Source organism: Falco biarmicus, chromosome 7 (assembly GCF_023638135.1).
Source record: "Falco biarmicus isolate bFalBia1 chromosome 7, bFalBia1.pri, whole genome shotgun sequence".
NCBI lineage: Eukaryota > Metazoa > Chordata > Aves > Falconiformes > Falconidae > Falco > Falco biarmicus.
In genome coordinates, this window is record NC_079294.1 from 27,356,159 (window position 1) to 27,469,588 (window position 113,430).

At 42.4% G+C, this 113,430-nt stretch overlaps 2 protein-coding genes and 1 long non-coding RNA gene across 5 annotated transcripts; 2 read left to right on the forward strand and 1 right to left on the reverse strand.

Annotated features, from left to right (window-relative positions):
• The first annotated feature begins 11,131 nt into the window (after positions 1-11,131).
• On the forward strand, positions 11,132-27,747 carry API5 (apoptosis inhibitor 5). The gene is made up of 14 exons (XM_056347795.1): positions 11,132-11,326; positions 15,085-15,246; positions 16,207-16,300; positions 17,316-17,381; positions 17,747-17,898; positions 19,237-19,443; positions 19,975-20,079; positions 20,759-20,848; positions 21,432-21,613; positions 21,826-21,919; positions 22,439-22,495; positions 23,385-23,461; positions 23,821-23,957; positions 25,567-27,747. The coding sequence occupies exons 1-14, from the start codon at positions 11,258-11,260 to the stop codon at positions 25,644-25,646; spliced, it is 1,572 nt and encodes a 523-aa protein (XP_056203770.1). The 5' UTR covers positions 11,132-11,257; the 3' UTR covers positions 25,647-27,747.
• A 1,316-nt stretch (positions 27,748-29,063) lies between these two features.
• Positions 29,064-88,430, forward strand: TTC17 (tetratricopeptide repeat domain 17). Of its 3 annotated transcripts, XM_056347792.1 has the most exons (25): positions 29,064-29,237; positions 43,121-43,210; positions 44,751-44,920; positions 45,953-46,064; positions 47,193-47,324; positions 47,860-47,969; positions 48,259-48,403; positions 48,773-48,912; positions 49,129-49,289; positions 49,607-49,719; positions 51,230-51,370; positions 51,806-51,921; positions 53,022-53,196; positions 53,780-53,857; positions 56,050-56,274; positions 58,208-58,394; positions 75,674-75,862; positions 76,542-76,792; positions 77,438-77,603; positions 79,962-80,082; positions 80,430-80,589; positions 81,008-81,091; positions 82,542-82,661; positions 84,898-85,041; positions 87,341-88,430. In XM_056347792.1, exons 1-25 carry the CDS (start codon positions 29,079-29,081, stop codon positions 87,470-87,472), a joined length of 3,621 nt encoding a protein of 1,206 aa, XP_056203767.1. In that variant the 5' UTR covers positions 29,064-29,078; the 3' UTR covers positions 87,473-88,430. The 3 variants fall into 3 exon arrangements, with proteins under 3 accessions (XP_056203767.1, XP_056203768.1, XP_056203769.1); XM_056347793.1 differs by lacking the exon at positions 56,050-56,274; XM_056347794.1 differs by lacking the exons at positions 29,064-29,237; positions 44,751-44,920.
• LOC130153244 (uncharacterized) lies at positions 61,810-75,667 on the reverse strand. Its single transcript, XR_008823284.1, has 2 exons — positions 73,261-75,667; positions 61,810-71,981 (listed from the first exon to the last, which is right to left on the reverse strand). It is a non-coding gene; the product is annotated as an uncharacterized LOC130153244 (long non-coding RNA).
• Positions 88,431-113,430: the final 25,000 nt, after the last annotated feature.

The following is a 113,430-nucleotide window of genomic DNA, read 5'->3' on the forward strand; positions in this document are numbered from 1 at the left end:
GATCTTCTCATTACTTGTGCAGTCTAGACTGAGAAATGGCTGTTTTGGTCAGCCCTAGGTAAAAGCTGAGAAGGTGTTTCAGTGGCTCCCTGTTGTCACAAATTCAGAGTGGAAAGAAGAATGAGTTGGTAAAAGAAAAAGTTTAGCTAGTCCACAACTTTGCTAACCCTCAGATATCTTCACTAATCACTTGCTCACACCTTTTGAAAAAAGCCAAGTGGGAACTGAGGCCAAGTTACTGTGCCTCTCCCAAACTCTCATGAGATAACACAATATCTGTAACATTGTTCTAAAGTGAATATTGCACTTTTACTGTGTATTATACTCAGTTTTCCATAGTATGTGTAAGATCGCATTGTAATTGCAGATTTCCATTATGAAAGGATATAATTATACTAGAGAACCTGTTGCCTGGGATTCTCTAAAGGATGCAGAGACAAAGGACAAGTACATTAAGGAGCTGAGGCTCATTTGGAATATGTTACAGGTGAGAGGTTGGGGGAGAGAGGAAAATAGACAGTTTATAGAGTTGAGGTACCATTCTGTCAGAGATGTTAAAGATAACAAGAGGGTGTACATATTGAGCTCCTCTGGCTTCTGAGCTTTGGAAAAGAAAGAAACAAAGAAGGAATATGAAAAGTAAATGAAGAGTTAAAGCATTGGCAGAAAATTATAAGTAAACAACTTCAAACAGCTTTTACAAGGCAGATATGTCAAGGAAAATTATGGAACTGAAAATCTAGGGGAACAAAAGAAGTAAAAGAAGCAAAGTTTAGTGCTAAATTTATCTGTAGTGTTCCTGTAATGGCCTGACTTTTCAGGAAATTCCTCTTATACTTGCTTTGCTCAAAATACAATGTTGATAATTCTGTGTATGCATATGACAATAATTTCTTGATATTTATACTCAGTAGACTTACCTTTCTGCAGCATTCCTGTCTACTTCTGAAAGATAAATTTTAGTGTATTTTCTCATAGGAATAAACAGGACAGATAGGTAACATGTCCCTTACATGTTTCCATGGCCCACACAAAATTAACCCAAACCGGTCATGCAAAGAGACTGTAGGTTTTTAAGGGAGGTCAATAAATACAGAGGTGAAGAGCACACAGGCAAGTATATCTAAAGCAAAATTGACTGGTTTTTGTTGAACTGACTGCAGAAAGAATACCTCAATACAAATGCACATGGCAAACTTCGGAAAGGCTTTGCCAGCAGGTAAGCCTATTAAATATTCACATTTCTTTAAGGAATCCTTAAATCTACCTTTATGTCTATCTTTTTTTTAAAGTTTTAAAAAGTTAAAAATACTTTCTTAAAAACTTTTCATTGTGAGGTTCTTCCGTTCTCACTTCCACTATTAAAAACTAAAGCCTCCCTTTGTCTTCACTGAAGTGTATTCATCACACATCCCACAAAAGTTCTTTCACTCCCTGATACATATTATATGTATATTCCCTGCCTTTCTGCATCACTTGCTTAGGTCTATATTTTAATTAGTTCCCTCCTTTTGAAAAAGCAGGGACACTCAACCACGTAGTTTTCATAACAGTGCCACAAAATCTTCACACTTTCACCACTGTGGGTGTAACCAGTAAATCAGTGTCTTATAACTTCCATGTCTTGACAGAAAAACCCTGGAAAAACCAGATGCCAGCTGGCCTTCGCTTTGATAGAGGGATTTTGAGATTCCTTATGCCACTAACTGCTGTGCTGATTCTCCTGATCATTACAATTACCATCAATGTCTCACTCTGTGATGCTGGAACAGAAAATGAAGGTGAGGAAATCAGTGCTATGGACCTGAGGCAGCACTGCCCATCTCCAGGGCAGGCTGTGGGCAGGTGAGCAGTCACTGAACAGCTGGCCAGGTGATAAGCTGAGAGGCACTGGTCCAATGAGTTCCTATGATCCCAGGCATACAGACAGGTGTGAAACAGCATCTCAAGCATCGTGTCTTAAAATGCAAGAGAGAGCACAGATAACCTACACAGCAGGTACAAATGGACACGGGGATGAGCCGCTCCATACATTGAGCACGTATCATAGCACAGCCATGCTAAAAGGTGGCAAAGCTGGTATTTCCTGAGATTAAAGGCAGGGAAGGTATAATTTCTAACAAGAGCAACAAGTAACAAAACAATATAAGGTGAGAAGGGAAAGAGAAAACAAGATAAGACAAGGAGGTCTTCTGAAGGATGTCCAAGCCAAAGTAATGCAAGTAAGCAAATGGAAGCAGAGAGAAAAGGACCAGGTACATTCTCTCTTTTCATAAAACTAGGAAAACTGCTCAGTTCTGCCATGTGTTGGAGAGTAGAGAGAACAAAAGAATAAGGGGCAAAAGGAACAGTATCTAGTTATATGTACTTCATGCCTCTCCTTCTAGTAGTTACAGTTGCAGCACCAACTTGCCCCTTGTCCTCTATTAGGAGAAAGGAACACTGCACTCAGGTAGTGAAAGGTCCCCAGTGCCTTTCCTGCAGACTAGCACTGTCTATCCATGGAAAAAACACCTCCCACATCAGTTATACCAAAGACACGCTGTGCTGTTCTGGAGGGAACAAGATGTCACTTTGATCTCCAGCCATTCAGTCATCAGCTTCCCTGTTCAGTACTCTCATAAATGCACTGGTTGATGCTAAGAAGGATGGACTGAGGAGAGAAATGACTCGTTTCCTTCCCAGCTTTCAGCCTGTGCAGCAATGCTCAGCTACGCACATGACACAAATGCAGTCTGCTGATGGTTGTCTCAAGCCTACCTCCTACTGTGCGTAGTTCATTTCTGTCTGAAGTACAAGAGCAGAGCATATTGCAACTGTGGAAATGTCACCAAATTACAGCAAGGTGAGCATTTGCAAGGGAAAAAAGGCACACTAACCAGCAAGCATTTTCAAAGCATGTTAACAAATCCAGCTTATCTCACATGCCAGCTCTCCCCCGCCCCATTCCCATTCCCTCTGAATAGACACTAATTGAAAATTATGTTTTCAATGTGAAGCCTTTTTCTAATTTGGTCTTGTTTAGAAGCATTAAGGGATCCTATGGTTTGTTGTATTTCAAAGTGATTTGCATGAACTCCCCAGGGAAGCCAACAAAGGGCACTGTCAACATTTTGCTGGCAGACAGCAAGGGTTTCTACTCAGCACAGAATATTCATGTGCTCCAAGGAGCACAGATTCTTGGTGTAGAGGAGACAGATGCAGAACTCCAGCACAAAACATCTAGGGAAATGCTGTAATATTTGTTGCTTTGCAGGGTTTTTTGCAGCCCTTTAGCAACCTAACTTCCCTGGTAGGCATGGGAGAATGCTACTGAGTATTAAATAAATAATATCAATAAAAAATATTTTAAATGGAAAATGTAGAATTGCCAATGCAGTATAGTTAGACATGCTCACAAACATACTTTATGGACTTTAAGTCACATATATGCATCACATTACACACTCCAAAATCTTTTCATGGAATTCTATATACTTCCACGCATTTATGACAAGTGGCTATACAAAGTATAAAACATTTTGTATTTACCCAACAAAATATGTAACCGTGCCATGCACTCAAGCATGCATTACACACATGCCCATATATTTGGCATATGCATGAAGCCAGACATTCTGCACATGCACATATGTGTGCATTATGTTATACGTGAGTGTCTTTGCAGATCATACAAGCCACAGAAACAGCCTGCACCTTACAACATGCACTTGCAGGATCTGCACGCAGTCAGCTATGCCAATAAAGTTCAGATGGCTTATGCTGGTGTGCATTAACAAATCCATGTGGTTTACTGCATCTTCCAATCTGTGTGTATGCAATACATGCCTGTACATTCATTTACTTAATACAGTATGGTATTGAGGAGAAAAACATTAAGGAGTACAGTGAGGAATTCAGAAGACAATTTACTAAACAGATAGCCCAGTTCCTGTATTTAAGAGTTTTCAGCTTAGTGTAAGACTTGGTCTACATGCAAAAGTTTAACTGGCACAGCTAGGTTAAGAATATAACAAACTACCCCATTAATTGACATTCCCATGTCAACAACAGTCTTAGAGCTATGCCAGAAAAAATCTCTTTGGCAGTCTAATTTCTCTAGTTCAAGAAATGGAAGAAGGGAAAATAATATTTTGCGTCTTTTTTAGGGTAATTGGAGATAGAAATTTCCATTAAACTTTTTCCAATGTAATAAAGACCTGAATCTACTTAGAATTATTTTTCTTAGAGTGGCTCAGAGTTTTAGAGGGATGCTATTTAAGTCATATCTAGTCAAGTTCCAAGCAGAAAGGGATTGGCTACTCAGGGATGCTACTTCAAACTATGCTTTGGGGCACAGTATGTGCTGCAGACTGTGTTTTCCGTAACCAAGTTTACACAGCCTGCTACAGCCCACAGTATTTCATCCAGGTGGCAGGGACCTTTTATTATTAAGTGCTACTTTGAACATGTATTCCAGGTATTCCGCCCTCACTGCTGGGATTTTTCTGAAGTACCTCTAGAGAACATTGCTAAAAACAAACCTCAGATCCTCACAATTCTCTCTCTTTTGTCACTGTCTAGCTCCTGCATAGCCACTGTCATTTTCACACTCTTATCAGCCAGCATAGACAAAAACAGTGCTCTATGCCATTGCAAATGCACTGCAAATACACAGAAGCTGTGGAGAAGTTTTCACAGCCTGCTGCCACGTGGCTTTAACACTGCCAATCTGGCACTGTGCTGCGGAGCACACATTTTGGAAGCAGTGGCAACAGCTGTCTCACCAGCAGCTGCCACAGGAGCACTGGAAGGCACAGGGCATCCAGCTACTCAGCGTGGGAGCTGGGTCAGCATCCATGGCTGAAACACTGGTTCTGAATTTATCAAGCAAGAGGCAAGTGATAGCGAAGGTCCTGGGACAAACTTCAGCATCTACGGAGTGTCCGAGTAAGACAGACCAAATTTCTGGATGTCTGTGCAGGGTTCAGCTCAGTCACTGCTGCCTACCCAAGCACAGCATTCCTGCAGGTGAGCATGCCATCCTTGCCTGCCACGGCTCAGTGTGGTGCAGACAGATCGGACTTCCATGCTGGAGGTGGGAGGTGGCATTAAAAAGGCAGATGTCGCCAGGTTAGCCAAAGTTCAGAGCTTGTTGAGGGCCTTGTACACATATCATTGGGAGTCTGAAAAACGAAGCTGAATTTCTCTCTTTTTCCTGCACAAGGTGTCAGAGGCTGTTAGTAGAAATGGATACCATTGCCTAGGGCTGCAATACCTGGATGAGCACAGTGGCAGGCTTACTGACATGAATGCAGATGGTCTAGAAACAGTCCTGACTCACAACGCCAGGGACTTTCAAACTCATATGCAACAAAAGTGCAGATTTGTTCCTATCACCATAACAGACATTAACGTTGTTGATATTCTCCCTGTAATACTGGAGAGACTGCTCATCCTTTATGTGTGATTAAATCTTTTACTTGATAATATGCACAATAGAAAAAAAGTTGTTTAATTATTTGTAGCTAGAGGATAACATTAGAAAGCATTCAAGTGTTAAAAGGGGAAATGTTGCTGCCTTGTAGCAAGTGGAAATGCCATGGAGTACTACCTGCTGTGGTTCAAATTGCTGAGTTTGCCCAGTGCCTGTGACAAGGTAGAAATACTCTGTGACTGCTGGGAGGCAGCAGTACACAACTCCTTCTCCAAAGTGACAGTTGCTTGGAACATGTACTCAAGGGCACCCTATGCTCCTGCTTTTTGTGATTTTATACTTATGTTTGATTAAACTTGCTGTGTTGCTTTCTTTGTGTAACATTCCATGAACATTGCTATGAATTTCAAGATTTTAATAACGTGTTGATAGCAAATACTTCATGGATGGCAGCACAGATATGTTATGCAGGTTTTTGAAATATTCCAAAAAACATTAGATGAATGTTTTGTATGGTCTGATTTGTGTGATTTCAGAGTTATATCTGGTATTCAAGTTGTGGAAATACTTGCTCGGAATGGCAGGGAATATTTTGTTAAGTATGCCATGAATATTCATACGAAATTGCATTTAAATGTTCATGTCTAACCACACTCCAATGTTTGGAAAGTATGTTTTATGGAATAACTTTCCTTTTGAAAGTTTCTTTAAAATATGACCACCCCTTTTCAATTACACTCATGTTTAATTCAAAACATTTTCAAAACCAGTAACTTCTTTAATGATTGTGTAGAAGTGAAAGGGTTTTTCGACAAGTATGAAAATCAAACCCAGCCATTCCTTCGGTGACATAAAGGCTAGAATGACAGGACATAAAATTCCATAGTGATTCCCTGTAGTTAGTGGCACTGATACATAATCACATGAATAGTAACAATTAAAGGAAAGACAAGCGTAGAAAGGGTTTCCCTCCCCAGGGCTCATAAGGAAGTACTTCACCGTTGCAAGCACACTGCCACTTCACCTCTAGCTCTTGCACCTGGATGACAAGACCTCTTCCTTGTCAGTATGACAGTCAGCCCTAGAGCTGCTTGTATATCAGTGTCCTTCCAGGGGGCTTTCTATAAACTGCTGTGATTTCTATATCCTTACTTTTCAACCTCCCCTTGCCCGTTTCAGTACAACTTTCTAAACATCTTCCTCCCAGTCTGCCTTCTCAAGAGCCTCTGAACCTCCTCCTTGCCAGGAATCAAGAAACTGGCCAAAAGTAAACAGTGGGTGCAGCTGGGCTGCTGCTGTCCTGCTGCAGTATGCTGATCCTGAACTGGCAGCATGGAAATGCAAGTGCTTGAGGTCAGAATTCAGAGATGAAACCTGCCCTGACTGAGTTCAGGGAAGCAGCAGCTTCATACCTAAGTGTCCCAGTTGGTAGAAGGGATCATGGCGTGGCAAGTTGGTGATGACCATGCTAGCAGAGAGACACAAAGCATCCGAACTTCAGCCTGTAGAAAATTAGCATCCAAACCATTTTACATCTTTTCAAAAGGAGGATGGAGTGCTCATTGTCTGTCCCATTAGTTTGCCATAACCAATGTTGTGTACATGCAGAACTTTTCAACATAAGTAGAATAAATTCAGTATAAACCAGTCACCTGTCCCCTTCCATAAACGTTCTTTGAGCTGAACAATTTGTAGAAGCTGCACCCACTTTTAAGTCTTCTTGTCAGATATTATATTTCACAGTCACATTTTTTCTACCCTTCAAGGTGTTTCCCCTCTATTACCACTGCGTGACTGTTCCACACAAACCAGAGAATCAAACCGACTCTGGCCGGGGCTGCCTTTTCCATCTGTACCAGCCCTGCCCGTGCGGAAAGGCACAGGGCACCCTGGGCTCCGGGGCACCATGCCCAGCACCTGCCGTTACCAGCCAAGGCACAGCGGCTTGGCCAGGGCTGCGGTAGCTGCTGAATGTACAACGGAGCGAGCAGTACGAACAGCTTCACAAATCATTTTAAAGGATACTCTAAAATTCCTACACACCGTAGCAAGGTAAACAGTAAGGCGGGTACAATCTGACAGCTATTACAGCAGCCTGAAAAAAAAAGGGAAAAAAGCCCGACTTGAATCGCATTGTCCAGCTGAATTTGGAGATGCCGGTCGGAACAGCCTGGGCGTTAACTTTTTTCAGAACACCGCTCTCAGCGCTGCATGGAAATCACGTAACCAAGGCTTGGTGCTGCCCCGGTGCGGCAGCCGCCGCCGGTGAGACACCGCCGCCTCCGCCACAGCGGGCAGGGCCGGCGCAGCGCCCGGGGGCCGGCGGCATCCGCGGGGGCACAGCGCCCCCTGCTGGCATGGAGCGGGGGGGCGGGCTGCCGGCCTGGGCTGCGGAACCTGCGCCTGTCGGTCCCTGCGCCCGGGGCTGCTGTTCCTCCGGGAAAAAGAAACGGGCAGCCTTGCCAGGGAGAAATCCTGCAAGAAAATCGGAGGACACTAGAAGGAACCTGGGGGAAATCTGTGCGTGGCTGAAGACAGCCGTTAGATGCTTATAACTGTGCGAGATACCTTTAACGTGTGCCAATAAAGGGCTTTAGAGCTCTGAACTGGTTTAGGCATTCACTGTATTCCCCCGTGACACCTGGATACCTTTTTCTGAAAACCAGTGAGGCATTTTTAAGAGGGATGGGGGATAACTGCTGTATCCCTTCATTTGTAAAACATGAGTTCTATTAGTGACGCAAGCCCAATTCTACAGAGTAAGAAACAGAAAATTAGAAGAATTCAGATTCAACTGTTCATTCAGCGTAAACCCGCACATGGACTCGATTTCAGACACTTTGTTATCCCCTGGGTATCTGGCCCACAGAAACCTTCCAGGTTTGGAACCTGAGGATTAACAGGTTAAACCACTGTTGCAGTGTGAATCTGTATTAAGTGTGTCTTCTCCTTCTGTCAGGGTCTGTTACTGCTCCTGTCTATGGCCTTGTCTGAAGTCTCTTCTACCAAAGACCAGGGCAGTTTTGGGACAAGATGGTCATTTATTTGCCTCAGAGGAGAAAAGCAAATTTCATTGATTTCACAAATAAATTATTTTTCCTCTGGAGAACCTACTGAAAATTGTGCCGAGATCCGCAATGATTCCAGCATACAAGGATTAGTGGACAGAGTGCAAGAGTGGAAGTCAGATGTATAATGACATCACTTCGTTATCAAACGAGTCTGTAACTTACCATAGGGTTATCTCCACATGCATTAGTGTTAGGAGATAAAGAAGAGAGGAAAATCCTGACTGATGGCTAGATTAATCATATTTCATGAAGCTAGCAGGCTTGTGCTGCAGAGTCTGAAAAAGCTATGTGTCATTCTCAAATGTGCATTTCAAGCTTTTGAGTTTCTAAAGATAGATTTCCAAAAATATCCCAACTTTAACAAACCAAGAGATCCCTGACTAACTTCGCAAAATAATTTCAAACAATATCTCCTGCGCTTGTAACACCAACAGCTTTTCATTCATGTCCCTTCCATATCAATGCTAAAGACTAATTTTGTTATAAAAAATATTCCGTATATTTTCATATATATTTCAAATGTAAGTGAAAGCTAGAGACTGGAAAATAGAAATTGTTGCAAGGAGAGGAAAAAAGGAAGGAAGAATGATGTAAAGCAACAAGGAAGTAGGTGAGGAAAAAACCAAAAGATGACGCATGGAAGATCAAAGGACAGAAACAGAATGAATCTCAGAGAAAACATTATCTTAATGTGGCTTTGAATATCACTTTTCATTTTGCATGTTCTCTGCTAGAAAGATGATGAGCACAGCTGAATGTATCACTGTCAGTGAAGGTAAAAGTATAATTCCAAGGCATATAATGTATGTTATGATACAACATATATACGTATGATTAAAATAATTACATATATATATATTAACTATACCAACATACCTAATGTTATTATAGTATTCTGAGGTTGCTTACCATCCCACCCCACCCATTGATATCCCTATAGTGCAGCCAAAGTCCAACAGCTGAGTTCACCTTCCTTTCCCATTGCTCTTCAGTATCTTTAGCACCCGTTTGGTGCCACCAGAGTGCCAGTCTTTCCCAGAACACACCCAACCCCTCTCAGACCCATTTTTGTTCATGCCTACTTCTCTTTTTTCCTCCACAGCTGTCATACATACAGTAATGTATACATGCTACCAAGCAAGAAGAGGAGTTAACGAGGCACCTCCACCTATGTCAACATTTCAGGGGGGTTAAAGAGAAATTAAATGGGGGGTTCATCTTTCCTCCTTTCTCGCCGAGTTATAAAAGCTTGCCATGGCAGTGCTGATAAAGATGACCATAAAGAGCTTTAAAATCAGCATTCAGATGTGATGCTGCCTTGATGATGCTAAAGGGCAAAAGATTGACATCTTTTAATATCCTCCAGGCTGGCTGAGGAAGCTGTCCCTTCCTAGGAAATGAAACACTGTGGTAAGCCTGTCATGCACATAGCTCTTTTGATGCGTTAAAAGCATTTTTTCTCTTTTGTGATGTTTTGTTCCCACTACTAAGATTAATCAGCATACCCGTTTAAGAAGATCACTTTGGGTAAATGCGATGGTCACCAGCACACCAAGGGTCAGGCCGTGGTTAGTTCTGTCCTGCACCTGACAGCAGCCACAAGCATCCGCACCCTCAGACCCTGCTGGAGCGTGCAAGAACCACATGAACCCACCTGCAGGCAGTCACCAGCACCAGGCCTTAACTCCAAGGGTGGGAGAAAGGTGACTGCAGTGATCACCACTGCAGAGGAACAGAGGGACAATGAAAGGGAGGTAAATGACTGATGCCACTGTGCATCCCTGCTGTGCACAGTCTGCCTGTATGGGGTCCCTAGAGAGACCGGGGCTTGGAATGCCTCCAAATGCCCCTTCATCCTGCTGGAAAGGGTATGAGAGAAAGGTCCAGCATTTTACTTAGCTTGGCCCCAGCTAACCAGTGAAATCAGCAGGATGCTAAAGCATCTTGAGGTGAGGGGAAGACACTGCTACTAACTTTTAACTTTCACCACAATTTATATGTAGGTCATTTGAGCCTACTGCATGCATGCCGCCTCCATTGACATCAGCTGTCGATACTTCCGTTTCTGTACGCTGGAATTGGGGAGTTCTTTCCTTTGCAGGAGAAGATGAAAGTCACCGCATGATGGGAACTAGTCTCTTTCTCGCACCAGGAGTTCGGTGTACAACAGACACTTCTTGTATGTCTTTCATGTTACCTGTGTATGAGAGACAAAAAAGGGCACAGAAACTAGTAGCTGGGGGTGACAGCAACTGGGGAAAGGAGGAGTGTCAAGAAAAGCTCAGAGGAGAAAAAAAAAAAAAGTTTGCAAAGGGTAAAAGAACACGGCGGGTGCCTGAGCAAACCCGCACCTGCCGCCCCACCGCCCCGGCAGCGGGAGCAGCCGCGGGGCGCGGGCTGGGGACCGGGGCCGGGCGGGCACAAGCCGCTGGCTCTGCAACGCGGTCACCGCCGGGCAGCGGTGGGGGCGCCCCGCGTGCCGCGCTCCCAAAGCCGGGGCTGCCCTGGCCACCGGCCGGGGGTCTGTGCCCCGCCCCACCGCTGTGCCCCGCCCCGCTCCCCCGGCTGCCCGCCCGCCTCCAGCGCGGCCCGCCGCCGCCGCCGCCAGCCGGCTGGGGGCGCTGCGGGGCGCAGGCGCACGCCCGCTCTGGGACTTCCGCCTCGTTGGTGCTGACGGCGGCGGCCCGAGCGGTAGCGGCGGCCTGAGCAGCAGCGGCGTCAGTAGCGGCCTCGGTTGCAGCGGCGGCTTCTGCCCCTTCCCCGCCGCGCCATGCCCACCGTGGAGGAGCTCTACCGCAACTACGGGATCCTGGCGGACGCCACCGAGACGGCGGGCCAGGTGCGGCATGGCTACGGCCTGCAAGGCCTCGCTAGGCCTCGGGCTCGAGTAGCGCAGCGCTGCCGCCGCAGCGGGGAGTTCCGGGCTGGGCGGGCGGCGGGCAGGCGAGACGGGGCTGCGCCGCGGGGGCCGGCCGCCGCGCCAAGCACCGGACTGTTTCCCGGGGCGGTTAGATGTGGGTTTTCTCACGACCGGGGCGTGGGGGATGGGGAGTCGGGTAGCGGTGAACTGTGTGCCTGCGGTTCTTCAGGGGTGGTGGCAGCTGTCGTCGCTTTTGCATCCTTCTCCTCCTCTTTTTAAATGCGGCGTCGCGGATATTAACTAGTTATTAGCGAGAGTCAGACTGCTTTTTTGTATGGGGGCGGGGAGTTTCGCCTGGCGAATTGAAGCCTTCAGGAGGACGCCGGTAGTCATCCAGATCTGATCCAGCGCACTTGCAGTTCCGGAGAGCTTCTGGCAAGCTCTCTTGCTAAAAGACACGCTGTACGAAGATGAAGTTTATTATGGTTTGATAACAGCCTTCAGACACCACCCCCTCTTCCCCCTTTTTTTTTTTCTTGTTTTTCCTTAAGGCAAGAATGGAATGTCGATCTTAGTGGCTAAAGGAGATTCTTGTCTGTAAAATCCTGGCAAGATCTTCTGTTTGTTTATGCTGTTACTGAATTATTCAAAACAAGATGATGACTTAATGTATTACCTATACTAAATAGTATGGTTTGTTAAAACTAGTTTTGAATCTTATTAGGCTCTCATTTTACTGAGTGGCTACTTGAAAAAGCAGCAGATACTTTTGGGTTTTTTGTCATAATATACATAAGTAGGAAAGTAGCTTTGCGTGTGTTAGTAGGTCCTGTAGCGATAGGACAAAAGGTAATGGTTTTAAACTAAAAGAGGGTAGATTTGGATTAGATACAAGGAAGAAATTCTTTACCATGAGGGTGGTGAGGCACTGGCACCCATTGCCCTGAGAAGCTGTGGATGCCCCATCCCTGGCGGTGTTCAAGGCCAGGCTGGATGGGGCTTTGAGCAACCTGGTCTAGTGGCAGGTGTCCCTGCCCATGGCAGGGAGGTTGGAACTAGATGATCTTTAAGGTCACTTCCGACCCAAACTGTTGTGTGATTCTATGATATACCTAGCAGTGGATTTTAAACTAGATACTACTATGCAAGGTCATTTGGAAAGTTCTTTAAAGAGAATGAATAATATGGTGGTTGGAGTTTTTTTATTTTGTTTTTTTTAAAAAAAAGTTTTCAAAAAAATGCTACTAAAATGTTGGGAACTATAGGGAAAGATGCAGAATAAAACAGATGCTATTGCTGTGCCTTTTTACAAATACATAGTCCATCATTTTGACTATTCTGGGTAGCTTTTCTGAGATAAGAATGGCTGTCTTTGGTAGAACAAACTCCAGTGTAGTTAAGAAATGCAGCCTGTGACCAGGTAGCAGATGTGTAAGAACCTCGGAGGGTAAGTATAAAATGATGATTCTTGATATGCTCTCCCACCTTTGCCTCTCTTCAGCTTGTGGACTTCCAGAGCCAGATAGTGTCTTTGTAATTAGTGTATCTTGCTAGACTGTTTTTCAGCAAATATTTCTGATACTTTTTTTAACTGATTATATTTTGACGTACAAACATTCTGTGGCAAAATATTCCATTACTTCATAAACCTTTGTGAAGGAGTTACCTCCTTTGAACTTGTCATTTCATAATCTTATTTGATGTCTCAAATTTTTGCATTCTGAGAAGTCACAAGTAATTGCTTTTATTCATCAGTTTTATCCTACTTATTACTTCATTACCTTGTAACAACTTAATGAACATGATCTCTCACTACAAAAAGTCATAGTCACCCTGTCTCAAAAAAAAAAACTTTGAACATGAGAAGAGCAAGGGGACAACCAGAAGTATGATGTTAAGAGGAGTGATTTAAAAAGCTCGCAGTATTGAGCTTGTAAAAGAGTGTTTCAGTTGAGAAAGTGGCTCAGGTATGATGAGTCTACATCATGAGTGGAATGAAGGTAAGAACTTGGAAGAAAACTATTGGGAAGCAGGCTTAAAATAAAGTGGAAGATGGAACTTTTCTCCATAACACATTGTGCAGCTTGTCACAGGACGTTACAGAGTATGACTTGGTTCAAGAACTAATCTAGATAAATTAATGGATGATTGGTCAATTGACAGTTACTAAAAATAAAGGTCTGGACCCTGTCTTAGGCTTGGGACATTCCTCTGTTAGAGATTGGGAGGAAGTGTGCAAAACTCAAGGATCACACTGCTGCCACAGTTGCCTACGTTTTTTTCTTGAGTATTTAGTGCTGCCAGGGACAGAGCAAAACAAACTCCTGCCTGAGCTGTGTTTTGTCTAAATGATAGGAGTGGTTAGCATGCAGTAATAGAAATTAATGGAACACAAGGTACTCTATTTCATTGTTGTATGAATGCTCTTTTAATATATAGTAAGTCCAAATAATTTGTTGCATAAAAAAGTTGTTCTTAATATGCAGTCTGAGAACCAATGACTCTAATAACGTGTATTCGTTGTTAGTTTGTGCTGGTTCATTCCTGCCTTTGCTGTTGAGTGGACTGTGTTGGCACAGCTGCAGAACAAGCCAGGTGGGGATGTGGATCCACTGAAAAGCAACCATTTTTTTCGTCTGTTATTTTTTTCTATATCAGTGTCCCAGTCTAGTTCAGAATCTGGCAACATGGAGAGCTGTCAACAAGGTGTAGGGAGTGTTTAAGGATCATTGGTACTAAATGTTAAAGCTTACTTTAGGGGGAATTAATGCAGTATACTGCTTTGTAAATTAGTATCTCTGTTTGCTGTGGGTGAACTTTTATGTGGAGTAGAGGTGATGATATATGTGGCTCTGGGAAATTTAATGTTAATAAAGCAAAGTGTCTGGTGCTGTTGATGTCATTGTTCACAGTAGGGTAAGTTGTCTAAAGCATTCTTTTCACAACCATGAGGAAAGTTAATGATAGAAGGTTCTGGTTTCTGCTAACATCCTAATAATGCTGACGTTTATTCCACAAACACATAGCTAACCACAACAAAAGCTTCCATTTATCCTCAAGTTTGAGTCCTGCGGGCACAAAGTCAGAAATGCCTGTGTGGTTCTAGTTGGAGCAGCTAGGGAATATCCTTCTCTGAAGTGTTTATTCCTATATTTCAACTGGTGACTTCTTTTTTTTTTTTTTTTTTTTTTTTTTTAAATCTAGTCTCTGATAACGGACCTTTTGAGAACTGTGTTTTACCTCAGATTAAGTTAACTGCTTGAACAGATGCCAGAGATGCTTTAGGCAACATACATTAAAAACATTTGTGACCCAGCCCAGTGGCACAGTTGTTGGGAGAGGTAACTTCTACTTGAGAGACAATAAATGAGCAGACAGAAACTCCTTGAAGAACTGCCCAGGCTCAGTGAAGGTGATCTTGTAATTCATTGAGTCTGCACTAATCTAATCACAAGTGATGTGCAAGAGCTGTTAGCCTTAGGCCTGGCAGTTTGAACGGTAAGCACTTGAACAGATAGAGGAACCAGGATAACAGTAAAAGCTGGTCAATAGAGGCAAATTTTACTAAATTGGCACAGTTATATTGGTCTGAGAGATAAGTGTATTTCTTTGTATGAAGCTTGTATAATAAAGTTCAGTTAAACAGCTGAAGTGAATGGGAGAGGAAAAAATCCTTGCCTTGTCTTGCTACTAACCCAAGATTTTTCTATTTATGTATTCTGTTTTTCCCCTTTAAGCATAAGGATGCATACCAGGCAATCTTGGATGCTGTGAAAGGAGGTACCAAGGAGAAGAGACTTGCAGCCCAGTTTATTCCTAAATTCTTCAAGCATTTTCCTGAGCTCGCCGACTCAGCTATCAATGCCCAGTTGGACCTCTGTGAAGATGAAGATGTTTCTGTAAGAATAAGAACTGTGTAGCAAGTTGACAAGTTGAATTCATATTTTGTCTTTTTTTTTTTGTTTGATTTTGTTTTTTAATAGGTTATGTCTTTTGGAAGGGGAGGGTTGGTCTTTGGAAAATGTAATGCTTAGTTGTATTCCTGCTATAGAAGGATCTGTTGTGTGATGATATGGGAGGATACATCACTTTTCATTTGTCTTTCTCACTCTCATCACTGATCAAAGGGATATCTCTGTAGAAGGAAACTTAGATACAGTTCATTTGGATATCTATTACATTTTTTCCTTTCAAAAAGCACTTCGGGGTAAATGATTCTAATAAATCCTGCTGGAAGGCAAGAGAATTTTGTTCACATCTGAGAACCATGGGGATGTGATTTTGAATTTATTATTCTTGAGAAGTCTTGAGATGCTTCATGCTGCTTCTGTGGTGTTGATAGAAGCTGTACCTTTGAAACATCTTTAGTTCTTCATTTCGGTTCTAAATTATTTGGGCAAATCATTCAAGTATTTTTGTCAGTGCTGGAAACAAAGCCTAGAGTTTGTCTCTGCCACATGCACAACCATAAAACTATCTTTCCTGTTAGCACATAAAACTCCATAATAACAGATTCCAGCCCTTTATTTTGTTGATCAAACAAATTATTTTATGAACAGAGGGGCTGTTGGAATTTGGGTTTTCTCCAGTCCTGCTTAGACCTAAGAAAAATCTATAATTTTCTTCGTAAATACGTCATAATAGCTTCACGGACTGTAATACAAAGTTTGGACTGCCGTTGAAGTCTGAAACTTGAATGTGGCTTTCGGAATATGATAAAAAAATAAGTTAAAAAATAAGTGGTCATTTTTTCAAATTTCTCTGATTTTTCTGCCAAACTTTGGTAGTTGAATTTCCTGAGTGGTTGTGGGGTTTTGTAATTACTTAAATTTTTTATTTCCGTGATACAATTTTGACAGATCCGGCGACAAGCAATCAAGGAATTGCCTCAGTTTGCCACTGGAGATAATCTTCCTCGGGTAGCAGACATACTGACCCAGCTTCTGCAGTCAGGTAGGAGACATTGGTAGCTTCCTGGCTGATCTTGTGACACACCTAAAAACGTATACAGTTTTGTTCTGTAAAACTTTTTCTGTTTGATTCATAATTTGTTACAAAGCAGTCTGTCCCAGTGCCATATATGTCCTGCTTCTGATCTTCCTCCCCAACCTCTTTATATTTGCTGTACAGTTATGCTGCTAATTCTGCTGAAAGGTTGCCAATTAGTCTAATCTAATCTGAAAATCTCTTTTAAATAAAACCATTTTTTTTAATTCATGTTGTCTGAAAGCATCTGTTGAAAAGGGGGGAGGGCAGATCCCACCAGTTATGGACTGCAGCAAATTGCCTTCTGAAAAAGGGTTACTGGATTTCTAATCCACATGCTCAGGAACTTTAAAAATCCTGAAGGCATTTGCTTCCATAAAGTGCATATTTGGTACAAAATATTTAATTCAGAATTTAATGATACATATGTATTTTTAATCTCAGTAAGTTAGAGTGCTGAATATTAGATGTTCAAATCTGTATTAAAAATGCACAATTGAGTCTCTGGGGGGTTTTTTGTTTTGGATTTGTTTTTTTTACGAGACTTACACATTTCTCCATTTAATCCAAAACAAAATTTCTTTCTTCCACCTAGAAACACTATAGATTACTGAAGAGTTTAAAAATAAATGTTTATTTTACCTTAATTTAGTAAAGGTCAGCTTGTTTATTCAGCTGCTTGCTAAAATGACTAAATATATTGATTAATAACTTCCCTTCAGGTTTTCAGTCTTATCAAGTTTATAATATTAATGTTTTGGCAGACAGGCTGAAGTGTCAAATAGCTTTTTTTGTTTTGCTTCCAGCTTTTATAATTCTAGTTTTCTGTTTCCTCAGTCTAGTAGTATTAAAAAACAAAGTTATGTTGTTTGTGATTAAATGCTGAGGATAGAACGCTTCTTGTGTCATATCAAAAATCTGTTTTTCTGCTCTTATGTTTGCATTTCAAGGACATGCATGTCAATTTTTTTTCTCTCCTCAGATGATTCTGCAGAATTCAATTTGGTGAACAATGCTTTGCTCAGTATATTTAAGATGGATGCCAAAGGTAAAGGACACATTTTTCTATAAATGTCTTTTATCAGTACTTCCCAGTCTCTAGTAGGTTGAGAACAGGACTCATTCTGTATTTTCTTAGTACAGTGCAAAAGTGTGACACACACTCATTGTTTCGTTTTACAAACAATACTGAACTTTTTTGATAACTGCGGATCTGAATTATACAAACCAATAAAAGAATGTGCATTCCTATGTCACGCTATGTGAAATTTGTGGGTTTTCTTGAAAGTTAGTATAGCAGTTATTTTAAATGTGTCATGGAATCTTACAGGAGGAAACTTCTTTCTTCTGTATAGAAGGTTCAGCTCTTAACTTCTAAAATAATTTGCGTTACCTGATTTATTCTCCATTCAGGGACTTTGGGAGGCTTATTCAGTCAAATTCTTCAAGGAGAGGATATTGTGAGAGAGCGAGCTATCAAGTTCCTCTCTACAAAACTGAAAACCCTGCCTGAGGAGGTGATGACAAAGGAGGTGGAAGAGTTCATATTGACTGAATCAAAGAAGGTGAATGTCTTGTTTCAGTACAAACCTAAGTATTATTAAACCATCCCTTATCACTGGCATTGCTTTGGAGGTCTGTTTAAACCACAAGTAGAGTTAAGCATTGTACAAATGCAGTTTTCTAGTTATCCTATTTGCTACAATCCGAACTTTGCAGTATTTTTTTGTGGGAATGTTAAAATAATGCTAGGCTTTTCTCATTTTGTAAGAGCGACTTTTATTAGAATCATAGAATCATTCACATTGGAAAGGGACTTTGGAAGATTGATCACCTCAGTGAATCATGCTCAGCTGAATTCAGTTCAGATTTCTGGGTGTTTCGTCCAGTTGGGTTTTGAAAATGTGTAAGAATGGAAATTTCCCATGTCTGGGCAACCAGCTTGGATGTTTAATTGTCCTCAAGATTATTTTGGTTTTTCTTTATCCAGTTGGAACTTCCCATTTCAGTTTTGTATCATTGTCTCATTCTCACCCTGTCCACCTCAGTAAAGAACCTGGTTCCTGCCCTTAGTGACTTGCTATTGAGTGTTTAGGTTGTCTCACCCCCTTATGACTTTTTTCCTTTAGCCTGAAAAAGCCCAGTTTCCTTAGGTTCTCCTCACAGGTTATGTGCTGTAGATACCAATGACCTTGTTGGCCGGGCTTTCAAAAGCTTATCAATAACTTCCTCATACAGGAGGTCCCCACACCAGGTGCAGTATTCCAGATTTCTTCTAATAAGGACATAGCAAAGGAGAAGCCTCAATCCCTTTGCTTCCCTCAGTCTTGTTAGTTCCCTCTGGGCTATGCTCTTGTCACAGCCCAGGACACTGTTCATCACCCAAGGAATGCTGCTGACATTTGCGTTTAGCCTCCTGTCCCCCAGAACCCCCAGGGTCTTTACATCAGAGCAGTTCCCCAGCAAGTCCCCAACATGTGCTGACGCAGGGAAGTTTGTTCATCTCAGGTGCAAGACTTTGCATTTGTCTTCGTTGAATTTCATGAGAATCCTGTACATTCCCCAAGCTGAGAAAGATACAAAAAGTATATACTCAATAATGAGTAGATACTAATATAATGTTTTTTCTGCCTGAAGCGTCTGATTCTGTTAGGTAAAAAATATGTTTTTAGAGTTCAAGAAAAATAATGTTTCCTATGTACAACTCGATGGCAGCGACTTTAATTGGGAGGTGCATATAATTATACCGCATGTTTTCATGTGTTAAACTTTTGTTCTTTAATAACTAGAAGCAAATTTAAATGCTGAATGTCTGCATACTTTACCTTCTCAAATCAAGCAGGTTTGACTTGGAGGTTTGCAAGTTACCACCATAAAAATATGTGTTCTGATGTTCTATTAAGGTGCTGGAAGATGTGACAGGCGAGGAATTTGTCCTTTTCATGAAAATACTGTCTGGATTAAAAAGCTTACAGACAGTAAGTGGGAGGCAGCAACTAGTGGAGCTGGTGGCTGAACAAGCTGACCTGGAACAAACGTTCAATCCATCTGATCCAGATTGTGTGGACAGACTTCTACAGTGTACTAGGCAGGCAGTGCCACTCTTCTCGGTATGTATTTCTTTGCATGAGGAATATAGTGGAAAGTTAATAGCTGCTGCTTCTCTTCAGCATTCTCAATGATTGTGTTAGAATGACAGCGGATCAGTACTTCTCCAAATTCAGCTTCTAATGTTGTAAAACATCCTTAAAGCCTCCAAATACAAAGAGCTATTGTGGTTTTCTCTGCTTTTCAACACTTTATTTCAAATTTAAGATGTTAGCGTGAATTATGACAAAATTCTCACATCAGGTCCACACATGTATGAGTTAGGTTATTTCAAGTCAAGTGCCAGGCAATTGTAGCACTTAAAAGGCGTATTCTTGGGTTATAGTCAGTCTTTTCAGCCCCTGTTGCAGACAGCCTCTGAGTTTAAGTTACCTGGAAAGGCCTTTGAGTTCTAGGAGTTAGAGGGAAGTTTAATAAAGCTTTTAAGGTATAGCTGTGTGGTAGGCATTTATAAGGGTGGCGGAGTGATGGGGGAGAAGAACATTTAACTCCAAACTCGGAGTAGTCTGGATAATGTGTGGTGTTTTTTGCAGAAAAATGTTCATTCCACAAAATTTGTTACATACTTTTGTGAGCATGTTCTGCCAAACCTCAGTTCTTTGACTACTCCAGTGGAAGGTCTTGATATCCAGTTAGAGGTAAGCCAAAACTAAAATGTCTTTCAAATCATAAAAAATAAGCATCTTTGAGGAATACAGCTATTTAAAAATTATTAACTCCTTTCTTAAGTGGTTTTCAGTTCTTGGCTTGGAGGAAAAGTAGCTACACTAGGAAAAAAAATTTGCTGTATTGAGGCATGACTGAGCACTGCCTTTTAAAGCATGTGTCACTTGTCCCAAGCTGTTGAGGCAAGGCTAAAATAAGTCGGTTGCTGTAATCATTTTTATATTACTGTCGATTTTTTTTAAGCACATAGCATTTACTGAAATGATTGTTGCCTGGCTTGTGCTAATTTAGCCTCCTAAGGGAGTGGCTTAATGTCTGTAATTTTGCTTATGTTAATCAGTGCTGCAGCTTCAGTCAGATCTCTGTGAATCTCACTTTGAAGGCAAGTTGTGCTGCAGATGTGGGAGACGAAGTTTTGTTTACTTGTTGACTAATGACGCTTGTTGGGATTAAACACACAAACCTGTGTTTCTGTTTGAGGACATGAAAAATAGACCAGGCATGTTCCTCCTTGTATTCTTTCCTGATGTTTGGGAGGGGTTTAATTGTAACAGCTGACCTCTACCATGCCAGCCCTAACAATGCGATAATCGCTTTTAAGTTTTGTACTTTTCGGTTAACACACAAAAAAATGGCTATCCTTATTTGTAGGTGTTGAAGCTTCTTGCTGAAATGAGTTCCTTTTGTGGCGATATGGAAAAACTTGAGTCAAATTTGAAGAAGCTGTTTGATAAATTACTGGTAAGACTAATTCAATGTTTACTCATGTAAAACACTTCTTAGAAAAAAATTTTCATCAAAACAAGTTATTTTTCTCTATTAATCTATCTATCCTTTTTTCTCAAATGGCTATTTCAAAGATAGCTCTGTCTACAATATAAGGTCAAACATTTTGCAGTTCAAAGTCTTTGTGGATACAGGAAGCGGTTACCTGCATAATTTTTTCAATCTAGTAAACTCATGTGGCTTTCTTCTAAGTTTTACAGTTGTGAGAGACTCATGTTGATCTCATTAAAGGCTTTATCTGCACTGACAATTTTAAGCAAATTCAGTGCTGTTTCGGAAGCATCGGTGCAGTACATTATCGCTTCCTGTGGTAGCAGTGCTACCGTATTATTTTGTCTGAGTCAGAGGTGTCAAGTCCCCTAAGTGTAGGCAGACCACCTGCAGCAGGACTTCATGCAGAGGTTCATCACATTAGTATAGGGATGCGGGATATTTCTTAAGCTGTCAGCATAAATAAATCCTCCAGTTCAAACACAGCAAAAGAACAGTCAGTCTGCATAAATGTATCTCATGCATGTTTTTTCTTTCTGTTCTTTAGGAGTATATGCCCCTTCCTCCAGAGGAAGCAGAGAATGGGGAGAATGCTGGCAATGAAGAGCCCAAGTTGCAGTTCAGTTATGTGGAATGTTTATTGTATAGCTTCCATCAGCTGGGTCGTAAACTTCCGGATTTCCTCACAGCAAAGCTGAATGCAGAGAAATTGAAAGACTTTAAAATCAGGTAATTATTTAAAGGCAAGTGCTAGAGTTCTGTTAGAAAGGGTGACTTACGGCTGTCTGGATGCTAAAGAAGCAGAAATCAGATTGATAGAAGACTGACTTGGAGCATTTTTCCTTAAGGGCAAGAAAATGAGATTACAGCTTTCCTTTGCTTATGCTTTCAGTTTACGGGAATATGTAAAGTTATGAACAGATTGCTTTTAAATTTTTTAGGCTACAGTATTTTGCTCGAGGATTGCAGGTATATATTCGACAGCTTCGTCTAGCACTTCAAGGAAAAACAGGAGAAGCCCTGAAAACAGAGGAGGTCAGTACTGTTCAGGAATTCTGATTTTTCTGATTGAGCCTAACAAAATAACCACTGGCACACATTAATGGCGTGCAGTCTGTTGTAAGCATGCAGACAGATTAAGGGCATCATACAGCTAACATCTGTTGCATCTTACTTGGCGCTGCATTTTGCAAGCGAAGATGATCTTTTAGTGTTAGCTGTTCCCTGAATCCATATGCATTTGGCTTAACTGTGCTTGCATTTTGTTTTGAAGGGGAAATTTTCATATATTGGCAGGGGAGGGGGGGGTAGGATGTGTGCAAATTTTAGTGGGAAATAGACTGGAACATTAAAGGCTACTAGTTAGTTGTAGAACTGCAAGAAGCTGAACAATAGTTGTAGTGAAAACTCAAGTGTACACACCTTTCACAATTACTGTTGCTATAGCAATTCACTAGGAAGAGCAGTCAGTTTAACGTTACAACTTCATCAAATGCAGCTGGCATAATTTAAAGCTGCTAGAATAGATGTTCAGTGGTGTTTCTCTTTTTACAGAACAAGATTAAAGTGGTTGCCTTGAAGATAACCAATAACATAAATGTTTTAATCAAGGTAAGTCCTCACATTGTGAAGGAGTGAATTCACACAGTAGAGTAACCTATGCAGAAAAAAGGAATAGATTTGAACTAAACCATATTGTGTCAGTTAGTGTTAGCCATCTCAAGGTTGCTGCTGCTTTACTGTTTTTGAAGAGACCTGGATCTGCTGTTTATGCAAGCTGCTTAGCCTTTGCTGTTTGTTGGGATAGGGTGTTGAGGCCCTTTTTCATAGTACTAGTTGCCTGTAGGAGCAGAAGACCTTGCTTTAGCGGTCTCTGGATTCTGGCCAAGCCTTTTTTCCTTGTCATTTCCCTTTCCTGCAGTGGCAGGGAGGGGTAAGGAGTAGTCTGAAGGAGTGCAAGATGTAAAGGAGGGAGGAGAGGCAAAGCAAGCCACTGTACAGTACCTTTTTCTCTAAAGAGTCTAGAGAGAGCAGCTGGAGAGAGAGACTTCCATGTAGAGCCCTTGAAACCATTCTGATTTCTTTTAAGCACCTTTTCCTCTCTTTCTTCACTTCCCATCTCTCGCTCACCATGATAGACCAAAAATTTTGCCCATAGTATTAAGAAGCCTATCTTTTACCACCGTAGGGGATATTGGGTGTCTCCCTGTAGGAGCCATTGTACTTCATTATGAGATACTTGATGTGCATAGGGAGAGAGAGAGAAAGCATATTATGTCACTATAAAACACTGTTCTGTTAATATAAATCTCATTTACATTTCCTAGTAAAGTGTATGGCCTAAGGCAGCCAGATGAGGCAGTTAGCTACTGCTGCCTTCTCCCTCTGTCATGGTTGGAAAGTAACTGTTATTTCAGAGTCTCAGCAGGTAGCTAAAATTTAAAGTACGTTTGATATGAATTTAACTGTAGAATAAACTGCCCGATTCTTGCCTCCGTAGGATCTTTTCCACATTCCTCCTTCTTATAAAAGTACAGTTACACTGTCCTGGAAACCAGTACAGAAGGCAGATGCAAGGTAAGAGTTTTCCATTTAAAAAAAAAAAAAAAAAAAAGTGCTGTTACTTTTTGCTGTTTACAAAATAAATGTCCCAAGCTGTGTATATATAATATACACAGCCCATAAGCTAAAAGTTTCACAGTCAGAAATAATGCTATCTGGGAAGGAATTAAGGTTGTGGAGTGATAATCTTAGTCTTTAGGGATACAATAGACCGTATCAACTGGAGACAAGCTTACTTCCTCTTCCGAAGTATTATTTGGGGTATATTCATTATGCTGCTGCTGGCTTCAGTGATTAATCTTTGAGGCTGGACTGCTATTCCTGTACTTGTCACCACAGGAGTGTAATGATCTGGTTCTGTTTTCTTCTGTCAGTCAAAAAAGAGCAAGTGAAGATACAACTTCAAGTTCACCTCCAAAGAAAGCTTCTGCAGGACCAAAAAGGGATGCCAGGCAAATATATAATCCTCCCAGTGGAAAATACAGCAGTAACCTGGGTAGTTTTTCTTACGGTAAGTTAGGCAGCTTGGCAGAACTTTGTATGGTGACAGTTGTGCCTTGGGGTGGGGGGAACAAACAAATTAAGCCATCTTGCTGTCCCATTCTTAGAAGGTCAAATTGTATTGTTGCCAGTTTTTGTGTGTAATGGTCTCTTTCTAGCTGTTCATCTATTACAGTGTTTGAGTGTTACCAGTTTATAAACTATGTCATTTGCAAATTAGCTTTAGTAGTGTTTTATACAGTTAGTAATAGAACTATTACGTTCTCTGTTATGACACACAACACTCGCACCCTAAATTTCTCATTGGACAGACCAGTTGTTGCAAGTGGCAGAGCTGGGCCACCTCCTGTCATAAGACTGGACCTGTGCTGAATTCCCATTACAGCCACTGCTGATGTTGCAGACCTGATCCAGAACGTCTGGGAATTGCCAGGTTCACTGTGCCTACACACAGTTACGTCCTTGTGCTCCCAGAGTGATTCTGTCTCTCTGCAAGTCATATTTCTGGGCAAAGCACGAGAGCAGTTGCAGACTGGATGAATAGGCCCAACAACGGCAGCAAGCTGTTCGTGTTGTTTTCCCTGTAGACCTCTGCCAAGTCAACAGCCTGCTATGACAAGTTATCACCCATGCCTGTAGGTTGAAAAATTCATATAAAGCACAAGATAAAAGATAAACAAAAGATAAAATATTCTGCAGATTTCTTACTGCAGACAAGGTGATGCAGCTGTGTCTTTTAAGATAAGCTTATAGCCTTGGATCTAAAAACTAGGAAGTTTTCAGTGAAAAATGTTTTACTGCTTGCTGTTGTTTCTTATTAGCAAGCTGCTTAGGCCTCTGATCAACTTTTTATTTCTGTATTCATTAAGCGCAAAGTTATCTTTGTAGATTAATATGACTTGTATTTTCAGACTGTACATGAAGAAAAAGCACAGAAGGGGAGTAAGAGTTTAGTACATTTTCAAACAAATCCAAACTTCAACAAAATACTTTGTGCAGTGTTTTGCTGTGATCAGATTTATGCTTAACAAAGGGAAAGGAAAAATTTTCTGAAGTATACAAATAGTTTGTGTAGTATCTGTCTATGTCTAAGAATTTTTTCATTGGATATAGTTAAGATACCAGCCCAGCAAAAAAAGCTTAAGTATGCTGGTGATAAATGTTAAGGGTAGAAAATGACAGATAGACTGAAAAAGTTACAGGTTTCCATCATTTTATAAAATCACTAGGAGCAAGTCAGGCAAACACCTCAGGATTGGTGTGGTGTTATTGGACAGAAGGACGAGCTAGGTAGTGTAAATAAAATGGACCAGTTTTCAATTCTGTGATAATGGTGTGGCCCAAATGGAATTCTGTGTAATTCCAAAGTAATGGTACAGTTATGTATCATAGTATTAGTATGCAGAAAGACTGCATTTAATTTAGAGAGGCTATTTCTTCTGACCTCCTTTTATAGTTAGTGGGGTCCATTGTCCATCAAAGTATAACTCTGAGATCTCATAGTATATGAACAGGATTAGCCTCAGAGACTTAGCCTTCAATACCTCAAGTTACTGCTATTTAATTTTAATTTATATACAGCATAAAATGTGTATGAAAAGTTTTTGCTTTTATTTCAGAGCAAAGAGGTGGTTTCCGGGGTGGACGAGGCAGAGGCTGGGGAGGACGTGGCAATCGTAGCCGAGGAAGAATCTACTGAGTAGACTGCTAAATCTTCCATGCCCCTGAAGGGCTAAAGTGCTACTCAGCAAGTTTGCTTGGAGTATTGTTTCCTTCAAGGACTGCCTTCCACTAAGACTGAATTAAATGTTCTTTATACCTTTGTATGTATGATCTACTTTTCTAACGGACTACAACTTGTCCATAGTGAAACTACAACTGTATTTTTGGATGCTTACAGTCGGCAGGTTTGGGTTCTTATTTTTGAAGTGTCTTCAGGATTCAAAATTGGAAAAGAGCATAGATATTTTATCAAAAGCTACATCTTGACAGTTTGTATATTAACCTAAAAATCAGCTACTGCATAACTGAAACTATATAATTGAGTTTATGTATTAAGTAATGGACAGGAAAGGCATGACAACAGACATACGTGCCAGATAAGCTTAGCAGCTGAAATAATCTTTTCCTCATCTGTAACCATATTTTGCAATATGTGGAGAAGAGTACTGTTGTTGAATTTGCTTTGATTTACTTCTTAAAATGGAATTCAATGAGATACATGCTGGGTTTTTTTTTTAAGTTTGCAACATGGATGGAAATTTTTTGCTTGTAGCATGAAGCTGTCCTTTTACTTAGATGTGGAGAATGTGATTTTTTTAGTTTGCACATCTTACTCTTCTCCGTGCATTGTAATGCAAAAGTGATGTTTTGCAAATGAATTTTTAATGTTTAATATGAATATGTGCATATAGTTATGCCGTGAAATTTCAGTACATGAACAGGAAAAATAAAACAATAAATGACTAGAATTATGCCAGGAATGGGTAAAGACTGATGCAGTGATTAAGCTTCATAGGCTGGAGCTGGACCGTAGCAGTAACTGGCTCTTTTCTGTGTTTTGCAGATTTCTGGATTAGTTGGCACTTGAGGGTTGGTTTTGTTTTGTTTTGTGGGTTTTTTTTCTTTGGTTTTAGGGTTTTTTTACTAATACAGTTGCATTTAAAAATATATAAATAAAATTGTATTTTGGGTAACATTAAAAATTCCAGCTATGTAGTTCAATTCAGGTGGAAAAGTTAACAATTCCGTGCTTTTTTTTTTCCATAGCAACTTGGGATTCTTATTTACTGGTGTACACCCAGAAAATACAATGTAAGAGCACAGTGCTTTTTTTTTTTTTTTTTTTTTTTTCCCCCCCCTCCTATTCTCACCACTCAAAATTTTTACTTCTCAGGTCATTCAACATTGTAAAGGAATTAGCAGATAGTAAAAAGAAGTTGGGACAGAGGAAAAGATTTTTAATAAGTGTTACAGGGCGTGTTGATGTAAAATAGCTTAGTCTTTAGAAAAATGAAGATTGTTTCTTATCCTTCATTTTTTTTTTTTTGGTCCAGCCATTTGATATCCACAGACACAGACTAATGCCTGAAAGTGATGTTTCCCCACCTAGTTCCATTTGTATTTGCTTGTGAATCTGACTCAGGTGTCTTCATTAACACTTTGATATTTATCACTATAATCAGAAGGCCAGAATGCCAGAATGCCAAAACTGTGTTAGTTAGAGACATTGTTGGTGCTAAATTAAAAGTATTTTTGCTTAACTCTGGAGCAGTAGGCATAAAACTTTGGACATTCCACAACATGTGAGCTGACTTTGTATTTCTGATTAAGTGCCAGCTGCTAAACTCAAGATTTGTCACTAAACCCAACAAACTTGGCAAGAGCTTTCAAGGACAAATTTGTGAGATATTAAAAATGTCACTCTGAAAATAGGTACTAGATGGCTAATAAGCTTCCACTGGGGGCATGGGGGGATTAGACATTTTGTACTTGTGACTATAATTTGTCTTTTGAGGGCATTTAAAAATGTAATCTCAAAGCTTAAACATAGCTTGTATTTAGAATAACTAGGTACTAGCTACTCATTTTCTCACTGAATTTTGAGTGACCTTTATGGGACTCCTATTTTTCAGAGGTGATGTGCAAAGTTCTTGTGGCCTCATAAGTAGCGAGTTATTTTTTTCCTGTTTCATATTTAATTTTCATGCAGTGACTTCTTGTGGAGACACCTGTTCACCATCTTGTTGAATTGTAAATGTTCCCTTAAGCTTTTGGAATAAATTCATTTTGTAATTTTGTTTGGCTTATTGCTTCACAGTTACTCTGCAACATTTTTTGTTGGCTTAGTAGAAGGGTACTGTGGTACCTTGTTGTTTTAGTGACAACTTAGATTGCTGTAGAGGTATTGAGCTGTTAGCCATTAAGGAATAGATGTTAGCAAGACTGCATTAGCTGTCTCAACTTTAAGTAATTCAACTTTTAAATGCAAAACTTTGCATAGGAAATTAAATACTCAGCAAAAGCTGCATGTCATAAATCTTATTTGGGAATTGTTGTGTGAAAATCAAGTCATTCGTTGTCTTAACCTCACTGTTGATGGTGCAATAAAATTATTAGTATCTGATGATAGAGTAAGAGTGGCTTGGAATAGCGGCCTGGAGTTTTTTTATGTGAAATCTGTAATACACCTGATGTGAAAACTCTGGCAGCAGTAAGGGACTACCCTGCTCGTGGGAATACGTCCTCTGTCCTGAGAGAAACTGGATCCCTTGCATTAGTTTAACCACTATGACACCATTTGTAAACCAACTTGGTTTTTTTTTTTACTTAATGAGCTTGAGTTCCAGACAAATTTTACTGTCCAACAGGCTGTGGGAAGCCTGCTGTCCCCCGAAGCAGAGCTTTTTGCAGCTTGCTTACAAACTCAGAAAGGTCAGACCACAGTTTGAGTGCGGCAGCTCTTGGATCTCGCTCAGGACTGGGGACAAACAGGCGGCGGCGGCGGCTGCTGCAGGGTCGGTATTTAGCATTAACTGAAACAGGAAAGGAAAAGTTTATAATTTTTTCTCTGTAACTGAAAAGCGTTTGAAGGAAGGCGGAGCGACGTGTTTTTCAGAGCTGCCTTCCACCGGCTCCGCCAGCCGCCCCGGCGAGCGCTGCGCAGACACGCGTCCTCTGAAACGAAAGCGTTCGGCGCGGCGGCGCACGCTGTTTGCTGGCATCTACAGCCAGCCCTGATCTCCCGACAGCGGCTCTGCCCTTACCGGGGGCAGCTCCAAGCGCATACAGGCTCCGTTAAGCTGCCGCCGGGTGAGCTGTGCGCGGAGCTACCGGTACGCGGTGCTGCCGCATGGAACCCGCCCGGCCTCCCCCGCCCCGCGGCTGCTACCGCCGCAGGGCAGGCCGGGCGCTCAGCAGGCCGGGCCGGCGGGCTACTGGCGCCGTCTGAAGCAGCGACCCGGAGCCGCCCCGGCCTGCCGGCCTGGAAACGCGGGCCGCCGCGGGGCCTGTCCCCGTTCCTGCCGAGAGGCGGGGCCCCCCCGCGGCGGGAGGTGCGCCCGCCCCCTCCCAAAATGGCGGCGGCGTGATTCCGCTTCCGGGTGGTGCGGGCAGGCCGGGATTGGGGAAGATGGCGGCGGCAGGAGCGGGCGGGCGGGGCGGGCTGGGGCGAGTGTGGGTTTTCTCCGGCTGGGCCCTGGGCCTGTGCTCGCTGCTGTCCGCGGGGACGCGGCCCGCCGCCGCCACCACCCATTGGGTGGTCACCGAGGATGGGAAGATCCAGCAGCAGGTGAGCGGCCCGGGAGCGCGGGGAGCTGCCCGCAGCCGCCCACCCCGGCGGTCGGGGCCCGCTGCGGCGGCAGGGAGAGCCCCTGCCCACGCCGCCGTTAACCCCCAGCCCTGACCTGGCCGGAGCAGGGGAGGGCGGACGTGGCCCGTTGGACCGGGGCGAAGCCGCGCCTGTCCGAGAGCTGCTGCAGCCGCTCCCGGCGGCCCCGGCACGGGTGTCTTCCCCCGGCGAGACGGTGTCGCTCGCGAAACGTGGCTGGAAGTCGCCGGGGCCCCGGGACGGGGTCGGCGGGTCGGGCTGTAACCGAACCGTGTGTCGGGCAGCGACGGCGGTGCTCGCCTGCGGCCGCTGAACGCCTGCGGCGCGACGGGCCGGGGCCCTGCTCTGGTGGCGAAGGCAGCGGGACCGCGGCCCGGCCCGCCACGCGCGCGGTGACCCTCGCGCGGCTGCTGCCGGCCCGGCCCCGGGCTCCTTCCCGGCGGCGGGCGCAGCCCCGGCTGCGGGTCAGTTCGCGATTCCCCGCATCCCCGCCCTGCTGCTCCTCGTTCCCTGGGAGGAGGAAAGCGAAGCGGCGGGCAGCCTGCCTGGCGCAGAGGCACGCCGTGCCCCGCTGGGCAGTGATGTTGTGGGTTTAGTCAAAGCGTCTTCGGTACCGGCGGTGCCTCCTTCTCGCTAAGGCGCTGAGGGAGGCGGTACGTGTTTCGCGTTCGAGCTTTTTCTTGGTTGCTTTGCTCCATCTGTCGGAAGGCGAGCAGCACCAGAAATCCGCTTGCATGCTGTACCTGCTGTGCTTTCAGGCAGAGCCGCCGGGTGGGTTTCCCTCTGCAGTGGAAGAGTTAAGCGGTGTAGCAAGCGGTGTGGCCTTCCCCCCCATGGAAAAGCTGGAGAGAAGAGTGTCTGTTAACATCTCCTTCCTTTCATGAGAGTTTTTGGTCAAGTCTCCTGTCAGAAAGCGTTAGGGTCCTCAGACAAGTGGAACTGGTGCTCTCTGCAGAGAGCCCCTGCTGTCCTTAGTGTTCTCAGGCATTTCAGCTGTGTGGATCCAGGTACTCTCTCACTCTAGTTAATCGTAAATTAATGAGTGACAACACTTCCAGTGCTGTCTCACCCCCTTTCCCACTTCATGTAGCAGGGAAGTGATAAGAGTATACAGTGATGGTCTGGAAGCATCTGTGCATGTGTGTATCAATTGTATATTATTAAACTTGGGTCAAGTATTGATTCTGATTATTCATGAAAAGCAGCTGTGACTTGAAAAAATCTAATTAGCTAAAATGACTTGAAAATTTGATTAGCTAAATTCAGCACTGATTGTAAGAAATAGCATTTTATTATGTCAGTTAACTGATGGTACAGGTAGAAGCTCCCACTGTACCACTGCTACGCAGTAAACTATTCTATTGCAGTTACCAATGCTTTTTAAGTAGGGGCGTTCCCATGCTCCATGTATAAAGTTCTTTATGTCTATAGCTGAGGTGATAAAGCAGTATCTGTGGAATAACATCACTTACCTGTATGGACAAAATTAATCCATCCGTTTCCAGCAAAGAAATGCAAATTATAAATATGGTATTGCTTGGAATACGAGGCTCTGGATTTTTCAATAGCTGCAATGTAGTGCTGTCAATTGTCCAGTGAATTTTCATAATGAGATGTATGTCAGTATCTAATTACTATCATCTCCTTGGCTCTTGTGAAAATGATACTTAAATTTGTCACTACTGCCATCCCTGTAGAGCACCTCTGAATTTCATTTTTTTCCACTTGTATATTGGAGAATGAAAAGAGTCGGCATTTTCTGGAGTGAACTTGAATGTTGTTTTAAATGACAAAATGTAATTGTGGTTCAACAGTTATTAGCAAAACCAACATATAATCTCTATTGTCCAGCAATAGGAAGGAATTGTCATTGTCTCACTCTACACTGCACTGGTGTGACCCTACCTCGAGTATCTGTGCAGTTCTGGATGCCTCAATGTAAGGATATCAGCTATTAGAGTGTATCTAGAGGATGATGACCAAGATGGTGAAAGGTCTTGAGGATAAGACTTAAGAGAAGCAGCCAAGGTCACTTGGTTTGTTCAGCTCGGAGAAGAGAAGGCTGAGGGGTGACCTCACCAATCTCCTCAAGGGAGGCAGCAGAGGGAAAGGTGACCCGGGACAGGATGCAAGGAAATGGAATGAAATTGCATCAGGGGATGTTAAGATTGGGCATTAGGAAAAGGCTCTTCTCTGAGAGGGTGGTCGGTCACTGGAACAGGGTCCCCAGGGAAGTGGTCACAGCACCAAGCCTGACGAGTTCAGGCAGTGTCTGGATGAAGCTCTTAATAATATGTTTTAGTTTTAGGTAGTCCTGCAAGGAGTTGGACTTGATGATCCTTAGGGGTCGCTTCCAACTGGAGGTATTCTGTGATGTATTGGCAATGGGATGGTTCATAATTGGTTTATCAGTTCATTGGTAGAACCACAATATTCCAAAATATTTGAGCTATCCTTCTCCTAATACCAGGACCTAAGTACTTATTAACAGAACGTAAGCCTAAAATTTCCCTGCAGAGTATCCCTTTGCTTTAATTTCTCAGAATATTCTTCATTATGTTGGTATTTATCATGAGAACTTGTATTTTCACCAGAACACTTAGCCATTCAGTCGTTCTTTCCAGCTGTTTTTACTTCATGCATTTTTAGGGGGGCTGTTGCCCATGTTTGTCTCAAACTCTTCAGCTGTGCAGCTGCTTGTGTTTATTTGCAGTGTCTGGCATTTCAGCTTCTCGGTGTACGTAGAGTGTTGTCAGTCACTGGCTCCTAGTTCTAATTAATCAACCCTTGTTTTGTAGAAAAATATTGTCACATCAAGTTTTCCCATAGCACTCTAGCCTCCTCCTTTGAACATCCAAGTATCGATCCATTGTGCTAGTTCTTGCTGCTTGTGCAGCAGCACAAGTTTGAATTTTGGAGCTACTTGCTTCCCAGAAGACAGCTCTGAAATAAAGACTCACGTTTGGAATAAATTTAAACTGCTACTGGTTTGAACACGATAACCTAAGTAGGGTCACAGAGTAACACAACCTGTCCTGCAGCTCAAAGCAGGGCCAACTAGATCCCGTTGCTGAGGGTCCTACTGGGCTGAATTTTGTGTCTAGGATGGGGGTTTGACAGCCTTGCTGGGCACCTGGTCCAGTGGACAACTGCCTTGGGTATGAAATTTTTTTAATATTTTCTAATTAGAATTTCCCATGTAGCAACAGAAGTACAGTGCCTCTAACTGTTGCACCTCAAGAAGAGCCTGGCTTTTGTCTTCTCTGTATCCTGCCTTCAGGAAACTGAAAACAGCAGCAATATCCCTCTGCAGCTGAGCCAGCCTGCTTCTCAGCCACTCTGTGTGTTAGGTGTTCCAGGCCTCTCACCACTTCAAATGGGCTTTGCTGGCCTTGAATCCAGGGAGGGGAAGCTGAAGCAGGTGTGTTTTCATGGGTCCCTGGTGGAGGAGGGTAATCACTCCGCTCGCCCTGCTGGCTCTAGCCTTGCTGCTGCAGCCCAGGATGCAGCTGGCTGCCTTAGCTGCAAGGGCACGCTGTTGGCTCATCACCAGCTTTTTCCCCACGAAAGCCCAAACATCCTTTTCTGCAAAGCTGTTTTCTGCTCAGCCCCAGCCTTTCCTGCTGCACAGGGCTGTTGCATCCCAGCCACTGGGTTTGTGCTTGCAGTTGTTGACTTAATGAGTTCCCTGTCAGCCTATTTATCCAGCTCTCCTAACTGCAGCCCTGCCTTCCACTGTGGTAATTCCCGCCCTGCCTTTGCAGAGGACACCAGTCTTGCTGAGGTTCTTTTTTTCCCTGTCATTAGTAAAAATATTAAACAGTGTTGGCTCTGATATTGATCCCTGAGGGATGCTGCTGGTGATCAGCCACTATTGGACTTTTGCACTGCTGATTGCAGCACTTCCAGCACAGCAGTTTCTAACTGGAAGTGGCTAATGCTGTCTGGTGGTTAGGAGTGGTGGTATTAATTAGTATTTATGTTATTTAATTTTAGATATGTTACCATTCTTGAGCAATCTGAAACACATTTTTAAATGTTTATGGAGGGACAGGCTTAATCTTCACTTGGACTACCTCAGTTTATCTGAATGAAGCCCATATAAATAAGATGTGGGCAAAACTTCAGTGATAGTAAGACCCAGACATTCCCCCTGCTAAATGAGACACTGGCTATGGATGTGCAGATGAACGCCAGTGACAAGTGACTTCCCTGTAGCTTTTAGTTTGCTACTGTGAGCCTTGTTTTCTTTGTTACCAGAGTACGCTATGGATGGTGAGCTAAAAGCAGAAGTTACAGATCCTGGCCTATATACAAAATATAATAGCTAGAATCTGTTTGAGGGAAGAAGGGTGAGAATATTTTATATTATTGCCCTAAACTCTGTTAGTTGTTTCTCCTTACAGTGCAGCAAAGGTGTAAGCCTTTAGTATGAGACTCCATTCAAGTGAGGTTGTTTTTCCTGCGGCCTAAGACCACTAGCAGTGCCCTGACTGAGACTTGAGCTGGAGTTCGTGGTGGTAGAACAACCTGGCCGGACTGGCAAAATTAACACAAACTGAGCAATTTTCTGTGTATCAGCAAGATCTCATCTGGTAAATGGGAGTGTTTGCTAAGTAGGCCTGACTGTTCCAGTTTCTAGTGAGAATTTCTGACTGATGAAACAAATTAATTCCCAGCAGTGCATGTTAACATTTCGTTGTCTCAGTAAGCCATCAAGAGAAGAGTCATCAAGCTGTATCTGTTGCTCTAGTAGCCTGTTTTCGGGTCAAATACATCATTCTCTGGATCAGTTTGTATTCTTCCTTTAGTCTGAGTCCACTTTCAAATGTGTTACTGCAAAGCCAGGGACTGAGTAGTTGTGTCTGTAGTGAGATTATATCTGCTCAGTGCACATGTTTATAAGCCTTTGAATTTCACAACTCATGGTATAAAGTTCAGGCTAATGTATAACTCATTTTAGACAGTGCTTGTCTACCAGTAGGGAAACTAACAACTCTACAGAAACATTAGTGTGCAAGAGAAGAGAGAAACTTAGTGTTAAGAGAGGACAGGCAGTTGACAGATTAAGTGCAGTGCAGGAAGCAGTTTCAGTAGTCATTTGTGGCTTTACTGATGGGGACCAAGTGCTGTTATCTTTCAGAGATCTGACATATCAGAGCTGAGGCAGGGTCTTTCTAAAGATTGCTTGATGGAGGCGGTAATAACTGAGAAAGCTGGTGGGGACTCAAATGACTGCCTCTATGTGGTCTACTAAAAATGCTGAAAAAGTTAGTTCTGAGTAGCTAAAGAAGCAAAGAAACCTCACAGGCCAGAGCAGAGCTGGGAAAGTAAGTGCTGCTAGGACTAGAGAGCCTCTGGCAAGGAATCTGAGGTGGCAAAAAGTTGTTTTGTTTTCTGTGTGTTGCCATGTGTTTTGAGGTTTGTTAGAGATGATGTAGAGAAGAGAATGAATGAGCAATGCTGGTTAGCCTGTTCAGGGCTAAGGAGGCTAGCCGCTCGATAAACCCGCCATCCAAATTTCCTGCAGTGCAGTACTGTGCTTCATTCTGGCTTAGTACAAGTATAGAGAGGAAATATTACCGAACAGCTGTTAATTTGGTTGTGGGTTTGAAAGCAAGTGTGCCTCAAGTTGCAGCAAGGCAAAATGATTCATGGATGGTTTTAGAGTTGGTTAATGCATTACTGATGTCTGCCAGCTAACTGTATGTGTGTGCTAACAGGTTGAGATAAGAACAGTGGTCCATACACCCAAGCCTAGAGGAAAAGCAGCCATCCAAAACCAAGGAAAGCTGAAAATCTAGTGCAGCCAAATAAAAAGCTGTTTGCTGCTTACAGAAGCATCTTTTGTGATACGTTAAGCAGTCACTCAGTTGTATCTTGAAAATGACAGGTAGATGGTTGCTTTGCTCTTTCTCTAAAGGTTAGTTTGCTTGGCCATATGTCCTCTTTCTTGACTGAATTTCTTATCCTTCCAAGTCTGTTGTGTGCTGAAAAATAATAATAAAAAAATTGTTCTTACTGAATGTCGTAGCATGCCTTCCCCAAAACAGTTACCAGTGCCTCTTTATGAGTGAGTGCAAAGAGACCCAGGCTGGAGATTGGTGTGGGTCTACTGCAGTTCATTAGATGTCATCCAGCCCCAGGGTGTGGCAAGCTGAAGCATGATGGTTTTGAAGGATAGTTCAGCTTATCCCAGGACAAGGGAAACTTGTGTTCTAAAAATTCTCTCTTGGTCACCAAAAAACTGTGAGATTTAGGCCTTTAGTGTGAAAAATAATTTAAAAAATAAAAACCCAAACAGCTTTAGATTTTCTGCCTTTTCATTTGAACCTAAACATTCTGGCCAGTGAATGGCTGAAGATGCTTAACGTCCTTGTTCCTGATGGGGTGCAGCTGACCTGGAACTGCACCTCACTCGCAGGGGAGCGCAGCCTCCTTCTTTATTGCCGTGAAGGTCACAGCTAGATCCAGATTGGACGAAAGTAGTCCTTGTGGTGGCCTGTATGTGGAGTGCAGTCAGAAATGCAGGTTTTGTTGTTCTTGTGAGGGTGGTGGTGAAGTACCTTTCACTGTTCTCAACTCAGCAGTGAAGGATTTGCACCTGAGGTGCAGGAGCTGAGGCAGATCCGAAGAGCTGCTGAAACACAGCTGTGGGTGCCTGTGCCTCCCAGCCTGCTGCAGTCTAGCAGGTAATCTTATGCCAGGATTTGACTGCTGACAGTGAAGTTTTAATACAAAAATGTCTGGATCTGGCCCGGCATAGTAATGTACACAGAAGTGGTTCTGTTTGTAACTCCAGAAGGCCCCAGCCGTGGCTCTGGCTGTATTTAGGCACAGTGTCTGGTTTGCTCCCCCACTCCTGGCGTTTCCATGTGGCCTTTGTCTTCCAGGCACAGAGTGGCTCCCAGGTCCCATTTCTCTTAACATCCTCACATCCTTCGATTTCCTGGCCTCTTGTCTGTTTTCATCACTTTTTAAATAAGGGTAGGACAAACTGAGAAGATGATATGAATCAACTGTTCAAAACTGGTTATTCAGTGGTGAAAGCTGTGCTTGGTGCCAGGCATGCCTTCCCCATATTGAGCGTTTCATAGCAAAAGGATAGCCTGGAAGTGGCCCAAGCACATGTTTGGGTGAAGGCCCCATCAGAGCCCAAAAGAGTGAAGTCCACAGGACTGTTAAATGTGCTGCAAGTGTGTAAAATGTCAGTTTTCCCTGTAGCACTGCTACTCTTAGTAATATCCAAACACGTAATAATGCTGTTTGTTAACAGGTTCTGCAGCAGTAAGATTTTAAATGCCTCAATACTTATTAGAAAAGCTTAATTCAATGTCATTTTTCTGTGTGAATTTTTCAATGACATCCTTTGGAACAAGTATCTTCTGACACACCCAGCTCATCATTTGGATAAGCCAAAGCATATATTTACCAGTTTTGTAGCTTGTCTGGTACTGAAACCTATATAGAATTTTTTGTGGCTTTTTCAGAAATGCCATGGTTAGCATCATGTTGAAGTGTAAAGTATTTCAAGACAGCAAGAATATACCAAAAAGGCAAATACTGATTTCTAGTTCCTTTGCTTCCGCTTGAGACTGCAAGGAGTTCCAGCCTATTTAAGTGGGAAAAGCCTTCATTTTCCAAGTACAGTGACAAAAGATCTAGTATCTATTAAACAAGCCTATAAAACAAATGAGGAGCCCATTTTGCTGTATGCTATCATTTGATGTAGTATCTTTTCCAGCTTTTTTCTGTCATAATTGGCTTTCTGCATGCAGTGGAACGCCTTTAGGATGGGTAGAGGCACTACTCGCTGTTCTGATTTTGGTGTTCCTGTGCCTCACTTAATAGGGGGATTTCCACAGTTCTTTAAAAAAAGCCTTACCTAAAAATAGTTGACTGGAGCATTTATTGACAATCATTTTCAATACTTACTTCCTGGTCCAATGTAACTGGATCATGGCAAAAAATATACCAGAAGATTTGGCAAAACTTAGAAGTCTAATTATTCAGAGACTTTGGTATACGCAGGTGGAACACAGAGGACTCTCTAAAACTTCAGGGTTTGATTCAACTCTGATGTCTTGGTTTGGTTTGGTTTTTTGTTGAATCAGGTTCTTGGTGTACTTTGTGACAGTGAATAAATTTGAGCTGTGCTTTATAAAGAGACTTTCACCTTTGGACAAAGTTAAACAGAGAGCACTTTATTCTAAAAGTGGCTTACTGGCAGGCTTTCTGCCAGTCAGAGGTTCAAGGAAAGCTTTTCAGCACCATTTTTTCGTGTTTACTGTGTTTGAATTGAAGTCAGATCCTTGCTTTTCAAGCACTTCATCTTGACTGTCACAGTTTCAGTGCTTTGGAGGAAGACTAAATGAATGTGGTGCTTTGCCATCAGCCTAATGCTTTGAGGTAAAATAAGTTGGAACAAGCATCTGTTCAGGTGCAAGAGTCTCCACTCAGCTTACTGTCAGCACGCGCTGTGCCTATCCCATTTCACCCCGCAGAGTCTTGTGGGAAGTGGCTTACATTTTGCAGAAGATGAGCTAAATCACAGCGTCTGTGTTTCGCTTGTCTGACTCCCCCAATCAGATGATGAGGCACAACAGGCTTTGCATGAAGGTCTGAAGGGTCTGTAGTATTAGCAGGCCAATGTCCTGTATCACATAAAAGCGAAGATACCATTTCTAATGCAGTTTAAATTTATGGTAACATCCTCAGCTTCTGTCTTAAATGTGACAGGAAGCATCAAATGTGAAGTGGTTTTTAACATGGGGCAGGGAGTGTATCCGCAGCTTTCTGCGTGCAGGGAAGAGGGTATAGCATGCTAAAGTAAGACCAGGTGCTGCCTGGCAGTAGATTCAATCCTAAGGTAAAAAAGAGGACCTGAGAACAAACACTAGGGTATTTAATTGCAGCTGTTTCAGGGCTGAAATAAAGCATGACAGCTTTTGCAATAACGCCTGCCCTCTAGTAAGGTTTTAACTGCTGAAGTCAGACCTATGCTAGTTCCAAGAGCAAAGTTTTGTTCTGTTTTCCTGTTTTCCTTATAGTTAATTGTTTAGAAACTGACATTAAATGCAAACACTGTACCACACACATCTTCAGCAGCGCTCAGGACAAATACAAACTTACTCATTCCAGGGGTCCCAGGACTGTTTTCAGCAAGTCTGGTGAAGCTCAGTAAGATGGGGGCCACGTATGCCCTTTATTTCACAGCAGGAGGCTTTCAGTACGCAGTTATTTGCAGATACTTGAGCTGTCATAAAAGAGGGGAGCTATGGCTATGAGCTAGTAAATACATACCTTTTGTACCGTAAGGTCACATGCAACTGTGGATATAGTGTGCTTTTTCCTCAAAGTGATCCAGTACTATTCATGTTGCTTACTGTTTTCTGTCTAAAGAACTAATTTCTCTAATGGATGCCATGAAGATGTAGTTCAACTCTGGAAAGGCAACAGACATAAATAAAAGAAAAATTAGTTGATATTTTATGCAGAACTTCTCTGGTGGAACCAGTCTCTTGTTTTGTTTTAGATACTTTCTTGAAACGGGAGGTATTTCCACAGCCAGATCAGTCTCTGGGTGACTATTAGAAGCGCCAAGTGTCTGTAAGAGCTGTAATGAGACTGAATCAAACCAGTGTCTTCTAAAATCTACTTAGAGTATTTTTCTTGCAGGAAGGGATGTAATCCAGAAAAGTCTCCAGGTATTCATCAAATACATTTTATTTAGGCTACTGTATTTCTGACTAAAGAATTATTTCACAGGTGAATGAAGCTCTTGAGGGCTTTTCCAAATCTTTGGGGGGTGTTTTGTGTTTTTGAATTTTTCTAAGTGGCAGCCCACAGGAAGGTTCTGGCATGTCTTACGTTTTTATTCAGGGTTTAATTTTCTGGGGTTTGGGTTGTGGCTGCAGTGGAAAGCAGGAAGGTGGTAGGTGGCACTCGAGCACCAGCAGCAAGGACAGGGTAAAGTGTGAGCACCGGAGTGGGGAGCTCTGCAGGGCTCAGAGTGTGCGTTCTCTATTTCGGCATGTGCTGCTGCCCACTTACCTTACCACTGGTGCTTACTGTTACCTCTGCTGTGTAGATTATGCATATCTCTCCTTGCTACCTACTCACCGTGCCAAATTCCTCATGAGATGACATTACTGCCCTCGATGGCAAATGAAGTATTGGTGGCTGGCACTGTAAAAGAAAGCATGTTTGATCTGGGGAGGGACGCTGTAAAAAGGTGGATGACGAACCAGAAGTCTGGACGGTATTGCTAGCTGGATCTGACAGGAACAGGCTGCAGTTTGAGAGCCACCTGGCTGTGGCTATGGAGTGGGGGGTGATGAAGGGCTCACCTGAGGCCAATTCAGACTAGCCTGCTGACCTGGCTGAAAACTAAATGTTTAGTCTTTAAAGTTATTTTTCAGCTGAACTCACTGGCCTGTTTCTCAGTGGAGCTGTAAATTAAAGGTAATAAGAAAAGAGAGGATTCCCCTGCTTGACAGCAGGGCTACTTTTTTGACCAATCTAATGAGATCAGGAAACTGCACTTTATAAAATTCTTAAGCTTGAGCACAGTCATCCTCCAAACTTGATGTCTGTTGAAGGCCAAGTTGGCATTATTTTCCTCCTTTGCAGGCATGAATTTATAAGCTCTCCTGTGATTTTCAATTAGGCATGTTTTACTTTTTGTCATATACCACATTTTTTTTGTAGATCTGAATGCTTTTTATTTCCTCAGTTATCATTTCATAATGCCTTCGTATTATAAATGTATAAACTGAAGAGTATAAGAACTGATATAGTATATTCAGCTCACTTTTATAAGCTGCCAAAAGTGCTCTGAATGCATCGAATGTGCTGGCTTATGCTTCAAACTTTGCATGAATGTCCAGTGTTGTTGCTTAATTTTTCCGTTCAAGTTCTTTTTCTGAAATTATTGCACCTAAAATGGGGCTTTATTTGTAGGAGCTAAAGATAGTCTTCTGATAGTTTCTGCAGTGGAAGTCTTGAACATTCAGTGTCAGAAATGATCAAGTTAAATAAATGTAAGGTTGGATTTACTACTAAAGTTTTGGTTTTAGAGCTTTTGGTTTATGCATTGCTAAGGTTATTTAATAATATAAACTTTCTACTAGATTGGAGGGGTTTGCTATTATTAGAAAGTGCTCATTTGCTGATGACAAATGGAGATCAGATCCAGAAGTGAAAATCTAAAAAATACCATGCATGCTGCTTGACTTGAGATTGATTTCCTGATGGGTTGACACAACTTTATGCATTAATTCAGCGACACTGCTGTTTGATTGTTTTTGTCACTTTGATTTCTGCTGCCAGGTAACAGTTGATAAGAATTTCGTACTTGTTGCGTTGCTTTTCTGTCAACCCATGCGTGCTGGATAGGTAACATACCACTTCAAATTCCCAAACACTAAATTCAGACCTAACTTCCATGAGAGTGTTTTATCAAAAGTTAAAACCAGCAGCTGTCCCTGAATATGTTTCTGAATGAATAATAAGCTGAGATTGTTCATCTTTCAGAATAAAGCTTTCTAAATGGAGATGCCAGCGTAACTTTCTGCAAAAAGTCTCTCCCCAGATGCAGCTTGTCACTGAAAGGGAAGCTGATAGTTGACTTTGTTCTCAGTGACAGTGTAGTGTGCACGCAGTCTTTACATGTCAGAGGAACGGTGCTGGTTTGGAATGGGTGGTTATGTGCCTTAAACACAGTAAAACTTCCCCTTATTTTCTTTGCCAATTCATCTCTCATTCGCTTGCAGTATTTTCTCAAGCAAATGAGGCCTCTAGCAAAAGTGCTATATTCAGTGCATAACTCTGGGTTTGTGTGCAACCAGTTCAAAGTGAGGTGGAGCCCACAGGAGAAAATATGAAATACGACTGTAGACTTCAGTACCTCAACTAACAGCATTGTTAGTTTCTTTTAACGTGGTATTTTTTGTGCTTCTCTGGATCGTTGCAGATACTTGGTCATCCTTTATTGACAACAGTTAAATTAATAATCTCTGAATCCATGCTGTAAAAATTAACTGGTGTCAATAGCACCCATCGTTTTCTATTCATCTGGTGATATAAGAGAATTGATTTGCTAAGGCAGAAAAAGTTATGTGTAAGTATTTGGACTGTCAGTAGCCACCCATGAAAATGGCTCCATACTAAAAGAAGCAGTTCAGCTTTTGAATTGGAAAGGAATATTAGCCAAATGTAGCCAAAACCACCTTTAGGGTTTTTTTGACGTGGGGGATAAAAGGGCCAAATGTTTTCATCTTGGAGGACAGGATCCTTAGGGAGGCTTGCAAGGAACATAGACTTCATAGTCAGTAGTCCAAAGAAAGTAGATCTGAGCTTCTTCACTGACTCACAGCCAAGAGAACATGGCTCAAGGCCTGATCTGTTGGCAGGGCACACGATGACCAGGAAACTTGCTGTTGTCCTGCTGGAGATGCAGTTCTCTGTAATAAGAAAGAGTCCCGGAAATGTGTCCAGGTTGTTTAGAAAATTGACAAAAAATGAAGACCTGGAGCTCAGGAGGTTCTCCTGTGCATGTATATATGGCAAACTTTTCCATTAAATTGTAATGTCACCGAGCTTGGATAGATATCGTGGACAGCCATTGTAGAGGTATCAGCGCTAATGAACAGGTAGTGCTTACATCTTTATGCAGTACCTATCTCCGTATCCTGAAAGCGTGAATGGAAACTGAGCAGATCCAGGAACATCTTGGTGTAGACAGTGTACTGTAACAGTCATTATGTTAAAAATGCAAGATCTTGCTGTCCTTGTCATCTTTCATCCTGTGATCACACATTCACTGTCCATTTCCTTGCTTCTGTTCTCATACTCAATGAATCCTCCCTGAGCTAATTTAATTTACTAATTCAAGTAAAGCAACTGATAGGGAATTAGGTCCCGTTCAACTGCAGAGCTTGGGTTAGCTCCCAAGAGAGCCTGGTGGGCTCCAGAGCTGATATGCAGGGCTAACTTGTATCACACTGGCAGACTCGAGGGAGCGGGGTGGAAGCCTGGAGGTGAGTCTTTTGACTGTGGTGAGCCTTTTGATCAGCTCAGCTGTTCATGCACCAAGACACTGCAGTGACTTTCCGCCACCCAGGCAGGCAGCAGAACTGATTTGGTGTGAGGACAAGGCTGGGGTATTCCAGCTGTGAAGTGCCATGGCTTACTGAGCCCAGTTAGGGACCAATAAAGGTCTGGCGTATAACCACTCTTGTCTGTGACTTACCTATGATGTTGCTCTTCGTTGAGCTGCCAACTCCTGTGCATAGCTATGGAAGCTGTAGCACGGTCTTCTGTAACAGTTTTTAGTCTTCATCTGCCTGCCCCTTCAGTTTGTTCATTTATGTCTTAATCCTGAAGGCAGTAGATCTTAATGCTAAGCTGGTATGTTAAATTAGTTGCGTGGAAGGAGCTGACTTGAAGCTGAAGTACTTTATGCCTATTGAGGGACGAAATGGAGGAATTTTAAATCTATCAAATTTTTTTTTTTGTGATTGCAATAGAAGGTATCTAGTATTTCAGCAGTGGGTGCTCCTAGTAATGTTTGTTGTGAGAAATTTATTTGCCTCTTACACTTAGAATTTGTATGCCTGAAAAAATTAAAATAGGTTTAAAATCAAAGCATGGTCTCCTTTGGATTCTCAAATAACAGTGTTGTTTGAAGTACAGATTTAAATTATGGACTTATTATGAATGCTGAGTCAACAGAAAACCTCTGAACAGACAAACTGTAGTTGAATGTACATACCTTCTTTCCGTTTAAAATTATTCTAATTAGGAGAATGCCTTCTGTGATGGACTGTTGAAATGTCTTGCAGGTGGATTCACCAATGAACTTGAGGAACCCACATGATTTGGTAATACTCATGAGACAAGAAACAACAGTTAACTACCTCAAAGAACTGGAGGTAAAGTATAATATTAAATACTAACTGATTTCTGAAAATGCAGAATTTTTTTCACTGGCTTTTTAGTGCTAGATTTAAATGGGGAATAGAAGTCATTATTGGTGTAATTCTGCTTCAGTGAAAGGATGAAGAATTCTTCAGATCTCAAGAATTTTGTGCCTCAAGTTTGCTCAACTGGTTATCATTGTCCTCAGTTGCATCATTCCCTGTTATCCATAAATCCTAACATTTTAAGTCAAGTCATTTAGATACTGGATTCTGTTGCGAACTACTATATTCCAGGAGAATACAGAGCAGGTCAGCTCTGTTTTAATTCATGCCCATTTATTGTTGAAAAAGGGTCTGACAACACCCTTCTAAAAAGGGCTTTAATGAACCTGAACTGATAACTTAAACTAAAGTTTAAATATAATATGGGCTGGGCAAGCTAACAGCTCACAGCCTTTCTTCTGGCCATGCACTGCTTTCTCTTATGCCAGCTTTGGTTTTGTCAAATTAGTGCAACTAGCTCACTGAGAAGTTAGATGAGCACCAGGGGTAGCTTTAGGTGAATGGGAGCACTGGAAGGGATTAAAACTAGCAGGACTGCCCCTTGTGTGACTGTATTCAGCCAGTCTTTCTCATCGAGGTATAGTTATTTTTGTGGTAGTGGACATTCTAGCTATGGGTGGAACAATAGTTTTAAGCCTTTCAGAAAAAGGACATGGGTTGTGGGCTTGGAAATTACTAATGTACAATTTGTGGCATACAAATGACTTCTAGCAGACATTATGTATTGTAAGATCTTGCACAAGTTGCTACTATATATCTCTCTAGTATTGCATAGTGTGTAATCAAATGTGTGGCTTTAAAAATGCAAATGTTCTTCTCTTTCCAACATACACAAATCCTTATGATATTTAATGGGTTTACAATTTGCAGATCTGGGTGAGAATTAGATACAGCTTACTCTGCTGGGACAGATCGTTAGTCCATTCACTGTTAATAGTCATTAACGCTGGTGAGCTTTATGGCACCAAAGGTAGCTCCTAAGGCACATGATGGGCTGATGTATAGAAATTAGTCTCAGTCCTTGCATTAACCTGCCACCTCAGTTGTACGTAGCACACTGGAGGGTTAAGAAGTTAATTTTGTTTGCAATCTCTAATGTTATTTCCATGAGGTCTTACAGTGGAGGAAAAGGCTTCAAATACAGAAAAGTTGACGTGCTGTTAACAATTGTTTCTTCTTTTTTTGAGTGGCCTACCATGAATTTGGAATGCTATTAGCCCTTTTTTTAGGTACAGCAGGAGAAATAAGGGCCTGTTCAAATCATATTATCTCTAATGAAAGTATTTATATTCCATCTAAATCAAAAGAAGTCCTACAGATGTTATAAAATGTAGGGAAATATTCCCAAAATGTGAAGAGCGTTTTAGAATTTCTTTAGATAGACTTTGTTTTAAGGAAGAAGTTGGACTGTTCAACTCCTAGCATCCGTAGGGTTTGCTTTCATCAGTATACATTCTTCTGTTTCCTTTTTTTTTTTTTATTCCTACAGAAACAGTTAGTTGCTCAAAAGATTCATATAGAGGAAAATGAGGACAGAGACACAGGGCTGGAACAAAGGCATAATAAAGAGGATCCGGACTGCATTAAAGCAAAGGTGCCCTTGGGGGACCTAGATCTATACGATGGCACATACATCACCTTAGAGAGCAAAGATATCCGGTAATGAGATGCTTTCTATTTTAAGATTTTTACTGAATGAGAAAATGAACAAAACCTCTAAATGCAAGTAAAAAGAAAAATACTATCACTGACTATTCTTTAGATGACAATTGTTTTATTTTGTGTTTAGCGTGGAATAAAATTGAAACAACCTCTGACATTAATCATAAAAGGGTACAACACAGAAATGCTGTCTCCCCCAAACGGCCCATGTTAGCCCTACTCTGAAACATCTCCATTCTGTTCCCAGGTTCCCAGTCAGTTCTGCTGCTGTAATTCTGTACTGATATGACCCGGCATGTGAATTAAACTGAAGTGCATTATGTAGAAGGGGGTTGAATTTGCTTGAGTGTGCTTTGAGTGTTCTGAGCTAGATGTATACTTCTTGTAGTGGAAACTGTCTTGACTTAAATTTGAATGAAATTCTGTTGATTACCAAGCTGTTGAACCTTCTGGTCGTATTTCATGCCCTGTGCTTAGCAAGTAAATGATGTGTGGACAGTCTGCTTGACATTGGTAGGGAGCTTGACAGCTTCATTGGTAACGTCTTCAGGGCTGACTGCTGTGTTTCTGTAGTTTCATGGGTTTTAACATAATCAGATGAGTACTCAAAGTGGGGAAAAAAAAAATTTTATCCTCAGATACCTTCATTTGGGCTTCTCACTAATACTTGGGGTTTGTTAGTTTCAGTTGGAGAGTCTTCTAATCTGCATGTGTTGCCATTTGCCTGGCGGGTAGATCATTAATCATAGTAGTGGTACACTAGGTTGATGCTGATACATATTGGAGGCTATCCAAATGTTGATGTTCTCTCTAAAGCATACAGAAATTTATTTACTTTATCCTGTAGTGATGACATCCTGATACAACTGAAATCTGGGAAGACATCAGAAATGGTCTGCTGTGCTCAAACATGGGATTTTTGTAATGGTCAATTCGGAATACAGTGTCTGTTGACTACAGTACTGTCTCTTATGAGCTTTAGTAGTATTTTAATCTGGAGTCTGCTGTGTTATGTTGTTATGTCCTCAGCCCTGAAGACTATATAGACACAAAGTCACCAGTGCCTCCAGACCTGCAGCAGCCAGACTGTACAAAAGTTCTAGATCTTCCATACAGTATTCATGCTTTTCAGCACTTACGGGTAAGTGAGCAAATGCAAGTATGTGTTTTTTCTCCATCAGGAAAAGGAATAGAAAACTCTTACTGGCAGTTCTCAGTCAAGATTGAAAGGTATTGTAATCTTTCAAGACTGTTTCAGACGTTTTTCTAAAAGCACAGTTGTGCCCCAGTTAAAGCACCTGCTTATAGGAGGACAGTTCCATCAGATACACAGATCCTGTTTCTCTTTTGTTACTGTTTGCCTTATTATACAGGGCATTTTTTAGGAAAATTGAGTATTTTGTTTTCATAACACGTTTCATTAGTAAAATGGTAACTTCCATTGGAAATGCTTCTAACTTGTGAATTGTTTCAGTTGAAAATGGGAGAGTGCTGAACAGAGTCGTTAAACTGTATAAAGATTCAGGGTCAGAAAATTGTTTGCAGACTTCTTAGTAGCTCCTAACATGCTTGATGGTCTCTTTGGTATCTGAATGCCAAGCCCTAACCCAGAGGATGAGATAATTGTTCTTTACTAGTAGAAAGGGTTTTTTTTTTTTTAGTTTTTTACTTTAGTAAAAGATAATTAGTAAATTAATTTGCTAATACAAAGCAAATTTTCTAATGCGGACACAGCTTTAGTGCTTATACCTTCATGTTTATTTTATTACAAGTCTTTAAAATAACACTTTATCTACAAATAAGGATTTTCTTACATACAAACAGGAACTGAAGGTTTTTGGCTCTGTTCCTGGGTCTGGATGTACTTTTGAAAGGAGTACATTTGTCATTCATGAAGGAAGAAAGAGGAGATGTAGGGATACTCTAATAGTGTGCATGTAGCCTGACAAACGTTAAGTGCTTCAGTGATCATGAGTGAAGTCAGTAGCTGCTGGATACACAGTGCTACCAGAAATTAGTATTTCTCCTATAGCATTCACAAGCAGAGGCTGCTTTTGGCTGCTTCTAGTTTGTCTATCTATAGTAATATATATTATTCATCTGTCAAAGGTGACATTACCCTGTCAAGTCCCTGAGATCCTGATATGAAAGGATGATAGGAATGTGAAATAACAAAACACTAAATTTTCCTGGGAGTCATGCTCTTGAGTCTATTTCTCTACTTCTAGTTAAAGTGTCAGCAAATACCTTTACTCAATTTTTATTTTAGGGTGTCCAAGAAAGAGTTAATCTTTCCGCACCCTTGCTACCTAAAGAAGATCCAATCTTCACATACTTGTCACGGAGGCTGGGAAGAAGTATAGAGGAAATAGGTCATCGTATTTATGACGGGCTAATGAAGGTACGAAACTCTAATCTTTCTGTATGCACAAAAGAGTGCTGGAAAGGTCTCACAAGATTAGGTATGCCTGACTTGCAATCAAATCCAGTACTAGTTTTGCACATACATCTTTGGTTTACATTTAAGTTACAAAAGGCAGACTAAAAACATTTTCTGCTAGGCAAGCAAAGGTAGGAAAAGGCATCAGCAAAGCCAGTAAATAGATACTTACTGTCATCTTTAATGACATTGGTATGGTCTGGCAAGCCATATTCACTGCTCTGTCAAGGTAATACGGGCTTTTAAACAAAAATGCAGGTACTGAAAGAACAAAGAAGAAACAATAGTACTGAAATCTGTTTAATACATTTATATGCTAGTTCATTCTTCCTGAACATTCATCACTATTGCCAAATGGCAGCTTTCCAGAGGAAGAGGATAACTTAGAGGAAGTTTGGTGCTCAGCTTTCCATCCCATAGTAATTAAAGTCCCGATATAAGCTTTTAGTTCATGTCTTAGTAGTTAGTACAGTTCATGTGTTTCTCTTTACTGCAGAACTCCTCTTCCTGGGTACTCTATAATATGGCTTCTTTTTACTGGCGAATAAAGAATGAGCCGTACCAAGTAGTAGAATGTGCCATGCGTGCCCTGCATTTTTCTTCAAGGTAAGAATTGCTAATAAATATGTCTTTTCAGATTTCTTCTCTAGTTATCCTAATTAGTATAAACAGGTTTTAGTTTCTAAAACTATATCCTGAGGAATAATCCCTGTTACTTGTCCATAGTCTTTATGTGCTATACTAGGCATATATATAGCTTAGACACGTTTTTATCAAATTACATATTTAATATATGACTGATGAATAAATGTGTCCTTATGCATGATTCTTACATAGTCTGACTTTCTTTAAGGACTGAGTTTTCTTTTTTTCTTCTCATTTTTTCTTCTTTTAGGCAAAACAAAGATATTGCACTGGTAAATTTGGCAAATATTCTGCACCGGGCTCACTTCTCTGCAGATGCAGCTATTGTGGTCCATGCCGCTCTGGATTACAGTGACTTCTTTACCAGCTATTACACTTTGGGAAATATTTACGCAGTAAATACTATCTTTATTTTCCAAGACTTGTAGAAAACTGAATATTTCTTAATCTTTCTAGCTTGATTTGTAATGCTCTGCTCTTCTACAATGTGTCTTGTGTTCCATATGCATTTCACACTTAATATTTAAGATTCTGTCAAGATATTTTCGTCCAAAGTCTGCCTTTCAACAGAGGTTTTTATCTACACTTGGAAATAAATCCCAGGGAAATTCTCTAGCAGATGATACAGTGACTTGAGTTTCAGAAATGAGAGGCTGCTTGTTAACACAAATTAAAATTTGAGTTAATGACTTCTTTAAGAGTGGAGTATTTTTCATTAAATGTTATCAAACAATGGCTAATTCTCTCTCTCGATCATTCTTCAGATGCTTGGAGAGTACAACCACTCGGTCCTCTGTTACGATCATGCTCTACAGGCCAAACCAGGGTTTGAGCAAGCTGTAAAAAGGAAGCATGCTGTCCTATGTCAGCAAAAACTTGAGCAAAAATTGGAAGCCCAGCATAGGTAACTAAAACAGCATCCTAGTGGCAATTCATACAGTCTCACTTCTATTGTTCTGTTGCAGCAATTATTTACACTTCAAATAGAATAATGATTTTTCAACTTTCATTCATAAGAATACTTCAAGAAACCCAAAGTTGAAAATGTGCAACACTGTAGGAAAAGCTGGTATTTTAAAAAAGGTTCAAAGTAAATCTTTTCTACTGTTGAATTTTCAAGATCACTTCAGCGAACATTAAATGAATTGAAGGAATATCAGAAGCAGCATGACCATTACCTTAGGCAACAAGATGTTTTAGACAAGTACAAGCTCATCCAGGAGGAACAAATCTTGAGGAACATCATTCACGAGACACAGATGGCAAAAGAAGCTCAATTAGGTAAAACTTTATTTAGAGTTCATCCTCATTATAGTGATGAAGAATAGCACATATTTAGATTAATGTCAGGACGTATCTCCTTTATGTATTAAGATGGCCCTGCATGGCTCTTGTGTTTTGCTTCTTAAAAAAGGAATTGCGGTATGTTCTTGAACAGGGATTTTTCTGAGTCATTCAAAGACGGAGTTTACTCTGTGTTGATTAAATAAATAAAAAGGATTGAGACCAAACTGGGGGTGGAGGGATTGATTGTATGCTGTCTTTGTCTCCTTGGAAACCTTGCTTACATAGTAGAAAAAATGTTTTGTGCTCTGCAGGGAACCATCAGATTTGTAGACTGGGCAACCAGCAGCATAGTTTGCACTGCCAGTGGGACCAGCCTGTTCGTTATCACCGCGGAGACATTTTTGAAAATGTGGAATATGTCCAGGTTTGTGAATTGATACCACTGCTTCAACTTGCATCCCATTTGCCTGATTAGCTTTGAGTGTGTTAATTATAGTGAGAAGTCATTTAGTGTCTTTTCCAGAGTGTGAAGTATGTAGTGCTAGTTTCTTTTCCTAGTAATACAGGCTGAGATAGACTGGGTTATAGAAATCTAGATCATTTATTGTATAAGACTTAGTTGTGCTTAGAAAAGAGAAATGTTAGAATTATTTGAATCAAAAAACTTTATTTTAGTCCAAAGTCTTAGTTTCCTGTGAGTTAACCAGCCACTTCTATATTGGCTCCTTTGCTTTTTCAACCTGCACAGAACAGCCAAGTTTTTCTTTTGAGGAAGAACAAAAATCCTCACTTGAGGAATTACAGATTTCTCTTACGTAAATATACTCCATTTCAGACATGCTAGCAGAAGCATAATTTTTAATTTTCCAACTCAGTTTCCTTCAGAGAGGACAGGAAAAAGCATTATGCAGCTAGTGTTAACCAAGAGGTAAAGGTTTTCTAAGGAGTTAGTGTTCTAGTGTTCATTTCTAATGTACATGTGCTATATGGAACAAGAATTACTCTTTAGTGGAAAGGATATTCCAACGTAACAGGATAGAAGTGTGCTTAAAATAATATTGTATTAGTCACTTATCTCAACAGCCTTAAAATGGATCGTAGTTTCTTTTGTTTATTACACTGTCGTATGACTCAAGCTACGCAACTTTTGCATGCTCCTTCCAATTTAATCTTTTTTCCTACCAGAAGGAGCACAAACCTGCCATAAGCAATTAACAAATGGAAGAGCAGAACTCGGTGGTGTTGAATCTAGTGAGTGCTTTTGCAGCCCAAAAATAAGGTGTTAGCCTGGTTTTGTTAGTAGTTGCTGATTGTATACCTTGAATTAGACAGCACAGCAAGGATGTCTGTGGCAGGAGTATTGGGAACAACATGCATACTAATACTAAAAATCTAAAACAACAGCCACCCAGGCAACACCGCTGCTGTGTTAAAACTTCAGATAAACATTATGGTTTCACTTATTTTGCCATGTGGAGTATGTTCTGGAGTTTCCCCTTAAGTAGTTTAAGAAGCAGGAATAATTCTTCTGTTTTCTTCATGGATGTTCTTCCTATTATAATAATTATAAATTCAGATTATCAAGATAATTTTGTAAGCCATGAGTCTTAGTAACTCTGACTTGAACTAGAGCTATGCAGTCTAGTAGATTTTGTTTGTGGTCTATTAGAAATGTTTGCTTGGTACCTTTAAGCATTTTTTTAATTGATTTGCACTTGTGTTTTCATTGTTGACTTATTTACAACATGAATATTACTTTTCCATGGTGTGAGTGGATCAGGAGGCTTAGATTTCCATTTATTTTCTTTCTGCTATCCAAATTTCAGCTCATCAATGAGCTTACCTACAGAAGTAGTGTGGGGGAAAAATAATGTACAGAAATTCAGCCGTAATATAGTCTCCTTTATTAAATATTGTTTTTCTGCTGTTTCTAGTTTGGTGAAGACTCTTCAACTTCTAGTATGACATCTGTGAATTTGGATCTTCATGCGAACCAAAGCCACCACAGCCAGTCCTTGCAGTCTTCTCCTGTTGCTCGTTCTATTGTGTCAGTGTGGAGCGTAGAGTCCAGTAGAGTGAGTGAAGAGGCCAAGCTTTGCCCTTTCAAAGAGGATTTGTGAAAGATTGGATCTTGTTTATGTGAAACTTAGTAGCATTGGGCTACAGTTTTGATGTGTGGCAGCACTGGAGAATGTAGCATTCTGAATTTCTTCAACATAGAAGCATCTCTGTAGTGTCTCTGTACCAGTTTCCCATCATTTGAAACTCCACTACATCAGAGGGTGGTGTTCTTAGTCACCTCTGTAAATATCTGCTGCAAATAAAGCAGTACAGCTGAGTAAAGATAGAAAACTAAACTGCTTATAGTCCACAAAAGATGGAAAGATAATAGTTTTAAAGATCTCTGCATTTTTTTTTCTCCATACTTTTCCTTATGTTCTTACTAGCTTGTTAATTAGAATATTTAAAATGTTGGTCAAATAATAAAAAATAATTCATTTCCCCCTTAGGACAAACAGCATATTCTTTGGCCTCAGCGAACAGAGTGCATGAAATCTTTTCCCAAAATTCCTGATCCAGAAGAACTGCCAACTTACTTCTTGCCCCCAGAAAATAGGGGATTCAGGCAAGTGTTGATTTTTTAAAATCATATTTGTAAATTTTCACACTGTCTTAATGAGTGTTTTCTTTCTGGAGAGGATGGCTGCAATTAGTAATCAACAGTACAGATGTGTTCGGACTGCCTTCTCTGGCTGTTCCACAGAAGGAGAGTGTTTTATTGTCATCTTTGCTGTAACAGTCAGATCCAATTCATGGTGATTCTTCCCTGACTGTTCATACAAGGTGAATTTATGAAATATCTACGGTATTACTCAAAGAATGAGGATTTAAGCATAAGTCTGAATGTCTTGTAGATCATATTTTTAAAAATAAAAAAGAAGACCTTGAGAGAGAAAATGAGGTATCTGTTTCATAACTACAATTAACTGTTGTAGATTGCATGCATCCTCTTAGCCTTAGTTACAATAACAGAAAATTGTGAAGACCAGAAAATATAAAAAAAATTATTAGGAGTGCAAAGCCCTGGCTCGTTTCTTTGGGGCAGAAGTAGGAAACCAGCTTACTTGTGGAATAGTCAGTAATATTTGTTGTTACATAGGATAAAAAAAAATGTGTCTATGTTGCAATAATACTTAACATTATAATAGTGATAACAAGAAAGCTTTCTTCTCCTAGTCGGTGTAATTCTGGTATTAAGCATATGTTAAACCAAAGGTTCCTATCCACAAATGTTCTGAAGCTTCCTTTGAATTAAAAACAGTGTTCAACTTAGAATGTTCTTCCCAAATAATTTGGCTACCTCTTGATGTTTTTGAAATCAAACTTCAGTTTAAAAAACTTCAGCACTTTCTTTTTCACATTTGTTTAGTCCTAAACTTCATACAATCCTTACTGGCATAATATGAGGACCTCCTGTGTCTTATATCTACTGCATTGTCTGTTATTTACCGGTATTCTGTGCTTTAAAATGGAAAGTAAAGACCTTATTTATTAATGACTTTTCAAGGGAAGGGTGGTCCTTGAACGCCTCTGATGTGCAGCTCATGTCTTGTAGCAGGTCTACAGTGTGAGGCTTGTCAGTTGATACATAGCTGAATCTTAAATTTACAGATCAGGGACATGCAGCACGCGCTATTAATTTGTCTTGGTTCTGCTTATTGTTAGAATCCAGCCAATCCTGAGTATCCCAAGAGATATTGTTGGGCATGGAGAAACCCAGGCACCGGACTGTTCTTCCATTACTGATGCTCGTAACAATGAATCTCTAAACATACTGGTCAAGGAGCTAGACAGTAACCTAAATTTGAAATTCAAGATGCCGGATGATCAAGCAAGACAAGTAAGAGGCATTTTCTCATTGGTTCTCTTCTGTTTTAAAGTTCTCCCCTTTATTGCCTTAAAAAAATTACTCAGAACATGAAAGGTTCTGATATTTAAAAGATTACTTACCACAAGCCAATCAGTACTTCTAAAAAAGGGGTGCTTTCTAACAGGGCTGGAGAAAGGGAGAACTTGTCACTCAGCATAATGTTTGTCTGACTTATTTCAAATGCTGACTAAAACCACACAGAGTAGGAAATTTAATTTGCTATTTGAAATTACCACTTTCTTTTAAAACTTCTAACAGTCACTTGACATGATTCATCATCTTGGGGTTTCAAATAACTACTGTATTCTACCAAGGTGGTAACTTCAGGCTGAGATTAGTCCTTCATACTGATTTCTGGAGATGGGCTGCTTTAATCATTACACGTTCACATCATCTGTTTAGAACAGTATCTCCTCCGCACCCCTGCCCCCCACTCTTGTTTTTTTTAAAGAGAAGACTTAGGGAAGTGAAGCTTTAATGACCCATGTAGATATATATTGTAAAATGTGTTCAGTTGTTTAAGAAAAATAAAAATAAAACCTTTGTTGTCCAGGTTTTGCATTCTCGTATCAACAATCAAAGTATTACACAGGTGAAGATAGGAGCGTTTCTAAATCATGCAATGAAAAAGGTACGTCAAAAACTGTAGCATGAGATAAATTCAGAATCCTTACTTAATGCATTTCTATAGCTCTAAAGATGTCAGTGATGTGCAAGTAGTAAGTGTATTTGCTGCCTGTACCCAAGATGAAACATAAAAATTCATGTTCACAAGTGAAGTGCAAGCATATGAAGTATCTATTTAATTTAGCTTAGTGTGGACCAAACAGCCTTATAGTTACATGTTCTTGTTGTGACTGCAGGACATGGAGCCGCAGTATATTAGCTAATCCTGGCAGCCATTTGCTTAACGGAGTGAAAAAGCTTGGAACTACTCCTCTTTCAGCCCTCCCTACAAGCCTGGCTTTTGCTCTTCCTCCTCCCTACTACCCTGCCTTTCCCCCCACCCCCCTCCAAAGAAACCAACCCTCTGTCAATCTTCTGTGAGGATAACTAGTACTCTGGGGCAAAGGATGTACACCTGTATAACACCCTGTGGAATGCCACCTCCATCATGCATGAGGCCTTTGAGAGTCATCACAAGTCAAATGACAGGAAGAACTGAGATAGAGGTTGACTCTTTTTGACATGTCAAACTGATAAATCTCAAATTAACTCTCTTGTACAAGTTATGTCAAGGCAGTGTATTTATGTATTTTTTTTAGTCTAAAATCATTACCATTTACTATGTGCATCTGTCTTACCCAGAAGAAAAATGAACAGCAGTTGATTCCCATTATTATGTTGTTCAGAACAGTCCTGTATATGTCTTACTGTTGTAGTGCATAGGTATTTTGGTTTTAGCTGTAGTATTCAGTTGCCTTCGTGCTAAAAGTCTGGACTACTTGGTCATTTAGATGCTGATGTAAGAACACTGTTTTGTCATGCCAGTTCTCTTAATGATAAACTTTCTAGAGCAGGAGTGCTACAGTTGGTATCTTTGTATTGGAAAAAACAAAGTGCTAGTAACTTGCTGAGGATTTAGTTAGAGAAAGGTCATTGGGACCTGTGTATGGAATGTAATTCCGTGAGGAGTTAGGCATGAGTAGTATGGAAGTAATATTACCTATGTACATTGAAAACAGTGATCAATATTCTTAAAATTATAGATTATGTAAGGTACTCCAAACGAAGAGGTAATAAATCCTGTTGGTGTCTCCTGGTTCATCTTGAACCATAGGTAGAACCCTCCTGGGTGAGGTTGTTTTTAAAACGTGGAAGAAAGTCTTTGTATTGATTAAGTTTTTCAACAGTGTTACTGTAATGCCAGCTGTATTGCATTAATACAATACTACTGTACTGTAAAGGTGCTTATCCGTTTTTGCTGCTTTAATCGTAGCTGCATGTCTCCTACTCATGCATGCATTTGGGCTTCAGCTGTGTAGGTTGGACATTAATTTCAGTTGCTGCTTTTATACTTAAATTCTTCGTAGAACTGGGTAACAGAATGCTGAAAATATTAAAAACTATAATGTGTTTCTAAACTATTTGAAACTGCTCCATCTGAAAGTGCATGTTTTACATAGCTCTGTCCATCTGTCGCTATTTTAAAGTTTTGCTATTTCTTCTCTAGGATGAGCATTTGGTTTTCTGTGATAGGTGAAAGAGGAGGAAGGAACATTCAAGGTGTATTTGGCGCTTCCTCTGTTCTTCCAGCTGCCCTCCTTTGTTGCTTGCTATTTTATAATCTTTAAGCAGTATCTAATGCATGTTACTTGCCAACTTTCATTAGACAAATAGATAACTAAATCTGAGAAAAAATAACTCTGAAACCTTGAATTGGTAGGTAGTCTTGATGTTGGATCTAGGACCTGGAACCACATCTAACTACAATTTAAAAGCTGCCTGACCTTCAAATTGTAACATTTCTATATAGATCTGTATTAATGTAATTCCAGGACTCTGAAGTGGCTCACAAATGTTGCTTCCTGAAGTGAGCTAACTATTATCATTTATATATTTAAGGGATTTTGTGGTCACGATAGAAGTGAGTCGTAAGAGTCGAGTGTGAGCAACAGGTGCTACTAGACTACAGTTCAGACTGTAAATCATGTCAATTAGAGTAGAGCAGTCTCAGCAAAGAGTACTTTGTACGTAGTTGATAAGGTACTGCAAGGGTGAGTTTTGTTTGTTTCTTACCAAAGAGCAGGCAATTCTGTCTTCCTGAGACACCGCTTTGTGGGTGGGGGTTTTTTCATCCTTTTCCCTGACTCATTCCTATAGCCAGAAGATCCTCTATGGCTTGTGCTTAATGAAGCTGGATTGTACTGGCGTGCCGTTGGAAATAGCACCTTTGCTATCACCTGTTTGCAAAAAGCATTTAATTTGGCCCCACATGAATATCAGGACATCCCTCTGGTCAATCTTGCTAACCTCTTGATTCATTATGGTCTTCATTTGGATGCCAGCAGGCTCCTGCTGAAGGCTTTGGCCATCAATGCCTCTGAGGTAAGATGATGTTTCTTGTGTTTGTTCAGCGGTGAATGTCTTCTCCTTCATTATTTTCTAAATGAGTATTACTTACTTGCGCTTGCTTTCCTGTGCATGCAGTTCAAGTTCCAGCTTGTGATTTGCAACAGATTTTTCATTTAAATTCTTGATCATGCTGGGGGTGATGTTGGTTCTTGATAATGTAAACATGTAGAGCAGTTCTTCTAAAATAGGTGACAGACTTTTTGCCTCCCAGAAACTGTATTAGCAGCAGCAGCTCCAAGGAATCTAATCCTGGTGTTTTGGCAACATTTTCATCTAAAACAGAGGTCTGTAATGCTGACAGGATTGTATCTTGATTTTTAAAACCCTTGAAGTAGCACGTATGTCACCAAGATGTATAGACGTCTTTCTGTGCCACTTGACTTTTTATCTGTACTGTTTTATTTGTCCCTAGACTTCATCTATATACCTAAAGGAAAAGCCGTGTTCTAGTTGTTTGGTGACTTTACTTCCAACCTTAGATTCAGAAGGGGTTTTTGTATTTCTGAGTGGTAACATTATAAACATTTTGTAGGTTGCCACCTGTGTCATGTAGAAGGTTTCTGTTTAAACTAAACTACTGGACTGGCCAGAACAATTGCAAAAAGGAAGCGGGGGGTGGGGGTGTGGCGGGGACATATTTCATCTAGAAAGTAATTTTGGTCTTATGTTTGAGATGCTTCAGTAAGAAGTTCAAGTGACTTTTTACTGTTCTTCTGCCTCTGTAGGTAGATAAAGAGAGCACTTAAACCTGCTGGGCCACCAGCCGTCTAGCACATAAAAAAGCTAAAAGAGAATAAGCTTTTTGAATATAGCATTCAGAAACAAGTTTGCAATTGTTGGAAATGAGTTAGCTCATTTGTGTAGCAGGTAAGAGTGCAAAAATAAAAACTGTAGAAAGAACTATAGCTGAATGATGTACTTTAAGAAGAACACTTGAAAGCACAGCCTTGGAGGGGAGGAGCTTGGGGATCCTTAGGACCATGCTGTGTGAGCAGGGCTTTTCTTCAAAAATACTGTTGAGTTCTACCTCATTACAGTAATGCCTGCTCTTTTTTTTTTTTTTTTTTTTTTTTTCAGGCATTCTCAGTCCTGTAATACCTATTATATCAAAAAATCTGGTAGGAGAATTTGTACCTGAATAGTATTTCCTGGAATATAAAGGACAGTAAATGCAAATCAAAATTAATTATAGCTACAGGGAGTGAAGGATGTGCTATATTAGCAAAAGCTTTTAAAAAAAAAATCCTCTTGCTCAGCTTGTACCTTTTTCTGAATGGTGTTTAATAATACAAGCTAAGATGGCTCTGAAAACTTACACGTATTTTGGTGAGACTAGCCAAAAGAAGAGGAGAGAAATATTAAGTTTTATAAAGAATTGAAAGTAAACATAAATGTGTACCCCTAAGCTGGTGTGACATTGGTGTTTTCAGTAACTTGGTTCTGTTCAAGTAAATCCTGAATACTTCTGACAAATAAAATGCATCTGTCCTGCTAGAACGCTAGTAATATTTTTACATTTTTGCTGACTTTCAATCATTCTAAAATGTTTTCTAGCATTTCAATTTAGTTCTTTGCTACTCTGTGCAGTAAGCATTACGTTTATGATGGGTTATAAGTAAGTATTTAATGCCTCATTTCAGCTTGTGTGTATTTAACAGCTGTTTTTCATTGTAGGAGGATGGAATCCTGAACACAACCTTATGTCAAAACAGCTTTTGTTTAGCACCAGTGCATCAAGCTGTTGTATCGCCATTCTAAGAATAGGCAGTCCCTGTTTAAGAAGCTACCTAAATTCTTTCCAGCCAAATTCTGGGAGAGTGTGAATTGGCAGGGGTTTTTCTTAGTTGGCTTCAATTTTAAACAGTGAACATACTTATGCTGGGGTATGTTGCTTTTTTCTTTGCAGCCCCTGACTTTTTTGAGCCTGGGAAATGCTTATCTGGCTCTGAACAACATTAGTGGAGCCCTGCAGGCCTTCAGACGTGCACTGGATTTGACGACCAAGTGCTTGGAGTGCGAAAGCAGCCTGAAGATGATCCGCTGTTTACAGTTTTATCCTTTTCTGTACAACATCACCTCTTCTGTGTGCAGTGGTAAGCAACTGCTGAAATATAGACCACAAGTGAGATAGTGTCTGTTTGCTTTGGGTGTTGCACCTCAAATTCATGATTACTCTGCTTTTTTTCCAAGGATCCTCCCTTTGGCTTTGTAGTGCTTTCTCCTTATAAGGACCAAGGTTGAGGCACTGCTTTTAATGGAAAAGTTAGTCCATTAAGAAGTTCTTGAGGATGACCTCTTAAATATCTAGAGGGCTGCCACTGAGTGCAAATTGCTTCCTGAGTGTGTCAGTAATACCTTAATAGCCTCACTGATATCTCTACTGGTAAATGAGGAATGCTGGATTCAGTATTTATGGAAGTGCATAGCTACTACTGCTGGGCTACTCGACAGCTCATTTGTATATCCCTTCAATTTTTACAGTCAGATGGATATGTTTTTTAAAGCGGAAGAATTTGATGAAGAGCATTTTAGTTTTATTCCGTATCCATTCAGTATTTGCAGTGCTTTGGATGTCATTTTCTAGTGTTCAGTCTTTACAGAAATAGACTATACTGTGTCAACATTTGTTATATGGGGTCTGTGGTCACTGCTTTTAACCCTCCAAAAATCTGTAAGAATGGCTTTGAACCCAGTCTCTCCCAAAAAAATATTTTAAAATATTTGAGATGGAATGCTTTATTTTCCTTAGTGACTACTTGTATTAGAAAAAAAAAAAAAAAACCAACAAACCAAACAATACAAACAATAATAGCTTTTGGAGATGGATTCTTCTATTTCAGTGAATCCCACTGAATATTTCAAGTATTTTGTCTGTACTTGTATATGGCCAATATGCTGTTCATGAGCAATCTTGAAGAACATTTATGAGTATATTTTTTAATTCCTTCTCTCAAGTTGTTAATAAAGGGAGATTTCCGTCTAATCTTTCCTTTGTTTTTAAATGAAAACCTCCCATGAGAGAAATGCTTTTGATTTTTAGTATTGCTAGGGTTTCCTCTGAATTATTTTTTTTTCCAGTTCCCTCTCCAGCAGAAAGGGGTGGAGTAACCTCCTCTGATTTAGCATCTAGAATTATGCCGTCTAAACATAGACTAGAGGCCATCATATCTCCTGGTACAATACGGATGATGCCATTATAGGTGAAATTCCAGGACTATGCCATTAGAATAATACTATTGTAGTGTAGTAAAGTGGTATTATGGCCCCACTGACGGGTTGCTTACCAACTTCCATAATGTCAGCTCTTACACTGGTACCTTTCATTGAATCTCTTAATGTCAGATCGCCCTTCTGTTAAAAATCCCAGCAGACACTCTAAGCAGTAGTGGAACTTGCACATTTCATCACAAGAGACACTTCCGCTGTTCTGGAAAAAAGAGTCAATGTTTGTTTACTTTATATTAAGATCTTTAAAAATGGCTGTAACTTACAAATTTAAAAGTGTTCCAGTCAGACGTTAATGATAGTCACTCTGTTTTGAAGTTAAGCAGGAAGTAATTTAGAAGTATGTTCACAGCACTGAGGTGATAAGGAGCAGTGGCTGTATTTGAGCACCAAAGTGATCTTGTACGTCCTTCTTTTTTGTATGCGTTTAAGGAAGAAACTTGTAATACTTAAAAATAGGCTCCTTTAGTGTGTCTGATTCTTGGCTGCTGTTTGCATTGACTCTTGATACAGGATGTTCATTTTGAGGTCAACTATTCCTGTGTATGCTGTTCAGGAAGTTCTTGTTTCTTGAGGAGAAACCCGTATCAGAAGTGCTTATGAGAAAAGTGTTATCTTTCCTTTTTTGCTAGCTTGGCCACAAGTTAACAAAGTAAGCATGAATATGTTCATCTGGTATATTGGGGTTGGTTTTGTTTGTTAAGGAATCTGTGAAGCTGCTAAATCAAGAGAGCGTGGATGTGCCTTGGCATGTTAGTTTGCTGATTAAATTTCAGTATTCCAGAATTCAAGTATTTTATTCTTTATTTATATTTTTGCCTTTTTCTGGGACTCTTCCTGTCGTAATGTTTCTTTCTTTTTCATTTCTATTTATAATACCCTTTAGGTCATCTTTTGTCTGAGTGCAAGAAACCTGACAAATAGTGTAAATGTTCTTTGTACGTTCTTGTGCAGAGTATAAAATAAACATACTGATTAATTGAAATTTGATGATGATTTGTGGTTTAAGTCAAAACTGAGAATTCAAAAATGGAAAGGTAGATTTGTCTGTCTTATTTTTAGAAGGTTTGGGAAAACACTTTTTCCCTGACTGTAAACTTAGCTGACTCGAGGGAAACCTTGACAGGCTGTATGAAAGTGAGGTTAAGTCTCCAAAACAAGAATTATTTTGAGAATGCACTCCCAGAAATTACCTTTTGCACTTACAAGTATCCTGAAATTTGGGGAGTCTTCTGTTCATCCTTCAGTCCAAAGAAAACAATTGAAAAGAGATTGTAAGTTTGAATTTTGACCTTGCATATGTAATGCAATAGCATGTACAATTTTTCAGCCACTGTGCTGAACCTAAAAAAATGAAAACTGTATTTAGATGCTAATATTTAACATCACTTGCTGCACTTAAAGCATTTTTTTTAAATGTTCATATCATGTAGACTTAATAAGATTCGTAACACTACATAGTCTGCTCTTGTTTGGCTCCATGACAGACTGGAAGGCACGTTTTGATGACAAGACGCAAACTGAACACACTTCCACACACCTTTCTGAATGGGACTTTAGGTGTACAGCTAATGCAGCACACTTGTAAATACGTAGATCAAACGTATGTTTGACAATCCTGTATCACTGGATTGTTACTTCAGGAGATTTTCACAGCCTTTCAGATCATGTGTTGCTGCTTGGGGACATCTGATAACCAAATTTAGTTTGTCCTCTTGTTATTATGCACTTGATGGCGTGTCATAACTATTTATATCCTTTGAGATGGATATGTTATGCTGAAAAATTTACCAAGAAATTGGAATGTCAAATGTTGTTTCTGATTTAGTATCTTGTTTTGCGAAGTGATCATTTCATATTTCTGAAAGTAACAGCAGTAGGGCTGCCTGTGCTTTGGGTTGTAGGCCCATGTGATAGCTGGGTTTTTGCTTCGCCTGTCAAAAGTCTCTATTCACAAGAACTGAACTAACTAGCAAGACATGGAGTTCCTTGCTCTGCTGCCGTGAGCCATTGGCAGAATCCAACAAATGGTCAGTGGGAGTTACATGCTAGCATGGGATGGAATATGGGATCAAATTTCTGAATTCATATTTTTTTATAGGTTTTTATTACAGTATGTGCCTGGTGTATATTTCAAATAAGTGAAATAGGAATTTTCTCAAGCATGTTGGGACATTTGCTGTTAGCGCAGGACTTTGGAAACGATACACTAATGTTGACTTGGATGCTTGTTTATATGCTGTTCCTGTCTGTTCTGCTGCCCGGTACTTCCTTCCCCCCCCCCCCCCCCCCCCCCAACTTAAGGACTGTTCTACATAGAAAATTGTATTTTAAACTCAAGTCACTTCATGCATGTGAGAAGAGGAATTAAAAATCTCAGACCAACATTTTTCTATTTAACTTCTGCCTCCTATTTTGAGGTTTATATAAATGTTTTCATTGTAAAAGGATTTCTAAATTTGAAAAGGTTTTTGGTGTGTTTTTTTTCTTATGGAGGAGGTATGTGAAGTGTCCAAAATTTAGTACAACTCTGTCACCTATGACATGTATTTTAGGCAACTGCAGGAGTTCAGTCAGTTGCAGCTGATGGGGATATTATACAGCAATAGTGCTGCATTGCTACATATACCTCCGTTACTTGGACCCACAGCCACATACTGCCTTGTTCCCAAATAACTGAGAAGATGGTCGGAAGACTTCACTGTTACAGGATTATCCTGCGGTGGTCCTAGGGGTGACTTGGCCAGAGTTAAGCATGTTGCTACTGAATGATTAACTCTGAAGTTACTGGGAAGTCAGTTCCTGGAGCGTGCTAATTAGCAGAAATTTTGTTGCTTGACAGATACCTAAGCAGCCATATCTGACACACAGATAATAGGACCAAGAGACTTGCATAACAAGTGTAAAAAAACCTTAATATGAAAAAATAGCCAACTTTCAGAGCTGCAGAAATGAGGTACTTTGGCTTTGTACTGGTCATTAAGCTGGTAGAGAAAGCCAACGTTATTTTTGTCTGATACTGAAGTGGTGCATTGCCAGGATTTGTTTTGCGCACCTTTATGGCTTAAAAAATTGCAAGTAGCTTTTATAATGTAATAAAGTCTGTAGAAGAATATCTGACTGAGGCCTAAGGGATTGTTCCTTTGGCACTTCATTGGTTGATGCAAACATTCAGATGTTTTCAAGCATTATTAAAAAGGTTACAGTATACTAGAAGCATATTTTTAGTGTTGAAACATGTTGATTTGTTAATTGCTGTTGCATAGGACTTCTCCTTATGTGTGTAAACAGAATTGCTGCTTGGACAAGCAGAAGTAATTTGTACTCAAATTTTTTTTCATCTGACTGTAAGCATCTCCCTCTGACAGTTCCACTTCATTGTGAGTTCACGCACTTCACGTTCTTTTAGACAAGATCAAAATTCAAAATCTTAAGCTTTATTAATAGACTGGTATTGAAAACATGGAAGCCCAACTTGCTTCAAGCTTCGAGTTTCTTTACTCTCACTGTCTTTCATTACTTGGCAGGACAGTGCTTTTACAAAGAGCTTTGTGCTGCTCTGTTGGAAGTAGAGGTAGTGCGAGTACACTGTAAATGTATGTGCCTGCCATCAAGATAGAGGAATGCTTTTATGTAGTGAGTGTGTATGTTTGAAAGCAGTGGATGGTTCCTTACTTTGTGACTTAGTTTTGTAATACATACAGCAGTAGCTTAATTATCTGCTTTAAGTATGGTTTTAGTGCCCTCTTGTGGTATAAATACCCTATAGCACATCAAATGAAAAGTCTTATTTCATGTACTTCCTCCTAAAGTAAAACATGGGGAAAAGGCATTTGATCTTTTAAGTGTATGGATTTTCCTTTGTCCCCCAGCACTTAAGTTCTTACCAAGTTAATAAGCTTAGACCTTTAAGCAAATTGACCTGAAGAGGAGAGGTTGACCTGAAAGGAGAATCTGTGCTTGAAACTGTAATAATAAGCTTATGGAAAGATTAAATAAACATCACAGTTTAAGCCTCTGACTCTAACTTGACAGCTGCAATCATTTTGAGTTCCCTATTGCAATTTCAGGTACACAAACACTTAAGCAAAAGCGTCACATACATTTCCTTTACAATAGTGTGTTAAAACATAAAGATGTGAATGTGTTTTTAAATGTACTTTTCACTTACTCAGTGATCCCCTACAAGCTATGACTGACTTGATCGTCCCAGGCAGGGGCTACGGAATTTTGTTCCCATTTGCTATAGCATGAGGTCCTTTTGGAAGTTTTTATCATAATAGCATTTTAGTTTCCTCCTTCTCAAACTGCTGTATCTTGTTTCTTCAAGGAATGCTCATCACTTAGTAGGTAGGTGGAAAGAGGGGATATTTACTCTTGTGGTAAAGGATGTTGCACTTAGCTCAGAATTTAATCTTGTTTTAGTTGAAGCAGGAGGCTAGAATCTATACCAATTGTATGGGATTCTGAACTGAACACTACTGTATGTTTGAAATTCAGCTTTTTCTTTCATTGACCTGCATATCATGTAACAGCAGAGTTCATGAGTGCTCCCAAGCCTTATTTAGACTACCACAAATGTTAGTATTCTTATTTATCCGATTATATTAATGAAAGGGATGGAATCTATGACCGCTCGTTTCTCTGTTGCTTTTACTCTCTCACCATTGCCATATGGGAGAGTTCATCTGTATAAACAGAAGAGTCAACCCAGGCAGGGCTTTTGAACAAACAGAACTCTATGAAGCAGGCAAACAGCTTGTCAAGAGCTCTCAAACGCATCATGATAAATGTTTGCATTGTCATTTAACAGTAACATAGAGAAAGCGGGTTCTGACTTAAACAGTAGCAGTTCTAAAGTCAATGTTACAATTCTAAGTTAAAGAACCCAGTTGCTTATTTCTACCCACTACAGGCACATGTGTGCACCCACATGCCTGTTGTTCATCCTGCAGGTTCCACCTGGGTTCTGAAAATCAGGCTGAGTTCTTTTTCCCTCCAACATTAGTGGAGATCATACCCTGTCAGTCCAACTGAAAGATCTGTTGGTGGTACACAAGTGGAATCTAGGTCACTGTATTTGGGCTCCGCAGCGCTAAGTGAGTAAGCAGGAGGGAGATACGGAGAATGAGGCAGACGTCCCTAGGGAATGGGGGTGTCAAGAGATATCAGATGTGCCTCTGACTGGGAGATCCTGGAGAAATCTCTTATGAGAATGTGCTCTATGGGAATAACTTGACCCAATTATTCTTCCAATTTTGTGCCACCATTTCTGTACTGCTAGACCAGCGAGGGAAAAAGCAGTTCCTACCATCCACCTTTCCTGCAATAATCACAGCATTCCTAGGATTTTAGTGCTATGATCTGGCAGTTGACCAGGCGCAGGCTTTTTAATGCTTTTTACATTTTGATTTGCTGTCTGCTGTATATATCAGTTTTTTCCTTGAAAAGTCCTTGACTAGTGTCTCTTGAGCAGCTGAAGGAATTTGAAAGTGAAGGACCTGACCCTGCCAAGCTCACATTGGAACCTGGCTTTCCTTTCCAAGCGCCATGTATTTTTCTTCTCAGAACTGTGCAGGGATGTATAGATTGGGATTCTTAAATTTAAAAATCAGAGAATGTGGTACTCTATTGAACATGGCATTTTTAGCTACACCAGTAGTCAAAAGCTGTACACCCATTGCTCGTACACATTGCTTCTAAGCTATTGCTTGCAGGAAAGCTGTTACACATCTTAAAGGTTTCTGTAACCAGCAAACAAAGAATGCTGTCTGAAGTATATCTGTGTTGTTCAAGTATCATTCTCTTGTGGTTCTTAAACATGCTAATGGGTGAATTTGGTCTGCAGCTTCTTTTTACGCTAATGTTAGGGGATTTCTTTACATCATGCAAAGTCTGTCTTGCTAGCTTACGCACTTACTCTGCTTATTTACGGCAGTGTACCTAACAACTTCTCCCAACAGTCATCAGTCTCACTTCGCATCATGCTCTGTTGAGGATGGTATGCCTGCAGTATTTAGTGTTCTGTGTTTATTCTGTCTTTTCCCAGGATCAGAAGGCCACACACAAGCTAGTGCAGGAAGGAGAAGAAAGTCATGGTCTCAGCTGCGGGAGTAACTGAGAAAATGGAAATAGCACAGCAGAAGGGAATTTAGAGTTGTAGGAGAGCTCAGTGAGAGTTTACTGATGCAAAACTATTAATATATGAAGGAAAAGCAGTATAGTATTAAACTAAATATAATATGACGTTTCCCGTTTTTATCTGCCTTTATAGTGTAAATGATTCTTCATGATATATTATCTGGATCCTTCAGTTACTTCAGCATAACTACATGCTCATGTAGGAGGAGGAAGATCATCAGGGGTTAGAATGGAAGGGAAAAAAGGGTTCTCTTTCCAACTAATTTTTTCAAAATCAGATACCTTCAGTTATCAGACATATTAACATTTCTCTGCAGTGTTTTTGGTGCTTTTTTTTTTTTGATAGGAATGTAGATAAAATTAGACATATTTGCTACTGTCTGTGTCTTTATTTCTTTTCAGGAGACTGCTTTTGCCAGTGGCAGTTTCATGCACATAGCTGCTAAAAATTCTTACTCAACCTGAATAGTGTGCACTGCCTGGAGCTGGACCTTTTTAAAAAGATCCAATAACTGCATGTGTTTAACAGCCTTTTTAGGAGGAAGAGTAATTCCCCAGCTACATCTCCAGGAAGATGTAGTTGCAAGGTTGCAAGAATGACTTCATAGTAAAGCTGTACAGTCTGAATTAGTGAGTTGGATAAAGCACATTTGGAAGAGAAAGGACATGTGGCCCTCGCATATGGGAGGACTGACAATGCACAGTTTAATGTCATGAACAACTTGCCAAGACCTTGAAGGCTGTATTCACTTGGCTTAAATCTGAGAACTTGGAAAGTGGTGATGTGTAGCCTCAGCCTGTAATGAGTCATGTTGAGATTGTCTCAAAGCAGCATGCGATGCCATGTGCTCAGATTGAAATGAGCACTGCATGCTGAGCCGTGGAGTGCCAGGCACTTAACTACCTCTGATCTGTCTACTTTATTGATTTGTTATTTCCTTTTAAGGTTGGTTGCCTGATTCATGTGAGTTTGCGTTGTGCTCCGACTGTCCTCAAAGATTTAAATCTATCATCTGTTTTGGCTACTAGTGACTGGAAACCAGGACAGTTCAGAGTTTCCCTAGAGGAAGAGATTGATGCTTCTTGAATGCGGCAGTTCTGGGGAGAAAAGACATTCTTCCAAACATTCCTAGTCTTTCTGCAGGCACTATTCTATAGCTTTGTACTCTCCTGGCAGTGTGAGGAGAGTATTGTCCTGTTGAATCCTAAACTAGGGTGGTTGGCAGTATTCTTGTCAAACTTAACCTTCTGCAGGTATTCCTTACCTGGACTCAAGAAAAGGCTAGTCCACTTCTTGTTCATCACTCCCTCAAAACCAGAATTGATCTTTTTATCTCACTTGCAGCAACAACTCTGCTTCTTCATGGAATTATGTAAAATGTGGCCTGTCAAACAAACTGCTAAGCACTTAAAAACTGTCTTGGATTTATTAGGGGCATACCTACTGACCAGTTAATACATTCTTTGGCTGTTTGAGTGTGTCAGTGTCTCTGCTTTAATCTCCAGTTAGGAGGAAGACTGCATAGATATCTATCCAAAAAATATCTACAAAATGTCATGGATCAGGTCTGAATATTAGTATGCTCTTGTTGAGCAGTATGACCTAGTAAAGACATACACAGATAAACATAAATACAGCCTATCAAAAATATTTTCTTAAAATAAAAAATATGAAATCAGGACCCTGTCGAATGCTGTTTAAATTCCGATATACGGTGCAAACCTTACAGACAGAGTAGTAGTCAAAAGATGCACACATAAGGCCCTTAATTGGCTTTATAGTGTCAGCCTGCTATGTTGAGGGATGTGGAAAGAAAGCTAACAGTAATTTGTAATAGTGTTAGTGAACTGTTGTAGAGTTCAACTTCATGATGCTATTTCTTAGGAATGGGTTACTCTTGTACTGAAAGTCCCTTTCAAACTTGAGTTCATAGGTACAGAGTTGCTCTCCGTTGTTCTTGAGTTGTAGAATCTAACAGGATCTAACAAAACATTTAATGTTTAACATAAGAAGAGGTATGTGGCTTACGATGGAGGAAAGATCAGAACAAGCGCAAAACAAATGCAGGCCACTGTTACCTTTGCTTATGCTAGTGATCCTTAATCTAAGAATTTCCATAGCTTAATCAGAAACGGGTATCAGAAGTGTGTTGTGTGCAAGGAACTAAATATTAGTCATTTGATATTTATAGCATACATTGTACCGTGATCTACTGTGGGTGAGTATTTATTGTTAAGGAATTAATGAGAAACTATTTCCTTATCTGACAGTAAAAAAAAAAAAAAAAAGGCACATAGGAGGAGTCACTGAGGACAAGCCTTGTCTTCAGAACATACATGTGATTTGTTTTTCTACCGCGCCCCCCCCCCCCCCCCCCAAAAAAAAAAAAAAAAAAATCAAGCTATTTTTGAGGCACAGGCTGAAATTCAGACTGGAGTGCTATTCACCTTCCTACTTTTATCTGCAGGACCAGGGTCCCCTCAAAGAGACATTTTCTAGTCTCTCTTATCCACTGGCAGGATTGGAGAGTTTAAATTTAGGTGTTTAAATGTTTCAGTGTTTTGGGCCCTATTACCAGGCATCATAGAGCAAGTTATTGCTTTTAGATGTGCGTCATTAGAAAAAAAAAAGAGCTCCTATTTTAGTGGGTGGTGAGGAAGGAAGAGAGTGAAGGCTTTAGGAGTCAACCTCTCTGATTTCCCCTCCCCGTTTTTAACTACGGAAGAGGTGGGGGGGGAGCGGTTGACATTTTCTATTCTGTTATAAAGTAGCCTACTGAATTCTTCAAGATGTTTTGCATGCATGGCCCTTATTAAACTGCATTGTGTTCTAATTTAAACAGGTTTGGCTTCCTCTAAATTTTTTCCATGTTTTATTTATCTCCTCTTTATATTTCACAAGGAGAACTTGTATGTCTTGTTCACCAGGGACTGGTCTGTTACACAATGGTGAGGCATTTCACTTAATGTGAACAAGAAATCTGGTTATGTATTGTTGGCATTTGTATGTTTTAAAAGGTTTAATCAGAACTGTTGTAATAACACAAATAAATAATCTTGAAATCTATAACTAAGCCAATTTAGAGGCATCTTTTGGCTACAAATCAGATTTTAAAACTACTTCCCTATCAGTGAGAACAGTTGTTTTACTATGTAATCCTCTTAATTGAAAACCTGTTGTTGGAATAAATAATTTTAAAAAGAACTTTTATATGCTTCGTTTTGTGTGCTTGAGTCTAATAACCACATAAATCATCATCCTGTTGTTTGCTATGCATCAAACGGAAGCTTGTTATGTAGTACGCTCTTCTTACTACTCAATTTTGAGCGTGCCTCTTATCATCTTTGAAGAAAGGCCACTGACCACTCATCTAAGGGAGGAATTTAGAGAAGAGGTAGGAGTTTATGAAAATCAACTTTTAAAATACTTCATACTGCTTTTCATTATTTGTTTACTGTATTTAGGTTTTATTTTTCAGTTAGCAGTATGTCCTGTCCTTTGAAAATGTTTATTTTTGTCCTGTAGCTTCCAGTTTTGCAAAGGAGGGTCTATATGAAAGAAAAAAACCAAAAATGAACAGTGTTTCTGTGTGGGGAGAAAACACACCAAAAGCTTAGTCTGAATTTTGAACACTACTCTCATTATCTTCTGCCAGTACCCATATTGATATTTAGCTTTAAAAACTTGACCAGAGATGGAACTTACTACAATTTGTCCTTTGCTGTTCCAGAATAGTAGCATAGTAGCTGTGATGATAGGTGGGATAGTAGATACTTTTTTTTTTTTTTTAAGTGATTTATCCAGTGTGTTGCAACTGTGAAAGGTACCAGAGGTACGCTTGTGTTACGGTTACAGAGCTTGGTCATGCCTTGTTGAAACCAGCAGTGATACTGTTGGGCTCAGAAAGAGCAGACAGACTGCTGCGTGTTTGGCTTTTCAAGTCTGCAACAATTTTATGCTTCTGCCAGTGTAGGTTGTCCATCTGCTTTGTATCTTTCCTGGGTCCTGTAGTGCACACTGAATATGTAGTAGGACTTGTGTATTTCTCTTCAGTTAAATACAGAACTATCAAACATTCACCAGTGAGTATTGCATAGCCAGGTAATTGTAATTAGGAACTTTCTTCTCCCTTTACTTCCCTGCTCCGTTTGTTATTTTGTTGATCTTTTTCACTAAAAATAAAGTGAGAACTCTTTGGTTGATTGGGGGTTTGGTTTTGTTTTTTTTTTTTACGTGTGTGTGTGGAAAGCACCAAATTTTCTTTGGTATTGCTTCTAGAGCACAGTGCTGTCTTGCAGTTCAGCAGTTTGGCTTGTGACCTTTGTAATGTTTTTGATGACAATCCTGTTCAGGCCTAAGTGGTTTGCAGTTTCTGCTTTCAGAGCTCAGTCATGGCATTCATTTTGAAGTGTAAATATGTATTTATTCAGGAAAATAGTAAGAAAAGGAATCCATGAATTTTAGAGCAAAATCTTCATAGACCCATGTTAATTTGTAACTAAGGTGAGCAGAGTAGCAATAGCTGCTAAAGATGGGTCTCTTCTCCAGTTAACGCTCATTCTATTGCTTTTGAAACTCATCTCAAAATAACTGGCGTGGATATTCTTTTTTCCCTTAAAAATGCTTTGCAATCCAATAGCTGTTCATGTGTGATTGCAATAACATGGTTGCTGTTAATGTCTCACAAGATCTTCAGAAAATTACCATGTTCACCTTGAAACATTGAGGTAATTTTGGTATGGAGTGTGTTAATCATCTGTGTAAACATTGCCATGAAAGTCAAGCTCATGTTTTATATGTTGTCTGAAGGATGGTCTCTCAAACAGCATTTCCCCATAACTACCCTGGCTTGTTAATGTCACATCGCAGTGAAGTCACCGAGGTGCAGAAAGTAAGACAGTTCTTCAGGTGCTGGTTAGGCCCAAATTTTGATGGCTGAGATCCCAGTAGTTTTAGATACACAAAACTGTTTCAGTAGGTGAGTTCGTTCATTCCGAATTATTTCTGTAAACCCTGGTAAATTATCTGTGACATGAAGCACTGAACGAGACTTGTTCTATAAAAATGAAGGGTGACAATATGCTGGTTTTCAGTTTTAATTTCTATAATCAGTATATTTTAGCCTCATTTTAAATACGCAGTGGGCACTCCTGCAGTTTTCACGTGACCTCAGAGCAGTACTGTTAACACGTTTCCCTGTGTAAAGTGGTAATACACCACCCCTTTGACTCCTGTCTATCGGCATCTGAGTAAGCAGTGACAAGCAAAAGCAAAAAGAAGATTGCTAATTGATGCACTGCTCCTGAAATGTCTGTAAATGAGACTATGCATCTGCAGGCAGGGATTAAAACCTATTTCCGTTAAGCCCCAGTGATATATCATTCCTGCTATGAAAAAAAAGAGATCTACCTTTGCTGAATTTATCTGTGGGCAATACTAGTTTTGAGGGTGCATCAAAAAATAAGTAGTTAATAACTCCTGTTGGCAGCTTGGTTTCAGTTTGTTCTGTGCTCTGACAACCGACTTAGATGTGTATTAAGTAGAGTTCTGTCTTTGCATTGTTTAACTGTAAAGGGGCACATCACTTAAGTGACACTTAGCTCCAGATAACTTGCATTTTGCATAACCCAATGCAAGTCACTGACTACAGCAAGTCATAAGTCACTTGACTCCTGTAATCATTCAAGAGATAATCCAGCTCTGCTTATTCCAAGTGGTAGGAAAAAAACAGTACCTGGTACCAAATTTTAAATGACTTGACATTTGGTTTTGAAGCATTATTCTGCCATTGTAATTTCTAAGTAAGTACCAGGAATTTAGTTTGTCTCATCATAAGAAGCTCAGAGCTGATAATTTCTTAAACCTGGTATGTTGGAACATGGATGGTGGACTTAGGAATGTCATATTTCGCAAGCTCTGTACTGACAAAGAATAAAAAAAAAAAAAAAAAACAGTAAAATGTGCTAACCAAAGACACTTGGAGATAATTTTACTTTTTATTTCCAGCGCTGTTCCAAATCATCTTAAGTTGGTGTATAGGAATTGAACAGTGGAAATACTCAGTGAGGCCTCATTCTCTCAGCCAGATGGACCACAACATGCAAACAGCTACAGTGGCAGTTAATTTAGATTTTGAAAACTAACAATACCCTCTTTAATGGTGAAGTTTGATTACTTTCAAGACCTTCCTCAAGGTGCAGCACTTCCATGCTTCTACTGCGGGAGTTATTTGTTCATCTTTCCTCTTTTCCGTACTTTTCACATTTCTTTCCTTGCTTTAGGTAAGCAGCTTTCAGTCTGAGGCTGGAGTCACCTAAATTGACAGAAGTTTGCTCTTAAAAAACAAAACAAACAAAAAAAAACCCCCAACTAGGTGGTACCAGAAAAGTTTATATTTAATAAGGGAAGTTCAGAATTGTTTCCAAGTGTGACTTTTCTGAGAAATGTAGCAATATGAAGTATGGTTCAGCGTAAATACTTGTCTCTTTATAGATGGAACACAGGTCTTCCATTTCAGTTACTGCATGGCTTCTTCCTAGCATTTCTTCCTTCCTTGCTACAGAAGTCAACACTCTGGGTGTTTATTTCCTTTCACTAAGTGGCTTTCAACTTCAGAGTTTGGAATCATCCAACTCCTAAACAAGAACTTAAAGCCTGTCTTTCTGTTAGGGGTTTTTTAGCCCTGCCAACTGCAGTGCTTACCACAGCTTTGGTTGACATTTGGGAGGGGTCCTGAACATCAAGAAGGTGGTTGATGGTAGATGGGATGAATGATCTACGAGATCTTTTCTATATTTAAAATGTCTGTGTGTGCTAATGCTGTACAGGTGCATTCACATTGGCCTTAAAAATTTATGAACAACAATATGAGAAAGAGACACCTTTAATATGTAATACTGTGTTCTCCTTTTAATCTCCAAGGTATCAATGCTTCAGTTTAGAGTTTGTACTTGCTTTTTTTTCTCCGATGGATTTGCTTTATAATTTAGGAACTATTCTCTTCTTCCCCCCCTTCCAATTTCTACGCTAACCTGGCACAATTAGACTATTTATTTGTTATTTACATCACTTAAATAAAGGCCCAGGCACTCATGTTGTGTCATCATCTCTGTAGCATCTTTGTTCCACTTCCTGGAACTTAGTAACCAGGTCTCATAATACACAAGGCAGGACAAACTGGTCCACTTTCCTCTGAGCTTTCTTAGCTCTGCAGAATCAATAGGAAAAGTGGCACCAGCTACTCTCAGAAAATAAATGAGCAAGACAGGGATCCTTCTCTAGTAAGTTTTCAGGATGGGGTAAGCTGTATTGATTGAGTATTATGAAGTAATTTTAGACTTCCAAGTTTTGTAGCTGCGGTATCGCTGTGTCAGGACTTTACACCTAAAATTCACATGTGCGTATTTAGATAACCAGAATGTATGTGAAACATTACTAAATGATCTTCAGATGAGCATTTGTAGGGTGGCCGTTGTCCTTCACACTGCTAAGGTGCTTGGAAGTATTGCAATGATACAACTAATGTTCTGCAGCTGGTGAGCATACCTGGAGTGTGGGGCTGTGGTGTTCCCTCACTGGTATCGTGCTCTTACCTGGCGATGTTGCTGATACAAGCTGTAAAGTTCTGACTTGCCGGGTCTGGGTACCACCACCTCCATGGAGCGCTCATCAGAGATATTAAACTTCCATTGGTTTTTCAGCCAGCATTTTTTTTTTCCTTCCAGCAACGTCAAGACAACTGAAAACAGCAATTCAGAAAAAATTAGGCCACTCAGGATTCTATATATAGCAGCTCTCAAATCCCAAGAAAGCCAGTACTCTCATCCAGTCTGTTTTTAGCTGTCAGTGTTTATAAATTAATGCTAACAGAGTTGGTCTTAAGTAGAATTTTAAGTCCCATCGTGTTGTTTTCCTCCTGCTTGCTGTTTCCAGCTTTTTTTATCTTTTTGACATTTTTATTTATAATTAAAAATAGTTGTCTGTTTTGCATTCCCTTTGCTTTTTGTTTATACTAATGATGAGTTGACTTTCAGCAGAGGGGAATGGTGGTCATCACATTACTGAGAAGCACCTTGCATTGAAACCAGGCTGGTTTGATGTCAGGCAGGGGGACTAGTTCCAGCTTTAGGGTTCTGTGCACACCAGTTCTCATAAATTAAAAATTAGGATATCCATATAGTGAAGTGATTATGTTACATTTTTTTAATGAAACCAATTATTTTTTTGTTGGCAGCATGAGGGAGGTGGGGAGGGGATTCAAGAGAGTCAATGACAGAGTGGTAAAGGCAGAGTATAACTGAATGACATGTTAGAAGAGTTTATGAAGTTAACTGCTTCTGGTTTATATATTTGCTCATAAAACAATGTTTAACTTTTTATATGCAGCAGAAAAGGTAGGGCAAGGAATAGTTTTCACAGAGGGTTTATGAATATAGTTTGATTTTGGTGACGCGCAGCAGCCTCCAGAAAATACTGGCCTGTTTCTCCTCCAGAGATGCCAACTGAGTGCTCACAGGCACAAAAGTGGCGAGCATACAGCAAAGAGCATGGTTTTGCTTTGCTGAAAGTGGTGGAACAAGTTGCCCTTACACAAGAGTTACAGCCATCCTCTTGGCCCGCTGGCCTGATGAAAGTGCGTGACCTAAAAATATTCTTTTGTAACACGGCATCATTGTGTGGAGAAGAAAGGAGTCACTGATCTGCTTGATTCATACTCTTCATATTTTGTGCTGCCGGCTGAAAAAAATAATGCTTTCCATATGCATGGAGCAATACAATTTGCATTCATGAGGGTAGAATGGGGAACGTACTTGAGAATCTTGCATTTAATTTAAGCTTTCTTTGATGCGCTATGTGCTGCTTAATTCATTCGTGTATGTATGCTATTTTCACTCACAAGTGATTGAAATAAAGGAGGGGGAGGGGTCTGAGAGAGCAGCTTGGTACATGGATTGTGTTTTTGTCTGTGGTAACAGGCTTCCCATGCGATGGGAGGCAGATGTCCCTGTCCATGTCTCAGGCTCGGAGCCGCGCGGTGGGGCTCAAGGCAGCTCCCAGCCTACCATGCCAGTGGAGAGGCCTGTCCCTGCCTCTGTGGCTCTGGGGGCTGGCCGAGGAGCAGCTCTCCAGACACTTCTTGCCCTGGAAGACTGGCAAGTGGTTATTGTTAGAAAATCTGAGATCTCTAGTTAAAACTTATTTGAGATTAAAAATATTGCTGTGAAGTTGGAGGTGGCTACCCTTTAAACTCTCTGAGAGCTTAACAGAATCCCACTGAAGTGTGCTCAAAGGCTAGTGTTGAAAGTTTGCACAGTTTTTTGGGTGTTTTTTTTACCTGCTCATTATTGGTTCTACATTTGGATTTTTCCAATGTTACTCCTAGGTCTTTGCATTTGGTGGAATGTGAGCCTGTAACCTGACCACAGAATTATAGACGTTAAATTTTCAGCTGAACAAACGTCTGATTTTCGGCACAGATTAATACTCCTAGCTCTTGCCTGTCTATTTAACAAGCTGGTCTTACCTGTGTATTGTCTGTGGCTGGCACAGAAGGTCAGAGCCTGGCAATCCCATATCCTGCCTTGGCCCTTTTTCTCTTGCATGTGAGCATGGTGAGCATGATGGTGTCTAAGTGCAGTTTGTACAGCAGGCAACCCCCACGTGTGGTGTATTATCAGTAGAAATATGTCTGGGGGATGCTCATGGGGAGTGGCTACCAGCACACAGTCATTTCCTGTGTACTATGCAGCCTTCCCCCAAAAGATAACTGATTATTCTTTCGTTAGTTGTTCACAGTATATACCTAATACCATCGTTCCCTGTAACTTTTTTAGATGATTGGCCTTGTCAAGAGGCAGATCAGCTTTTTTTAATCATTCAATGCAGCCTTTGATACCTTGTCGAATTATTCTGTTAATCCATGCAGAGAAAACTGGAAGACTGTAGTTTCTGCAGTGCAGCTTCTGTGCTTCTGCCCAGGAGGAGCAGTTTTATATCATGTATCAGTAAATTTCTCTTTTTCAGGCCACTGTCATGAGAAAAATCCAGATGGCAGTCACGACAAGGAGAAATACTTTGATGACCACTATGAGTCAGTTACAGCAGTGGCAGAAGGACAGTCTGAGGGAGGTACAGAGGATCCAGAAGTCCTTACTGAGAGTTCAGCAAGGGATTCCTCCTTCTTGAAACTGGAAAGTAAGCCAACCTTACCAAAAAAAACAATGCTGGAAAATGAACTGGTTTCTAGATTTTTTGGAAGAGCTATCTGTCTTCTTCCAAGAAACTATGTTTTCACCTGCTCTGAGTGTAAGGTGACGATTAACCCTTAAAACCAGTTTCATTCTGTTCACTGTTCTTCTCCAAGTATAACATCAAAATGTATTCAATAAAGAAAAAAAATTAAATTAAGGTTTAGACGTTTTCCAAGGTAAAGGATGTCGTTTCTTGCAAGAGTCTACAGACTCATTTTAGTTGGACCTCAGGTGAATTATGTATTAGCTGTGCTGGACAGAAGGGAAGAAAAAGAGTGTCTATGGTTAAGATATAGACAGGTTTTTTTCAGTGTTTAATGCACATATGTAGAGAAAGACACCACCCGTTTACTCCCTCAAACAGGCAGAGCTCTGATTTGGAAAGGAAACTGATGAAAGTGCTCTAGAGGTGTTGATTTTTGAAGCAACAGTTGATGCTTATTTGCAGTGGGGAAGTCTGGATTCTCCAGCCTCCCTCTCCACTTGCAGCGTGCAGTGAGTAGTCGGTGATATTTGGTTTGTGCAAGTGGAAAAGTCAGGTCACAGAAAAAAGATCCTTTTTATATGATTTGTGGAAGCACCAGGAAAATATTTTTTGAGGTTTTTATGATATTCCCTCTTAGATGCAGTTACTGCAGAAAGCAATGGTTCGGAAGGAATGGAGGGTTTAGAAGATGATCAGATGTCTGAAGAGATGCTGGCTTTGGTGGATGAGTTTGAAAACTCTTGGCCTCAGGAAGCTTTTGAAGGGGCACTGGAGGTAAAAGGTCGTCGGATGGACTTGCAGGGAATCCGGGTCCTAAAGAAGGGATCTCAGGACAGACTGGCTAGCTCCTGTTTTGGGGACTGTGGTGATGATGATGAAGCTGAATGGGTAAGTTTGGATGAGTTTACTTAAGTCTTGTATCAAGTTACTGTTGTGGAGGAGGGAAAGATGAAGACAGTTCAGGGGGTTTAACACCAGCCTATGTCTAGGAGCTTTGCCTGTTGGCCTAAAAGAGCTGGTCCATGGATTATGTGAAATGAACAAGCTGTTTGGATCCATTTTCTAAAGCAGAGGCCTCTGCATCACTGAAACTGACATCATAAAGTCTTGATTATCAGGAGCAAAAGTTTAGGTGTGGAATGATGCTGGTTGCCTTCAAACTTCTTGCTCACAGTTATAAAGGAGAACAGCTCCTAACCAAAAGTTCTGGTAGCATAAAAACAATTAAATATCTGTTGTCATCATGTAAAAACAAAATGTGTAATGAAAAATGCCTTTCAGTTCTCCGGCAGTTGAGTTGATTTTCTCCTGTGTTGGAGATTTGAAGTTGTGTGCTTTGTTTGCATGGTGTGATGCAGTGAAAGTGAGCAGGCTTAGAGAATGGGTTGGGATGGGAAGGAGGGAGAGAGAGAAAGATCTCATCTGTAACATCTTTGAAATTGAATCTTTGGGCTAAAACAAGTAGTGTATTGGAGCTGATAATAATCATGGTGTTTCTTACTGTTAATCTTGCTAATGCTGTTCTTTTGGTAGATCACTTTTCAGGTCAAACGTTTAAAGAAACCAAAAGCTGAAAGCTTGGATCTCCAGGAGCCAGTTGGGAGAAATGGGGAAGAAGGGACTAATGGAGAAAACGAAAACTTTTACCAAGCTGCCCTGGAGATCAGTGGACCAAAGATACCTTCTCCTGGACCAATAGGTAACCTGCTGCTTCTAGAGAAAGCAAGTCATTTGCAGCTTTTGTCTTACGCTAGTTTATTACCATAAATGAGTCAAAAAGACTATGTAGTGAAATGTGCCTTCTAGATGAGTATGTAATAAAATTAGAAATGTCTTCTATCTGCACCTTCTTCATGAAGTGCAACATAACTTTAACCTAAAGTTTTCATTCAGCGGATAATTCCCAGAACTTCTGGCGATAAGGTGGTAAGATTGGATAATGAAAGAGGTAGATACTGTGAGTGGAAGTAGTAAAAGAGAGATGGGGTTTAAATGATCTTTTTCTTTAAAACTGCATGAGCAGAGAAGTTAGTTTATCAGACGAGACACACCCCCTCGAAGACAAATGCAGGATGACAGCTGGAATTGATTACTGGCTGTACATGAAACAAATCAGAAACAGAAAGCTTGGTCTAATGAAAATAAATGGAAAATTTCAGTGTCATGCTGTAATTGGCTTGGTGATATTATAAGAGGAAACTTAGGGACTGTCTTCCAGAAGACTGGAGCTACAGCAGAGTTTTGTACCAACTTAAATAAGGAGAGTTGGAGAGAGAGATGGAGTTTTTGCTAGTTGAGTAACAGGAATTGGGAAGTGGTCTATCAATGTGGTGCAGGCTAGTTCCACTGGTGCATTCAGGTGGACAGAAATCATCAGCACATGATTGCTTGTGAAGAAATTTAAAGCTGCTGGAACCTAATGAAGCCAAAGAAGAGAACCACAGTAATTGGGCCCCATATTTTTTGTCTTGCCTTGATTTCAGTGGAGCTAAAATCTTAATGTTCTAGGGCTGATGTGTAAGCAGAGGTGTGTTCTCCAATACATTTTAGTCCATGACAATTTGATGACCTGGAAAGTAATTTTACATTTTGAGGGTTTTTGTATTAAATTTTTAACAAACTTCTTTTTTAGCAACTGACAAATATAAGTTATTGAATTAAATATTTAAATGGAGGGGGGATGGATTACATGAAAACAGACTATCATTTGTGAGTACACACCTGTCCTTTCCTTGGTGTATCTTCTCTCCCTCTGAGCTGCTTTTGTGATTTTAATACAGAGCATCCCTCAACTGTAAAGTAGTTATCTTCCTAACACTTCTGTGAGCCAGGATCTGCTGACATTGTCTTTGCAAGAGCTAAATCATCAAAAGCTTAAATAATGTACTGGTGGTCACCTGGAGGCTTCCTGGTAGAACAGGGAAATGACGGTAGCTGAGTTGTGTCTGACCACCTCTCAGACTACTGGTCTGTCCCTGTCTGGTGTTGCCATACCTCTCACTATCTTTTGTCGTTCGTGCAAATAAGAACTCACAGTCAGATGGTTCACAGTGGTGGTGATGAGAACTGATCATTCCCCTCTGAAGTTTCCCAGTGTTTCTTGACGTTTATTTTCCTTTAATCAGAATACTTTACAAAAGACACAGTATTACAGATATGGTGAAGCAGTTTACTGTACTTTGGATGGTAAATAGGATTTGCATCCAAGTTGGCAAAATTTCAGGTAGTTGGACAGTATTTCAGTATTAGTTTCTATGTAGCTGGTGCGATAGACAGGCTTATTGTTAAACTTGGCTTCCACTGTGCAAATATACGGCTACAGTGAATTTTCCTTAGGTTCCAAACAGTTTGGATGTTTCACAGTTAACACAAGCTGGATTCCTAGGACTTGGTACAGTATCCACCAAATGTAAGGAAAAGATTTAACTAGGCTTTGGTTCAGAGGTTCTCCCAGTGATCTATTTGTTAATGTAAAGCAAGTTATTTAACCTTTCCCTGCCTCAGTTAACTTTTCTGCAAAATGGGAGGGCTGAAGTGTAATTGTGTAATAGCTTCAGAAATGTTGCTATCTTGAGTGTAAGAATGCAGTAAAAGCCACTGTCTGTCTTAAACGACTAATTGAAAAGAAACTGCAGTATATTTTTCACCTGGGATTGTCAGAAGATGGAGCAATCAACTTTTATTAGTTTTTACTGTAGCTGTAGAACATAAATGATGACTCACTTATGAACTTCTTTAAGGACATTTAAGCAGAGACATTACCTGTAAACAAGAGCGGCAATTGTTCTTAATCCATAGCTGTTGAAAAAGTGTAATGAAATAAGTTGTACAACTCCACCTCCTGATCTGTCTTGCATAGGATCCAGTCCTATCTTTGGATGCTACAAGTTCAGTTCAGTCCATTTAGGTTCAGGAATGTTAAATCTGGCTGCAGGATTGTAACCTTTATAACACAGGGAATGTATCCACTGGTAGGTCATTGTACTGAAGTAGAATGTCTTTCTGCTTCCAGACAGTTTGTGGATTTTTTTTCTTTTTTTTCCTTCCCTTTCTCAAGGAAAACGGCGGGATTATCGTAGCCTTGGCTGGCCAAGTCCTGATGAATGCCTGAAACTCCGAAGGGTAGAGCTTACAACTGTAGCCAGCACATGGCTGGCTGTTTCTGCTAAAAACATTGAGTAAGTATCTTGTATGTGAACCTTAAATAAGTTACTCACACAAAGCAAGACAGTAACATGGCCTTCGGTGTGCATAAACTGAAGATTTCAGTATTCTTTAGAGTGAGAAAGAACTGCCAGGATTTCAGAGAAGTTTGAAAACATTATGTGGTATTTCATCAATAGACTTGCAAAGAACAGTGCATGTGCTGACAGAAGATCCAGTTTCTCTTGCTTCTTGATCTATTCAGATGAGATTCTGCCAGTTTCTGGGCAGTTTCTGGCAGTTTACGCTCACTAGAGAACTTTGTAGTGACTATTCTGTTTTCTTCTCCTGACTGATTCAACTTGTTTTATGACCTTTGTAGCATTACAGAACACATTGATTTTGCTACACAGCTGCAAGAGCCAGCCATGGAGCCCCTTTGCAACCCAAACCTACCAGCCAGTATGCATACTTTGGACCACCTGCAAGGTGTCTCTAGTCGGGCCAGCTTGCATTACACTGGAGAAAGTCAGCTGAAAGAGGTATGCCAGAGATGAAGGCTGTCACACAAAAACGGCTGTACCATGGCAGATTCAAGATGCAGTGTGTGAGTGCAAAGCTGTATTTTACCAGAATGTCTTCCCAGCCACCTATGATATGGCCCGAGGGAAGTCCTAAAGCGCTATTAGTGTCTTTGTATTTATAGCTCTCGATGGTTGAATTAGTGAAAGAACAGTCCAACTGAGCATACGTAAAACTTGTAGCATCCTCAGTATTCAGTGCTATGGAATTATAACCTTGTGTGATGGTATAGATGGTATTAACTCAAGATAGACTGTGATGTTTAGGTTGGAACAGGTTACAGCATTTGTAAAAGGCTGGAGAAAAAAAGCAACCAACAAGAGAGGGACATCTCTTACCTGGTTCCAGCATCTAAGCATTCTTCTTCCTCTTCTGCAGGTGCTACAGAATCTTGGCAAAGACCAGTACTCACCACAGTCGTTAGAACAAGTTGGTACTCGAATAGCCAAAGCTTTGGAAAAGGTATGAGAAAAATGAGAAGTCTGGGCTTTACCACTCGTGACTGACATAGTGGTCAATCCAGTCTCGAACCATTTGTCTGAAATCCTAGTCAAGGAACATATTAGTACTTGAACTAGGGATTTGTGTCTATTCAGCATCTGTAATGCCCTCACAGGTGTTTTGTTGGGCTATATCCTGTGCTTACACTGTGTAGCATATCTCTACTAAAACTGAATTTTGTCAAATTTTCCCAGTGTTTCCAGCCCTGTAGTGAGTTGTATCGCTGGTTGCTGATATATATGAAGCTGTTTCAACAGTTCTCGGTACTCCTCTTGCTTTTTGTGCTGCACTGACTTGGAGCTTATGGGAAGTTGGATTAAGCCATGGCTCAACACTCCAGGCATGCTCCTGGCATTTGCTGTTCTCCCCAGAGAAAGTCGAGCTTTCTAGCTAGATTAGGCTACTGAGGACCTCAGCTGAGGCTCTGCAAGGTAGATAGGAATGCAGGGATTTGTGTTATATGTTTACAGCTAGTGGGGAGGATATCCCAAACTGCTATAGAAAAGAGGTCTCAGCCAAAACAGTTCGATGCCACTAGCCTATTCGACTGAAAGCTAAGGAACTTACTGTGCTTTGAAACTAAAGCCAATGTAGCTTTGTCATTCCCAGAAAGGAAAGACGTTACTCTTATGCTCATGTTACAAGACTTAGTTTCTTTTTACTTTAGATGTATACTAACCTTTTCTCTTATATGCTACAGTTCCCTCTGCAAGCTTTATCCAAATAAGCTGAAAATTAAATGGCTGAGACCAGAAAAGAAAACTCTCAGTAAGGCTAGCTGCCTTGGAAACATAGTGCGGTTATTCTGTCTACCAGTCTCATTTAGTATTCACAAGAGCTAATCAAACAAGTCAAGATGGCTACTTATCTAATTGCATATGTGAGCATAAACATTCATTTAGTGTATCTCAGTCCACAGAATTCAAGCACATAGTATCTTTCTTTCTAACAACGTGACATGGGAGTCAGCCAGCTAGAGGCACCACTTAATCAGCTAGGCTTGTCAGGCTTCTGCGCTGAGCTGCATCCCAGAGCATCCTTTCTCTTTCCAGTGACTACAGAGAGCCTATGAGTCCAATCAGCTAACTCAGCTGCATTTTTTGCTTTACATTGAGTAATGTGTATACGCATCTAAACGCTCAACATCAGATGAGTGGTTAGAAGCTGTTGTTCCTGTTCAAAGCTATTTAACTGCTCTTCCTTCCTTGAGAAGATAATGTTGCATTTGGCAATCTCATTTACCTGACTATTTCATATACGTTGTTAGATAAACTTTTTGCTGCTTTAAAGTAGTTCAATGCTATTTTTAAGTGTAACACCCTCTACTCAACAAATAAAGAAGAATGAAAGATGGGAAGACTCTTCACTACAGGTGTTTACATGACTGGTTTTTGTTTTCTTCTTTTGCCAGAATCAGACTTCATGGGTCCTCTCTAGCATGGCAGCTCTTTACTGGAGGGTGAAAGGCCAAGGAAAGAAGGCAATTGATTGCTTACGGCAAGCACTGCACTATGCACCCCATCACATGAAGGTGTGTGCACATGTGCCCGCTGCTCAGACGAAATAATGTTTTCCTTGTCACAATAGAGCTTTCACAGACTATCGTTAAGGCAAACACTGTGTGTATCAAGCGTTTATAATGTATTAGATATTAGCTAGTTGTGGTGAAACCTCACGACTTTCATCACCTGTTTAGACTGTCTCTTTTCGAAAAAGAATTATAAAAAAAAGACAACTGCAAAAGAGGTTCAGTGGAATTTCCTGCAGCTCGCTGGGTGTTGCACCTCTCTGAGCAACATGGGCTTGAACTTCCTCGTTACATAGGACTTCTGAATCTTCATCAGCCTTTGTCTGGACAAGTCTTCTAACCTAGGATGTGGAGAGTGTATTTTCTGGTTATGCTTTTAAAGAGGGGAGTTTATCTTCTGGTTGTGCTTTTATAAGAGGGGAGAAGGTGATATCTAAAGGAATAACTTAAATGCTTAAATCTTAAGTGTTCGGGCTGTGAATCTCAGGAGGATACTAGTGCCTGACTTCGTGCAGCAGTTCTGTGCTTTACTCCAAAAGAAGACAGTACTTCGGCCATAATCTTGTGTTTCGTGCTTCATTTGACTGAAGTGCTTTGTGTCACACGGTATGCTGAGCATTATGATGTCTGTTCTTACACACCAGTCTCCCCCTTGCAAACTGATAAATGTAGTATAGTTTCCTCACTCAACGTTGTAAATTTCGCTTTAGGACCTGAGCAACAAATTGCACAGCATTGCAAGATGTATACTTCTTTTTGAATCTTGGTCTTAAATGGTTCTCTGAAAATCAGGAGACAAAGTAATTTACACTCTCAGGATATTATTAGGAGGATTTAACCATTAGGAGTAGAAATGCCTCAACTAAGACATGCGCATCCCTGCTGTGCATCCTTTGTATCTATGTCTCCCGTAATTCTGTCTCTGCACTTGTCCTTTTAAAACGAGGTTGCAACCACAGTCTAACACAAGCAGCTCTTGCTTGTTCTCCTGTCTTTGTAACTGGGGATTGTTCCTCAGAAATGGAACCCTCAGCCGCGTGACTTGTAAGGGTCAGACTATGGTCTGGAAACTACAATTTGACAAGATTATGGTGTAGTAGTGCCGTTCTCTAGAAATGTGATACCGTGTTGCTTGGGTCTGGCAGGCTCCGAATCTGTGCCTTGTTTTTGTCCTCCGTACTGAAGCTGCTTCCAAAGAAAACTGGGTCTTGTCACAGAAAACTTGTGGGTAAAGTTGCAGATACAGCTGCAACTTGAACTCAGTGGGAGTTAGCACTGAATTAACAGCTATTTAGTATTTTGATTTATCCTACTTTTTGGTTTTATGCACTCTAGCTACTTTCTCATGCCTTTTCTGTTGTAAATAAAAGGTAATTAATTTTCCTGCGGTTGTCTTTTGTGGTTCTGACTTCTATAGTATCTGCTTTACAAACATGAAGACTTATCCACCAGATGTACTCCTTGCTTTGTGGAGGTCAACGAGGCAGGGATCAAATACATCCAGATTTTTTTATTGTCCTGTTGAGGGAACCTAAGACTTGCTGCTAAGCAGTATTTTGTCCCTTGAAGGTGTGAAGCCCAGCTCCCAGAGAGTTTGTTACTGCAGACAGGGCTCGACAGTTTTCTTAGTCAGACAAGGTCATAGTCTGGAAATCCAGGAAATAAAAAACCATACCATCAGTAACTAGCTGAGAAAACTTTATTTATAGCTGTTACCCAGCATCATATAGGAGTTCGGTGGCAGAGGCAGGATAAAAAACAGTGCATCAGTTGCAGTAATGGTTAGACCCTTTTTTTTCTTCTCTGCTGTCCTCTTTTGTTAGTATTCCTTTCCCATCTATGAAAGAGCTGAAGGAAGGTGCTCAAACAAAACAGCTTATCTTGTCTCTGAGAATGCATCTCATCTTTGGGGAGAAAACTAGTGTTAAGAGCATCTGAAAAATAAATGTGCATACTACAGGACCACTTAAGTGAGTTAATTTTTGAATTGTCTATGCAACAGTAGTGTTTGTTGCTATTGTGAGCAGATGTGTGTATGTGAGGGGGTTTTGTTTATAACTCGGGTCCAAATGCCCTTTCATAGTAAAATAGGTCTGGCATATCACTTTCAAAGTCACCAGTAGTGAATAGTAACCAGGTGAGAGTGGCCAGTTTGTGGAGTCTTCTGTTTGTCTTGCTGATCCTGAGACAATTTCAATGGAAGGAACCTCACTGTTTATCGCTTGCTTTCCTCTTCCAGGATGTACCATTAATAAGCCTAGCAAACATCTTCCACAATGCAAAACTCTGGAATGATGCCATCATTGTGGCCACCATGGCAGTGGAAATAGCACCACACTTTGTGGTTAATCACTTCACACTAGCAAATGTCTACGTAGCAATGGTGAGTGTGCTGTCACTTAGTTATGTCTGTTGGTAAAGTATATTTATGTATATAAAAATCTTATTCTCACAAATAATTTTGAAGGAGCAGCATTCAAGAAATTTTTCAGCAAGAAGAATATTTTTTCAATGCCAAAACTCTCGTTACCCATTTCACTCTTACTACTCATTTAGTGCTTGAAGGCCAACATTTTTATAAGCTGGCTTCAGAACACTGTCTACAAAGCTTTGTTAAGACAGTAGCAAACAATTGATAATTTGGGTTGGCTGCCCATCTAAACACAGGGTATTTTTATAATACTGGAAAATCAATGATAAATTGGGTCTGTCCCAAAGAGCTGAGCATAACCTAATAAATAAAACCCAGTTTACAGTTGTGTTGAACAAACACAAGGGAAGTTTAATTTCGATATCTGGATTATCAACTCTCAGAATAATTTACAGATTGAACTTAAGTTTCTTTATATGGGCTATGTATTCTAATCTGCAATTTAGCTTTCAGTGCTTACTCTGAATGCAAAATACTTATTCCTGTTATCCTATTAATGCTGTATTCTTGTCTTGTGTATTTCATCCTTATCTGTAACAGGGTCAGTGTATTTAAAGGGCAAAAGAGGCACCCTTAAACTGAGACGTAGTTGATATATTTGTTTGTCAAAAGTATATGTATCCCTGACCATTTTCATCACCTGTCATAGATTTGTCCTTACTGTTTTGCTTCTGTCATTGAGGGGATCATGGAAATAACAGGGCAAGTTGAGCAGGTCATCATGTATTGTGGCTGTCAGGGTTGAGAAGAGTTGAAATGCACAGTGCCATCAAACACACAATGGAAGCAAACTGAAGAAAGGCATGAGTTTGTTCTATTAAGGTATTACTTCGGACAGTTGTTTGAAACAAACGAAGTACATGTTTGATACTTGAGTTGCCAATGTCTTTTTAAAGTCAGTACAGCACCTAAGAATAACTTCATTCTCCCTGAGTCTGCGAGATTTCTCAGTGAAGCCCTATATTCATTGTAAGAACTTACTGTAGCAACAGGACAAAGTTTATCTTCTGGATCAAATTATACAAACATAAAGACGAGTTGGCTTATTACATGATATTTAACCTGCTGTATTTGAGAGCTGACTGACCAATAGGTTGTAGAAGATATCATGCTAATTAATAGTTTAACATTATCGAGGCCAACATTCCTTTATTTGCAAAATTTTCCATTAAGTTGCCTTACAAAGGGGAAACAGTTGGCCACGTTAAGGACTGAGAACTTTGGATAAATGCTGTAGAAACTATCAATGCGGGAATCCAAAGGAACATCAAAGTAATATCAGATTACAGCAGGTGTAAATGATTGCTTCTAAAAATGGAAAAAATCTGATTCTTGTTTTCATTGCTGTTTGTCAGTGCTCCCACAAACTAATAAGGGATTTTCTATATAATTCCTGTTGCAACTGTATTAAAATACTTTTTTTAAAAAAATCAAGACTTTACAACTCACATTCATCTAGTTAGCTTTTCTAATGTGGCTAGAAATGAATATTGTCTCTATTGTAAACATAAAGTTACCAAGAAAAGGAAATTAAGAGAACAAAAACAGTGTTGAAAGTGACTGAAAAAGTGAGCATCTTTTGGGTCTTCTCCCCTCTCATTTTTCTTCTAATACACAATTGGGTGTTCACATGCTTTCCTATTTAATAAAAAAGCAGGGTGGCATAGGTAATTAGATTTCAGCTATAAACAAATAGTTATTTCAGCATGAATGCTTCCTAATACCGTTCTGGAGTCCAGCTTATCAATGGACATTGTCTAGCTATTGTATGCTCTTTAAGTTTGGGGTGGGGGGTGTTGGTTTGTTTTTACTTTATTTGCTTTGAGTAGTCTTCTAAAAATAATTTCAAGATGCTTCTAAAAAAGCAGGCTTTTAAGCAAAGTTCCCGTTTTTGCATTGTCCAAGGTTTCAAAGTTTTGATCTAAGCAAAGTCTGACTGAATCTGTTTTTAAAAGTTACTTTTACAGTAAGAATGCTGAGATCTACTATTAGAAGGAAGAGGCGAGAACATTGGTCAATAAATGCTCAGCGGTGGTTTGGCTCCCTTCCATGGAGTATGCGGAATTGGGTCGTTAGCCCAAGAAAATATCAGTTATTTGGGGAAGGGGGGAAAAAAAATACTAAACCACAAGGACTGGTTCAGTTTCTTTTGTGCATACCATACAGTTCAACTACTTAGGACAGGAAAGGCACAGAAAATATGTTCGGTTTAGAGTCTGACTCTTCATAATCTATCTTTCTTTCTTTACAGGAAGAGTTTGAAAAGGCGATGAAATGGTATGAATCAACACTAAAACTTCAGCCAGAGTTTGCCCCAGCAAAGAATCGAATCCGCACCATCCAGTGTCATTTACTTATGAAAAAAGAGCGACGGTCTCCTTAGAGATCAGCATCTTTCTCTTTTTTTTTTTTTATAAATGTCATTATTCTCTGTTCTGCTTTTAAGTGTGCTAAGATAAATTGATGAATCAAAATTTTTAACAAGGCTTTTAAAAAGAGATGGGATTTGGATCAAGGGTTCTTTTTTTTTCCTCTCAAATATAGGAACATCTTTGGAAAACATATTTCACAGACCATAATTTTAAAACAGCCATGTAAATATTAAACCAAGAAATTTCCATGAGTCCATGACCACCTGTACCAGAACCCAGGCACTGTTAGTTTTTCCTTAATGCTCAGATTGGCTTCTGCATCCAAAGTAACTTGCTTCATGTCTTATAATCTAGGTCAATGGAAATGCAGAGCACAGACCCGTACCAAATAGTAAGACGAGGTAATCAGCAGTTCATCCATGTGGAATTCATGCTTTGTCCAGTCTTGTTCACTCCATACCCCATTACCTGCTTTTTTGGAAGGAGGGGGACAGGATTTTAAATGTGTATAAAAAAACATTAGGAACATCAAGCATTTTTTAAATTGTTTCTTTCTGTTGGGGGGTGAGGAGGGAATGAGGAGGAGGGAACAGCAGGACACTAAAGTCAAAGTGGTTTCTAATCTTAATTGCAGGGAAAAAATTGGCAAAAATCCCAGTAAGATGTTTTATATTTGTCTGTATATTCACAGCCCTCTGCCTCCCTGAGTGGTTGATTTACTAATTCTTTGTTCACTGTATTTCTAGCCATTTTGAAATAAGGTGCAAGTTTATGCTCGCTCTGAGCCATTCTTTCAGCTGCCGAGGAGGAGGAGGGTGGCGATGTCAAGTTATCATCAGCAAAAAAAGTCAGGTGGAAGATTTCCAAATCAGTTGTCTCTTAGGTTGGTGGAGAACATGATTCTCCAGACATCATTGTTGAATCAACAAGGGCACATATTTGAAATAAAATAAGTTGTTTATGAACAAATTACAGCTTCTCCTCTATGTTTATGTCAAGCGCCGTTTGCAAGTACCTGGGCTGGGTGGTCTGCAACATTTCCTCAGGAGCAGACAGAGCTGGGGGGCAGGAAAGCCTTTAATGCTGCTTATCAGACAGTGATTTTCTGCATATCCATGGAAAACTCCTGCACCTCTGTGCCTGACTCCTTTTCAGTGGCAGAAGGAAATAAGGGAAAGTTAACTAAATCAGCTGTCTGTCGTGGGACCTACCCCCCAGCTTTTAGTGTTAAGCATACTGCTTAATGATTTTGTAAAGAACTAATAGTGTTTGCTCTTTTGTTTCAATCTTCTCCCTCTTTCAGTGATGCAAATCAAGGGCAGGTATGGCAACAGTGAAAATTATGATGTCAATGTAACTTTTTTAATACTGTAACTTTTTACTTCATAAAAGGATCCCCGATTATTTTTATGTGTAATTGAAAATGAGTAGTGCTAATGTGAATTTTACCTCTGTTTTCTTGCAAGTTACTTTTGTTCATCTAGAAAGCCTGACAGAAGTATAAACAATTGCTACTGTTGGGTAGATTTTTATTAAAAATCGGTGAATGTGTTAAATTTTTGTCAGCAGAGCCAACAGCATTTCAAATTTTATTCCCTTCCCACGCCTACTTGAAGGCTGGATATTGTTGACTGGAGGCAGGTGTAGCTGTACCTGTATATACTCCAAGAGGAAGATCACTTTCTCTTTCACCAAGAGGAAGGTCAGATACACCACCACTAGGGTCATGGACTGAGATAATGAATTACAGACATTTCTCATGTGGAGGTGTGGGAGGGGAAACCAGTAACGCAGGTGCAAGTAAATGGAAAGAAGTTCCATTTGAGGCAGAAAAAAAGAGCAAAGGCTTTTCCCTGAACTAAAACAACATGCTTTTATCCAGTGTTGTTAACTGATCTTCTTTACTTCTATGGTGGCTGATGAATACTTGGGAGTCGCTTAAATATATTTGGTAAGTCTTCCATTTCATGTGCTAGTTGTAGAATGTAATGTGCAAAAACTTCTTTTGGTACAGAGGATCCACCTTACTACTTGGTTTCCCAGTGTATCATATGGTCAAATCAAGTCATTGCCACATGCTGATCTCTTCTGCTGCATTGGTCTCACTGATGATGGGAGATGCAGAGATTTCAATGAAGAGCAATGGTGGTCCTTAAGAACCTGAAGCAGCAATATGTGGAGCGCAGATGCCCATCCTTGGCTTTGACGGAAGACTGATTTAAATTAGACCTTTTCTGGATCACCAAGGATTATGCTCATGGACAGCACTGATGGGCACTTAAAATTAGCCATTAATACTCGTATCAATTTACATCTTGCTTACTGCAGTATTTAGTTAATTTTTATTAAGAAATGCTGCAAGGTGCACTGTATACAGACATCATACAAAAGGTAGGAACACCTGGGGTTTGTGTGCATGACCATACTATAAATCAGTATCACCACCTAGGAGGTAGCAGGGTATTCCTCTCTTTGCTCTGTTTGCATTTCCAGAGAACTTGTGCCTTATAAAATGTTCTTGAAAACTGTAGTAGTCTAACTTTATGTAATTCTTTTCTGAATCTTGGTTAAGTACTATAAGGGAATGTGTACTGCCTTACTCTCATAAAATTTCTGTGTACAGCTGTTCTTTTGCTACTTGGCTACTGTTACCGTATGCTGTTTGCCATACAGCTAATTTTAAAATAGCCCATGTTTCCCTCTTAACAGTATCTTCAGAAATCTTAGGTAATTCCTCAAAGTGTACTGCATAAGCAGTACATAAACCAAAGCAGGGAAACAAGAAGATACGCTTGAGAGCATAAACTTAACGTAACACTAGCAATAGAGTGGGTGTCTTAAAGGTTTGACCCATTGATGAATCTACTGGGGAGCACTGGTGCTCGCCCTTGGAGAAGGCAAATGGAAGGCTCTCCTTTCTCATTTCCATGTCTTCCAGCCCCCTGTCTAAATGCAAGGAAATAGTGGGTTGGAGAGGTTTGGCTGCGTTCAAATGTTAGTCAAAGAAAAACTAATTATGCTGATCTTATGAACAGAAGACAAGTTGGGCAGCATGTTGGAAGGGAAGCCAGGGAATTTCATGGAGCAAAGGTAGGATTCCCTGCAGGATGAGCTAGCTATTTAGGGATGATGACGTTCATCTCCTTTCATGTAAGCTATTTTAAAATAAGCTAAGGTAGTTGTCTAGGCTCTGTCTTCAGTAAACAGAAAAGATCAGTATCTTGCAAGGGTGATCCACCCTCCCTGTTGTAGAGGGTGACAGATTGCCTGTTTGAACTGCCTGTTCCTTTCCATTGACTGTTGAGGTACCTTTGATCAACTGAACTTCAGCATGATTTCTGATAATGAGACTTAGTAACTCATTTCATACTGATTGGCTCTGCTAAACAGATCACCACAGTAGTCTAATTTGGGGATGACATAACCATAAGCAAATGGCAAAATCCTTTCCAGAAAAAATGTTTTTCGCAGTGTTTTCAGCACATACCTGGAAATGAAGTATAGATGGGAGAAAAGAAAGACACCATTTGTTTGCAGATAGCATCGTGCTCCTGATGTACAGGGGCTTTGGGGGGCAAAAAAACTACAGGAAGAGAATCGGCTACTTCTATGGCATGGTGGTTTTGATTCACCACTGATGGCTTAGTTGTACTGGTCAGGGCTGCACTGATGCCATACAAAAAAGAAAACCTCAAAATACCATGTCAGCATCCAATGTGACTATAGCATCACATTCGAACAACAGATTTTTTAAATGCAGTGGAGGCTGGGATCTTAATTTCCATTACCTGTGGACACTTTGCATCACCTATGATGGCCAATTTTCATAACAAACTAAAAATATTAATCAGAAAAGTTTTCTTATGGAGCTTACAACCTTCTTTCCCCGCTCTCTAACCCTCCCTCCTTCCCTCCTACAGGAAAAAGATTAAAAACAAGCAAAAACCCCATTACCTCTCCCTAACAACTGTATGATATAGCCAAAGGTGCTGTGTTAGCTCTGTTGCAGTATTGTGATGCTTTTGCTTCCTGCGATTTTCAGTAGCTGCCATGAACGTGTCCAGCTGGCAATCTGGGACCTCCTGGGTCTGGACCTGCTTCATGGATAGCGATGTTCCTACCCTTATGGCTGTCCTTCTGTGTGACTTCAGGCAAGGCATTTCCCCTCCTCACTGCACCTCTCCCTCCCACACATAATCTGACGTCTTTTTTAGAACATATGGGGTTTTTTGGAGCTGGAATCCTTGCTGTTTATGTCTTTGTATGAGAAACAGTTGTAGTGCCAGGGAATACAAGTAGTAGCAACACAAATTGAAAACAACCGTGTGGAAACCCATGAAGCAGAGAATAGGAAGAGTTTAATAGTCTCTGTAGCAGCACTGGCAGAGTGAAAATGTTTTAGAACAATATCCCGTGGCATTCAGAAAAATGCAAGCTCCTTCCCTTCTCCAGAGCTACTGGATGTTGTGTGGCAGGTTCAGGGTAGTCCTTCCATCTCAGGCATCACTTAGAGGTGTCCTTCTGGAGTGCCACAGGTTGCCTTCATTTCTTAGAAGACCAGCTGGCCATGTTTGGGTCGAATAAACTTTTCAAGGAAGTGTCCCCAAAGAGCAAGCATTGTCACTTGTGGAATTGCTTTTTTTTGAAGGGGAGGGGGGTGTGGGGGTGTCCACTTTTAATTTGCAGAATGTACTCAAGTGTGCTAGTATTGATTCAAGCAAAGCAAATGGGTCTATGAACATTGAGGCTTACAAAACTTTTCTATCAGTTTGTGGTTGTCTTGCCGAAGTCTGATAGCTGGTCATCTGTGAAAGCCAGCAGAAGGTTGTCCAGCAAATGACTACCAGGAAAGGACAGGCAGTGAGCTTAAAGGCAATTTATTTTTATTATTATTTTTAGGGAATCTGCACAAGAGTGGTACAACCTCTATTCCACAGATACAATGTTAAGAAAGTGAAAGTCTGAATCGATAGGATTGTCGTACTTTAAGCTTTTCTCATTTTTAAGTATTGAGAAGCTCAGGACTGATAAGAAACAGTGTTTTGATAAGGCTGACTGCTTAAAAAAGCAGCCCCTTGAACTTGGCAAGTAGTTGGTATTTTCAGCCTTTTATACCTAATGATCTGCTTCTGGCTTCCAGAGTAAAAATAATAGTAATTGGGTTCAACAGTCCCAGAGGAGGTGCAGTGACAGTGCCACAGAAGGAACAGTTTCACATACAGGTGAGTGTGAGTTAGCTTTGTGGCATTTATAATCTAGGGGCATTGTCTTAAGGCAGGTGTTTTGATTTATTGAGGGGTTTTTCTTTAATCTGGTTTCAGGCTGCTCTCTCCACATTCAGTCCTTCAGAATCGGGTTATTCTTAGTCTAACAGAGTTTTGCTATTTATATTTCTTTATTTGTGCCCACAGCATGCCAGGTGTTTCATAGGGTGAAACTATACTGAAGGGTGTACAGCCCCAAACATCAGCCCACAGTAGACTTCCAGTGGTTACAGACTTTGTAGAACTCGTTCCATAGCCAGGGATCACACAGCTGCTCAGCCAAACCTGGCTGCAGTCCTTCCATGGTAACACCACTGCTGGTCATAAATCCAAGCAATCCACATTTCTGGGAGAAGATAGTACTGTCTGCCAGATCAAGCAGTCATCATTCTAGTACAATTTAATGGAAAACTTTCTAACCTGAATTTTTTACTATCCTGCCTTTTGATCTAAATCCAATCTTCTCTCTGTAATTGTCTAATTCTACTGTTGTTTTTTTTAAAAAGAAATTATTTCCCTGAGCTTGCAGGTGTTACAGATTACAGTATGATAGCGTGTGTTACCACTATGTCTTATGAGTGCCTTTTGCTGTACTGTCTTGTGATCTGCCTGCTGAGGAGCAAAGATGTAATATTTAAAAGTCATTAAGACTCTAACTTGTGGGCAGATGCAACCTAAACAAAATAAATGGGTGGAGGAAGCCACTTTTATCCATCTGCTGTGTGAGGAGCTAAGGTGGGAAACAGTGTTCTCTGGGAACAGGGACAAGAAAGCAGGCTTTAGTGGTGAGACTGTCAGAGGAGAGAGAGAAAGGGGTCCAGGTTAAGAGCAAGGAAGCGAAGGGTTGGCTTCCAACATCAGAGACTGTTTTTGACTGCAGGATGAGACAGAGTAGAAGGACAAAGAAGGCCTGGCTGTCTGGAGAAGTCAGAGAAGGAGGAGAAAAACACCTAAGCTGTGAGCCTATGCTGCAAAGACACCGCAGACAGTGGGGCACCTGCCATTGACACGAAGTCCTCTGCACATTCAGATGGGCTTATATCCCTGTAGTCTTCGGAGGTGAGAGCTGCTCAGCCTCCCCATCCAGCATAGGTGTGGTTGCCAAGGGATGAGCATAAGCACAGAAACATCCCCTGGATGATGGGACGGAAGGTTCCAGAGTACCCTCAAATCTACCAGTGCCAAGGGAGGTCCTGGCACCTGGGGCAGCGTGCCTGAGAGCCCTCCGCTCCACCACACTGCCCCAACACCTGGGTGCGCTGCCATCCCTCCTTTTCAGCGGGGTCATGTAATACTGTGGTGTCTTCTGCCATGACCTTGCCAGTCCGTTTTCTGATGTTTTAGTGTTCATAGTCACCTATGGCTGCAAGTTCCAGAACTCTGTTTAGTTTCTGGTGAAGAACTATCTCTTTGTTTGGAACCTGCTACTTTCATGTGATGCTTCCTACTTCATGCATTAGAAGAGTCCATGAGCAGTTGTTCTCCCTCACCTTTACCATTACATGCTTACCTAAGACTAGCTTTTTTGAGTAAATCAAGGCCTGACTAGACTTGGTTTGTCTTTTAGCCTACTGACTTGTTTGGGAAGGTAGAACACTTGCTCAAAAGCAAATTTCTATTTTTTTTATGAGACCATACAGTGTCTGCAGTCTGCTTTATTTCCGACTTTTCCACCTGGATTGCAAATACTGCTGGAAAAGAAAGGTCTTGATGTGATTCAGGTAACTAAGGTGTTAACACCAGGGTGGCAGCCCATATACCAGATGCAAGTCTGACCCACGCACTCTTGCCCCCTTCCTCAGGGCCTTGCAGGTGCAGTGAGGTCTGTGTCGTGTGGCGCAGGGACATGCCTGCCCGTGGGGTCATCTGAGGAAGAGTTTTCTGTGCAAGTGGATGGCATGATGGCATGTGTGTCCATCCCTAAGCATGGATGGATGCACTCATTCACATAACAAAAAGTACATGCCGTGCCCTAGCTTATCAGGTTACAGAAAGAGGACACCTGTTTGATGATCGTTTGATGATGGGGCATCAGGGCATACAAGCTCAGTGGGGCCGCAAGAAATGCTTTTGTTGAAAGCCGTTGTACTAGATGGCATTGTCTGCCCTACCACACCAATGTCTTTGCATACCAGCACTCGACTGTGTGGGTATAGCGCTACTGAGAAACAACACTGATTAATTGTGACCACGGGGTATAAAATGAATCACTAATTCATTCACTGAGCCAGTCCTATTACTATTAGGCTGCCATAACGAAAACTGGGACTAAAACCTTTGTAATCTGTGCATTATCTGTTGATTACAGTAGTGCCTTATGGTCTTTTTCAGTGAACTGAGAGGTCAATGGAATGATCTACCAAACCCTGGTTAATTAATCCCTGACTGTCATCACAGGGCAATTTTAATTATTTGGAGCAGCTTGGTCAGCACATCAGGTTGCAAGAGCTCTGCAAGGGTTCTTATCCTCATGGTAGATTTACAAGGGCCTGCCTTTAAATTTCCATAGTGACGCCCTGCCTTGCATCTGTATATGATAGCCATCCTTAGCAGGAGCACTACTAAAAGCTCTGGAACAACTGGGTGGCTACAACCTGACTGAAGCCCTCTCCAGCTGAGGCAGGCAGGATGGCATTTCCCCAGAAGCAGATCAGGTCAGTGCAGCACTGATGCTGGTATCCTGACAGGGCCCTGTGTCCCTTTCATGAACAGGATATTTTGTGCTTTTAGAAACCCAGAGTGTTTCTTACGAACTGAAAATGGTTCAAAGACGTTTTAATCAGAGGAACAAACAACTGGGCATATTTTAGTGTATGCTTTTTTTTTCTTCAACTGGAGGACCTGCAAGAGGAAAAAAAAAGGGGGGGGGGGGGAGTGAGGGGGAAAAGGGGGAGGGGGGAAAGGGTTGGAGTTTCCTTAGAAACTCTTCAAAGGAGAAGCCAAGACAAACCCCTTCTGCACCGACTGTAGTTCCAACCTTCCTCAGCGCTAGGCAGAGGAGTACAGCCTGCCCCTTAGCTACAAGAATCCAGGGACAGGGCTTTTTTCTTTTCTTTCCATCTTCTTATTTATTGGCTTAGCCCTGAGCTTGGTGTGTTTGGGGTTTTTTGTTTGGGTGTTTGTTGGGGTTTTTTGAGTGGCTAAGTGGCAGTTGTAGTTCTTTCAGTCTGGATAGCATGTCCTAGCTTACCAGGTTACTGTGATTTGTCTTTCAACGTACAGCCCTTCAAGTTAGTGAACAAGAAGAACAAGACTTTCTAATATTGTCAGCATGGCACTAGGAAGTTGGAGGGGGGAATGAAAAGTGTGGATGAATTCACAGTATTAGTTAAAAAGTTATTTAGTAGGGTGAACAACAAGGGCACAGTGGGTAAGATGGAAATGAATTCATCCTTGTGACTCTTTCACTTCGAAGTGCCACCAGCAACCCTTGATTGCTGTCTCATCCCTTGCCTGCACGCTATTCCCGAGGGCTACAGCAAAACGGCTCCTGGCTGGCACAGCTTGGGTTTGGAGGGGTCTACCTGTAACTTTTACTCGTTCTTTTTTTTTTCTTTCTTTCTTTCTTTCTTTCTTTTTTTCTTTTTTTTTTTTTTTAATCTGCATAGGGTCCTCCCTTACACACAGCAAAGTGGCTTCTTCTCAGGGCTGTGGTGACCAGCTTTAGCTCTCAGGCAGGCACACACATTTCTCTGTGCTCTGCTTCATCCACGTTGCGCAGCTCAGCCACCTCTGCGAGCACTGCTGCCAGCTCTGGGCAAATGGAGGAGACTGTGAAGGTCGAAGGAAGATGGGGCTCTGGAAGGAAACCAGGCAGTGGCAGCTGTCAGCCTCTAAGTACTTCCCCTGTTCCTTACTATCTCCTCCAGCCTCTTAGAGCGGCTGTGTGGGAGGAAAAAGCAGCACCAGCAGCTGGAGGAAGGTGGGAGGAGTGGGAGGAAGAAGAGGAAAGAGCACCTGGGGGGCCAAGAGCCAGCCTCATTGTCTGCTCCCTTCTGCAGCCCCCTCCAGCCATGCTCTTGTCACCCACCTGGTAGCTGAAGGGGCTGAGGAGCAGGTAGAGGTGTGACCAGCGGTTTGTGGAGCAATTCCCCTCACCTCCCTCACCCCTGCTGTGCTTCTGCCTTTTTCCATGCCAGGAAAAGGCATGGACTGACACATTGCCTTGTTCCCTGCACCTCTAAGTTAATGAAAGGGCAGCTGAAGCAAAGATGAGAAAGTGGCCAAGGACAAAATTATTATTGCCTCCTCTCTGGACACATTTGGACTTGGAGTGATGGCCTGTCCTACAGGGCGCAGGTAAGAATTGTCCCATCCCGGTACACCTGTCCTGTCCCACTGGACATGTGGATATGTCCCACAAATGACTGTCTCCGTATCTCCCCTGGGGAGCTTGTGTGCTGCAAGGGCCCCGCAGCCCCGCGCCGGGCTGGGCGCATCAGGTGTCCCGAGCTGCGGCCGTGCCACACGCCCCCCTGCCCTGCCCCCCACCGACACCACTCTGCCGGCCGGGGTCCCGTCCTGGCGCTGCCCGGCAGGCTGCCACCCGCGGCCCCGGGGCTCCCCCCGGCAGTGCTGTGCCGACGCGCTGCGGCGCCGCCGCCTCCCACCCGTTGCCCTCCCCGGCCAGCCCAGCCGGGGGGCCCGGAGCGAGCCCCTCGCCGCTGATCCACGGCAGCTCTTGCCCGTCCCCTGTGTTCCTCAGCCAGTGGGACGCGTGCCCCCGGGGCACCGCTGGCGGCGGCCACTGGGGCGACGCGGTGACGGTTACGACGACCGTCCCGTACCCCCAGCTTCGGGGTGAACGCGCACCCGGGGCAGGAGCCTTTCGTGCTGGGGAGGGGGCGTCGTGTCGCGTCGCGTCCAGACGCCCCGGTCTGCTCCCGCGTCTGGGGCGGGGGGTAGGAACCGGCACCTCCCGCCGGCCGGGCCAAGCGCCGCTCCCGCTCCCGCCGGAGCTCGGCCCGGCCCCGCGGCGGGGGGAGCCCGGGCCACGGTCGGGGGCGGCGGGAGGCGCCGTCGCCCCGCGCGGCCTGCAGGTGGCAGCCGGAGCCCAGCTTGCGGCGGCGGGGGAGCCGGCCCGGGCGGGGCAGCGCCGCGCAGCCCGGCACGGCACGGGAGCCCCGTCGCGCCCCTGCTGCCGGGCCCGGCCGCGCCGCCCCCGGCCGACGGGACCCCCGTCCCTCGGGCTGCCGGGGCAGAGGTGCCCGCCGCCGCCGCGGCAGCACGGCTGCCGTCGGTGCGCCCCTCCGCCCCGCTCAGCTTCCTCCCCCCCGTGCCGTCCCGTCCCGTCCCGTGTGGGGGGCTTCCCCGAAATCTGTCTCGTCAGTCCCTAGATCTCCGCAGCCTCCAGAGCCGGTGACAGGCTGGTCACCACAGCCGCGATCCGCGCCACGCGTGAGGCACGGAACTATGGGCCCCCACCGCCATCTCGCCCCCGCGGCCCTGCGGCGCCCAGCGCTGCGGCCGCCCGGCCCGGCCCCTCGGCCGCGAAGGGAGCCGAGAGCGGGCTGCCCTCGGGGGGCTGCGGGCGGCCGGGGAGGGCCGGCCCCGCTCCCCGCTCCCCTCCGGCAGCGCAGCGGGGCTGCCGGGCGCTCCCCGCCGCCCGGACGGGATGAGGCGGACGGGACGGGACGGGCAGGGGCCGGCAGCCAGGCTGGGAACCCCCGGCTCCGGGGCCAGCGCTGGCTGCGGGGAAGCCTCCTGCCTCGCCCCCGCCTCCCCGCCCGGTGAACGGCACCGGGGGGCTGCGGGGGACCTTCCCCCAGCCCCCACCGCCTGAAAACTGGAGCTTTTTAAGCGGGGAGTGCGGGAGCCTGGGTGCTGGGGGTGGAAACACAGAGGCGACGCAGTGTTACTGGAGATCCCCTCCCGGGCAGATGGCGTCCAGCATCTTATTTCTGAGGGGGTTACTCACTCCAGCCCTAGATTCTGCACGGGAAAGCTCTGCCCGTCAGGAGATTTCTCCTGGCGACCCTCCCAGACCACCGACATGCTCCTTTGTGCAGCCTCACGCCGATCCGCCCTTCGGGCTGCGTTGCACAATTCCCTCGCCTTTCGCTGTGGGTTGTTATTTTGGCCCAACCCGTAGTCACAGCTGGGCTCATCTCCACATATGTCACGACCTTTTCTTTCAGATGGACCCTCCTCAGCTCCTTTCCCTGCTCAGTCCCTCACCTCTGCGTGCCCTCCAGCTGCTCACAGCAGCCTGCCCGAGCCGAGGGGACAGCCCCTGCAGGGAGTCCCTGCTGCCTTCCCGGCCTCTGGGAGAGGCAGAGGCACCATCCAGCACCGCGTGTCCTGAAACGTCTGTAATTCAGAGCAGAAGCTACCTCAGGCTCCGTCAGCTTCAAACCTTCCGGGCTGGATTCATGCTTGGAGAACAATGATACCACTTTCTTCCAAACTGATTTAAATTCAGTCAAAAATCAGACAGAAGAGTCACGCTCAGGGCCGGGCTTTGCTCGGGACCTGGGAGCGACACTTCGGGGCTTCTCGTCGGTCACCGGTCCCAGTCCCGCTGAGACCGGTGACAGCTGCTTGTTTGGAGACCTGGAGGGGCAGAGCTGGTGAGGTGGCACAAGCATCCCCACCCCAGGTCCCACCACCGTTCATTAGTCCCTGCTCAGGCCCCTGGAAGGTGACGGGAGAGGAGCTGGGATTTTGCCCCTGCAGGGTGTGGCACAGGCACTAAAGGCACAGAAGCCGTGGCCATGGTGGGGACTTGTCCTGCCCGTGTCTATGATGCTCTTTATAATCTTAGGATACGTAGGGGACTGCATTCTACAGGGTTCTCAGTCTGCCCCCCATTTGCCAGCTTGAAATGCTCTTTAAAATGTGTTTAAGTAAAAAAAATTCCAAACACTATTAAATGCAAAGAAATCATGAAAAACAACAAGGAACAAAAGCTCTCAATCCTAGCTGAGCACTGCACAGACAGGAACCTGCTCTGACGTACATGAGCACCCCATAGGGATTAACTCTTTCCTGCCCAACAAAGCCAGCCTTCTAGTTTCTACTTTGCAGCACATTTCGTGTGCTATAAAAGCATTTAATCTAACTAGATAGGGAGATTAGCAAGTATAGGCTTAGCACCTATCTGCAGTTGCCTCCACCCAAAAATAACCCCGCAACCCTGGCCCAGGATTTTTCTGCCTATATGACAGATCCAAAGAAATTTTGCTTGTGAAGCAGACGCAAGAAATAGGCAGCAGAAGTCTAAAGCAAAATGAAAAGTAGAAGCTCTCGGAGTAATTTTCCTCTTTGCTTTCCTGTAGTAAATACACAGAAGGGAGGCTGTTACGTGTCTACTACCAACCGGTTAATATTTTGCTACCCTCATCCCTTAACCAAGGTTCCTACTAGCCCTTTGCAGCCACTGCTTCATTCAGTCTCGGGAACCTTCATTTAGGAGATAGCTGGTGCTGTTAACCCCCCTTATGCAAAGAGCAGCAGTGAGCCACAGGCGGGACTTGTGTAAAGCCACCTTATAAGGTGGGGCAGTACCTGGAACAGAAATTAGGAGGTGGGATTCTCAGTTTTGACTTTAACCTTCAAGTCACGTTTCCTCCTTTTCCCAAACTTGCAGTGCCAGACCACTGCAGTTACCAAATATCCTCCATCTTCTTGCCATCTTTGGTACCATGTTGGGGCAGAGAGACTTGTAGCCTGCAAGCCTCCAGACCCTTGCTGCCTTTCTAGGAAACTGCTATTTAGAAAGCCGACTAGGAGATTCACACTTTTGGCTATCTGCATTATCCTTCATTTCTATAATGGAGCATCATTGCTGAGGAGGGAATTAAACCGGAATGACTTGCTTCAGGAACTGTGTCACTGCATCTGTCCCATGTTTAAGCCCAGTGAGATGGTTTGATGTTTTCCCCAATGTACCGCATACTCCTATTCAATTTTGGTTTTTTTCCCCTGCACCTGTGGGCAGTTCAGTGTCTCACCACAGGACCACCTGTGCAGGCATACAGCCTGTAGCAGGTCTCAGCTGTGGCTGCAGCAAGAAAAATTGGGAACAGTGTAGAATTTTTCCATTGCCATGACAATCAAGGTATAGCATTGCCTAAATGAGCTTGTCCTTCTCGCAGTAGTCAGCAAATTTTGAGTTCTCTCTTTTTTTCTTTTTTTACTTTTAGGTCTGACTGGACATGACTAGCACCTTGGGGTGCCTGGTATCTGTATGGGAGATGTGTAGACACTGGCTCTCTCTTTCCCTGATAACCAGTTACCATGATACAGCACAGGACCAGAGCAAGAGGTCCCATAGCATCTGAGATGGTGGTGAAATTCCCATGACCGAGGGGAGATCCTTGGAGACAGGTAGGTCATAGCAGGTACGATGTTTACCTTGAGAAAGTCAAATGTATAATAGTTGCTAGTTTTCACTCTACCGTGCTTCAAGAAAATTACAAAAAAGAAATTGAAATTTCTCCCTCAACAGAAAAAGGGGAAATAACTTCTTGGGAAGAAAGGATTTATGGTAGGGAATTCCTTGTGATTACACATCTGTTCTAGAAACCGAAAATCTTCACGAGCTGTATCCAATCACTTTGTTGAAATCTTTTCCCAAAACACTATCTCTTCTTTTCTTAATTCTGGGATGGTACCATTCTGAATCTATACTTTGAATTCATCCTAAAATGAGATGACACTAGGCTGAAGATGCCTAGTTAGCATTGCAGGAATGTGGCATGAGACATTCAGGCGTTATACAGTATGAAAAGTATGGTGGGCCGATACCGAGTTCAAAAGTGTGCCAGCAAGTTTCTGCCTGATCTTGCTAATCGGTGTACCTTGTGTTTAATATGTTTGCACTCTCCACACACCAGTGCAGTATGGAAGTGTGGGGGAAGCACCCTAGGTGACATCCTGGGCTTTTCCAAGCCTCTTGTCTTCCTCTTGACTGTACCTAAGGCCCTTGCCCTCTGCAAGGATCTGTCTAGGAGCAAGTGCAAAGTTTGGGAGAGAAGTTTCTGGGGGTAATGTGGCATGAGATGGGGGAGAAAAGAGGGAGAAAACAGGAACTGATAATCAGAACATGAAAAAAACACTAATTTCAGGCATGTGTTGCTCAAAAGCCACTGTTCAGTAGCATTTGACCAGAAATGAGAACTTCTCAGCTAAGATCAAGCAGATATTGGTACAGTTCAACATTTCTTGAGCACTACAGAAGAAGGCTTAAAAACCCTTTGCTGCTCCTAATTGTTTAACATTCATCTACCTCTAGAAAGTCCAGTAAAGACTGGTTTTCATATTAAGTGGCCTGAAGCTTGGGCTTGAAACTTAAAACCTTCCTCATCCATGGCTCTACTGTTAGTGATGAGACCACAGCGTCACAGATCCTCTTAAGTATCTTAAGCTAAAATCCTTTCTTCCAGTGCTGTTCTTCTTGTCTCCATTTGCTAATTGTGAACACGGAAACTCGATAGCCAGAGACCTCATGCTAGAGCATTGCAGATCTCCAGATTATACAGCCATAATTAAATTGAGAAGAGCAGAGGGAAGGGAATTAATATGGAAAGGAAAAAGGAAAGGAAAAAGCAAAAGGAAAAAGGAAAGGGGAATTGAAAGGGAAAGGAAAGGAAGGGAAAGGGAGAGGAGAGGGAGAAAGACAATGACAACATAACCCCCAGAAATCAAATCCATGACAATGAGTTTAAATGTGTGGTGTGCGGCCAGTGACATATGAGTCACTTGAGCCTATCTTTATAAGAGTAGCAAAGTATGAATAAAACACCCAGCTGGCATGGTGCCACTGTCCCTGTAGATACACCAGAGCATACCAGCAGCCTGCATTGTCAGCTAGAGGCTTATTGTCATCAAGGCAAATAGAAATCCTGCTGCTCAGGTAGGAGTCGTCCTACACCTCAGCCTCCTGTTGCAAGTCTTCCTCAGAGCTGTCTTCCGTAGCCGTATTTCTCTTCGTTGCCTTTACACCCTAATTTGATTTTCATGATCCTAAGAGAGTTTTCAAAAGAAGTGATAACAGGTACTGTTCCAGGTCTCTTCCTTTCATAGTTATATTGCCCACAGCTCTTAACAGCTCTGCAGTGCAGGTTCAACCTACGTTTGCCTTAATGTTTGTGGGATAATGGGGAATCTGGTTGCTGCCTGCCTGGATTAAGAGTCCAATGCATGGCCATGAAGACTCTTTTACGTAGTGTGACCACGAACCTTGCACAGGCCCATCCATGTTCTCCATTTGGGGATGTGAGCGTGGCCAATGCCGAACCCATGTACTTGCTTTCTGCAGCACAGAGAGGTCCTCTGTGGAGTGGAGATTGTGGTACAATGAATAGTGGTGAAGGCTTTAAAAATGTTGAACTGACATCTGTCAGTAATGATGGTTATGGTTGACTCTGCTGCAGCTAGCAGGGTAGATTAAATAAGCAATACAGGTGCCCTCCAGCTCTGCTGCTCCATAACAACCCCCTTAGGGCAGTTTCCACCACCATTAACTTGATGAGCCATCACAACCAAAACATAAAGAGGAGGTAAGAGCCTTTTTAGGTTTGGGAAGAGAGCCTGTAGTAAATTAGTGTACTTCCAAACCTGTGCTTGTGTAGATGCAGATATATTAGAACCACAAAAGTTAGCATCCTGCCATAATTGAGACCAGGGTCCATCTCATCCCACCCTCTGTTGCAAAGGAGCAGACTTAGAGGGAGGTTGTGAGGGCAAGATTAGTTTTCCAGAAATAGCTGGTCTTCTGCTCTACAGCGTTCTTTACCAGTGTGCGGATATCGCAGCCGTGTTGTGCTAAAAGGTTAACTCCATTCAGTTCCCGTGTTGCGGCTCCCATCCTGGGGGAGCTCACAGCACATGTGCTAACTCACCCTCACCTCCAGCCCCAGGTGAAGCAGCCATTTCCCTTGGGGAAGAAAGCCTGGAAGAGGGAAGAACTTGCATGAGGTCCCAGATAGATGGTAGGAGCACAAGCCTAATTACATCACTCCAGCCACGTTTCTCAGCCCCCAATCCCCAAAGCACAGGATCTCTTCTTAGTGGCTCTAAATGGGAGTAACGCATGAATTCCCAAACAAGTGAGGGAATTATGCAACCATGAGGCAACTGATCTCCTGTTCATAGTGCTGGGAAGGAGAGGAGTCCTCCCCCGCACCTTACCAAAGCAGATGGTGGGTGGGGTTTCCTTAATGGGAATCCCTCTGCTGCTTCTCCCCCAAATCCTTTACAGCGTGCATGTGGGGTGCACTGCCTGTGCATCACACGGGTGGAATGAGGCTGTCGACTCATTTTTCATTCAAATGTTTAGCTGAAGATAGATAAGAACACCACACATATATTTCAAGGGAAGTTTTTTCAGCAACTGTAGTAGACTTAGCCTGAAATGGCCACCTCCATCCACCCCTTTTCCTCCAGGGAAAGGAGGCAGCTCAGTTCTGTTGCCTCTCACTGTATCTGTTTGTAAGAAAGTTGTGAGGGAAAGGCTCAAATATGTGGGTTGAGCACTCCAAGATGAAAAATAACCAAATCAGAAAACCACCGAGACACTCACAAGTAGAGCTAACAGCTTGAGGTTCACCCTGATGTTGGTGAAGACCAGCTGAGGAGGAGGAAGGGCTTTGTCCTTTCCTGGTGGTGTGGTGCGTGTGTGTGCAGGGCAAGTTAAGCAAACATCTAGTTGGGAGCTCCCACATTCCCAAACTTTTCAGCATCTTCCATCACCTAACTTTCATTTATTCAGAAGCATTTACAAGCCATTCATTAATCTCACCCCATGGCTTCCCCAGATACTCCTGCTCTATCCTACTGGATAAAGTAGCTCGACCAAGTAGTCAGACCATGGAAGAAGCAAAAGAAAGTCTGAGGAGCACCTGCTCCCAATGCTTTTCTACCTGTCGGGCCAAGTCAGTTCTCTCTGTGCCCGAGTGTGGGGAAAACTTGGTGCCTAATTGGGTTTTGCCAGGAGGTAGGGGTGTATTTGCATGTGCAGATCTGATAATTAAGTAACTGCCATAGCTGGTGAAGTTAGCTCCCTCCTAGGAGGCCACAGAGGAAGAGAACCGTCCCCATCTGGTGAGTCCAGGGAGTGGGACTGAGCCCTGATGAGGAGGTGGGGACAGGGGACAGGTCATGGCCCTTCAGAAGTGGATTTCCCCAACATCACCAGGAGATCCCTCTACCCCTCTGGGGGAAGAGCTAAAGCCCCTCACACCAGGTGTCTGAGCAGTGAGGCTGGAGCCTCCTCTGCCCTCACCTCCCCAGGGGCAAGAGACCTTTGGGATAAAGCTGACTGGGCTTGGCAGAGACCAGGCGTGGGGACACCCCCTCGGGGAGCCCTACCCGTACCCACATGACCACAAGCATCCACCGCCCAGAGCCCTGGGAGCCCTGCACAGCTGGACCCAGCAGGGGAGGGGCTGTAACTTGGAGGAGCCCTGAAGGCTCCTTGGGGCGTTCCCACCACCTCACTGGGCCTTAGCTGGGGAGGGCGGCTCTAACTGGTGTGTGTCCCTTCACAAGAAAGTAATAGGAAAATTACTGGGATTTCTGCTTCTGTAAACCATCCTGCCTGTGAAATAGCTAAGCAGAAACATCTAAGAGGGAAAAAAAATTGAAGCATCTTCTTGATCACACGAAGAGTGTTGCACTAAGGTGGAAAGGCTGGCTTTGCATCCTGGCGATGCCACAGACTCCTCCTATAGCCTTGGGTGAGTCACCCAACTTTCATTTACCCAACTGTGAATTAAGTGTAAAGGTTTTTTTTTCCTTTTGTCTTTATTATTTTCTTTTTCTTCTCTTTCTTTTGTTTTCACAAATTAAGCTTCTTGGGCAGTCTCTTAATACCAGGCATGTATATCTCCTCACATGTTATGGTGCAGATCTTGTTTTGTTGCTTACCTCCTCCCATACCATAGATGAAAATTCACTATTAAAATCCCTGTAGGAATACTAAAATTGGGAGAGGTTATTTTGAGAACAGGGTGGAGGGGTGGGGGGGCAGGGTGAAGGATTTTGTTAAAATGCAGACACTGCCCTTCCTAAGCCAGGCTGAGTTAGCATCCCAGAATTGGGTAATAAATGCTACTTTTGTGTGTGTCCATCCCTGCTTTCAGCCATTCTGAGCTGAACCTTTCTGCTGCAGTGTGATGTTCTGTCCTCAATTAAAAAAAAGAAGGAAAAAACACAAAATAAAATAAACCCCCAATAATATAATTCTTCTTCCACTGCCTGAGTCTCTGCACCAGGGAACTGTGAATAATCTCTCAGTGCAAACAGCCCCCTGTATAAAAATAGCAACACAATTGCAAACTTCAGGGTAATCACTGCTTGATTTCAAAATATTTGTTCTGCTGCTGCCCTGTCCTTTATCTCTCAGGCCTCTATATGTCACTAAAGCAACATTCGACAGCTCCTCGCCAGGTCTGCCTCCTCAGTGTGTTCCACCATTATTAATGGAAACAATCTCCATCTCGGAGTATTTAAAAATATACCCTTTTCTAAATATAGGCAATCTGCGTGTGCTTAACTACTACAGGGCAGAATGAGAGGAACCAAAATATTGACATGCACTGGGTGTGTATAATTTGTTTTGATTCCTGCATGCACACTCGCTCTTTCTGCCCTCCCCCCTAACACCACCACCCCCCCATGCCAATCTGTATATTACCCACACACCTTGGTGGAATATATGTTATTATTTAGTATGAGGAATGTGGCTGCCACTTGGAGCCCAGCTCGAATGGAGTTTCCTTTGTTTATTTTTCCATCCTCTGTCCAAACGGTGTCAATGAGAGCAGAGCTTACGGAGCTATTTATAGCCTCCTGCCACACTAGGCTGCACCTTGCCAGCAGCAGCACAGCAGCAGCAGCAGCAGCAGCAGCAGCAGCAGCAGCCCCCGGGGGGGGTCGGAACAGGGCAGGCCATGGGGCAGGGCAGGGCACAGGGCCCCCGGGGCAAGGAGAGGCAGGCAGGGGAAAGCCTGGAAGGCAAGGAGGGGCAGGGAGCAGAGCACAGGAGGTATGCGAAACAGGGTGCATGGTGTGCCAGGTGGAGAGGAGCAGAGGGCAGGTGCACAAAGGGAGCCATCTCAGACACACACTTGGCAGGGGATGGAAGCTGGAAGCATCAGAATTTGGTTTGGGAGAGATTCGAGGAGGGAGATGGGAGGCGGCTGTTCCCTGGTTAGGATGGGGGCTTTGAATGAAGACATCTTGGGGCAACCCTTGCCTGAGATCTGGGAGTGCTTGAGAGTTGGTCAGAGTGAGACCTGCCTCTTGTGAAGTGTATTTGTGGGATGCAGAAGCGTCCCATCTCACCCTGTCTATAGGGAGAGTTTGAAAAAAAAAAGCAGTACTGGAGTTTGCCCCATGGGGGGGTGGGTGGTGGTGTTGACTGGTCCAGCAAGACTTGTAACTGGGACTGGGGACTCTGGGCTTGCATGGCCCATTGCCACAGGGGACTGGGTGCAGGGTGTGCTCCCTGGCCCTTCTCCAGCATCATCCCTGTTTTGGGGTGCTGGGCTGTGACCTTGGCTGGAGCAGAGGGGCAGAGCCATGGCACATGTGCAGTAACCCCCTGAGAGGCTCTCAGCGCCTCCTCTCCAGCCCCCTCAGCCCTCACTGAGCTGAGCCCTCGCTCCCCCGCCACGCCTGGCCCCTCTCCCTGGGGGTCCTGCCTGCTTCCCGCACCCCACTGGGGACATTTCCCTCCCTGCCCGTGGGCGGGTTGGATTCATGCCTGGCTTTATGTGCAGACGTGTGCTGGTGGCAGTTCCCTGACAGGGGCTGAGGACAACCTAGCCGATAACACAGGCAGGCTCAGGGGCTCGGCTGGCGGCTGTGTTTTCTTGTTAGCGTTAATAAGCTTGCCCTTGGTGCAGTCTGCAGGGCTTGAGGTGCTGACTAAGGAGCAAAAATGCAGGGAAGGTGGGGGAAGTGGGAAAGGGAGCTCACATTTGGGAGTGTGTGTGCATGCTCTCCCCTGAGTACGTGCCCAGAGTCTAGGGCTACCCTATTTTCCTAACGGGGTGCAGGGAAAAAGCTGCAGTTTCTGCTTGAGGTATTGCTTGAGCTGGCAGGGAGAGCTGGGCTGGCCAGATGGAGGGATGAGAGGGAGGCAGGGAGAGAGAGGCAGGCAGGGATGGGAGGGGGGAGAAGGGAGCTAGACACCTACGCAAACACAGAGTGAGAGGAGATCCTTGGATGCAAACACAGACACAGGCGTCCTCCTCCTCCTCACATGCCCCTGATTCATTTCCACATGCCATACACGTGACATGCTAATTCAGGGCTACTACAGAACTCCAGGGCGAGAGAGAACAGGAGAGAGAAATAAAACCCAGTAAGACACCAAACTGCAGATTTTTAAAGGGACTCAGCACAGTTTAGCTGTAACACACCACCCCCCCCACCCCACCCCCACACTCTCTCCAAGTGGCTGGAGCCTGGGGGAGTGGGGGAGGCCTCCCCAGCAGCCCCCCCACCTCTTCATGCCCCCACCCCCCCACACCCCACTTCACAGGAGCGGCTCCATGTGGCCCCGCACACAAACCCAGCGTGATGCCAGCGAGCATCCCTCCCTTCCCCAGCAGCCCCAGGGGCACACCAGCGGCACTCTGCCCTCCACATCCCTGCGGCACCACGGGGCTGGGGCAGAGTGAGCTGCCCTCTGCCAAGCCTCTGCCCTCCCCCCTAAAACCAGGGTCTTCACAAGCTTGAGTCTATATTTAAACACAGGCACATAAGCCCTACATGCTGGGGGTGAACAAGCTCCCAACAACCCTGTTACAAACCCTAGAGACCCCCAGGTAAATGTGGTTATCCAGCAGTGAGGTAGTAAGTGCTACCCACCGCAGCCCCCCCTTGCTGCAGCCCACTTCCCCAGCGCTGGCCCTGGCGTTGGCCGCCCCTGCTGCCCCCTTTCCCATGGCATGACAGGCTGCGTGCCCTACCTGACTGACAGTCACATCCCCGCTGTGACAAGGAGCTGAAAAGGAAGGGAGGAAAAATCTGAAATACAGCTCCGGCTGTTGGTGGGCTGGTGTAGCTGTGGCAACATGTCTGCTCCAGCCCTGCTGGGGTTTACACCAGGGTAGTGGGTAGCGCAGTGTTATCCTCCATACTTGTACCTTGGCCCAGTTTATATGGTGCTTTCTTACCATCCACTGTCCTAATGCTGGATGCAAAATGAATGAACTACCTGGATTCATCATTTCTATCATGCAGAAATAATGTCACTACAAAGAGCTCTGCAAACTGTCACCAGCCAGCATCCTCCCACCCCCTGTTTAAGGCTGCACAGATGCAAAGACCTGGAGAGCTTCTCCCCCTCTGACGTTACCTGGAGCGCCAGGGACATGGGCAGGGGAAAGCAAATTTCCTCTTCAGAGCACCTTTGCCCCAGCATGAGTGGGCATGGACTCTCAGCTGGGCTATCCCAGGTGAACCAAAGAGGGGACCAAGTCTCTGGTCCACACCGGAGTGCATGTGGTGAGCAAGAATGAGCAGCCCTCTGAACTGCACTTGGGAGTGGTGGTGGCCAGCAGCAGTGGGGCTAGGCCTCCTCCCAGCTGATGGTGCTGGTGATGGTGATGGGAAGTGGTGCTGGTGGGGACTGCCAGCACCCTTTGGGGTTAGCCTTGAGCCCCCCCAGCTCCTGTTGCAGCAGGTCAGTGTGATGGAGACTCAAGCTTGAACAGCAGGAAATCCAAGTGAAAAGACGTTCATTCCTTCGAAGTGGCGTGTTACTGCATTCTGAGCAACAGAGTGAAAAATCCCTAGACCTCTCTCCTACACCCCCATTTTTGTTGGGAAGTGAGACAGGGTACCGGCAACATCAGGGAAGAACTGTATCTCAGCAGAAGCATCTTTGCATTAATTTCTTCATTAATTTAGTGAGCATGAGACAAGGGACTTACTAGAGTTCATCTCTCTGTAGCACGAAGCACCAAAGATATTTTGGGCTACATTGGATCCTTAGGATGCTTTTGCTAACTGGAGCAACCCTCCTGACATCTCTAACATGAGCTCCGAATCCTTCAGCAAGCATCTTTGCCTTCTCCCAGACAGCATCTTGTGTGTTGTACCTTTGAAAAGCACAGAGGAGAAACTCGGGTTGCAGTCCTGGTAATTTTCTCCTGTGAACAGGTGGCGGTTGCAATTTTTTCTCCAAGTGCTGACTGACTCCCCTTCTCTTTTTGGGAGCCACCAAAGCTGGCCCCTGGTCCCAAGAAAGACATTTAGCAAGCTGCTTTCTTCTTCTGCATTCCTGACAAGGAAAGAGAGATGATCTAGTTTACTGGCTGCTCCACACCTCCCTGCGTGTGAAGGGGCTTTCTCTGCAAGACTGAATATTTTGAACCAAGACCTGTGAAGGAGAATACACAGCAATACCAGATTTAGCTGCCATATTTTTTATTAGAGACACTGTTCACTCAGGAGAAGAAACCTGTGTCAGTTCATGCAAAGAGCGAGAGGAGAAGGTGGAAAGCATTCAAGTTAAATATTCCACCTGAGTATTTTTAAACTGACAGCCACGTGAAGTAAAAAAATCCCACAGGCTATATAAGACCGGCTTACTGAAAAACAAGGCTTTCTGTCTAAGGCAGAAGAAACAAAGGTCACTCATGACACCCACTACCATATGTATTTTTAAACTCTTATTATGTTCGTTTTCTGAGGCCCTAATCATGACTGAGGTCCTTGTGCACTGACACACAGGTAAGATACCAACCCCAAAATGTTTTTAATGATGTAGACAGATATTTACGCTGGAAGGGGTCACAAATACGCACATCCACAAGAGTGTGTGTATTTTATGTTTAGCATCCTAGCTCTTCCCAGTATTGCCCATGGACCCCACAGTGCTAGATGCTCCCCCAAAAGTAATGAGGAAATCCCTGACAAAAGAACGTGCAACTGCAAGTAAAGACCAAACCAGTCTGAGAGTTCAGTCCAAGCCTAACAGGCTGCCATGCACACACACCAGTGTTGCAGCCCTGGGAGTCCTGTTTTTCCCTGTCTCCGGTAACCATGAGACTGCACTCCTTCCCACATTTGCAGGAACAAAGATTTTATTTTTTGTAATTACATTAATACCTGTTCTTCCCTCATGCTAGCAATTTGGTTGATTTCTTGTTTATTGCTTTTCACCTTCTACCATCAATAATTCAGCCACATAGCCCCCAGGAGGTGGAGAACTAACTACTCCTTTTACAGAGACTTGCCGAGGAAAGGAGTTATGTGATAGCTGGGATTGGAGCCCCAGCATTCCCACTTCCTAACCCCAGCCACAATCCTGGAGATAACAGTCCCACAACCTGTGATGCTGGGGCTTTGGGAGGTTTGTTCTGGCTTCTGTCTCCTTGGGTTTTGCCACAAATAACATCAGAATGTGAGCCTAATTGTAAATGAGGTCCACGAGCAGGTTCTGCACTGTTGGTCTTGCCTTTTCTCCTCTGGTGCGTATGCTCTGGTCTTGTATTTCCCAAATCACGGTGTTGTACCCAGGTCGCCTCAGGAGTCCCTCTGTGGATTAGGTCATGGGGTTCATTTTGGTTCTCAGTAAAAACTGGTTCTCCTAATTAAATGCTACTGTAGCTGACCCTGGAAAATCCCTTGGTAAGGACTGGAAGGGGTGAGGAGAGGAAAAGCTGTGAAGAATCAGCTCCATCCATGCTGTCTAGCAGGTGTCTGAGCCATATAGGTCAGGCAGAAGCCATTTGCTGTGCTGTACCTGCTCCATGGATGAACAGGGGACTGCATTCTGCATACGTGCAGCTGCCTGGCTTTTCAGTTTGATTCAACTAGCTAAACCCTTCTTAAAAGCCTGTAGAAATAAAAATCCCTTTATTCCTCAAGCAACTGCCTTTTTTTTTTTTTTTCTTTTTTTTTTTTCCTAGCATGCTCTCCTTTCAGTTCCTCATTCAAATACTCCAGCCATCTCTTCGGGTGCCGCAGGCTATTTTTAATCCATGTGCAGGTTTGGGGGAAGGCTGTCCTTGCCAGTGCCCCCCGGCGGGGTGCGGGGGGCTGGCGGCACGGAGCAGGGAGCCAAGGCAAGCCGCAAGGGGGCATGTGCTCTTCTGATTCATAAAATGCGCCTTCATTGACAAAAATGCTGAACAATTGGTGAATGGTGTGTGCATAAGTTAATACTGCTGGTAGATGGGGAGTGACGGGGGAGCTTGGCCGTAAGGCTTGTGCACAGAGAAACGAGGCGTGGAGGAGCGGTGGGGGCCTAAAATGCACCTGTGGCCTCTCTGCGGCTCAGGAGGGAGCGGTGGTGGGGGGAGAGCCAGAGAGCCTAATCCTGCTCCCAAACTCCACTGAAAGTAGTGACAGAGGCAACACCAAAGCCGGGAGGATGTTAGTCACAGGCTCAAGCCTTAGCTGGCTCTGGGGGATGCTTTGTTGGGGTTTTTTTAAGGTTTTGTAGCAAGCGTGCTCAGCTGCCAAACATTTTTAATTCCTCTGCTAGGCGAGACAAGAGAGGAGACTAATGGCTGAGAAGAATATTTACACACAGAATATTTATTTCTAAGCAAACTCGACACCCCCCTCCATCTCCTAGCCCAGTATGACTGAATCCATCCTCGCTGTGGTAAGTTCCCCAGCTTCTGCTGTCTCTTCCTGCCCTACAGCACTGTGTCTGGGCTTGGGGGGGTTGCACCAAAAGGCAGCCAGAATAGAGAGAAGAGAAGGAGGATGAGCACTGAACAGAGAGCCTGGACCCCTGAGGAGGCTTTAGCCCCACTCTGCTATGGTCTCTTCAGGTGCCTGCTAGTGCTCTGATGAATTACAAAAATAGGAGCTGCTAATGACCACTGCAAAGTCTTGCTTTCAAACAGATTTCCCAGGGCAATGAATAAAAGAAAATATAAGATGAGCTTTTCTGGCTGGGCTTCTTACAGTAAATAGTTGGTTTACTGTTTTTTTAGAATCCTATCTTCTAAATCCAAAATGGAGCCAGATATGCTGAGAGTCAGTTTATAACTTCACAGGGTACGAGTCAAAATATGCAGTTCACCACCTGTAACTCCAGCGACTGCAGTGGAGTTCAGCTAAGGACAAATTTGGCAAAGAGGAGTGGTCAGGATGGTCCTAAGCAATATCAGGTATGGGTAAACAACCCTCATTTCTGCCTGCCCAGGAAGCCCATCCCCTCTGCAGCAACCCTTCCCCTCCAGCTGCCAGGGCAATGCGTTCACAGCCAAGGGCTCTTCCACCAGTTGTTACACTCTGCACCGAAATAACGGGCAGGGCTGCAGAGGGCGAGTCTGACCCCACTCTCCGAATGATTCCTGCCTCCCCTTCCTCTCTTTGATGGCGAGGGAGAGGAAGAAAGCCGGGCAGGAAGAGTAAGTGTTAGCGCTGTACCCACAGTGTGCAGAGGGGAGATGCTGGGTTGCTCTGTGGTGACAAGCCAGTGTCACAGGGAGCACCTCCTCCAGTAACCGTGCTGGGGAGGACCAGGCCTACAGCCACCGCTATCCAGCTTCAGTGATTCAGCCTTCAAGCCCTTTCATCTCACTTTTTAATAAGACAGAAAACCCCGGTCATGCAGGTCAGAAGACAGCTTTGCCCCCTGCACCATCTCTCCCTCTGCACAGGTACGAGCAGGACATGGGTGCTGTGAGGTTTTATACAAAAGGCAAGTGGGGAAGCAGGATGGGTTTACCTGTGCTATGAAACAAATTTAGCTCTTGAATAAGTTTTCCCAAAATGGTGTCTCT

Excerpts from the sequence above, each read along its gene's own strand:
- API5 (XM_056347795.1), top strand. The coding sequence starts at position 11,258 with ATGCCCACCGTGGAGGAGCTCTACCGCAACTACGGGATCCTGGCGGAC. Across the intron at positions 22,496-23,384 it reads ACATAAATGTTTTAATCAAG|GATCTTTTCCACATTCCTCC; the intron begins GTAAGTCCTCAC and ends TTGCCTCCGTAG. Across the intron at positions 23,958-25,566 it reads CCTGGGTAGTTTTTCTTACG|AGCAAAGAGGTGGTTTCCGG; the intron begins GTAAGTTAGGCA and ends CTTTTATTTCAG.
- TTC17 (XM_056347792.1), top strand. The coding sequence starts at position 29,079 with ATGGCGGCGGCAGGAGCGGGCGGGCGGGGCGGGCTGGGGCGAGTGTGG. Across the intron at positions 76,793-77,437 it reads ATGATGATGAAGCTGAATGG|ATCACTTTTCAGGTCAAACG; the intron begins GTAAGTTTGGAT and ends TTCTTTTGGTAG. Across the intron at positions 82,662-84,897 it reads ATGCACCCCATCACATGAAG|GATGTACCATTAATAAGCCT; the intron begins GTGTGTGCACAT and ends TTCCTCTTCCAG.